The sequence below is a fragment of the Pelobates fuscus genome, chromosome 3 (assembly GCF_036172605.1).
Source record: "Pelobates fuscus isolate aPelFus1 chromosome 3, aPelFus1.pri, whole genome shotgun sequence".
NCBI lineage: Eukaryota > Metazoa > Chordata > Amphibia > Anura > Pelobatidae > Pelobates > Pelobates fuscus.
In genome coordinates this window covers 291,871,923-292,016,101 of record NC_086319.1, presented here as the reverse complement: position 1 = coordinate 292,016,101, position 144,179 = coordinate 291,871,923, and the positions used below count along the sequence as shown (strand labels likewise).

Sequence of the window (144,179 nt, the reverse complement as noted above, 5' to 3'; positions counted from 1 at the left end):
GCCAACCTCTGCCAGTGCCACTCTTATCTGGTGTCGCGATAGATTGCCTTTAAAAATCAAAATCATTTTTCACTGTTACAGATTGAATAGCAGTTAGTTGTCTGCAAGCGGGTGTCAGGCCTACAGCGTGTACTCTGCCAACCTCTGCCAGTGCACAGTGCCACTCATATGTGGTGTCACAATAGCTTGCATTTAAAAACAAAAAAAGTTTTTGACTGTAATATAATAGCAGTCAGTGTCCTTTATAAGTGTGTGTCAGGCCAACAGCGTGTACTCTGCCAACCTCTGCCAGTGCACAGTGCCACTCTTATCTGGTGTCACAATAGTATGCATTTAAAAACCAAAAAACTTTTTTGACTGTAATTTAATATCAGTCAGTGTCCTTCATAAGTGTATGTCAGGCCTACAGCGTGTACTCTGCCAACCTCTGCCAGTGCACAGTGCCACTCTTATCTCGTGTCGCAATAGATTGCATTTAAAAACAAAAAACTTTTTTCACTGTTATAGATTGAATAGCAGTTAGTTGTCTTCAAGCGGGTGTGTCAGGCCTACAGCGTGTACTCTGCCAACCTCTGCCAGTGCACAGTGCCACTCATATCTGCTGTCACAATAGCGTGCATTTAAGAACCCAAAAACCTTTTTCACTGTTATAGATTGAATAGCAGTTAGTTGTCTTCAAGCAGGTGTGTCAGGCCTACAGCGTTTACTCTGCCAACCTCTGCTAGTGCACATTGCCACTCATATCTGGTGTCACAATAGCTTGCATTTAAAAACAAAAAAACTTTTTGACTGTAATCTAATAGCAGTCAGTGTCCTTCACAAGTGTGTGTCAGGCCTACAGCGTGTACTCTGACAACCTCTGGCAGTGCACAGTGCCACTCATATCTGGTGTCACAATAGCTTGCATTTAAAAACCAAAAAAGTTTTTGACTGATCTAATAGCAGTCAGTGTCCTTCACAAGTGTGTGTCAGGCCTACAGCGTGTACTCTGCCAACCTCTGCCAGTGCACAGTGCCACTCATATCTGGTGTCACAATAGCTTGCATTTAAAAACAAAAAAACGTTTTTGACTGTAATCTAATAGCAGTCAGTGTCCTTAAGCGGGTGTCAAGCCTACAGCGTGTACTCTGCCAAACTCTGCCAGTGCACAGTGCCACTCATATCTGGTGTCACAATAGCTTGCATTTAAAAGCAAAAAAACTTTTTGACTGTAATATAATAGCAGTCAGTGTCCTTCAAGTGGGTGTCAGGCCTACACCGTGTACTCTGCCAACCTCTGCCACTGCACAGTGCCACTCATATCTGGTCTCACAGTAGCTTGCACGCATAGTACCACTAATCCAAAAAAAAAATGACAGGCAGAGGCAGGCCACCCCGCAGGGGCCGTCGTGGTGCTGTGATTCCCTTTTGCCCTAGAATAATGCCCAGTTTTCAGAGGCCACGTACCCTGAACTTGAAAAGTTCCGAGGACATAGTTGACTGGCTAACACAGGACACCCAATCTTCTACAGCTTCCCCTCGGAACCTTGACGCACCATCCTCCTCCAGCTTAGCTTCGGGCACCTCTCAAGATACCACTCACCCGCCTGCCGCCACCACCAACACTAGTACCACAGCCGCTTCACTTTATCTGTCAGAGGAGTTATTTACACATCTGTTTGAAGAAATGAGTGATGCAAAACCATTATTGCCAGAGGATGTAGATAACAGGGATATGTCTCAGTCAGGCATCATTACACACATGGATGTACGGCGTGATGATGATGATGTTGCACCCGCTGCTGCTTCCTTTGCTGATTGTCAGATACAAGTGAAGCGGTTGATGATGACGATGCGTCCATGGATGTCACGTGGGTGCCCGCTCAGCAAGAAGAAGAACAGGGCAAAAAGTTCAGATGGGGAGACAGAGAGGAGGAGGAGACGAGTTGGAAGCAGGGGGAGGTCGTCGCAAGGAGCTAGTGGCATAGTCAGACAGCATGCATCGGCACCCGGGGTCAGCCTGACAGCACGCTAATCAACGCATGCTGTGTTCCCCACCAGAATGCCGTCATTGCAGAGCTCAGCAGTGTGGAATTTTTTTTGTGTGTCTGCCTCTGACAACAGCGATGCCATTTGCAACTTGTGCCAAAAGAAACTGAGTCGTGGGAAGTCCAACACCCACCTAAGTACAACTGATTTGCGTAGGCACATGATCGTACATCACAAACACCTATGGGATCAACACATGAGTACAAGCAGCACACAAACTCAAAGCCGCCATCCTCCTCCTGGTCCAGCATCTTCAGCCACATCAACCACTGCTGTCCTCCTTGCCCCCTCTCTACCATCCGCCACTCCGTCTCTCGCCCAGAGCAGTTCCCGCTCATCTGCCCACAGTCAGGTGTCTGTCAAGGACACGTTTGAGCGTAAGAAGCCAATGTCAGAAAGTCACCCCCTTGCCCAGCGTCTGACAGCTGGCTTGTCTGAACTATGAGCCCGCCAGCTTTTACCATACAAGCTGGTGGAGTCTGAGGCGTTTAAAAAATGTGTAGCTATTGGGACACCGCAGTGGAAGGTACCCGGACGAAATTTATTTTCACAAAAGGCAATCCCCAACCTGTACTCGATTGTGCAAAAGGAAGTCATGGCATGTCTGGCACACAGTGTTGGGGCAAGGGTCCATCTGACCACTGAGACCTGGTCTGCAAAGCATGGTCAGGGCAGGTATATCACCTACACTGCGCATTGGGTAAACCTGCTGACGGCTGCCAAGCATGGAATGCGTCTCTCTGCAGAGGAGTTGGTGACACCGCCACGACTTGCAGGCAGGCCTGCTGCCACCTCCTCTAATCCTCCTACTCCATCCTCTTCCATAACCTCCTTGGCTGAGTCCTCTTCTGCTGCTGCGTCTTGCTCCACATCAACGGCACCCCCCCAGCTCCCCAGGTACTATTCCACATCCCGGATACGGCAGTGTCACGCCGTCTTGGGTTTCACTTGCTTGAAAGCAGAGAGTCACACCGGACAAGCACTTCTGTCCGCCCTGAACCCACAGGTGGAAAAGTGGCTGACTCCGCAGCAACTGGAGATCGGCAAAGTGGTTTGTGACAATGGAACATATTTGTTGGCGGCATTGAAGTTGGGCAAGTTGACACATGTGCCATGCAGGTGCCGGGCGGGAGGACAGTAGGCCCCCCCCATTGTGATTTATGTCCCCCACTCACCGCGCAGGGGTGGGGGCCGGGAGGGGGGGAGGACAGTAGGTCCCCCCCATCCTTATTTACAGAATATTCCCCTGTATAACAATGTTTGGCATTTAGTGAATATTCCCTATTCTGCTCTGTGTCAGTGTGTATCAGGGTCTCTGAGGACGGGTGTCAATCCATATCTGCCAAGTGGCCCTATGTAGGAGGAACAGTCCCTATTCTGCTCTGTGTCAGTGTGTATCAGGGTCCCTGAGGACAGGTGTCAATCCATATCTGCCAGGTGACGCTATGTAGGGGGAACAGTCTCTATTCTGCTCTGTGTCAGTGTGTATCAGGGATCATTAGGGTAAGTGTCAATCCATATCTGCCAAGTGACCCTATGTAGGGGGAACAGTCCCTATTCTGCTCGGTGTCAGTGTGTATCAGGGTCTCTGAGGACAGGTGTCAATCCATATGTCAAGGTGTCAATATGTCATATGTCAGGTGTCAATCCATATCCATTGTGATTTAGGAATGTTAGGTGATTTATGCCCTTTATGGATTAAAACCAGACTCTGCATCAACTATGTAATTTTCCATGGGAGTTTTGCCATGGATCCCCCTCCAGCATGCCACAGTCCAGGTGTTAGTCCCCTTGAAACAACTTTTCCATCACTATTGTGGCCAGAAAGAGTCCCTGTGGGTTTTAAAATTCGCCTGCCCATTGAAGTCTATGTCGGTTCGCCCGGTTGGCGAACATTTGCGGAAGTTCGCGTTCGCGAACCGAAAATGTTATGTTCGCGACATCACTAGTGCCTACATATGTGCCTAGCTCTTTAACCAAATTATCTCCAAATAGGAGGGCCTTTGCCTGGGGTCCAGGCTCTGAAATAGCTAGGTTCACTAGCTTAGGTTCTATTTTTATCAAGATTGCCTTGCGCCGTTCTACGGCTACCGCCGTATTGGCGTTGCCAAGCAGGCATACGGCTCGCTGGATCCACCCCGAGTGCCTCTAAATCCACCGGGGTACCACCTGTTATTGCGCCTTCAACTGTGTCAAACATTTTTGCAATTGGCACTAGGATATCCAGGACCCTGTCCTGGCAATTCCGCCAGGCAAAATCCAGGCCCTTCTTGGCTTTCGAGCCTGATTTCCCCAAGAATTGGGCAATTTTTGGGACTACGTCCGGGGTGGCGCATGCCATATCCAGAATAGTGGGGCGTGGGCTTTCCGCCTGGTGTTTGCTCCGTGCCACCTTGTCGAGTGGTTTTCTAATACGAGCAGCGATATATTTTGCAACGTGTTCTAGGGGATACCACTCCGAGGATATTGGGTGTTGCAATGTGTCGGGGTCAAAAGGTGGTTCGCCATGCGGATCAACCAGGGCGGAGTCGTCTACTCCATCTTTGGAGTCTGCTCCCGCACATGTCATGGAGCTGTGCTCAGGGAGATAAAAAAACTCGGGCAATAAGAGTCCTCCTCATCGGAGATAAATAGATAATTTTCCAAATATGTAGATAGATGTAAAATTGTACTTAGCTGAGGAGGCAGCAGCAAAAGAAAGAGGAGTGGCTTAAGGTCACATGGGACATTATTAGGATAGGGACACTCTCATTGGTTAATGTGTTATATATGGTTAACCCTTTGGGGTAAATGATGTTATTTTTTTAAATTTTATTGAATATTTACAGTATTTCTCTCTTTTGCTGCTGAGGAATAAAAAGAAAGAGAATAGCATAATAGGAGCCTCTGTGTCCTTTAATAAAATTATTATTAGCATTTATCGAGAACAAATTCCTCAGTGCTTTACATTAATAGAATGGGGATATTGCACGAGTAATAGAATACAAAGTATTACCAGGTGAAAGAATTAAAAAAGACCCTGCTCAAACAAGCTTATGATTATATAACGAGATCCTTTTCATTGAGGAAATCAGGAGGAGCATTTATTACTTTGAAGGGGTTATTATACACACACATCTTGGTTTGCTAGTAATGCATCGGTGTCGCTCCCTGAGTTTCAATAGTTGCCTCCTGTCCTTGATATAAAATCATTTTGTGCCACAACATTAGACAAACAAATTGATTTATAGGCTTAATAATCACATTTTGTTTTAAACCTAGCCTCTACTGACCTCACAGCTGTAACTATCTGGCATGTCCCTTACAGGTAACATCATTTGAGGAAACAGCATTGCTACCGGTTGCTGTCACAGCCATTATAATACATTGTACAATGCAGCCTTTCGTTCACAGCTATGTAAAAATAGATAATAACTCTTTGCTGCTGCAGGGGCCGAAAATACAAGCGAAGCAAACGGTGACAGGGATAATAATGGATAAAAAGCCTTATTAGACTTTGCCTGCTTTAGCAGCACTGAATTATCCACTTGAGTGAAAGATGATCCTGTTAAATTGGTGCTGAGAGCCTCTCCATGCCTCATCTTTCAGTCCTTGTCTGTTTGATGTCGGACAGGCATCAGACTCTGCAGGCTTCTCATCCCACCTGAATGTGCTGCTATACTAGGACGGATGAAGCTTTTGATGTTGACACTGGTATTTCATTCAGAGCACAGTGTATCCTGGATTTCACAGATAACTGGGGAGACAGTCTGCCTGCCATTGACAGGTTGCTTTGCGTGCAGGCCTATAAACAAAGCCATTATTGGGGATCCCCAAATGTCCTCTACAGGCTTCATCATTTTATGGTGCAAGGTAACAAGGTGTTCCAAACAGCTGCAGTTAGAACAAATTCTGTACCCCTGTGATATCCAACTAGTATCCTAGTGCTAATCACCATGTAATATAATCCCATTAGTGTGCCGACTGGCTGAGATCATCAGCAAGAAGCAGGATGGATGTCAGTATCCCTTGCTCTCATGATGCTGACAGGTATAATTAAACAGTGTCAGGGTCCCGCGGGCGGCTGTGAGGGGAGGCTGCAAGCTGCTCGCAGCACTCACCCTTGGTTCTTCGCCGCCCGCGGTCTCCCCTTCCTATTCCTGTTGGCGAGCGGCGTCCTCACAGCCTCGGACGCCGCTCGCATCCTCCTTCTCGTCTCCCGGCGGCAGCGTGTATAACGCTGCATGCTGGGAGACCGCGCATTTACGCAAACGCCGGGGTCAGCCACGTGACCCGGCGTTAAACTCACAGTATGACAATCACAGTGGGAGGTATAGATATCTCCCACATGTGATTGTTAATTCTGATTGGAAGTTATCCAATCAGAATTAACCACAAGGTTTAAATACTTACCTTTCCTGTCCCTCAGTGCCCTGTTGTGGTCTTTGGTTACCTGTATTGCTGTTTGCTTGTGTTTCTCTCTGGTTACCGATTATTTGGCTTGTTCCTCCGACACTCCTGTATTCTCCATCCCTTTGACCTCGGCTTGTTTCACGTTCTCCTGTTTTCTGGCTCCCCTTACTCGGCTTGTCTCCTGACTATTCTTGGTGTGCTTAACCCGGCCATTCTAAGGACTGGTACTGCACCTTTTCCACTCTGTGACCTGTTAGCGTGTTAGGTTCCCCGAATCGTGACAAACAGGACTAAGCAAATGCAGGCCTGAGGCCTATGTTTGTCTCACAGGCTCTCGAGGAGCTAACAAATAAGCAGTTGCTTACGTTTATAAATGTTCCTTGTATCTCTCACCCACAAATGATGCTGAGAGGGAAAATAGCTTTACAAACACAACACAGACTTGTAATAATGTCACATCATGCAATTGTATCACGTTCCTTAGATTTGGATTTTAAATCACACAAAACATGCTTGGTCCCCCTAAATGTTTTATATATGGATGATTAATATTTAGGGGGCAACTTTTCTGTTATGCCCATGTGAAAATCTGAGCATTTTTATGTAACATGACAATTTTAAATTCTTTCTTTCTTTATTTTTTGATGTGGAATGCTTCCACACATTTTGATAATACAGATAAACATAAATCATATCACATTGTAGTACAGTAAATCATGGCGTATATAAAACAGCTGCTAAAAGGTGACCAATAGAACATATATACCGTCCCCATTCATATTACGCCCATGCTCCAGGCTTTTCAGATATATTTCTCCTCCCGTGTGGCTACCATGCAATATGCTCACTCAAATCGTGGAATGTGCGTAGCAACCTACCCCTGAATCCCCATGCTGTGGGTATTGCCGCTGCAAGTGGACACGTATCAAGTGCATTCAGAGTCCCCTCAACACAGGCTATCCCTGCCCTAGGAAGTGTCTCTATGTAATAAGGCTTAAGATTCAGCTGTCTGAGGCCCTTTGGCAACCAGAGTTATACACCAAGTTATACACCAACAAGTTTTCCTGATGTCTCCCATGCACACTCGCACCCCTCTCTCATCTCTTTACTTTCCCCGACACGGTAGGAAATTAGTCGGCATAGATATAATAACGATCAACTAAAGTTATAACTTAACAACATGGAATACATGATTAACCAAAGCAAACAGAGGGTATAAGATAGGTATAGTAACCCCTATTTGGCCTTTAGGCACCCAGTGATACACTGAGCTACGTGGAGAGTACTACGGGGGTCCATAACTCTGTCTTGGGCTCCTGTCTCCCGATTAAAGCCTGTATTTGCTGGCTAAAGGTGGCAGCCTCAATACTGATTCTGTTGGTAAGGCTCCATTGAGTCCTTTCACCCTCAGTACTCCCACTACCTTGTTGGTGAAGACATGACAATTTTAATTTACCGCAGATTAAATAATCCTCTTTACATTTTGCCTTGAGTAAATATCTCCAATTGGCAATTCAAGCAAGTGGTTTGTTGCTTGTGTCTAAACATTGTGTCTTGTAAGTTCATGGGTATTGAAATAATAAACTATCACTGTACCACTCCTAGATGTTAGACTGCATCTCCCACATTTCTCCCATATTCTATTACTTTCAGAGAATTTGGCAGCTGTCCTTACACATGTAGGGGCTGGGGAGCAGTTTCATATCCCTTATCTAAAATTTAGTTTGAGTTCCCTATGTTTTTCTTTTTGTTTAAATAAAGTCCCAAAGTTTAAATGTATTTGTTCAAACAACAATGCTAACAGATCTTTTGACAACACAACCAGTATCGATTAGGGGGCCCTATATCATTGTTATATTATTGTCCATTTTCTTCCAAAAAGAAAAGTGGTATAATAGTACTCAAAATGAAAAATGGTGGTAAGGTGACATCATAAGACCCAAATATATTCATTAGATGAGTGGTACTAAATCTGGACAGTTTACTGGTGTTTTAGAATATCAGTCAATAAACAGGGCAAGTCTAGTGCTTGATATAACAAGTAAGTTCAATTTATGACACATGCACCTCATAAACACTCTTGGTTTAGTCTCCTACCTAAATTGTGAACTGAGTTGCCATAAAATTGTAAAAAAGTGAGTATTGTAAATTTATTGGCGATCAAATACTGTTATGTTACAGAGTTGTTTGATAATTGGTTTTGTTAAATGAAGAAAAATCAGTAGGTTAATGGGACTATCCAAAATGGAATCACAAATTTGTGTACTAGTCGATCATGCTTGAGTGTACTATTTGTGTATTATTTGTTCCTGCTAGAATGGCAAAGATTTGAACAAACCTCACTTTAATCCTATATCACGATGCTAACACGTGGGTTGTTGTCAAGACAATGATATAAACACTAGAATGGCTTTCAACAACTATATTCGTTTAATATTTGCGTGGGCACTTAATGGCAATGTTAAGAAATATAAGCATACAATCAATGGAAGAAATACATTATCTTGATTCAAATGTAGCTCAAAATGAAAAAAAAATCTGCCAATCAAAATGTGACAAGCATAACAAAATAAATTACTCTTAACAGCACATAAATTAGATTGAAATTCTGTCAGGATCTTTATAATAAGAGTTATGAATGATCTGATTTTATCATTTCTAAGATTATTTTTTTTCTATTGTTAATAAATGTGATCATACAATCATTTAATCATTTAACCCCTTCAGGACCGGCCTGTTTTGACCATGTTGTACGTTAAGGACCGGGGCTCTTTTAACACTTTTGTGGTGTTTGTGTTTAGCTGTAATTTTCATCTCTCTCATTTACTGTTCCCATACAAGTTATATATTGTTTTTTTCAGGACAAAAAAGGGTTTTCTTTACATACCATTATTTGTATCATGTCATATCATTTACTTTAAAAAAAGTAATAAAATATGGTGAAAATTTGAAAAATAAAAATAAAAATTTTGACTTTTGCTTGAAAAACTTTTACTTACCTACAAAAGCTAATGAAAAAAAAACTGCTAAAAAGATTTAAAATGTTGTCCTGAGTTTAAAAACACCCAGTGTTTACATGCTTTTTTTTTTGCAAGATATAGTGTGGTGGAAGCTCGGTAGAAATTAAATTTAGTAGGCCGAGATTTCCACGTGGCATATGTGTAAATGTTGGTGTATCAGTTAGTCAGTTACACGTAGCTAAGATACAATCAACACTGTACTGAGCAAGTGCAGGAATGCAGAAACTGAAAACACTTCCCCTCCTCCATTGTTCTGGGTGAGCCATGTGGTCTAACAGGTAAGGGAAGTTAGGCGTTGTTCAGCTGATTGGGTAAAGAGTATATGTGGGTAGAGTTAACTATAGGAGGAGCTATATGTCTATATCATGCATTTACACAGTCAATTCTGGGCTCAGATCTTGTTGTATTTTGGTGACATTAGTCCCTCTGAGCCCCGGTCGGTGAATCGAATAAAGAATCTCTTCCTTCCTGAAGAAACCTGTGTCCACTTCTCTGTGCTTGGCTTCCGTCAGTTACTCCGGTATCAATAGGGCTACAAGTACAAATAGGAAATTGCCGTTTCAAAATATATATATTTAAAATGTATCAATAGTAACATTGTAACACTATTATCTTTCATAAATCTCCAAATTACACCCCACATGTACATATTTTTTTAAAGTAGACAACCCAGGGTATTCATTATGGGGTATGTCCAGTCTTTTTTAGTAGCTACCTAGTCACAAACACTGGCCAAAGTTAGCATTCATATTTGTTTGTGTGTCAAAAAAGTAAAAAACTAAACTGAATGCTAATTTTGGCCAGTGTTTGTGACTAAGTGGCTACTAAAAAAGACTGGACATACCCCATTTGCAATACCTTGGCTTGTCTTCTTTTGCAAATGGTATGCCATCACCGGGGGAACGATGGCAACCGGGTGAGTAACGATTACCGTTATGACGGTTCAGGACCTCAAGGGGATGTTTCCGATTACGTTCCTGAACAGTCATTGGTCCTCAAGGGGTTAAATTATGGCTCCCTATCATGCGCAAATGACTCATCTACACATTGTACTAGCTACACTAGCTCTTTAGTGTTGTTCCCCTTTTTAAAATTTACTTCTATATCTTTAGCATTTGCTGGTAATTTTGCTAGTACAATGATATAGATTAAACGTATGTCTCCCTGAAAGTTACCTTTTTTATTTCTCATCCTTTGGATTATTGTGGACAATAATACAAAACTATATATACATTATTGTGGACAATAAGGTGATTTAAATGTTAGTAATAAAACACACGATACACTTTCTAGAGTTACTAGTTATTAATATTTCACGTATAACTCTTGCTCTATTTGAAAGTAATGCCCAGCTAAAAGGGCTCGGGATAAGTTCCTTTTCTGCCAATAAGGGATCGCTTGCTAAGTAGTGCTCTGGTAGACCGGGAATCCTCTTAGTTTTGGATCCTCCAGCCATCAAGCTCAATATTAGTTTTACTTTATAATTTAGGATTTTTCTGAAGTGTTTTAATTTTCCAATAGTTCAATTTTGCTTTAAAAGGTTTTTGTTTTAGACCTATTTTCAATAGGCTGAAGATGAAAGTGAGGACTTAATATGTTATTTTCATAAATACGTGGAAAACTGCCTCTTTCGCTGATACATTTTAGAGGGAGGCGGAGAAAGGAAGGACCATTTTGTTTACCAGGAGGTGGGAGGACTGTGTTTAAAAGCAGAGGGGCTTGAGGCATATTGTGTGTGTCACCGGTTGTGCATAAAGGACTGAGGAAACGGTTAGCCATTGAGTAGCCATTCATTTAAAATGTAATCCGCATTCTTAAGATGATGACATTGAATGTTAAGAGCACCATTAATTACGATAGCCAGTAGTTTTTAATGCTGATTCATGGTGTTAAGCAGGACTCAACATGTCTACTCTTCTACTAGACATTGGAAAGTGAATTTCAGCCCTGGTGAGTGAAAAGTTCACCCTTGGCAAGTGTACCATGCAGGGCTGTTGCTAAAGGCAAAAAAAATGCTAGGGCACCAGCAATGCATTTCCTCAAACACCTCCAACCCCACCACTAAAATACATTAGATAGAGAGATGACAAATAGGTTCCATTCTACCCTCATACATGTATATACATTTCATAAATACAGGTGCTAAGTTACTGATATAGTGGTCCACTAACTTCTAGATCAGAGTTAATGTTACAGGAAGGTGTTACCGGAAAGTGCTACCTTATCCATACCCAGGGATCATGTAGTAGGAAAAACTTTACAGTGGGAAGTAACATTTAGGTCTTACTAGTAGCGTAGGACTTGTAACATTGACCTCTGTTAGGTATTGGTGCAGGACCCCTTAATTAGCCAATTGTTACAAGAAATATAATAGATCCCTAACCCTATAACAGTGTATAGATTAAAATTACAACTACCAGTGAATCCCATAAGGGCAACAATCATATACTATATTCATAAACTAAGTTAAGAAAAACAAAAAAGAGAAATCTGGCCCATCTAGTCTCTGATATTGCTATATATTTAAAAAGATAAGAATACATAATTTAATACTCTAACTCTTCTTTTCATTATTCCAGGCACTCATAAATTCCTAGCTCAAAAGTTCCAGTAGGATCAATATTCCATGTATCTACCAGGCTTTAATAAAATATGCTTCTTACATTGTAATTCAGTCTTCTCATCTATGGACTGTGTCCATTTCTTATGATTTCATCTCAAACATATTGAATGCATTGATTTTTAAAAAGTTTTTATAGGTTCACTCTTTTTTTCTCTACATAACAGTTTAGATGGCTTTGGGTCATTGCACTATTACGCCATCTATTGCCTAATTTATTTTGTTCTTCTGGCTGTAGTAACTGGGATTGCACACCACAGTTTTACAGGCTATTTATGGTAATATATATATATATATATATATATATATATATAAATGAAGAAATAAGGGAAGCACTCTCCGGTCTTAATAAAGGGTTACTTGTTATTTTATTCCCAAAAAAAGGATTTACATTCTTTGATCGACGTTTCGACGTATAGACCACATACCAGCCCCCCCCCCCCCCCCCACCCCCTCCGACGTGGGGGTGATCGAAGTAAACTTCTCTTCCAACGTGAAACGTTCTGGATAAAAACTTTGGACATAGTATATCCCAAAGGCTTGAACAAGAAGTACACATTATCTATATATCTATAGTACAGTTTTTGTTTCCCTATAGGACTCAAATACACTGTTTAATTTAACCCAATAATCCTAAGCATATTTGTTAATACAGCAAAGTGTATAGATTGTCTTGTAGCTATAATTTGATTTTGGTCCCCTGCATACATTGCATATCATTCCATTGCTTGTCCCATGCACAGTAAAAAGGCTATTACACATAGCTTGGGCACACATACTAATCATCTAGGGGTTAAATACCCTACTAGATCATCACACTCCAATGTTGTGTGCTATGTACCCAAGAGATACCACTACTCAGGTCACACCTGGTATATAATCATAAATAACTATGCAGGGGACACTATGCAATTCAACACTGGTCACTTTGTTTGTCCATATTATTTATCAATGTATTAACATGGTAACATCTCCTGCTTTGAGCTGTTGATATTTATTTAAAAAAAAAAAAAACATGTATGTCTATACTAAATATGTTTTTTTAGATCTGAACCATGAGATATGCCCACCCTATTTGCTATAAGCATAAAGAAAAATTTGCTTCATACTTACCGTAATTTTCTTTTTCTGATCATTATTCATGGCAGCATTTACTCATGGGTTAGCTCCTCCCCTCACATCAGAAAGGACAGGAAATAGAACTCTGAAACTGGTATAAATAGATCATCCCCCTTCCCATCAGGCAGTCTTAGTAACTGGCTTCACATCTTATAGTATATGGGTGGGAACGTAATGCTGCCATGAATAATGATCAGAAAAAGAAAATTACGGTATGAAGCAAATTTTCCTTTTTTCCTGACATTATTCATGGCAGCATTTACTCATGGGGAATACCCAAGCAGTATATATATATATATATATAAAGGGAGGGACAGAGTTCAAAAACAGCCAATAGCTATAAAACCATTATTAAGCTGTATAAATCTTAGAAGACTTTACAAAGCCAAACAAGAATCAATAGGATATTGTCCTAAAATCTGCTCAGACAAGTTAATTTACCCTAGAGGCTGCAATGTCAGCAACCTCCTAGCATTCAAATGTCTGAAATATCCTGAATAAATATAGAGTCTGAAAGGAATTAAGGCCATGATAGCCTAAGTTAGAGAAGGATAATGCCATATTGATATAAAATCTAAAACTAAATTGATGACCTCATCAGATCAGAACCTTGACAAAGGCATAACAGAATGTTGGATGAGAACAGACACCATGCTATTAAACATGGGGAGAATTACACTGAGAATCCCATTACTTTCTAGATGTAAATGACGATTCACACTGCTTCCTCTTGCCTTGTGAACTACTTACCTGTGGATACAGGAAACAAATCAATACCTGCCTGTCAGAAAGAGGAAGAGCCTAGTAGAGAAATAAGTGTTATTAAAACACTGCAATAACGAATATATATATATATATATATATATATATATACATACATACATACATACACACATACACACATACACACACTGCAAAAATCAGACTCACAACAATACCTTACACCGTGGATGAATTGATACAGCAATGATCGGTCACAGGAGAGGTATAAACCAATGACATTCATCCCCTGAGGGGGTACCCAAGCTGGCCTGTTGCTGGGTCTTCAGGGATAAGAGGCTGAACCCTGGCATGCAGTGGACCATTTTCATCCCTTAAGGGATAGGTTGGGTCCGACCCCCGGTCACTAAAGGTTTGCAGTATTAACAATAGTGCGATGCTGGGTCTTCAGGGCTTAGAGGCTGAACCCCGGCATGGCTACAAACATATTGCCTGGTGAGCATAAAAGAAAAATCTAGGCCTGCATAAGCAGAACTCCTTCCAAACTGCTGTGAAGGACAAGAAAAAAGACAGACTGCCTGATGGGAAGGGGGAGGATCTATTTATACCAGTTTCAGAGTTCTATTTCCTGTCCTTTCTGCTGTGAGGGGAGGAGCTAACCCATGAATAAATGCTGCCATGAATAATGTCAGGAAAAGAGAGTTTAAGAGTAGTAGTCCAGCTCTTTCCTCAGTTACAAAGGAACAGATACACCCTTTCAGTGCTACATGGGATAATTGCTCCAGCATTCAAAGAGTGAATTTACAGTATGATAACAGATTTTGGATTCCTGATGGCCCCTCCAGCCTGTTATACTGTTTAAAATATATGAACACAGACAGATTCATTTTTGAAACATTCTAGACTCTGTATCCACTCCTACTTTACCCTGAGCTCAATCATGATTGTAGCTACTAGGCCACAGGCTGGAAAGCAATCAGTCCAGTTGGATTGTTACTAAGTAGCCTGTAGCCCCGCCCCCTTTTCTGGGCCTTGCACACATGGCCACCACACTCAGAGATACATTACTCTCTAATGCAGGGCAATATATGTTTCCAGTGTTGATTGCATATGTATATGAAATTGTCAATTATGCATTATAACAAATGACAATAAAACAAAATAAAAATATCACAGATCTGCTGTGTCTCGATTTGTTTTGTTTTTTAAAAATAATATTGAATAACTTTCTGTGTTGATGTCTGGTCACTGGAGGTAAGTGTTAAAGTGAATATCTTTTTCTGAGGTCCCGCTCCCAGAGTCCCTATTCATACCGTCCGCCTAGGGTTTCCAGAGTGTATGAGGGTGCTCTAAAGGCCAATTTGCATCTCTTGCTCTCTAGTATGTTGTTTAACACCTCAGTCATCAAAGGAATAGTATCTGATTTCCAGTATCGAGGAATGACTGAGGTTGCTGAGATCAATATATGGCATATTATAATTTCTGTAGCTCTGGGAGTTTCTTCAGGAGACACATTGTGGGTGACAAAGTTGGAATTAAAGTGGTAAGGATTCCAATTAACATGTGTATATCTTTCCAGAATGGTGTGAGCTTTGGGCATGACTAAAAGATGTGATGCAGTGTGCCTATCTGTTCACATTCCCTCCAGCATTTGTTCTTATTTAAATGGACACTGTAGGTACCCAGACCACTTCTGCCCATTGGAGTGGTCTGGGTGCCAACTCCCACTACTCTTAACCCTGCAAGTGTAATTATTGCAGTTTTTTATAAACTGCAATATTTACCTTGCAGGGTTAACTCTACCTCTAGTGGCTGTCTACTAGAAATCCTGTGCTAGAGCGTTGCTGGACGTCCTCACGCTATGGGAGGACCTCCAGCGTTGCTCAATTCCCCAATAGGAAAGCATTGAAAAGCATTTTCAATGCTTTCCTATGGAGAGCTCTAATGCGCATGCGCGGCATGCGCATTAGGTTTCCTCAGCCGGCGGGCAGGATCAGTCTCGCCCACCAGCTGACGTAATCACAGGGAGGAGCGGCGGCGAGCAGAAACCACCGCCGAGGGACAACGGCGGGGTCTCAGGTAAGTGACCTGAAGGGGTTTTCACCCCTTCAGCTACCGGGGGATGGGTGGTGGGAGGGAGAGGGGACCTGCAGTGCCAGGAAAACAGATTGTTTTCCTGGCACTGGAGTTTCCCTTAAATAGCTTGAAATGGAAAAAGTATGGAGGGAGTTAAGTACCACCAATAAACTAGTTTATAATGTGACTCTAATAGGGAAGTGGATTGTGTGGCTCCTCACAAAGCTAACACAATCTCCGGTAAGTCTCAGGGGTCTCAGGTAAGTGACCTGAAGGGGTTTTCACCCCTTCAGCTACCGGGGGATGGGTGGTGGGAGGGAGAGGGGACCTGCAGTGCCAGGAAAACAGATTGTTTCCTGGCACTGGAGTTTCCCTTAAATAGCTTGAAATGGAAAAGTATGGAGGGAGTTAAGTACCACCAATAAACTAGTTTATAATGTGACTCTAATAGGGAAGTGGATTGTGTGGCTCCTCACAAAGCTAACACAATATCATGCCATTCCTCAACTGTGAAGGTGTCAGGATCTTTACTGGTGTGGAGTCCGACGTGCAGATAAACACAGACCAAGGTGATAAGAAGCCACCTGGGTGAGATTGTGAATGGGAGCCGTGCAGGATATAGCTCCAAGTCGCAGTACAGGCAAGGACACAAGCAGGAGGATTGTCGAGGAGAAGCCAACTTCAGGGGATGCCAGAGGTCAGGATAAATGAGGGTAATCCAAAGTCAGAGGATGCCAGAGGTCAGGATAAACAAGGGTAAGCCAAAGTCAGAGGATGCCAGAGGTCAGGATAAACGATAAGATAAACCAAGGTCAGGAGCCGTCTGGAGAACACTGGATCAAGAACACAAATACAGGAACCAGAGTCAATGAACTGACAAAGTTTCCAAGGCGAGGCAGTACTTATATACCCAGCTAATTAATGATCTGCTACAGGTGGGCTAGATAGACAGGAGTAGCCACGGGTAAAGTCCAGCCCCTAGTGCTGGAGACAAGGCGATGATAAACGTTAGGCACAAACAATAAGTGTGGTCCAGAGGCAAGACAGCAGGACTAAGGCAGCAAGAGTTCAGAATTCAAATCCCTTGTTCGGCACTTCTGAGGTAACCACATCTGGATGCCAAGGTGAGAACCGTGACAGAAGGTTTCATTCAGCTCGCTCTCCCGTTTTGTCAAGTAGTCTAACTTTGGACCTGGCAAAAATAAGCATAGCACATTGAGATGGTTCGTGTCTGATCAGGATTTGAATGGTGTATTTTTTCTAATGGAGACATATCTATTACACAAGTATCGAAATCCTGATCAGACGACACCTTGAAATGATCACTGATTTTTTTCTACCATGTGCATCGGGGCATCAGAGGCGTCCAGATCAAATTTGGTCTGTAGTTGGTCAAAAGATAAAAATGTATTAGACAAAAATAAATCATTAATATGTTTGACAGAATGAGAGAGCCAATATTCCATGTCCAGATCAGGTAATGAGGATCGCAACACCGACAGAGGAGTGGCCCTGGACCAAAAAGCAAAAGGTTTTTTTTTTTTTTAAGACAGCATCCCAAGCCTTAACAGTAGTCTTGGTGGTCGGAAACATGTTTGCCATCTGCAGCCGAAGAGAGGAGGGTAACCATAGTACTTCAGTTATCTTATAAGGAGAGGTCTTAGTAGCCTCCATCTCCAACCACAGCGGGCGACCATGTACCAAATTAAATTTAAGAGCATTGACTGCATTAGTTGCTAAATAATACTGAGTCAGATTTGGCAAACCCATACCTCCACTAACTCTGAGTTTTTGTAGAATAGCCAATTGAATTCTGCATGATTTTTTATTCCAGACAAATGCCAGAAGGGCCGAGTGAACCTTCTTTAACCCCTTAACCCCTTAAGGACCAAACTTCTGGAATAAAAGGGAATCATGACATGTCACACATGTCATGTGTCTAAGGGGTTTAGACAGGTTCTTACAGAGATTAATACCTAAATAGGAGATATAGTAATCACTCCAGTTAAAGTCCTCTTTTAAAGTGTTCAATATGTGCCATGGGACAAAAAAGGATAGCGCCTGAGTTTTATTTGTGTTTAGTTTATAGTAAGAAATTTCGCCAAAATCTTGCTAGATAGACATTGACAGGACTGAGGTCAAAGGATTTTTCAATGATAGCATAATATCATCTGCAATTGAGCCTATTTTATGTTCCCTCTCTCCTACTGCAATACCCACGATTTCTGCACAATGTCTTATAGACTCAGCCAAAGGCTCCATTGCTAGCACGAACAACAGCGGTAACAATGGGCAGCCCTGTCTGATCAGGTTGGATAAAGCAAAACTGTCAGATACAAAGCCAGTTGCAGACACCGTGGTGGATGGATTACAGTACAATGCGAACACAGCTCTGATGAAGGAATCTGGAATATAAAACCTTGACATAACTTCTTTTAAAAAATCCCAATTTATCCTATTGAATGCCTTCTCCGCATCTAGACTTAAGAGCAGAGAAGGCGTGCGGTTCATTTTAATGTGGTGAATCAAATTAATATAACGTCTAGTGCTATCCGGGGCCTGCTGGTTTAAAACAAAGCCCACCTGGTCTTGATCAATTAAAAGTGGAAGTATTTGAGCTAACCTATTTGCCAATATTTTGGAGTATATTTCAGTATCATTATTAATAAGTGATATTGGGTGAAAATTTTAACACAAATTAGGTGCTTCGCCAGGTTTAGGTAATGTTATCATTTGAGCGCATAACGCCTCCTCTGGCATTTCTCCATGGGACCAGTAATAATTAAATAACTTAAGTAGATGAGGAGATAATAAACCGGAAAAGGACTTATAATATGCCATCATAAATCCACCAGGTCCCCAGTGCCTTGCCAGCCGGAATTATATTAATAGCATCTATAATTTCTTTGTGGGAAATAGGAGAATTTAGAGTGTCCAGTTTATGAATTTATATTTTTTTTCAAAGGGATTTTATCTAGGAAATAATACATTTTATCCAATGTGGGCTGCTTCACATTTGGATCTAATGCCAAATTATAAAGTTTTTTATAGTAGGCAGTGAAAGCGTTTGTAACGTTCACTAGGGAACCCTAACACGCAGACAGGACAGAGTAGAGAGAATTGCAATACCGATCCTTAGAATAGTCGGGTTGTACAAAAAGGGATAGTCAAAACATGAGCCGAGGTCAATGAAAACAGAGAGACAGAATAACGAAAGACAAAGCAAAATATCAGTAACCAGGAAATCCAAATAACAAGAGCAACGCTTAATGGTAAACCAAAGACCACAACAGGGCACTGAGGCAAGGGAGAGGTTAGCATATTATTTTTATGTTATTATTTATATAGAGCCAACATATTCCGCAGCACTTTACAGTGGGTGGACGGACAAACATGTAGTTGTTACCAGACAAGTTGGACACACAGGAACAAAGGGGGCCCTGCTATCTGAGGGCCCTGCTCAATGAGCTTACATGCTAGAGGGAGTGGGGTAAAGTGACACAAAAGGTAAGGATAGTATTAGACCAATGACAGTTGCAAGAGAGGAATCAGTTGGGAGCTATTAACAGTTTAATTGATACGATTTTATGAAGAAGTGGATTTTTCATGATTTTTTGAAGGCGTGGAGACTAGGTGAGCATCTAACAGAGGATGGAAGTGAGTTCCACAGGAACGGTGCAGCCCTCGAGAAGTCTTGAAGGCGAGCATCAGAGGTGGGAGTACGGACAGAAGATAGACGTAAGTCTTCAGCAGAGTGTAAGGGCCTAGACGGGACATACTTGTGTATTAGGGAGGATACATAGGTGGGAGCAGCATTGTGTAGAGATTTGAAAGCAAGAACCAGAATTTTAAATTGAGCCCTATATCTTACAGGAAGCCAATGTAGGGACTGACAGAAGGGTGAGGTGTGGGCGGTGTGGACAGACAGGAAGATGAGCCTCGTCGCCGCATTCATTATGGACTGTAATGGTGCAAGTTGGGAGCATGTAAGACCACTGAGAAGCGGATTACAGTAGTCAAGGTGAGAAAGGATAGTGGAATGTACCAGATCTTAGTCGCATCTGGCGTTAAGTAGGGTTGGATGCGCGCAATGTTTTTGAGATGGAAGCGGCAGGATTTGGCGATAGACTGAACATGAGGCGTGAAGGAGTGGTTGGAGTCAAAGAGAACACCTAGGCAGTGAGCCTGCATAGTGGAGCTGATGATAGCACCGCTGACTTGGAGGGAGACAGACACAGGAGTAGCAACACTTGAGGGAGAAAAGACCTGAATTTCAGTTTTGGTCAAGTTGAGTTTAAGGAAGTGGGCAGTCATCCAGTTAGAAATAGCAGAGAGTCAGTCAGAGACACTAGTCAAGAGGGACAGGGAGAGATCAGGAGAGGACAGATAGATTTGCATGTCATCCTCATAGAAATTATATTGGAAGTCAGAGGAGCTAATGGGTTTACCAAGGGAGGCAGTATCGATGGAGAACATTAGGGGACCAAGGACTGAACCTTGGGGGACACCAACAGAGAGGAGTTGGGGAGAAGATGTAGAGCCAGAGAAAGAAACACTGGAAGAGCGCTAGAAGAGGTAGGAGGAGCACCAGGAGAGAGAAATATCTTGTAGACCGATATTGCAGAGGATGAGAAGAAGCTGTTGATGATCAACAGTGTCAAAAGTCGCAGAAAGGTCAAGGAGAATTAGGATAGAGTAGTGAACACGAGATTTTGCAGTGAGTAGATCATTGGATACTTTGGTCAGTGTCGTTTCTACAGAGTGCTTAGCGCGTAAACTAGACTGAAGCGGGTCTAGCAGAGAATTGGTCTAGAGGAAGTCTGTCAATCTCACATACACAACTCTTTCAAGGATCTTGGCTGCAAAAGGCAGTAGCGAGATAGGACGGTAGTTGGACGGGGAGTTAGGGTCAAGGTTGGGCTTCTTTAGAATTGGGATTACAGTTGCATGTTTGAAGGGCGATGGAAATATGCCAAAGGAGAGAGAGAGATTGAGAACTTTAGTGGGAGGTAGAGAAGAAGACAGAGTATGAATGAGATGCGAGGGAATTGGATCTAGGGAACAGGTGGTGGGGTGGGAGGACTGGAGCATATATATATATATATATATACAAGTGAAAGCTTGGCACTCTCCTCAAAGACAATAAACGTGTCTTAATATGCCTGGGTGCAAATTGCTGGCGTCAAATATATACAGAAAAATGAAAAATCAAAATGCACTCACAGGTCTTCTTAAGTGGAACACTTAGTGCTTTATTGTTTCATAACTGGTGTACAGAAATCAATCGACGTTTCGACCCTGCCGGGTCTTTTTCAAGATCACAGAGTACATGGCAGTGAAGTGTTTATATATGAAATACAAATCTAAATCAATGTGCACTTACCCAATGGTGAAGTGAGGTGGAGTGAGTCTGCCCGTATCTGAGTTTTCTCTGTGTATATCGTTGCCTTGGCCACCACTTTTCTTCCGTCCGACGTCCCGATCACGTGACGTCCTATGCGGCTTCCAAGCACTTCCGGGTTCTAACGGGCAGACTCACTCCACCTCACTTCACCATTGGGTAAGTGCACATTGATTTAGATTTGTATTTCATATATAAACACTTCACTGCCATGTACTCTGTGATCTTGAAAAAGACCCGGCAGGGTCGAAACGTCGATTGATTTCTGTACACCAGTTATGAAACAATAAAGCACTAAGTGTTCCACTTAAGAAGACCTGTGAGTGCATTTTGATTTTTCATTTTTCTATATATATATATATATATATATACACACATATATATACACACACACACACAGGGTGTGTCTGATTGGCTAATCTCCAAATAGTGTTAACCCCAACACGTGGGAGGAGTTTCTTCCCTCCCTTGTGGTCTCTGAGGTCATCACTGTGTGCTGGGTCACATGACTGGGTGCAGCACACATATAAGGAAGCTGCTCTGGAGAGTGCAGCGTCAGACACACTGCCAGTCTGGAGACAGAGACCAGATGACGCCGCTCGCTGTGGTGAGGTAAGCAAGGTCGCTGCGAGCGGCGCGGGGGCAGGGTACCTGACAGCGTTGCCTATTTTACCCGGATGTGTAATTTTAACATCATCCTCTGCCAATAAATGCTTAATCCTAGACTGCAAAAGCTTATGTCGAAGCTTCGAGGCCAATAAAGAGGAAGCATTATTACATTTCGAATAAAAAATGCTTCAGTTTCTTTAATATGAAGGCTGTGTGTTCCAACTGAACTTCATACATTTTATCTTTTGTTTCAGATATTATTTCGGCAAGAGAAGGGGAAGGTCCCAATTTATTCGCCTGATTGAGATTATACAATTCCTTATCAAGATCTTTAACATGTTTGGATCTAATTTTCTTCAGATAGGAAGTGACCTCTTAAGACTGCTTTATGGGCGTTACATATTGAAGTAGCATGTATATTTGGATTCAAATTATGTTTAAAATAATCCTCAAGTGCCTCCTTTGCTAATGAATTGTTTTCCAAATTGGTGACTAAATAGTCACTTAGTCTCCATAGTCTCTTCAAGTTCGACTGGAGGGATTCCTCAATATGTATAATCACTGGGGCATGATCTGACCATGTCACACCTTTTATTTCTGATCTGAAAACACAAGAAATATCCTGTTCACCCACTAAGAACCTGTCAATACGTGAATACATATAATGCCTGGTTGAGTAATACAGTGCCTTGCAAAAGTATTCACGCCCCTTGCATTTTTCATGTTTTGTTGCCTCACAACCTGGAATTAATATGGATTGTTTGAGGATTTGCATCATTTAATTTACAGAACATGCCCACAACTTTGAAGATGTTTTTTTTTATTATTGTGAAGCAAACAACAAATATGACAAAATAACAGAAAAAGTCAATGTGCATAACTATTCATCCCCCTAAAGTCAATACTTTGTAGAGCCACCGTTTGCAGCAATCACAGCTCCAAGTCGCTTTGGATAAGTCTCTATGAGCTTGTCACATCTTACCACTATGATTTTTGCCCATTCCTCTTCAAGTTGGATGGTTTGCGCTTGTGAACAGCAATCTTTAAGTCTGACCACAGATTTTCTATTGGATTGAGGTCTGGGCTTTGACTAGACCATTCAGACACATTTACATGTTTCCCCTTAAACCACTCAAGTGTTGCTTTAGCAGTGTGTTTGAGGTCATTGTCTTGCTGGAAGGTGAACCTCCGTCCTAGCCTTAAATCACGCACAGAGTGGTACAGGTTTTGCTCAAGAATATCCCTGTATTTAGCATCATCCATCTTTCCCTCAACTCTGACCAGTTTCCCAGTCCCGGCTGATGAAAAACTTATCGACAGCATGATGCTGCCACCACCATGTTTCACTGTGGGGATGGTGTTCTTTGGGTGATGTGATGTATTGGGTTTGCGCCAGACATAGCGCTTTCTTTGATGGCCGAAAAGTTAAATTTTAGTCTCAACAGACCAGAGCACCTTCCTCCATACATTTTGGGAGTCTCCCACATGCCTTTTCACAAACTCAAAACGTGCCATTTTGTTTTTTGCTGAAAGTAATGGCTTTCTTCTGGCCACTCTGCCATAAAGCCCAACTCTATGGAGCGTACGGCTTATCATCGTCCTACGTACAGATATTTAAGTCTATGCTGTGGAACTTTGCAGCTCCTCCAGGGTTACCTTAGGTCTCTGTGCTGCCTCTCTGATTAATGCCATCCTTGCCCGGTCCGTGAGTTTTGGTGGGCCGCCATCTCTTGGCAGATTTGCTGTTGTGCCATGTTCTTTCCATTTGGTTATGATAGATTTGATGGCGCTCCTGAGGATCATCAAAGATTTGGATATTTTTTTATAACCTAACCCTGACTTGTATTTCTCAACAACATTCTCCCTTACTTGTTTGGAGAGTTCCTTGGTCTTCATGGCACCGTTTGGTTAGTGGTGCCTCTTGCTAAAGTGTTGCAGCCTCTGGGGCCTTTCAAAAAAGGTGTGTATATGTAATGACAGATCATGTGACACTTAGATTGCACACAGGTGGACATCATTTCATTAATCATGTGACTTCTGAAGGTAATTGGTTGCACCAGAGCTTTTTATGGGCTTCATGACAAAGGAGGTGACTATTGTGTTCTGATCCATCACATAAAATTCAGATTTATAAAACATTTAACTTAAGGCTGTAATGTAAAAAATAGGTAAAAGTCAAGGGGGTGAATACTTTTGCAAGGCACTGTATATGTAGTCCTTCTCTCCTTCATGCTGAAACCGCCAGCAATCAAATAAGCCCTGTGAAAAAATAAATTTTGAACAAGTCAGCTATTTATTATTCTGGGGTATGTGGTCACTTTCTCTGACAATATCTTGATCACAATCTAATACAAAATTCATATCCCCTCCTATGATCAGTCTTCCCCTGACATTGTCTGAAATCTTTGCAGTTATTTTCCTCAAAAATTTGAGCTGTCCGGTTTTAGGGAAGTAAACATTTGCCAAAGTATAAGACACATTATTAAGCATACCCTTCCAGATCATATGCCTACATTCTTGGTCAGTAACCACCTCGTCCGTGCTGCAAGCCACACCCCTATGAAAAAATACGGAAACCTTTCTAGACTCTGATCTGAATGTGGAATAAAACTGAAGAGGATAGTTTTTAGCTAGAGTAGATGGAATTTTACCGTGTTTAAAATGTGTCTCCTGAAGAAATAGAACGTCAGATGTATGAGTTTTCGTCTCCCCTAGCAATAGCCTACATTTATGTGGCGTGTTTAGTCCCCTCACATTTAGTGAAAAAATCTTTATCACCATATCTATTATTTTTTTGTTAACGATCATAGAAAATGTAATTAAAAAAATAAAAAAAAACTGTGAGAGGTCAAAATCACATCCAGCAGCGTAATAAAAAGTTGGAGTTGCATAGGGAGAGAAAAATCTAACTTACCCACCAGAACCGAATGAGTATAGCATCCATATGTTACAGCAGAAAGGAATATATTCAAGTTATGTATAAAAGTCATATATACATATCTGGAAATATTGGTCTTTTGTTTCAAAAAAAATAATAAAATGGAAACACTGTTTAGAAAAAAATAAGGGAAGAAAACTTGGATAAAGCCACCTTTAGGGGCAAAAAATAAAATAAAATAAAAAAAATAAAAAATGAAACATATACAAGTAAGAAGGCCATGAGAGGAGAGGTAAAAATGTTCCCCCTTACCAAAGTAAATTTAAAGGCCTATGTTGGGGTGGCAGGGAGGCACAGTGGCATTGGGTATTAAATCAAAATAATATTAGAATCAAGTTACGAAAAACCAAATAAAATTAAATATAAGTATGAAAGAAAAAAAAGGAAAGAAGGAAGGAACAAAAAATAAACATAAGGCTTAAGAGTTACAATATTCATGTAATAAGCAAGTCAATCGCTTACATTTTTCAGCATTAATGGGAAGCAGGAACCTGAAGCCAACGAAGACTCATATGAACACTTGACAATCCAGGGGTCTGAACATCGAAGATAGGAATGAGGATTTAACAACCTAACTTCCATAACAAAATCCTTTAACCAGGAACCAGGAACTGTCAGCAAAATAAGCAACATACGAAACTTCTTATTGGAAGCCATAAACATTAGGCAAGTCCAGCATTTCTTGAGGTAATCCAACAAGCGGCACAGGAACAGGAACACTGAAGATCAAGACAAGCAATCCGTCAAGCGGCGTTTTAACAGAGAATTTGAAGACTAGACTTACGTAGACTTGAACTCGTTAATCAGGAACTCGGAAACTGCTTTGGTCTTTAAGAAGCATCCGATTTACTCCTCTTGATGGCCTCCTCTTGATGGCCATATGAGAAGGTACAAGACGTCTGCTCAAAGAGTCTAGAACTTCCGATTCTTCCTTGGGTGACAAAATAATTCCATTTTACCCATCTATTCGGAAAAGTACCTTAACCCAGAATCCCTACCTGTATCTTATTCTTCGACACAACTCTCACATAAGAGGCTGGAACTCCCTACGCCTTCTCATCGTGTGGGCTGAAAACTCTTGGAAGACTTTCATGTCTTTTTAGTTCCCAGGGAGGCCAGACATGCGCACCGCACCCAAGAATTCCTCTTTTAAGTGATAATAGTGGAATCACACTTGGACGCAGCCGCAGATGCACTTCTAGGTTTGGCCAGTGGTGAATACGGTCTAATAATGATTCCGAAATAGTGGCATTCGGTTTAACTGCCCTCACCATATTTTGACAGAAGTTTGGTAGTTCCGCAGTGTCGATATTATCAGGGATCCCTCTGATCCTTAAGTTATTACGTCTACTTGTGTCCTCAGCATCCGCCAACTTCTCCGCCTGTTGATTCACTTGTTTTTGACGTGCCTTTACTGTGTCAACCAAGTCCAGATGTGATTGCTCTTGAAAATACAATCTCTTTACCACTTTCTCCATGTGCTGGTTAATTCCTTCCATAACGCCATAAATTGTCTCAAAATCTTTTTTAAAATAATTTTTTAAGTCCACTGTCAAGTTCTGAATAAGTTTAATTAGCATACCAGCTGATGGTGGTTAATCTTCAGCCATTTCAAGTGGCATAGTAGGGTTGTATGTTACAGCTTTAAATGTAGTCATGTAGCAGTGGCCATCTTGGTAGTGGAAGTAGCAAGTTTACCAGAAGCAGCCATCTTAGATGTGGAATGATCAGCAAAACGTTTTGTAGCAGCAGACATCTTAGGGATGGCATCGGGCCTAATTCTTTGTGGCAAGGGAGACTGTATAGTTATATCTCAGTACATATACAAGCTCACTGACACACGCATGATTCCTACAGAAAACATTACTGGCACACACATGCTTCCAACAGACAAGCTCACTGACACACACATGCTCAGTACAGACAAGCTCAATGACACACACACATGCTCACTACAGACAAGCTCACTGACACACACATACAAGCTCACCCACTAGCAGACACACACACACACTCACTAGCACACACACACAAGCTCACTTACCAGCAGGCACACACACAAGCGCACACTCACTCACTAGCTCTGTCAGCAACAAACACAAGCTCACTCACTAGCAGACACACACACACACACACAAGCTCACTCACTAGCAGGCACACACACACAAGCTCACTTACTAACAGGCACACACACACACACAAGCTCTCTCACTAGCAGACACACTAACAAGCTTACTCACTAGCAGGCACACACACACAATCTCACTCACTAGCAGGCACATACACACAAGCTCACTTACTAGCAGGCACACACACAAATGCACTCACTCACTAGCTCTGTCAGCAACACACACAAGCTCACTCACTAGCAGACACACACACAAGCTCACTCACTAGCAGGCACACACACACAAACACTCACTAGCAGGCGCACACACACACACAAGATAACTTACTAGCAGACACACACACACATACACACACACACATACACAAGCTCACTTACTAGCAGGCACACACAAAAGCTCTCTCACTAGCAGGCACACACACACAATCACTCTCATGGCTGAAGCTTACCTGTCACTGGTAGGTGAAGTACCATTTTATGGCCTCTTCCAGCAAGGTCAGCAATGTGTGTGGGGGTGGAGCTTGCGTGCAGGACGCAGAGTTTCCAGGGCTTGCATAAGGGCGGACATAATTGATGAAAATTGTGCAGGGAGACTGACAGGACTCCCTCCGGCCGCGGGCAGCCTAATTGTGGCACAGTCAGAGGGGAAAATACTTAAACTACAGGAGCCTGATGATTTGGTCTGTCTGCTCAGCCCCCAGGTGCCGCAGCCCACCAGGAAATTTCCCGGTATCCAGGTGGGCAGGGCCGGTGCTAGGATTTTTAGTTACACAGGCAAAGATGCATTTTGGCGCCCTTACCCTCCTTTAAAAAAAAAATGCATCTTCACCTGTGTGTATTTCCTCCCAAGCCACAGCCATAATTTTTCAGTCACACAGTGAAATGTATACAGGAACACTGTCATACAAACACAGAAATAATCATACAGAGACCTACAGACACAGAGACTTACAGGCAAAGACATACATGCATACAGAGACATGAAGGCATATAAAGACATGCATACATACAGAGGCATACCGTCATACAGACACATACAGGCATACAGAAACATGCAAACAAATACATACAAAGAAATACAGGCACATACATACATAAATACAGAGACATACAGGCATACAGAAACATACAGGCATGCAGGAATACATACATACAGGCATACAAAGACATGCATGCATACATACACATACATATATACAGGCATACAGATACACACAGGCATACAGAAACATACATACACAGACATACAGGCATACATACACATACATATGTACATACAGGCATTCAGAAACATACATACAATACATGCAGGCATACAGACCCATACAAACATACATACATACATGCATACAGAGGCAAACCGTCATACAGAAACATGGATACAAAGACATACAGAGACACACAGACACATACATACATCCATACATATAGAGACATAAAGGCACACAGTTACACACATGCATACAGAGACATATATACAGACATTCAGAGACAAACATACATACATACATGCATTCATGCAGATAGATACATACATACATACATGTATACAGAGACATATATACATAGTGACATACATACATACAGAGACATACATACAGACAGACATAAATACAAAGACATACATACATACATACATACAGAGACAGACATACATAGACATACAGAGACATACATCCATAGACATACATACATACAGAGACAGACATACATAGACATGCAGAGACAGACATACATACATACAGATACATACATACTTAGACATACAGAAACAGACATCCATAGACATACATACATACAGAGACAGACATACATAGACATACAGACAGACATACATACATACAGAGACATACATACATAGACATATATACATACAGAGACAGACAGACATACATACATACATACATACATAATTTCATACTTACATCAATTCAATCTGATCCCTGGGGTGCATGCTCTCTGGCTCTGTGGAGTCCCGTCCTGCAGCCCAGCCCCATAACTGGGCGCCATCCGCTCTGTGTGGTACACAGGGAGCAGGGATATGATGTCATTCATATCCCCGCCCCCTCCACACAGCCTGCGGCAGTCGGCTGACACCAGTGTAGGAGGTGGGCAGGCCGAGGCTGGGCTCCGCTGGCGGGAATCTCTGGGCTGCGCTCGGCCACGCTACAAATAGTAACCGGCTGGAGGGGAGCGCAGTGTGCTTCCCTCCTTCCGGTCAGCCTGATGTTGCGCCCCCAGGGCTGGTGCACCCTAAGGCGGCCGCCTGGGCCGCCTTATGGTAGCGCCGGCCCTACAGGTGGGCCAGTCCCACCCTGGTCCTTGCTAACACCTGGTGAAGGCCAAACCTTAAACTGTGACCATATAGAGTAATTCAATTGCAATTTACATAAAAGTGCAACATTCTTAGAGCAAACACAAAAGAGTTTTGGACACATTTATGAGCCTTTGCATTTAATGAAAATGGTGCTGATGTTTCAGTGCTCTGAATTAGAATCTTCTGTGCTCAAGGAACAAATCTCTGTGACTGCCAATGATGTTGACCCTCCACATTCTAGTGTATCTGGCTGTTCTTTGTATGGAACCACACAATACAACAGATCTGTGTCTTGAAGCACAAGGTTTTTGGGTGGTCTTGTGATCACATACCTGAAAAGCAAAAGAAACAAATCCTTAAGCTTAATAATGCTGTTCAATAAAAGTACATCTGGACTTACAACAGCATAAAGGCAGATACTTGAGTGGGCAGCGAATTACTCTATGTATCTTAGTATAAAATAAGATCTCCAGATTCCCAATTGTAACAGAAGGGTAATTTCATGAATCCCTTATTAGAAGGTACATACAAAGTAATTTGGTAATATTTTGACCCATATTGGTGCAAATCAAGATGAGACTTTATAAAAACCTAAAGGTCATAACATTGTGTCAAAACCGAGGTCAAAATTTTGCCGAGTCAGTTTATGACAGCTAATAAAAAACATTCAACTGTTCACACAGAATCACCTTGTCTTTTAGCACAATACATAAGAACTAGAAAAGCTACAATTTCTTGTGAAATTGTGTGAAGTGTTCTTGCCTCCACCAGTAGTCTACAACTGGAGTGGGCGGAGTAACTGTTATTATTTATTTATGTAGCACATTTAATTGCAACGTTGTTGCCCAAAGTGCTTCACAGTTACATTAAAACATACATTTATAAAAACATTAGCAGGTGTACAAATGGCCCTTTCTATGATATCACTTGCTGCTCCAGCCTGGCACAGGTCAGAGTATTTTGGCGGTTGCCATCTTTAAACTGTCGTATTTTAAAAATGATACATCCTACATCGAAGAGCTTTATATTGTGAGAATCACAAGACCCAGACCTACATGTTGATGCATAGTATGTCTCTGAAGTATTAAAAATGAAGGCACAGTTGCAGTTTAGAAATTGCCCTTCAAGTTTGACCTGGCTAGAGTGGAGTTTCAATGAATGTCAATGGACGGCATGAGTTGGAAACAAATGGTCATATTGTGAAAACTATCCAGACTATGGCTTAGCCGTGGACATATTTAGTGATAGCAGGGAACGTTTTGATATAAGATTTGTGTAGGTGGGCTTGAAAATGAGGGAGTGGTGGCAGTTTAGAAATCATGTCCTGAAATTTCAGCTTTTGCCAGCTCCCACTCTAGTTTTGAACATTTTGCCATTCATTCCTATGGGACCAATTTTGCTACAAGAACGACGATATTCCGTGAACCATTCAGCGAAACATTCCACAAAGTAATAGCAATCCGATCGGGAACAATCCGCACGTTTCGGTATATTATGGTCTATGTAGTGTAAAAACTGTGGGAGGAGTTAGGGTGGCAAATTTGGCTATAATAATAATATATGTGAGACTAGAAAAGCTACAATTTCTGGGGAAATTGTGTGAAGTGTTCTTGCCTCCATCAGTAGTCTACAACTAGAGTGGGCGGAGTAACTGTTAGTATTTATTTATATAGCACATTTAATTGCAATGTTGTTGCCCAAAGTGCTTCACAGTTACATTAAAACATACAGTTATAAAAAATTAGCAGGTGTAAAAGGCTTTGTCTATGACATCACTTGCTGCTGCAGCCTTGCACAGGTCAGAGTATTTTGGCGGTTGCCATCTTCAAACGGTCGTATTTTAAAAACTATAAATCCTACAGTGAAGAGCTTTATATTGTGAGAATCACAAGACCCAGACCTACATTTTGATGTATAGTATGTCTCTGAGATATTAACAATGAAGGCACAGTCGCAGTTTAGAAATTGCCCTTCAAATGTGAGCTTTGCAGAGTGGAGTTTCAATGAATGTCAATGGAAGGCGTGAGTTGCAAACAAATGGTCATATTGTGAAAACTATCAGGACTATGGCTTAGCCGTGGACATTTCTAGTGGCAGCAGGGATAGCTGAACGTTTTGATATTAGATTTGTGTAGTTGGGCCTGAAAATGAGGGAGTGGTGGCAGTTTAGAAATCATGTCCTGATTTTTCAGCTTTTGCCAGCTCCCACTCTAGCTTTGCCATTCATTCCTATGGGACAAATTTCGCCACAAGAACGACGATATTCCGTGAACCATTCGGCGAAACGTTCCACAAAGTAATAGCAATCCGATCGGGAACAATCTGCACGTTTTGGTATATTTTTGTCTATGTAGTGTAAAAACTGTGGGAGGAGTTAGGGTGGCAAATTTGGCTATAATAAGAATAATAAGAATAACTAGAAAAGCTACAATTTCTGGGGAAATTGTGAAGTGTTCTTGCCTCCACCAGTAGTCTACAACTGGAGTGGGCGGAGTAACTATTATTTATTTATATAGCACATTTAATTGCAATGTTGTTGCCCAAAGTGCTTTACATTTACATTAAAACATACAGTTATAAAAACATTAGCAGGTGTAAAAGGCTTTGTCTATGACATCACTTGCTGCTGCAGCCTGGCACAGGTCAGAGTATTTTTGTGGTTGCCATCTTCAAACGGTCATATTTTTAAAACTATAAATCCTACAGTGAAGAGCTTTATATTGTGAGAATCACAAGACCCAGACCTACATTTTGATGTATAGTATGTCTCTGAGATATTAACAATGAAGGCACAGTCGCAGTTTAGAAATTGCCCTTCAAATGTGAGCTTTGCAGAGTGGAGTTTCAATGAATGTCAATGGAAGGCGTGAGTTGCAAACAAATGGTCATATTGTGAAAACTATCAGGACTATGGCTTAGCCGTGGACATTTCTAGTGGCAGCAGGGATAGCTGAACGTTTTGATATAAGATTTGTGTAGGTGGGCCTGAAAATGAGGGAGTGGTGGCAGTTTAGAGATCATGTCCTGATTTTTCAGCTTTTGCCAGCTCCCACTCTAGCTTTGCCATTCATTCCTATGGGACAAATTTCGCCACAAGAACGACGATATTCCGTGAACCATTCGGCGAAACGTTCCACAAAGTAATAGCAATCCGATCGGGAACAATCTGCACGTTTTGGTATATTTTTGTCTATGTAGTGTAAAAACTGTGGGAGGAGTTAGGGTGGCAAATTTGGCTATAATAAGAATAATAAGAATAATAATAATAATATATATGTGAGATAACATTAAGTGGTCTTGCTATGCAAGAACACTTAATAATAATAATATATATGTGAGATAACATTAAGTGGTCTTGCTATGCAAGAACACTTAATAATAATAATATATATGTGAGATAACATTAAGTGGTCTTGCTATGCAAGAACACTTAATAACATTAAGTGGTCTTGCTATGCAAGAACACTTAATAATATATATGTGAGATAACATTAAGTGGTCTTGCTATGCAAGAACACTTAATAACTAGAAAAGCTACAATTTCTGGGGAAATTGTGGGAAGTGTTCTTGCCTCCACCAGTAGTCTACAACTGGAGTGGGCGGATTAACTGTTATTATTTATTTATATAGCACATTTAATTGCAACGTTGTTGCCCAAAGTGCTTCACAGTTACATTAAAACATACATTTCTAAAAACATTAGCAGGTGTACAAAAGGCCCTGTCTATGACATCACTTGCTGTTCCAGCCTGGCACAGGTCAGAGTATTTTGGCGGTTGCCATCTTTAAACTGTCATATTTTAAAAACTATACATCCTACATCGAAGAGCTTTATATTGTGAGAATCACAAGACCCAGACCTACATGTTGATGCACAGTTGCAGTTTAGAAATTGCCCTTCAAGTTTGACCTGGCTAGAGTGGAGTTTCAATGAATGTAAATGGACGGCATGAGTTGGAAACAAATGGTCATATTGTGAAAACTATCCAGACTATGGCTTAGCCGTGGACATATTTAGTGATAGCAGGGAACGTTTTGATATAAGATTTGTGTAGGTGGGCTTGAAAATGAGGGAGTGGTGGCAGTTTAGAAATCATGTCCTGATTTTTCTGCTTTTGCCAGCTCCTACTCTAGTTTTGAAAATTTTCCCATTCATTCCTATGGGACCAATTTCGCCACAAGAATGACGATATTCCGTGAACCATTCGGCGAAACGTTCCACAAAGTAATAGCAATCCGATCGGGAACAATCCGCACGTTTCGGTATATTATGGTCTATGTAGTGTAAAAACTGTGGGAGGAGTTAGGGTGGCAAATTTGGCTATAATAATAATATATGTGAGATAACATTAAGTGGTCTTGCTATGCAAGAACACTTAATAATATATATGTGAGATAACATTAAGTGGTCTTGCTATGCAAGAACACTTAATAACTAGAAAAGCTACAATTTCTGGGGAAATTGTGGGAAGTGTTCTTGCCTCCACCAGTAGTCTACAACTGGAGTGGGCGGATTAACTGTTATTATTTATTTATATAGCACATTTAATTGCAACGTTGTTGCCCAAAGTGCTTCACAGTTACATTAAAACATACATTTCTAAAAACATTAGCAGGTGTACAAAAGGCCCTGTCTATGACATCACTTGCTGTTCCAGCCTGGCACAGGTCAGAGTATTTTGGCGGTTGCCATCTTTAAACTGTCATATTTTAAAAACTATACATCCTACATCGAAGAGCTTTATATTGTGAGAATCACAAGACCCAGACCTACATGTTGATGCACAGTTGCAGTTTAGAAATTGCCCTTCAAGTTTGACCTGGCTAGAGTGGAGTTTCAATGAATGTCAATGGACGGCATGAGTTGGAAACAAATGGTCATATTGTGAAAACTATCCAGACTATGGCTTAGCCGTGGACATATTTAGTGATAGCAGGGAACGTTTTGATATAAGATTTGTGTAGGTGGGCTTGAAAATGAGGGAGTGGTGGCAGTTTAGAAATCATGTCCTGAAATTTCAGCTTTTGCCAGCTCCCACTCTAGTTTTGAACATTTTGCCATTCATTCCTATGGGACCAATTTTGCTACAAGAACGACGATATTCCGTGAACCATTCAGCGAAACATTCCACAAAGTAATAGCAATCCAATCGGGAACAATCCGCACGTTTCGGTATATTATGGTCTATGTAGTGTAAAAACTGTGGGAGGAGTTAGGGTGGCAAATTTGGCTATAATAATAATATATGTGAGATAACATTAAGTGGTCTTGCTATGCAAGAACACTTAATAATATATATGTGAGATAACATTAAGTGGTCTTGCTATGCAAGAACACTTAATAACTAGAAAAGCTACAATTTCTGGGGAAATTGTGGGAAGTGTTCTTGCCTCCACCAGTAGTCTACAACTGGAGTGGGCGGATTAACTGTTATTATTTATTTATATAGCACATTTAATTGCAACGTTGTTGCCCAAAGTGCTTCACAGTTACATTAAAACATACATTTCTAAAAACATTAGCAGGTGTACAAAAGGCCCTGTCTATGACATCACTTGCTGTTCCAGCCTGGCACAGGTCAGAGTATTTTGGCGGTTGCCATCTTTAAACTGTCATATTTTAAAAACTATACATCCTACATCGAAGAGCTTTATATTGTGAGAATCACAAGACCCAGACCTACATGTTGATGCACAGTTGCAGTTTAGAAATTGCCCTTCAAGTTTGACCTGGCTAGAGTGGAGTTTCAATGAATGTAAATGGACGGCATGAGTTGGAAACAAATGGTCATATTGTGAAAACTATCCAGACTATGGCTTAGCCGTGGACATATTTAGTGATAGCAGGGAACGTTTTGATATAAGATTTGTGTAGGTGGGCTTGAAAATGAGGGAGTGGTGGCAGTTTAGAAATCATGTCCTGATTTTTCTGCTTTTGCCAGCTCCTACTCTAGTTTTGAAAATTTTCCCATTCATTCCTATGGGACCAATTTCGCCACAAGAATGACGATATTCCGTGAACCATTCGGCGAAACGTTCCACAAAGTAATAGCAATCCGATCGGGAACAATCCGCACGTTTCGGTATATTATGGTCTATGTAGTGTAAAAACTGTGGGAGGAGTTAGGGTGGTAAATTTGGCTATAATAAGAATAAGAATAATCTATATGTGAGATAACATTAAGTGGTCTTGCTATGCAAGAACACTTAATAATAATATATATGTGAGATAACATTAAGTGGTCTTGCTATGCAAGAACACTTAATAAGATTGTCTCATGCAGTGGCGTACATACCGCGGTCGCAGGGGTCGCGGCTGCGACCAAGCCCGGCCCACCAGGGGGCCCGGCCGCCCTGCGACCCGGTATGTACCCAGGAGCTGGCCACCTCAGGGCCCCCCGAGGCTGGCCCTGGTGTCACCTGGCGGGCGGCGCGCGAGGGAGCACTCTCCCCTGAGTGCTTCCTCTTCTCCTCCCTCGTGCACCGCACTGATAGCAGAGTCGGAAGGTGACGTCATCTTCCGGCGCCGGCATCCCTACGCGGCGCGCGAGGGAGCTGAAGAGGAAGCACTCAGGGGAGAGTGCTCCCTCGCAAGCGCCAGCCCGCCCGCAGGACTGGCCTCCCAGGAGCACCACTGAACCCCAGGGAATCCCCTCAGCACTCCAAAAGGTAAGGAGGCTGGGGGATTACATTTAAAAAAACATGTGTGTGTGTGTGTGTGTTAGTGTATGTGTGTGTTAGAGTGTGTGTGTTAGTGTGTGTGTGTGTGTTAGTGTGCGTGTTAGTGTGTCCGTGTGTGTTAGTGTGTGTGTTAGTGTTAGTGTGTGTGTGTGTTAGTGTCTGTGTGTGTTAGAGTGTGTGTGTGTTAGTGTGTGTGTGTTAGTGTGTGTGTTAGTGTGTCTGTGTGTGTTAGTGTGTGTGTTAGTGTTAGTGTGTTAGTGTCTGTGTGTGTTAGAGTGTGTGTGTTAGTGTGTGTGTGTGTGTGTGTGTTAGTGTGTGTGTCTGCTAGTGAGTGTCAGTGAGTGTGTCTGTTATTGAGTGTGTGTCTGCTAGTGAGTGTCAGTGAGTGTGTTACTGTGTGTGTCTGTTACTGAGTGTGTTTGTGTGTGTCTGTTAGTGAGTCTGTTTGATGTCTGTTAGTGAGTGTGTGTTTGTCAGTGAGAGTGTATGTTTTGTAAGTGAGTGAGTATGTATGTCTGTCGCTGAGTGTGTCTCTGTCAGTAAATGTGCGTCTGTTAGCTAGTGTGTATGCGTCTGTTCATGAGAGTGTGTGTCTTCAGCACTTACCTTTCTCCAGCGCCGGACTCCCTTGGCGCTGGGGATCCCTCCGCCCCTCAGCTCCGAATGCGCATGCGCGGCAAGAGACGCGCGCGCGCATTCAAACCACCCATAGGAAAGCATTACTCAATGCTTTCCTAGTGACGTCAGCGTCTTCTCACTGTGATTTTCACAGTGAGAATCGCAGAAGCTCCTCTAGCGGCTGTCAATGAGACAGCCACTAGAGGCTGGATTAACCCTCAGTGAAACATAGCCGCTTCTCTGAAACGGCTATGTTTTCAGCTGCAGGGTTAAAACTAGAGGGACCTGGCACCCAGACCACTTCACTGAACTGATGTGATCTGGGTGTCTGTAGTGGTCCTTTAAGTGTGTGTGCATACCGCGGTCGCAGGGGTCGCAGCCCTGCAACCCGTGCGACCAGGTGCCCGCCGCTATGTGTTGCGGCCCCTGCGGGGGGGGGGGGCACGGATCGATTTTTGCACCGGGGCCCCATGGGTCATGTGTACGCCACTGGTCTCATGCATGCCTGAAACATTATGTCTGTATGTTTTTCATGACTAAGGCCTCAATTTAAGATAGTGGGATAAACTTTTCAAATGATTTACTATTTTTTTGATAAACATTTAAAATGATTTAATAATTAGAAAAATGTTTTAGTATCTTAAAGGGTTACTCCAACCTTTTTTCCTAAAGTCTATTTTTAAAGTATTATGGAGGTAGGGGAAAGCTTTCTTCCTCTTGCAGGCACATTTTTATGTCTGTCAGACGAAAATTGATATTAGACAGCCTGGAACAGAGTTCTGGGCTGCCTAAGTCATATGTGCAGAGCGTGCGACTAGCCCCCAGCATAAAATAAAAAATGTACCGGTACTTGGTATGTGCAGTGTTTCTAGATGAAACCCTGCACATACATAATCTTACCACCATGAGCACCTCATATTACTGAAGTGGCCATAGTGGTTGGAGTAACCCATAATATTTTGAAATTGAAAAAATATATATATATATATATATATATATATATATATATAGATTTTATACTATTAATATTAATATTTTAATATTTTGAAAAAAATAATTTGAAAAGCTTATCAAAAAATATTAAATAAAGACCTGATTATTGTGATGCACCCAAACCTTATTATTTTATGGATAACAATGCTATTCAAGTACTTTAAAGTGAATAAATAATTGGTTTTCAAACATCTACTGTAAAAAGTGTTACAATTCAAGATAAAGCTCTAATGTTGAACTGCTTTCTTACAAAGATTAGTATGGGTATGAATGGCCCTGGCAATTTTGAGATTGTCTGAATTTTATGTATAACTAAGATATATTAAAATATTTCAATACCTCGACAATCTACCTTATTAAATACTTGATTCCCCTCTAAAATCTGTCTCTCACAATTAGATTTATGAATCTAGCTCAATTGATTTTTAAAACTTGATGAGAAGCCAAAAATGACTTAACTCACTGGTAGATGACAGATAAAAGACAAATGTTTACATTTAAACATAAAAGGTAGAAGAAGATCATTGTGTTTACCTTAGTGCTATCTTGTGAGAGTTCCCAAGAAACACTAGTTTAGGTTTTGAAAAAATATAAGGAAAACCTAGTTTTGGATGTATGTTAAACCGAATATATTGCATATATTGCTAGGATATCGAAATAAAAAAAGAAAGAATTTTAGGTATTCTTCTGGGAAAAATGCATAGAATATGCCCTGAACAAAAAAAGAAAGAAACAAAAAAAAAAAAGATATGGTGAATTATCTAAAAATGCAATATGTCTATTTTCATGCACCACAGCTGTTTTTCTATTATTGTTTTGCATATTAATTTTGGCATATTTTGCTAAGTTCTTCTTCTTCTTATTACAAAATTCCCAGATTTTACTAGTAACATGACGTAAAGTCATGATTTTATTAAAGACACGGAGGCGAGTATTATGCATAACTCTTTCTTTATTTCCTCAGCAGCAAAGATAGAGGAATATAAATATTATCAAAAAATGAAAGAAAAAACTGTACAGGCATAACAGGTAGCCAATCACATAATAGAGGAAGTAGCTATATAAGTCCTGTGTCTCCCACAATCCCCCTCTTTCTTGCAAAACCGAAGACCAGGTAAGATAAAACGATGTCCCACTTGATCCAAACAGGAAACGGGAAACAAAACGATAACTTCAAGCTAAAAAAGATAGAGAAATATGGTAATTTCCAAACTCAAAACTGTAGACTTACCAAACATAACCGTGAGGAGTTCTACATGAAACAGGATTCTGGAATAGAAAATATAGAAGATTAGAAACCAATATAAAAACTGTTAAAATCATCTAAGCATGATAAAATTACATGATATAGAAACATGATCTCAATACAGACCTAATTGACAACATACCTGTATAGCATCGAAGCATCTCTTATCCCAAATCCACACCGGGAGGGTGGGAGGGAATAATACTCGCCTCCGTGTCTTTAATAAAATCATGACTTTACGTCATGTTACTAGTAAAATCTGGGAATTTTATTAAAGACACGGAGGCTCATATTATGCAAGTTCAAAGCTGTGCTATCACTTGAGATGCGATGTGTTCAATTGGTCTGAAATATAAGTCTCTGAAGGTCGATTCTCGGGACCAGTCCGCTGCACGCATGATGTCTTCCAGACGGCAACCAACTGTGGATGCCTTCGAGGCCATAGCACCTCGTACAGAATGAGGCGTAAAGATAGACGTGTCTATACCCGCTAGGGATAAAAGCCAACGAATCCAACGCGCTAGCGTCGGTGTCGAGACTGGGCGATGAGGAGCCTTAAACGAAATGAATAGGGGATGTCGGTCAGATGAACGCAACGGTCGCGTAGCCTCCAGATAGGCCTTCAAACAATCCACCGGACAGAGTGCCGGACATAACGAGAATCTAGGATATACGAAGGATTTGGATGCCGACTTAGTCCTCCTAGATATGTTGAAAGTAACGCCTTCAGGAGTAAACACAAAGGCACCCCAATCAAGAGCCCTGACATCGGAGACTCTCTTACAAGAGACCAGGCAAAACAGCATAACCATCTTGGAGGATAGTTGTTTAAGAGTCAAGTCATGGTTAGGATACCATTCCGACAGAAACCGCAACATAATGTTGACGTCCCAAAAGGCCGAAAACCGCGACCTAGGTGGACGGACGAAGCGAATACCCTTGAGAAGACGGCATACAAAAGGATGTTTGCCGACGGGTAAACCTTCCAAACCTCCGTGACCGGCAGATATGGCCGAGCGAAAAACATTGACAGTCCTGTACGCCTTGCCTGAGTCGAACAGGGCTGTGAGAAACCCCAGGATCAAATGGAGAGGGGCAGATACGGGATCCACTGCCCGTTCCATGCACCAATCAGACCAAGACTTCCATGCAGCTCGGTAAGCTGATCGCGTGCCCGGAGCCCAGGCGTTATCGAGGAGCAAGAGAGTTGACTGTGGAACGTCAGGGACAAGCCAGCATCCCCTGAAAGGAACCACGCTACTAGGGGCAACTGGTGCTGTAGCACCAATCCGTGCGAGTTCCCATCCGGATCCAGAAGGAGGTTCTGGAAGTTCGGTAACAGACGAGGGAAGTCTATGGACAACTCCATCAAACGAGGGAACCACGGACGGGATCTCCACAGAGGGGTGATCAGAGCCAGACAACAGTCGTGACGAACCAGCTTCGAGATCGTACGAGCAATCATGTTGAATGGAGGAAAGGCATACAGGCGGCCCGGAGGCCATTCCTGAAGAAAGGCATCCGTCGCCACAGCCGCCGGGTCCGGTCTCCAACTGTAGAACTGCGGCAATTTAGTGTTTAGTCGAGAGGCGAACAGGTCCATCTCGAACCGTCCCCACAGCCTGGTTAGGCCTTGGAAGACCGAGGCGTGCAATCGCCAGTCTCCCGAGTCTCTCAAATGCCTGGAGTTCCAATCCGCACCGGAATTGTCCAGACCCGGAATATGTTCCGCCGTCACCGAAACGTTGTTGAGAAGGCAGAATTGCCAAAAGTCCTTCGCCAGTAGAGCCAACATCTTGGACTTGGTGCCGCCCAGGTGATTTATGTATCGGACCGCCGATACGTTGTCCAACTTGAGGAGAACACAACAGTTCGCCCTTCCAGGGGTAAGGCTGCGAATCGCAAAGGCTCCCGCCAGAAGTTCTAGGCAGTTGATGTGTAACGACTTCTCTGCGTCGGACCATCTGCCCCCTGTGGAAATGTTGCCACAACGAGCCCCCCAGCCGTGCAAGCTGGCATCTGATTCTATGATCACGTCCGGAACGGAACCGAAAATCGCCCTTCCGTTCCAGGCTTCCATGTGTGCCAACCACCATACCAGCTCGTCTCTGGCTTCCTCGTCCAAACAAATTCGGGATTCGTAGGATTGACCCGAACGTAGGTGTGACCCCTTGAGCCGTTGGAGAGCCCGGTAATGCAGAGGGCCTGGGAATATCGCCTGAATGGAGGAGGCCAGTAGACCGATGATCCTTGCCAACTGCCGGACCGACAAGTCCGAAGCACAAAGAGCTCGACGAAGCTCCTTCTGGATGGCTTTTATCTTGGACTCCGGCAAGTACAGGAACTGCCGTACGGAATCCACCTGGAACCCCAAAAACTCCATAGACTGGGCGGGTTTCAGGACCGACTTGTCCCAGTTGACCAGAAAACCTAGGTTCTGTAAGAGGTTGACCGTCCAGTCTAAATGCAACCTCAGGCATTCCAACGATTGGGACATGATTAGGATGTCGTCCAGGTAAATAATCAGTCGAACCCCTCGGGTACGGAGGAACGACACCACCGGCTTCATTACCTTGGTGAAACACCAAGGGGCAGAGGAGAGACCGAACGGCAGGCATGTAAAACGCCAACGCCGTCCGTGCCAGGTGAAGTGCAAGTAATCCGACTGTCTCAGAAGGTCTCTGAGACAATGAATGCCTTCCATCTGGAAATGTTGGTAGCGCAGGAAGGCGTTGAGAGGGCGAAGATTTATCACTGGGCGGACACCGCCCCCTTTCTTGGGTACAAGGAAGAGACTGCTCGTAAAGCCTGGAGTGGCGAACGGCAATTCTTCGATGGCGCCCTTCGAGAACATCTCCGCAACTTCCGCGGAGATCATCGCGTCCTGCTCCTGTGGGAGAGACAATTCCCTGGGGGTATACATTTGAACAGGCAGGGAGACAAAATCTAGTTGATAACCCTTTACGCACTGCAGAACCCAAGCATCTGAGGTTATAACTGCCCACTTTGGGTAGAATAAGGTCAGCCTCCCCGCCACCTGAACCCGATCGAGAAGGGAAGAAGGGGTACTCACCATAAGGGCGTCTGCCCGAAGACCCACCACGGGGGTATCTGGAGCCCCACGATCTCCCTCTAGCCGGGAAGAAGGGAGGCGTTTTCGGGTCTTGGAACCCTCGAGAGGGGAAAAAGGAACCTCTGGTGGCACGGAATGAGCCTCGGAAACCACGGCCGGGTGGACGGTTCCTGCTACGCCCGGCCCCACCGAAAACCTTGGGCGCGAAGACGCGCTTCATATTTGCCTGCGCCTTGTCGATAGCCGTAAAGGTTTTAACATAGGACCCCATGTCCTTCACAAAGGATGTGCCGAACAACATCCCCTCATCGGCTGAGTCAGGTTCAGCTACGGTCATAGCGGCCAGTTTAGGGTCTATTTTCAAGAGAATAGCCTTGCGTCTCTCGGAGGACATAGCCGTGTTAGCATTCCCCACAAGGCAGATAGCCCGCTGGACCCACCCGATGGCCACATCTACATCCAGAACTGAGTCACCATTACGAGCGGTATCAAGAAGCTCGTACAACTTAGACAGGGGGCCCAGCGTATCTAGAATTTTATCTTGGCACCCTTTCAGGGAGTGATCAAGACCCTTTTTAGGCTTCCACCCAGACTTATTCAGAAATTGGGCAATTTGAGGGTCAACGTCTGGGGTTTTACAGGCAGCGCCAGGGAGGGAAGGTCGTGGGCATTCGGCGCGCAATTTATTGCGGCCTTCCTTGGACAGAGGTGTGCGTATCCGTTTAGCCACATATTGGGCGATATGATCCGGAGGGACCCATTCAGCAGACCTCGGGTGACGTAGGTCGTCCGGGTCGAACAGGGGGTTACCCTGTGGGTCTAAAAGCCCCTTATTATCATCCCCAGTGGGGTCTGGCACTTTTCCTCGTGGGTTGGCAGAGGACCCAGCAGGGGTTACACCCGTAGGGGGTTGATCCTCGTCTGACTCGCCCTCAACATAGGAGTCATACTCCATAATATCGGAATCATCTTCCACACTCCGGTCGGTATCCGACCCATTATCCAGGGCTCTAGCCCGTTTCCATAACCTAGCCTTTTTAGCCCGGCCAGGGGCTCTTGTGCGCGTGGGATGCGCGCTATCTGCGACCGCCAGAGGCGAGTCAGTCATGGCAGGCAAGGCCTGCATCGAGGAGTGGGAGCCGATATGGTGAGATTTTGCCTTAGCCTTACGGGCACCCGGCACAGTTTGGGCAGGGGAAGGGGACCCCACACCCAGGGGGGTAGGGGTAGCCATGGGAGGCAAAAATACAGAGTGAAGCGACTGGGTGAAGGAGGATGAAACAGCCCCCATAGCGGAGGCAATAGCCTTCTGAAGGGAGGACGCCATGGTGGCCTCCAATAAGGCCTGGAACTCTTGAGAGCCCTCAGGGTTGTCTTTCGGGAAATCCCCAGAGGGGTCACTAGGCCCATCCTTATTATCCTGCATAATGGCGGTAGTCACTAAGGGTAAAACTGCACTAAGGCAAACCTAAAGAAAATTACCAGAAAAAGGGTTGAGTAACCCAGCAGAACAGCAAACGGATTATAACCCGATCGTTGGTGTAGCAGGGGAACCCGAGAAACAGGGACCGACCGCACGGCAGGACAGGGCGACACGAGTGACCGCCCAAAAAAGGCCGCCGCACGTGTCAGAGTGCGCTCGCGGACAGGCTCCCGGCGGGGGAAGGGGCGCGTGCACCTACCCGCGCGGGCAGCCCGTGAGAGGGGAACGAGCACACTCAGCCGCGGTCGCAGAGAGAGGACCGTCGCGGCAGATTAACCATGCCGAAAAGCGATCAGAGAGAACAGGGACGGGATGGAGGGGAAAAACACAGCCCGCGATGGCGGGCAAAGTCCCAGGGGAGAACACCCAACTACACCAACGATGTGGTCAAAAACAAACACCAATTACAGATAGCATAATAATAATAACAGCTAAAAGCAATAACTGCAAAACACATGTAAATATCACAACACAAAATGCAATCAGTAGTAGAGCTCAAGTAAGGTACTTAGCTGTCTGAGGAAGCAGCAAAGAAAGAGGGGGATTGTGGGAGACACAGGACTTATATAGCTACTTCCTCTATTATGTGATTGGCTACCTGTTATGCCTGTACAGTTTTTTCTTTCATTTTTTGATAATATTTATATTCCTCTATCTTTGCTGCTGAGGAAATAAAGAAAGAGTTATGCATAATATGAGCCTCCGTGTCTTTAATAAAATTAAAATTATATATATATATATCATGTGGCAATGGTTATTAGTCAGATTCTTGAAAAAGATTTTGCAGCCTGGGGCTAAAGCAAATTATTGGTAAATTTTACAAGCATAGTCTGATGATTGTTTCATATTTATGATTTGATAAATATGCATGCAATATTGTTTTAATAAAACGTCACATGCGTTTTTATGATGTACTAACAGGAGTCTAAGATTTAACTGCAAAACTGTTCATTAACTATGACGCACCCATGATTTTATTTAATATAATGGCATCGTGCAGGTTTGCTTCTTGATAACTAACACAATTTAATTAAAGTCTTTAAAAAAAAGAGTATTTCATAAAGATGTTTTACTGTGTTGGACTTTGTCTCTATATATTTCCTATGCCTGACACTTCTAGACACTGGGTGGAGCTAGTGCCATCTAGAAGTATCAATCACCCCAGCTGTCAGCAGTGATGGCTGTAGGGAATTGATTCTGTGTGTGGATGGTCCTGTGGTCTCACGGGATCTTCCATAGAGGTCAATGTAGCACTTTTGTGCATGTGCAAGAATACAGCAGTGACGTCGGTCCCTGGGATTGAAGTGCCAGGAGCTGAGGAGCACCCACCAGAGGAAAATTGCAGCGCCCACAAGGGATAGGTTAATGTAAGTAGAACTCACCTTGAACTATCCCTCAAGTCACTGGACCCCCAGTGGCATTGTCACTGAATTTTGCAAAGTCCCCAGACAGTGACAGTGCCGTTTTAAGTGCCATGCATTTGATCTTTGGCAAAAATATTTGGCAAAAAGTGCCTTCAGGTGGTCCAAGAGATTAAAAAAAAAAATTAAACTCTTTTAGTGTCAGATCTGGCAATGTATCAAGAAGCATTTATTTCTGGCTAATTATGGCAGCATCACCTATGGGTTAGCTCCGCCCCCAACAGGAACAGGACAGGAAACAATTAACTAATTAGAACCAGACTGTAGGAATAAAGGTCTCTCCTCCCTCTACCCCACAGTCTTTTTTTCTGTCCCCAACAGGACAAACAGGAATTTGTCTCATATGAAAGGAGACATTAGTACATGTACCATATCATGGGAATACTATATGGGCTGCAAATAGTTACATTGATGTGGGGTTGGAGATACCGTAAAAATTCCCCTTGTGTACATCAAATAACCCCCTGTGATCCTGGGGCAAAGTATTTGGAGAAACATGGGTAAGTCTATCTTTACTTGCTTTAATAATTACCTGATTTCTTGTGCCTTCTACTGCATCAGGCTTCATGTTGTTCCTGGCTCCCTCGGAGCCAAAATGAGCTTTCGCCGGCTTTCTCTGGGTTCTTTCTGCTCTTGGCTTGTAGAGCATGTGCAGTAGTGTCGGCATCTTGAAACTCCGTTTGCGCATGCGCTAGTGGTCGCAAACATAAAAAAACACATTGTGCCAAAAATTCAAAATACCGGTAAATTTAATTTTTTTTGGTATACAGCGTTTTTACAGTGGTTGGAACATGCAAAAGCTTTCTGGAAAGCTGCCCTAGAGAGAAAATTGATCTAATAAGGTGAAAAAACCTTTGTAAAGAATGTTTGACAGAAGCTGCTGAGGTAATGGATAAAAGACAATCGCCTCAAACAGATTTGAATAAATGGATTACAGAGGCTATAGCAGAGGGGTTTAGATCCACAAGAAGTAAACTGACATCATCCAAATGCCTACGAAGAGAAGATAATTCCTCAGATTCAGGTGAAAATTTGGATATGATGGAAGATATGTCAGACGAAGAAGGAGAAGTAAACTATGCTTCAAGAGCGTTGGATTCTAAGACAGTTGACAAACTAATTAACATCATAAGGGATACTTTAAGATTCCCAGAGGAGAAATCAGAGATGAAAGAATCCGACAGATATTTCAAAGATCTGAAAGCTAATAGACCAACGTTTCCTGTTCACTCTACAATCAAAGAAATACTGTCTCAGGAATGGCAAAAAACGAGAGAAAAGTAACTCTTAAGAATAAAGCATTCAGATGATATCCCAATTCTAAAGATCATTGCAAATCATGGTATTCCGTCCTGAAGATTGATGCAGCAGTTATCCATATGGCTAAGAAGACCACTCTATCTATTGACTCCATGGCTTATATGAGGGAGCCTATTGAAAAAAGATTGGATGCAAATCTTATCAAATCATAACTAGCATTAGGATCAGTGCTACATCCAGCAGTAGCTTTAACCACTTTGTCGAGAGCATTTAAAGTTTGGTTACAAAACTTAGAAGAGGATATTGCTAAGAGAACATCTTTTGGATGGACTAAAAGAATTGACGTTGGCAACAGAATTTTGTTCTGAAGCCTCATTGGATGTCACTAGAATGGTGGCAAAAAGCATGGGCCTGTCAGTTGCAGCACGTAGAGCATTATGGTTACATTCTTGGGGGGCAGATTATGCTTCTAAAGCCTCCCTGTGTGCTCTCCCATTCCAAGGAGATCTTCTATTTGGTATAATCCTGGATTAAGCAATTCACAAGGCAGCTGATGGGAAAAAGGCCTTTCTTCCACAAGAAAGAAGACAATTTGGTTCGGCCACCTGGAAAAATAACAGGCACAGGGAACATTCCTTTTGAGAGAGCAGAATGTATAAGCCTGGAAAGGAATATTCTAGACCTAACTGGAGGAACTATCAGGCACCTTCCAAATCAACCCGAGGAAGAGGATCACGTATTCCAAGTAAGAACTTCTGAACCTTTTCTGGCCCAGCCAGGAGTAACAGGAGGAAGACTTCATCTCTTTTATCCTGTCTGGGTCAATAGTGTGACAGACTCCTGGGTCCTATGTATTTTAAATGAAGGATACAACTCTATTCCAACAAAGGATTTCTTCATCCAATCTTGAGTAGCAAAAGGAGAAAAAGAGAAAGCTATGAGGAGTTGCATATCAAAACTTCTGCAAAACCAAGTTATAGAAAAAGTCCCAAACAGAAAGAAATCAATGGGCCATTATTCTATGGTTTTCCTGGCCCCAAAACCACAGAAAGAGTGGAGACTTATTTTAGATCAACAGATACCACCGCAAGTTCATTCAGTTTTATGTTTTTGGAAGACATTACCAGTTCAAGGGACTTCCGTTTGGTTTAAGCCTGGCACCAAGGACGTTCTCAAAAATCCTCATCGCTTTGGTTGCAGTTATCCAGAAGTAAGGGACAGAGATCTATCATTATCTGGACGATTTCTTGATTATAGATCCATCCCAGAAAGCTGCTGTTCACACTCAGGTGACAGCAGAATGTCTACTAGAACTTGGATGGAAGTTGAATATGAAAAAGAGCATGATGAACCCATCACAGAGAATGATATTCCTAGGTGCAGCAATAGCCATAACCATCAAGACAGTGAAGTTATCACCAGAACGAATAGAGAGGATTCAAGTAAACATCCGGAATCTTCAATACAAAGTACTCGTAACGGCAAGGGAATTTATGAGCCTATTGGGCTCACTCACATCCACCATAGGATTAGACAAATGTGCACAGTGGAATATGCATCCAATACAAATGAAGTTCTTGCAAGACTTCAAGAAACAAGAGTGCAACTGGGATCAGAGAATTATTCTCAGTCCGAAAACTTTAGATGACCTACAATGGTGGACGAAAGTGAAACACCTATCTTACAGATGCAAGTTTTAAAGGATGGAGTGCACATTTAGACAAGAATTGGATACAAGGTACATGCACTGCGAAAGAGAGAAATATTCATTTAAATCTCAGAGTACTAAGAGCAATTTACTATGCCATTTTGGGATTTCAGCAGTGCCTAAAGAACTCTTGGGAAATAATTCAAACAGACAACAAATCTGTGGCATCCTACATAAATCGCCAAGGTGGAACCCAAAGCAAAGCTCTTTTGGTAGAAATAGTTCCACTTATGGAATTTGCTCAAGACAAGATAAAGGGTCTGAAAGCAGTCTACATCCCAGGACCGGAGAATATTTTGGCAGACTATTTGAGCAGAACTACGATCTTAGCAGGAGAATGGAAATTACATCCAGAAGTATTTCAGATGATATTAAGGTGGAGGATGCCTCAGATCGACTTGATGGCTTCAAACAGGAATGCTCAAGTCTCAAAGTATTTTTCGCTACAAGCAGACTATCGATCAGCAGGACAAGATGCCCTTTCCCTTTCCTGGGACTTCGATCTGGGGTACATATTCCCTCCACTGCCTATGATACACCAATTGTTGAGGAAAGTTTGGAGAGAAGGTTTGATGGTTATAGCAATAATTCCAATTTGACCAAGGAGACCTTGGTTCCCGATCCTGAACAGAATGAGCTTGATTCCTCCATGGCCGTTCCCTCAGAGACCAGATTTACTAATCCAAAATCCCAACCAATTGAAACTAGGGGCCTGGCTCTTGAAAAGAATAGACACTTAGAACAAAAATTACCTGAATTTGTGGCTGAAACACCTTTGAAATCGAGAAAAAGTTCCACTTCAGCGTGTTATCACAGGACATGGGATATTTTTCGTTTATGGGCAGAACAAAACTCCATAAACTTCCTACATCCTAATAATATTGCTGTTCTAAATTTCCTACATATTGGTCTGGAAAAGGGTTTAAGCCTAAACACATTAAAAGTATAGTCATCTGCTAAATCTGCATTGCGTAACACCTCATGGGCATCAGATCTTCTAAAAGCCAGGTTCTCCAAGGCAGTTATACGTATAAGACCTCCATCCTTGGGATCTTTCTATGGGATGTTCTGTCAGACACCCCTTTTGCTCCTTTGGATGAGTTGGGTATTTATCTTCTGACATATAACACATTGTTCTTGGTGGTTACTGCTAAAAGAATGTCTGAAATTCAAGCCTTCTCCAGTGATGGTATAAGGAAGGAGAGAAAGGTGGCGCCACAGAGATAATGTATAAAATAAAATATAAGCAAATAGTAATATAGAAATAAACAATGATATATAATACAGAGAGAGAATAAAAATAATAATAGGTATATATATATATATATATATATATATATATATATATACAAAAAAATAAAAGATACATCTATCTATCTATCTATATATATATATATATATATATATATATATATCTAAAGAAGAGTCCAAAATAGTCCACTAAAACCTTTGGATGAGAGAACAATCACAGTTCTATCTGAGGTAGAGACGTCTATGGAGTAGTGGGATTGAGAGGTTCGTGGGATCCGTATGAAAGAGAAAAGAAAATATAATAGTGCAATAAAACCCAAATAGGTAGCAGCCAATAAAAAAGGTCTATATTGTCCTATTCACGTTTTTGAGAGCTAAAAACTAGCTCTAGTATAAACAGCGTACAGTGGTATAATCCTCACTTATGGGATACGTGAGGGAGTGTTGTAAGTAGATATCTCGTCAGATGGGGACCATATGTAACATAAAAAACAACAATAGTGCTCACTGTGATAAAACCAGGAGAGTGTATGAAAATACCAAATGGTTACTCACATTTAATTGGGCAGACACAGTGCTCAATGATAGGGTGTGAGTAGAATAATCCCCACCAAGGATGCTTTGGAGTAGTATCTCTCTGGAACAAGTTAAACTCAGATGCCAGGTATTAAAATAATAAAAATGGTGAAAAAGATAAAATGGCTAAATCACAAGGTCTTCCATGATAGAATATTTAAGACCTAGAATGGAGTTTCTGCCTAAGGTGGTTTCGCAATTCCACGTTTCATAGGAAGTTGTCCTTCCTTCCTTTTATCCAAACACTTCCTCCTCAGAAGAAGTAAAGCTTCATCAAATGAATGTTAAGGATTGTCTAATGAAATATCTTGAGGTCACTAATCAGTATCGGAAGTCACAACATTTATTAGTTCTTCCAACTGGCTACAGAAAAGGTGAAACAGCTTCTACCACTACCTCGAGACATTGGATCTCAAATACCATAAAGAAAGCTTATCAGGTTAAAAACCTATTTCCTCCAGAGAAAATAAAGACTGATTCAACTAGGGCACTAGCTACCTCATGGGCTACTTGGGCAGAGGTTTCATCTGATGACATATTCAGGGTAGCCACCTGGTCTTCTCCAATAACCTTCATTAACCATAAGTTAGATTCAGCTTCTTCACCTACTTGCTCTGGGAGAGAAGTATTATCCTCAGTTATTTCTCAGGAATAAAAATTATTATTGCAGCAAACTTAAAGTATCTGTTTTATTCGTTATCCCTCCCATTGGTCTTAACTTGGGTATTACCCATAAGTGATGCTGCCATGATTAGACAGGAATACAGAAAAAACATTTCATGTTTACCATAATTTTATTTTCCTGGCTATTATACATGGCAGCGTCAGCAACTCTCCATTAAGATTCTTTTTGAGCTTAAAAACTAGACTGTATGGTAGAGGGAAGAGGGACCTTTATTCCTACAGTCTGGTTTTAATTAGTTAATTGTTTCCTGTCCTGTTCGGGGCGGAGCTAACCTATAAGTGATGCTGCCATGAATAATAGCCAAGAAAAGAAAATTACGGTAAGTATGAAAAAACATGTCTGTATTCATTGTCACAGATTGACTGCCTGATGTGATGTGCCAGACTTTGAATATATAAAACAAGCATATATTGCATAACTGGTACAACGGCAGATATGGAGTGGGGAAGCTACTAGAGTTTGTTTTCCCCTGCTTGAGGTATATTGTAGCTCTATTCCACAGCTCTATTCCATGCTCTATCTATGAGCATGGTAAACATATCAGTGTCAGCAAGGGGACATAACTTGTGTGGACTGACTGGCTCTATATGTTACTTAAAGGAGCACTATAGGGTGTCACGGGTGGCAGTCCAAAGACTGGGACCCCTGTGCCTGATGTAGTTGATGAGGAGTCTTCAGCGTGGAAGTGGATAAGTAGGGCCAGATGCAGGGTAAACACACAGCCCCCTGGTGTTGAGCACCAGCGTTTGTGCGGCCACAAACCAGAACAGAAAGTTGCAGCTTAAGTGGATGCGAGGAGCAGATGAATGCTGAGATGTATCCAGTACTAGAAACAAGGCAAGACTAGAATAGGCACCAAACAAGAAAACAAGACAAAACTAGTAGAACCCAGAACCAGAGAAGGATAGAATGCAAAACCCAGAACATGTACACAATACATAAGGGAAACATTAACAGAACAGGGGCAGGACAGGACTGTACATAGACTGGGAATACAAAATAAAACAAGACAAGATATATAAGGCAAAACAAAACTAAGTACTATATATGTAAAACATTGGAGATTTAGACATACATAAATGGCCAAGATGTATGCAGCCCACCACTGCGCCAAAGTACTCCAAGTACGGTGGGTCCAGCTGCCTAGATTTTCATGACTAAATAAACAATAATAAAACACACACAGCACTTACCTGCAAGAAAGGGGCAGATGACTTGGAGCAACTGCCAGCAGAAACCAACTGAAACAAAAGGATTAATGGAAAAGGAAAGGGTGTGGCAACATAATACAAACATAAAGAAACCCAGGAGAATTCCAGGAACGGAATAAAGGAATGAACTCAGAAAACCCAGCATAAAGAAAACCAGACACAGAATAGAAAACCAGAATAATCAAGAGAAACTAAACAAGAATTGTAAAAAAGGTACTGGATACCAGAAGCCATGGTCAGACCTCTGAACAGGACAGAGCAGGTCCTGACATAGGGTCAGGAACACAAACATATAATTCTGACTCTATAGTGGTAAAACCACAATCTAGTCCCCCTGGGCCCCTCTTGTCTCCCTAAATCTAGTAAAATATTTCTTGTATTCTAGCCTGAAGCTGCTGGTTTTGTCCCTGTTTGACTCAGAACAGGAAACTGCCTGCTGACATCATCAGAAGTGTTGTTCTGAGCTAATGCTTCCCCATAGGATTGGCTGAGACTGTGAAGGAGGCAGATCAGGGGCAGAGCCAGCACAAGTCAAACACAGCCCTGGCCAATCAGCATCTCCTTTTAGAGATGAATTGAATCAATGAATCTCTATGAGGAAAGTTCAGTGTCTGCATGCAGAGGGAGGAGATACTGAATATTGTGATTCAAACTAGGCAAGACTGAGATTGGAAGCAGCTCTAGCAGCCATCTTAGGAGTGGCCAGTGAAGTTATCACTATGCTGTAATGTAAACACTGCATTTTCTATGAAAAGACAGTGTTTATAGCAAAAAAAAGTGAATGATTCTACTCACCAGAACAAATGCATTAAGCTGTAGTTGTTCTGGTGACTATAGTGTCTCTTTAAGGTATAGCTGACTTTGCGTACAGTGCAAATGTTCTTGCTGTTTTGGTCTATCTAATAGTGTGGCATGTCCACTTTCTGCTATGTTCACTACATCCTCATTTTTCTCTGTTCCAGACTGTATACCATGAACTTCTCCCTGCTAGTAAGAAGGTAAGGAGAGTAGTGGACACATGAGGGCTGGGGAGAACCAGGGAACTGACCCCAGAAAGAGTAAAGTGAGCTCATCATTAGACATGTTCATGCCAATCTGCTGGTGTGCACAAAATCTAAAGTAGCCAAACCTTTCCTCTTTCTTTCACCCCTCGCTACCATGTGTAACTGTCACCCAACTACTTGCCTGTTCATCAGCTGTCTTATTTCCTTCCACTCCCACTAAATGCCCCCACTAAACTGTTCTAAACTCTCATTTCAGTCAGCAGCAGACCCCTTTCAAGATTGTCAATCTGCCTCAATGTTGCAATTTGAGCTTCCACAGGAGCCACTTGCACTCACTTGCTACAGAGGTATGGGCCCTGAAACTTTTCTTCCCGGCATGCGTACTTGTTGCAAGATGTGCACTGAGTCAGACCTGCAATCTTGCTGCCTCTTATTTCCCCCAACACAACAAAAGCAACAAATATAATAGAAACTGTAAAACAGTAGTTACCTGGTCTGTTTAATTTGGGACCACTCCCCGAGCAGTTGCACACAGGGAAAAATAGAAAGAAAATGCTTTTTACGCCATTAAAGTTAAAGCATATTGAACTAAACTACCTGAGGTGTTGGTTGGTTGTATCCATAAGTCGATAAATCCCAAAGCAGATGATACCGGAAGATGTCAAAGCATTACAGAATAAGTCTCCATATGTACTGCCCTTCATTTAATGGAAAAAAACATAATCAAAGACTTAGAAAACACAATCAGAGACTCCGTAATTCCCTGCAGTTTTATATACTGTACAAAAAGCCAGCAATATGCCAACCATGGAACATATGATCACGAATGAGACTAGTGGTCTTCCTACTATTATTAAGGGTTGTAACTGAACATCATCTGTAGGGCTGTATGTTACTGTATTCTGTTGCACGTACTCCTGTGAGTTACATCACACAGGATTCCCTTTTTAGAGTAAACATTTTATAATTACACTGCAATATTGTCAAGGAATACACTGAAAGCATGCAGTCTAGTTACAATATTATTTGAATACATTACAGACATTCTTGGTTGCGTGTGTTATATACAAAAAACAAAGGTGTAAAAGGACCATTAAAGTTAACCAGCAAGCATTTATAATCTTAATTTTGCATTATATATATTCACAATGCTCTTACAAACAGATTATTTAAATACACTTCAGTTTATTAAGCACTAGTACTATTTGATCTGTCTCCCACGTTTGAAGTAGTGGTGGGCTTAACACAATATGGCCATATGGTGGAAATGAATCCCCATATTTGTTTGCTGAGAGGTGATTTTAAGAAGCCTTATAGAATTTAGAAATGTATTTATGAGTGCAATGTTCCTTAATGTGTAGTATAGTATTGATAAGGGAATCTTTTAAGCAAACAAAGAAGTTTGAATGACTATCTGTTCCTGTCCAAATTAGAGATGTTTAAATTGCGTATACGCAGAAGTAAATTCACACTGACACACGGAGTTCAGGTTAAAAGCACTTCAGGAAATTTATTAGCATCTGAACAAAGCAGGCTTTGCAAGTCCTTTTTAAAGATAAAATTACATCATTGTAAAATCAAGATAAAAAGTGAGGAAACATTGTCAATTGGCTAAGAGAAGAAGTGGTTAGTTAAATGCATTCCCTGTTGGGTGTTACGTCTTACATCATAACTGACGTCATAAAGTTCTCCTCCAGATTTCAGCGCCATCTTGCTAGCACGAGGAGTTCTTTCGATGGGAGGGGGCATTTTGGCAGCTATCCATAAAGAGTAGCTGGTACCTTTAGTCTTTCAAGGTTAGTATCCTCAGTATTCTCAAGGCCTCTTTGGCAATTATACACTCTATCAATACTATCTGCTACAGTGTGTTCTTTGAATCAGAAGATTCTAGCATTTTCTGCTGACATGCTGTTTCTACGAACAAAGGAATCTTGTAAAGTTTAAACTACGAGGCATGAGAGCTGAATATGAGAATATAGTATTAAAGGGGCCCAGTAAGGATTATATAGTTTATAAGGGGCCTAATAATGGATATAAGTTATAAGGGGTTAATAATTCTACAACAGTATAATATAATATATATAATACTGCAAATCTCTAGGAACAAGGTTTCTAGTGCATATAGTTAAAAAAAAAATAGGCAGCTCAAACACCCAAACAGAGTCTCTCTGTTCTGGTCCAATAGAATTCTCAGATGCAGATATGTCCTTAGTAGGTAGCGGTAGTTGAATATGTAAAAAAGAAGAATAGCTACCTAAGCTCTAAACTCTGTAAGTATATTTAGTGTTTTTCTATATTTACCTGTACAGCGTAAACTGCACTATATTTTGTTGCATTATTCTTTTTTACATGTTCAACTACCACTAAGAACATATATATCTCTGATAATATACCAGGGTGCTCCCCCCTTCTCATATTATATATATTACTTTATATTGAGTTTCAATTATAAAGCATATGTTTGTGTGACTTATAAATGACTGTCTTGCAGTATTCATGGGTAGTGCAACCTGTGGTTGGCACTATCTTGCTGTTGCTCTACATTAACAGCCCTATGATGGATACATGATCACAGGGCAACCCCTAACTTGGCTGCATTAATGTTTCCACTCAGCAACCTACTACACGCTCCAATAGTTCTTAATAATAATGTCACTGTTTAAAGGGACTCTCCAGTACCAGGAAAACATATCTGTTTTCCTGGCACTGCAGGATCCTTCAGTGCCCCTCTCCCTCCCATCCCCCATCCCATGTTGGTTAAAACCCCTTCAGTGACTTACCAGAATCCAGCGCTGATGTAGCTCGGTGCTGGGTCAGTCTCCGCCTACGCTCCTCTGACGGCTGACGGCAGCGGGGGAGACCTAATGCGCATGCGTGCCATTGGCCACGCACGCGCATAAGACCTCCCCATAGAATAGCATTATTTAATGCTTTCTTATGGGGATTGCAGCGACGCTGGAGGTCCTCATGCATAGCGTGAGGACGTCCAGCGTTGTTTAAAACACTTTTCGTGTTCTAAGAAGCCAGAAGTCCCTTAAGAGGACTTAACCCTGCAAGGTAATTATTGCAGTTTATAAAAATTGCAATAATTACACTTGCAGGGTTAAGGGTGGTGGAAGTTGGCACCCAGGCCACTCCAATGGGCATAAGTGGTCTGGGTGCCTGGAGTGTCCCTTTAAGTAAAACCCAGAATATGTTACGGACATTGAAGACTCACTTTACTAGTTTTCAGCCTGTGGTCAGTGAGAGGGAGAAGGGATAGTTTGCAGCGGTTCCTTGGAGCAGCATGGGCTGTGTTTGGAGTGCTCTTTATCAATACATTCTCCTCCGCTAGTTGCTCCTCCAGGTCTGGAGTAGTTCCTCCTGTAACCAAGATCTGCAGTAATGCCAACACCTGCCAGTTGAAATAGCTCTGTTTGGAGGAAATGGTATTATTAAAGTGACAATAATAGGATGGAATAACCTGTGAGAGTTATTTTAAACCCACTGCCTAGCAATTTCACTTTAAACTGCAGGCCTTTTTACAGCGTCGACACATTTTTCCTCAGTTCCTTAACATTTTGTGAATGCACTGTTTTATATTGTGAGATACGAAGTCTGTGTCAGTCACTTAGGAGTAAAAAGAGTTTGCAGCTAACAAAATAGAAAGACAGTACGGAGAAATGTATTGAGCATCTCAAAAAGCTTGCTGTTTAAAGCCTGATAACTGAAAATCAACAAAGTTACGCTTTGATCAGAAACACACAGCTGGAAGGCAAAAAAAGCATTTACACAAGCTACATGTCAGTCATATAATATATCCAATCTCCTCTAACACAAAGATCTAAACTACTAGACACAATGGCATAGGAAAATGGTGCCCAATGGAATGCCCGTGGGCCAGCTGTGGCCTTGAGCATATTTGCAAAATCCATGACCTGAATATTGTCTGTATATTGACCGAAATTATATATGTTTCATTGTATTACATAATATGCACCACATAAAAGATACAGTGCGCTCTAATCCTCTTTTTCAAGTGAAGCTTACATTGGTTTGTTTTTTTTCATATTTTTCATATCATATTTACAATAAATGTATATTTTATTATTTCTCATATATATGAAAAGGTCTTAACTTTTCTATTTGAACAGAGCATAAAGCATAGAGTTTGTATGCCCAGTGATTGGCTGAGCATGATATAAAGGAGAATCCATGGTGGGAGCTTACAATGTTCCACAGCCTGAATAAAGGTACTAATCAATTGTATTCACAGTATGACCCAGCTACACTGCCCACTTTATGGCAGAGATAAGCATTTCAAATGATTTCATATGTTTGGATAACATTTTAAAGTGATTTAATATTTTGGAAGAATGTGTAATATTGTTTTATATATTGATATATTTTAAACACGACTTATTATTTTAAATTTAAATATTTAGAAAAACTTGATTTGAAAAGTTTATCCAAAATGTTTTAATCATTTGAAAGCTTATCCAAAAATATTAAATGTCGACCCATATCGCAGCATAATGACTGCTCTCCTGTGGTTAACCCACTAGCATCATGCATCCATCTTCTGGAACTCTGCATTGCAAGGATTAAACATAGTCCTATAATAGGGAATTTTGCAAACCAGGAGTTAGTTACACTCTCATGTATTATATAGAACAGAAAGCCTGCACTCACTTCAACATGAATATACTATAATAGTGCTGATGTGACTAACTAATAGACTATACCATATACTGGTGTGCATGTGGAGTGCTTACAAATTTGTTGACTCACCCATATGGGTTAACATACATATGTATGGAAAACGTGACTCATAGCAATATATCTGAAACAAATGTAAATGCAAGAAATAGTGCACAACCTATAATACCAGTCTTTTACCACCTCCCCAAAATCCACAAAGATAGGATAAAACCTCCAGGGAGACCTATTGTATCTGGGATTGGGTCAATTTCCAGCAGACTATCCCAGTACGTAGATAGGTGTCTCCAACCAGTGGTTACCAAATGTCCTAGTTACCTGAAGGATACCTCCAATATCCTCCAAGTTTTAACAGATCACAAGTGGAAGGAACATAGTTTTTGGGTGACAGCTGACGTTAGTTCGCTGTACACCATTATTTCTCACGATAAAGGGTGTCAAGCGACAGAACATTTTTTACAGCAGTCAGGAACATTTCCAAGTGGACAAATTGATTTTTTAGTTAAAAGTATCAGATGGATACTGAATAATAATTATTTTTGGTTTAACGATCTTTTCTACTTACAGATATGTGGAACGACGATGGGCACGAGGTTCGCGCCAAGCTATGCAAATTTATTCATGGCTTTGTGGGAACAAGAATTCATTCACCAAGATGGTAGTTGGAGCGTGAACCTCATTGCCTATCGCCGTTACATAGACGACATATTTTTCATTTGGCATGGGGATGAGACATCCCTGATATCTTTTTTGGACCATCTGAATAACAACGATTGGGGAATTAAATTAGTCTCGAATTATAGCAAGATTCTAGTGGAATTTCTGGACCTACAAATCTATGTTGAGGATGCAGGTTTGAAGACATGTACTTTCTTCAAACCTGTGGATGTTAACAGCTACATTGGGGAGAATAGCTGTCATTTCTCCCCATGGTTGCTGAATGCACCCAAAGCGCAATTGCTCAGGATAAGGAGGAATGCAAATTCCAGGAACAATCCCACAAAATTATGAAAGACTTTAGAGAGAAGGGATATAACGAGACATTGTTGGGGAAAGCCCTTGAAGAAGTCAAAATAAAGGACAGAAAAGATCTAATTAAATACAACACTAAAAATAAAGGAGAACCACAAACAATAGGACTTATATGTGACTTTAACTGTAAAAAGTAAAGAATTTAGAAAAATAGTCTCTAAATATTGGGCAATTTTAAGAAATAACCCCCTCCTTAATAGTATTCTTCCGAAGAAGCCTAGATTGTATATAGAGGAGTAAAGAATTTAAGAAACACCTTAACATCTAACCATATACCCCCAAAAAGATGTAATAGGGACTTTTTCAACGAAACAAAAGGGTTTTATGGTTGTGGATACTGTGGCGCGTGCAAGAACTCAACCAGTAAGAAAAGACTAGTAAAATAATTCTCACACCCTCAAAATAAAAAAGTTATGTTTAAGATCAACGAGCTAATTATTTGTCAGTCCACGAGAGTTATTTATCCCTTCATATGCCCATGTGGACTTGTATATGTAGGACGCACTAAAAGAAAGTTGCATATTAGAGTACAGGAACACATTAGGAATATTAGGAACAACTATGAAAAGCACAGTGTCTCCTTACATTTTAAAAATAAACATAATAGCAATCCCACCCTATTAGAATTCCATGCAATTAAGAGGGTATCACCCGATTGGAGAGGGGGAGATTTTATCAAAAAATTAGGCCAAAGGGAGATGCAATGGATTTTTAACCTGAATACCATGCAGCCTAATGGTCTCAATGATGATTTTGAGTTATGCCATTTTTTAACTTAAATTATTTTTTATTAGTATGTTTCATACATTTTAAATATTTATTCTATGGCCATACCAGTCTGAAAATGCCTGATCTTGTCAGATCTCAGAAGCCATCCAAGCTCAGGCCTGGTTAGTACTTGTATGGGAGACCAAGTGGGAACCTACTATATATTTATATATATATATATATATTTTTTTTAATATTTTTTTATATATATATTTTAATATTGACATCATCATTGAACATAAGCTGCTGATACAATAGAGATCTATTCAATAATAATCAGCCCCTTTCTCCCTTCATTTTTTCATTTTTTCGTTTATATATCGCTCAAATTGAGCATCTGGTTTGTAAATAGGAACAGACTTGGTTGAAGGAAGGGCATTTTGCCCAACTTCAAAATGGACGATATGGAACTGTGAGCCCTACATTGAAAACACGCCCAATTTGTTATGCAGCACGTGACGCTTTGGGTCACGTGACTTGCCCCGAGACTGGAGCATTCTCATTACTAACACAGTACAGATGTTCATGAAAAAGGACGCCAGCGGATTGGAGGGAGGGAAGTTTGAAGGACCACACAGGAGGAAGTACAAAGTATTTAAACAAGCAACAGCAGCAACTCTATTACCGATTGAAAAAGCTGTATGGGTACAGTGAAACATGTTTTGGCTGAAAGAATTGAAGATTCCACATTTTAAAATTTCTCACAATTTTGTTCATACTTTATTTGTAAGTTTTTACTACTTTATTTAATAAATTTTGTTTTATATTTGGAATCCATCTTCCATTGTTGCTGCTTAAAGAAGGGTAGTTGCCCCCTTAAAGGGACAGACACCTACACAACAGGAGCCAGGTATAGAGCTCAACATCAGGTGAGAAGCCATTTTTTCTGCACTATTTGACATTGTACATTGGGATTGACCGCAATAGGGGTTCTCCTCTTCCCTTGTTTTCTCTCTCTCTCTCATGTATGCATAAGGATCTCCAGACGCCTAGAGGACCGATTGGGTACTGTGTCACCATAAGCACACGCAGGCCATTGAGATCTGAGCCTATCCTATAGGGCTCTGCTACATGTGAGTGAGACCATATAGAATATTCCCTCACTGCACTTATTGAAAACGTTATCTGCACTATTTCTTGAATTTACATTTGTTTCATATATATCGCTATGAGTCACGTTTTCCATACATATGTATGTTAACCCATATGGGTGAGTCAACAAATTTGTAAGCGCTCCACATGCACACCAGTGGTGGTTTTTATTATTAATTTCCAATACTGAGTGTGCACTTCATCTTTTTTGTACTAATCTATAGGGTAGAGAGTCCCTATTTGTGTGGTAGCTGCTATAATTCTATTCAATTATTAACTGAAAGCGCCTTGAAAACACACAAATTCTTATTTCTGTATACCATATACAGTGAACTAAGCTTTAAACTAGCTCTAAGTTCGACAACGTTTTTAAAAGCATGTGACAGATGAGGGGTTCTTGAAGATTCTTTCTTATTTAACAAGAAACAGAGCTACACAAGAAGATATTTGGGAAAACTTCAAAGACGAACCAATGCAATAAGCAAACAGTAATGTTATTAATTTAAAAGTGCATTATGAATCATTTAGTTCTCAGCAGATTTTTAAAAATACAAAAATAATAGAAGGAAAGAGTAAAATGGATCTTTAGATTGTTTTATCTAGAAGTCTGTAACAACTTTGGTTGCAATAGCAGCGAACAATAGCAGCATGTCAGCTGATACCATGGCTCTAGCATCTGGTACCATGTGTGCATGTCATGTGTGACAGCCATGCTACAGTAACATCAACTTTTGTAACTTTTTGACACATATTTCCATCTATTTCCAGTTCCAACGCCCCTAAATATTACGTCTTTATTATTTCTGTAGTATTACACCACCCTTTTGCCTGCCAAGAAAAATAGTGCCTACTTAAAGCTGTACTCCCTGCAGATATAATAAAAACTAAAAGCCTGCTGTTATCTCCACATCAATTTGTTCCTTTTCAAGAATTTTAGATAGACTTTAGATAGACTTTAAGATGATGTCATAAACTTTTCATTAGCTATCTTGAGTTAAGGATACTGGCAGGAGAAATTCTAGGCAGAGATTATTCTAAGAGGTTTGGAAGCCACCATTGTCCCTTTAGATTATAAACTCTAGAGAACAAGCCTCACTATACCATCTTAGGTTTTAATATGTTGTGTGCCTATTCGTTCCTATTGTACTGTGTCACATATCCTACAGGTGCTTTTGTAAAATTACTAATATAATTATTAAGACAGCCTGGGAACATTATTTTTCTATTGTCCTATGTGATAATGACACTTTCATTGTGTCTAAAATGTGTGCAAAGCTTTACAAAAAGCAAAACTCCAAATGGTAGTCTGCATTCACAGCTTCTGATTAAAACTTTTGATATCCTGAGGAAAGTCCCAAAAGTTATTAAACACTTCTTAGATTTAAAAAGAAATAAACTTTATTAATTCAATCTAATATAGAAAAAAAAACAGAAGAGAAGAAAACAAAAAGTGCCCTGTGTCAAACACGTGATAAGTAAAATGAGAACCACTAGTGGCTTATACTTAAACTATGAGTATATCACTGGGGATGGAAGATGGACACTTTATGTAGGTTCTCAGATTGTTCTTCTATTTTGGTCACCCTGTGCCCAGTATAGGGTATAGAGTTCTGCAACACAAAAAGGCTTGGATGTCCACGGAATCCAATGTATGATCATTGGATCCTTTCCATAGTAAACAAAAAACCCTTTCACAGCATCCAGCCATTTATTATTGTGGCGAAACCAACCTCGCCACTTTGCACTGGAGAAGCCTGGTTGCTCGCCTGCTCCCTTTAGACTATGGCCCTGCAGTTCAAACCTTTATTTTCCCTGCAGAAAGGCTTATTCGTGCCTTTCTGCCGGGGTGTTCGGTAGATTCAATCAGCCGAACAAAGTACCGATCTAGGGACCACCTGGGAACTGGAGTGTGCAGTCAATTAACCACCCAGCAGCTGCAGTTAACCACAGCTTAATTGACAAACGCTGGGTGGCCTTTGTTCGTTTGCCGAACACGTGGCAGCGGCCATTTTAGCTCCCGAACGGCCAGCGGTGTTCAGCGCCCAAACTATGGAACTGAAAACGGACACTTAATTTCGCGAACACCGCTGAGCCTCCAGCATCCTTACCTCTGCATTAGGTAGTGGAACCGACTGACTGTTCATTCGGTAGTTTGACAGTATGAACAGCATCACCCAAGATAGCCATTCGTGTAACGAAAGACTATGGGAAAGACTTTGGCTCCATGGCGATTGAACTGTATGTATGTGATCTGAGCGCCATTCGGGAATAATGTGCGCTCAGATCTAAGCTATCTGTGGATATGTAGGAGGTGTATGTTTTATATGTTAAATGTAACCGTATGTAATTTGGGGTTAATGGAGTTTTGCCTCTGTCTTTGGAGATAATTGGATTACTTCCTAATTATCTCCAGGGCAGAGAGGAGGGATTGTAATGCATTGTGGGATTGGTGAAATGTGTACGTCTGTGATTGGTTCTTGTATCCTTTGTGTCCCAGTCTCCCATCTGGTCCCCTAGGCGAGTGTCCACCAGGTGGGAGACCTGCACAAAAGCCGGGCAGTTAGCCCCAGTAAACCAGATTCTGCTTGACCCTCAAAACAAAGTGTCGTCTTGTTCTTGGGGGGAATTGGATTGTATGCCGATTGCCAGGAGTGTAAACCTTTCGTATGGTTTTTCCTGTTCGGCTGCTTCCTGTGTTTGTGTGTTTCCTATTCGGGAGTTGGTGACTTGGTGCAGTTTGCAGTTCGGGAGATTGGTGATTGCAGTAGCTGATTGTCTATCTGGAAGGGGATTATCGCCTAAACGGTTTTTATCCTCTTGTGTGCAAATCGGTCCGTTACAATTATTATTATTATGATATTTATGTAGCTTTCTTTAAATTCCGCAGCGCTTTACAATGGGTGGACGAACAGACATGTAGCTGTAACAGACAAGTTGGACACACCGGAACAGAGGGGTTGAGGCCCCTGCTCAATGAGCTTACATGCTAGAGGGAGTGGGGTAAAATGACACAAAAAGGTAAGGATAGTATTAGACTAGTGACAGATGCATACGAGGAATCAGTCAAGAGCTATTAACAGTTCAATTGATATGCTTTTATGAAGAAGTGGAGGTAGACCTATCATTATCCAAGTCTACTATAAAGAGAAGATTTCACAAGAGCAAATATAGAAGGTTCGACATATAGTGCAAACCATTCATAAGCCTCAAGAATAGAAGACCAAATTAAATATTGCCAAAAAAGCATCTAAAAAGCCAGCCCAGGTCTGGTACAGCATTCTACAGCATTAGACAGATTAAACTAAGATCAACCTGTACCATAATGATGGGAAGAAAAAAGTATGGAGAAGGCTTGGAACGGCTCATGTTTCGAAGCATACCACATCATCTGTAAAACACGGTGGAGGCAGTGTGATGCAGTTTCGGACTGGGAATTAAAAGCAGCCCTGGAAAAAAATATTTACCAGCCCCATAATGCGTCGTGCCAGCATAGTGCGGATACAGAGTTAGAAAAGAGAACTTAAAATTAAAAATTATTACTCCAACATAAAAAAAAAGCACTCATAGGCTTCAAAATAAACAAAAGTGCTGATTTATTTTAAGCAGACGTGCCTTTGCATGTAATCAATGTTTCAGTCCAACTACCTTGACATATTAAGGAAAGCTTGGTAATGGGACTGAAATGGTGAATGTATGTAGGGCACAACAGTAAAAAATGTACGGTATCTTGTTTATTTTGAAGTCCTGTGGGTGCGCTCTTCACTTTAAATATGTTATTGTGCTGGAGTATGCACCTAGCAACAAGACTGGGCCAATATCTGCTCATTACAGATGGTACATATTAATGACATTTCTCTGTGTATTATGCATATATAAATGTACATTAATATATGTGTAAATATAATAGGCATAATTATATTTATATATATATAGAAAACTAATACACACATTAATATACATGTCATATACCAGTGGAGGATCCAGAGTCTGATCCCGGGAGGGGCACTTGTAGATTATTTAAAGAAAAAAATCCATGCACAATAACCACTACTGCTCTGTGTAGTGGTTATGGTGCAAGGAGTGCCGGGACCCCCTCACAGAGTAAGTAGTCAAACCGCTTAAGAACAGTTTGACAACTTACCTGGGGTCTGCTGGGATATGGGGCTGTAGTAGGGTATAGGAGCAGTGGTGCAATGTGTGAGGGGTGTAGTGTGTGTGAAAGGTTCAGTGTATGTGTGTGTGGGGGGGTGTAGTGTGTGAATGTGTAGGGTGTGTGGGGAAATGTGTGTATGGTGGGGCTGTGAATGTGTGTGTGTGTGTGTGTGTGTGTATGGGGGTCTGTGTATGTGTGGGGGGGGCAATGTGTGCATGGGGGCAGTGTGTAAATGTGTATGGTGTGTGTGTGGAGGCAGTGTGTGTGTCTATGGGGCAATGTGTGAATGTGTATGGTGTGTGTGTGGGGGCAGTGTGTGTATGGGGGGCAGTGTGTGAATGTGTATGGTGTGTGTGGGGGGGGGGCAGTGTGTCTATGGGGCTAGAGTTCACTCTCAACACTGCGACCACCAGGAATTCATGGTGGTTGCAGTGGTGAGAGTGAACTCTAGCCCATAGCTCCAAGGCTAGAGTTCACTCTCGTGAGAGCCAGAGCATTGCCTTGGTAACCGCGGCAACGCTCTGAGCTTGTGCGAGAAGGACGCAGAGGAGCTGCAGGCTGTGCTCCCGGGCCCTCTCTTTCTCCCTCCCCTGCCGGCTGCCCGCAAGGTGCCTGTGGAACGGGGAGGTAGATCGGCTGGCAGGGGAGAGCCTCATGGGGGGGAGGGTTTCCCCTCTCCTTCCCAGTCTCTCTCTTCCCCCTCTGCCTCCTTTTCCCCCTCCCCTTGTGTGTCTCTCTCCTTTCCCCCTTTGCCTCTTTCTCCCCCTCCCCTTGTGTGTCTCTCTCCTTTCCCCCTCTGCCTCTCTGTCTCTTTCTCCCCCCTTTCCCTGTGTCTCTCTCTCTCTCTCTCTCCCCCCCACATCTCTCTTCCACTCTGTCTCTCTCTCCCCCACATCTCTCTTCCCCTCTGTCTCTTTCTCCCCCCTTCCTCTCTCTCTCCTCCTCTGTCTCTTTTTGCTCCCTCCACCATCTATCTATTCCGCCTTTTTCTCCCTCTGTGTCTCACTCTCCCCCCTTTCCCTGTGCCTATTCCCCCTCTGTTTTTCCCCCTCCCCTTGTGTCTCTTTATTCATGTCTTCCCCTCCCATTTACCTGAGAGGAGTGAGTGGGGCCGGCCGCATTCCACGCTGGAGCTGCCGGGCCAAGTGGCAGCCTCACCGGTCCGGCGGCACTCCTGTCACTAATGCTGACTCACTGAGGGCTGAAGGAGGAGGGAGGAGAATGTCTCTCTACCATGCTCCGCGAGTCAGCATTAGTGACAGGAGTGCCGCCGGACTGGTGAGGCTGCCACCTGGCCCGGCGGCTCCAACGTGGAATGCTGCCGGTGGCCGGCCCCCTCAGAGTGTGTGCCACTGGACCGGCCACCCGGTGGCACATACATGCTCAGCGGAGCCCCCAGGTATCCCGGTGGGCCAGTCCAGCCCTGGTGTGATGGCATGGGCATGCATGGCTTCCAATGGCACTGGGTCACTTGTGTTTATTGATGATGTGATAGAAGACCAAAGCAGACAGATGAATTCAGAAGTGTTTAAGAATTTACTGTCTGCTCAGATTAAGCCAAACTCAGTGAAGTTGTTTAGATGGCACTTCACCTTACAGATGGACAATGACCAAAAACATACTGTGAAACCAACCCAGGAGTTGTTAAGACAAAGAAGTGGAATATTCTTCAATGGCTGAGTCAATAACTCAGCCGTTCTCAACCCATTGAGTATGCATTTCACTTGCTGCAGATAAAACTTAAGGCAGAAAGACCCACGAACAAATAACAATTGAAGACAGCTGCATTAAAGGCCTGGCAAAGCATCACAAAGGAGGAAACACAGTGTCTGGTGATGTCCATGCATTTCATGTCTGGTGATATCCATGCATTTCAGACTTCAATCAGACATTGCCTACAAAGGATTCTCAACATAGTATTAAAACACATTTTATTTATTATTGTGTTAACTTGTACAATTACATTTGAGCCCCTAAAATAGACTGTATGAAAATGGTTGCAATTCCTAAACATTGCATACAATGAATTAAAGCAGAAAGTCTGTACTTCAATTGCATCTCAGTTGTTTCATTTTAAATTCATCGTGGTAGTGTACAGAGACAACATTATGAAATTGGGTCAGTTTCCAAATATATTCAGACCTAACTGTATACACACTGAACAAATTTATAAACACACTTTGGTTTTTGCCCCTATTTTTCATGAGCTGAACTCAAAGATCTAAGACTTTTTCTAAATACACAAAAGACCTATTTCTCTCAAATATTGTTCACAAATCTGTCTAAATCTGTGTTAGTGAGCACTTCTCCTTTGCCGAGATAATCCATCCACCTCACAGGTGTGGCATATCAAGATGCTGATTAGACAGCATGATTATTGCACAGGTGTGCCTTAGGCTGGCCACAATAAAAGGCCACTCTAAAATGTGTATATGTATACATGTAATCTTTCTCTCTCTCTCTCTCTCTATATATATATATATATATATATATATATATATATATATATATATACACACACACAGAGTACTGAAACATCTGCACAGTATATGGCTGGACATGCCTAAGTCCAGATGGGAGATACCACAAAGGGTAGTTGAGAATAGCAGGACTAAGATCCTGTGGGACTTCAAGATCCAGACAGACAAGCAAGTGCTGGCCAACCAACTCGACATTGTGTTGATAGACAAGGAATGGAAGACTGCAGTTGTGGTGGATGTGGCAATACATCAGGAAGAAGGAACACGAGAAGGAGGAGAAATACCAAGGACTGAAAGAAGAACTAAAAAGGATGTGGAAAGTGAAAGCAGTAGCAGGCAGTAGTAGTCCTAGTTGTGATAGGAGCACTCGGGACTGTGACTCCCAAGTTGGGGGAGTGGTTTCAACAGATTCCAGGTGGGACAACTGAGATCGCTGTCCAGAAGAATGCAGTTCTAAGAACAGCTAAGATACTGCGAGAACCCTCAAACTCCCAGGCCTCTGGTAGAGGACCCGAGAATGACCCGAGAAGGAATAAACATACCACCCAGGAGGGATGAGAAAATCTAATTAAATATTATTAAAAGTACAGCTTGGATGGTAAAAAAACAACAATAGTAATTTGTAAGATTCATTTGATTATCTCCCATACAAGGCTCAGGAGTGTACAAGCTACTGGGTGGCTGACAGTAAATCAGCACTTGATATAGAGAACGATTCAAATTGTAATAAAGAAAACTTGGAGGTGTCTCTAGGCTGGTGCTCTAAAGTTACACCTGTGATTGGCCACTACTGCTTAGCTAGGATGAGTGCTGCTGCTGATGTTTTAGTCTTTTTATAATATATATATATATTGCTATTTTGCAAGTGATTAATTACTTTAACGTCTCTGCTTTTCCTGCCTTGACATCAGATATGAAGGATAAACTGTGTGTCTTTAACTCTGGCATGTAAGACTCCACAATGCCTCTGACATGTAAAGAGACAGCAGCAGCGAATGGGAAGATAACACATTGAACATAAATATAAAATGAAGTATGACATCTGATGTGGAATTATTTAGTTGCTCGTAATATCTTCTGACAGACATTTGACTAATTGATTTACTCACACTTCCTGATTCATTTTCACTGAATATTTAATGAATGAAACAATTTCTTTTCAAATAAAAAATAAATTAATTTAGCTCCTTATAACAGTGTTCCCTTGCACACCAAACCTCAGACAGTTTTTCAGGGCAGCCTAAAGTAAACCCTGAGCACTGCAGAATTACCTGGCAGTATTACCCTTTACAGCTTCAACTGGATAGCTGGTTTTAAGACAATACTACTCTTTTACTACTGTTTTTGTGTTGTATCATCAGCCTACCGCCTACCCCGTGGTCTTCATAACAAACTCTTTTGTTCTAACACAATTGTATGACTGAATTGTAACTTAATTATTCAAACCTTAATTTTCTACCTGCTACAAAACGACACACACAATTGTACTTATAGTTAGTATTTACAAGATGGAATCAATATGGCTTCCAAAACTTTTTCTACTGAATTGATGAGTGCACTCAAAGGTATATTTTATATATACTTATAAATAATCATATGCAGACAAAAATGAAACGTGTGTGTAATCTGGACACCAATAGAATAGTCTGATGAAATGTCACATTTTGAACAGTTTAATTCCAAACAAAATACATATTAAGATCAGTAGTACCTGACTCAATAAGATATCATGCCCTGTTCAATACCATAAACCTGTAGATACTTCCTTTTTGGAAACAACGATTTTAAAGAAGTGTGATTCCCCAAATTGATGCTGTTATCTATAGCCCTAGAAAACAAGACAATACCCAGGAATATCTTTTAGGCCCTAGACAATTTGATGGATAAATGCAAAGCAAATGGGTGACATCAGAAACCCTGCTAGAGCATAATAAGCATGTCTCAGGGATGTATACTCAAAAAATAGGGCACATTTTCAACATGTCCCAGATCTTGACATTATCTCATCAGCATCTCATTAAGAAAGAGGGGGAACTATACTGCAAACTAATAAAGACAGACAATATATATTTTCTATTACACACTTATCATTAGTCATTCCAACTCTAATTGATTTGTTTATGTCAACAAACAACTTGGGGTAGGGGCACTGCCCCTCCTATCCTTGTGGTCATTGAGTTTTATACCGCTGAAACAGTGTACAATAAGCCCACTGCTGATACAACCAGGGTCGTAAAGATCACAACTCTGACCAAGCCTTGATATTCCACCTGGCAGAGGACCCATCAGCAGGCAGCTTACTTAATTTACAATATGCTCCCCTGATGCTGCCCTGCACAGAGTCCATCGCCAGACACCACTTCTCCAGCCAGGTCCCAATGAAAAGTGCAGTTACATTTTTATTTAATATATTTCTAACCAGACATATAAAAAGGATTGGGTCCAGTGGTATATTGCATGGTTTGCACCTCCTGCTGATACACTCTATAGTATCCTCTCCCTTGTGGCTCTAGCGCTCAGTTAGTGAAGCAGGGAATTACCAATGATATGTTTCCTGAATGTGTGTGTGTGGCAGTGTATGCATGTTTCTATGTATGACAATGTACCCCTGTATGTGTGTATAGCAGCACACATTCACATGCAAACATTACAGACAAACACAACCCTTACATTAACACTACATAAAAAAATGTGCATTCAAACACCAACATTACATACACACCTACGTTTAAAAGCTAACCCTACAAACTATCAGACCCCTTCATTCAAACATCAGCATTATACACACATACACAAACATTCACAAAAACATATTTCATACAAAAACATGCCTATATTCACAGATACTGCTGATAAATAAAAACCCTTCAAGGTTGGGAAAACAGTCGATCAACAGCTGGTAAAGCATCATAGGATTTGTACGGCAGCTGAAGTTCTACCTATTGGTCACTTCTGCTATGCTCTTCTGCTATAGCGGGCAACCAAAGTGATTCTTGCACGGGGGCCCTTAGGTTTTAAGGTTTCTAGTTACGCCCCTGAATAAGCCTACATTAACTTTGTTTTTAAGGACAACATAAATTGCACAGGTCTAAGGGAATTCCTTAATACAAAATAGTGGTCAAGCTGGTTGAAATTGCGAAAATAAGAGTGGATGGAGGATTTCTCATGATCAATTCTAAACTCTTCTATATAATTAGATATAAATTATTAATGAATGCTTTGAAGTTGCTTAAATAATTTAGAACAGTAGTAAAGGCAGTGAATGGCAGTGCCTGGCCATCCAAACTATATTAAGCCGTTTTGTCAATCTGGGATAATTAAAAAATGAGCCCAGGAAAACAAAATGCTTAATCAGAAGGTATTTATTTTCATAAAGGCCATAAAGACTTCTGAGAACAATTAAAAGCTGAAATTTACCCACAGTACAAGGAAGATAAAAAGAAAAAATGTTTATCATATAGCTAAAATGAAAATGGAATTGTTATTTATAAATTCAGTTGGGGTTTGACCAAATAAGGTATAAAAACACAACTATATATATATTTAGTTTGACGTTACCTGTGTAAATGGAGAAAAAGCATAACTCATACAACAAAAACAAAATATACTATTATTGACTTGAACAAAATGCCTTAATTTCAAGCAGAGAACTGTCAGCACCTGTTTCCCAATACACACATATACAACAATACTGTTATATGTTAAAGCTGAAGGTGAATGTTATGTGACTCACCAAGAGAGTCTATCAGGGGTTATCAAACTGATGTTTAACCTTTTGGGCTAGTTAAACCAGAGTCTATGTTGGAAAACAGATAATTGACATACAGTTACAATCAGACTCAAAGCTGGATCAAAATTTCCCAGGGCCCTAGGCAAGATACCAGATTGCCTCATCCTCTAGATCCTAGGACTCTGTTTCTGTGAGTGTTGTGTGTGTTGGCTGGGTGTTGTGTAGAGTAGGCTAGGAGCTGTGGGAGGGGGGCTGAACCCTTTCTAATCCCGGGCACTAGATGGCATACGCCGCTTAATGGGTAACCTGGTACTGATCTGCCAAAGATCTTCCCCTGTTGACTACTTAATCAGGTTAGCATTGGAACCAGCATATGCCCATTATTTTCCAGTTCTTTACCCTTTTCACCCACTGAGCAGAGACTCTACATTTTAATAGGAGAATGAAGGTGACTTACCATGGACATAAGTGAGTCCAGAAAATCTTCAGAAAACACAGACCCAGAAGCAAATGCAGCTGTAAGATAAGGATTTGTCTCTGTGCACTGAGATTGTCTAGCGACATCCTCATTAATAAAGGTAACATCTGATGCTTGCTCTGTTACAAAACAATAGAAGAACATTCTGTGTGTAATTAATAGAGATCATACTAATGTACACACGCCATATCACGCAAAAACAAATCTGAGAAACAAAGTTGCACTTGGATGAATAGAAGATTCAAAGTAACAGCTCCTTTGTCACTAAGGCTAAGCAATAAAATTACATGTCATTATAATATACCCTGAGATACAATGACCTATCATAACCTCTATAACTGTACTTAACTGCAAATAAATAACAATAAAAATATCAGTTTTGTGTGTTAAGTAATGAATGGTGTTATAGAAAAATACCCTGAATGATCTACAATGACCTCTAAACTTGGACTTAGCTACAATTAAGAAACAAAGAATTACAGAAATAAAGCCATTCTCAACCAATATATAGATATACATTTTATATGTTATTTTTAATGTTACTTTGGTAATCTAAATCCTAATGTAAGGAGGAGTGCAAGAAGGCATCTCTCTGCTATGGGATGGAGGAGATTTTTTACCTTCACCGGGAGTTTACTAATGCTGATTGTGTATAGAGAAACTGCTTACTTGACATAGCCTTCATGTATATTTTCAGAGCACATTGGATAAAAGGCTGAGTAGAAATGTCTATATTAAACTGAATAAATCCCTGAAACAACAACATATTAAAAAGGTCGACTAGACATAGGTAGATAGATTAAAGGTGGCGGCAGGATATGTTCAGATATGTTTTAATAAAAAGGAGCAGTTGGTTCTGAACCTGCTGTGTACATTTCCAAGCAGGATGCCCACATCTTATACCTAGAACATGCTGAAAGGTAGTGCTGCGTGTAAGGCCCTTTATCAAACACCAGCTTCTGCTCAAATGTCATGAGGTGGTTTACATCAAGGATCAACTGGATGTAATTGGGACAAACCTTCCGCCTATCGATATTCCCTACAACACCAAGACTGCTCCATCCTATTAACAGCAAGTCTGAGCATATGTCTTTATGTATGCATTATTTTACCAGCAAGTCTGCTACACTATCACATCAGCTGGATTCTAATGTACCAATTTGGAATGATATTTTACGTTTCTGGAGTTGTTAAATTAAATATTCTGAAGCACTTCTACGTCATTACAGTCATGATCTGATCAAATGGTAACTAGTGCATTGAGTACCATGCTTCAAATATGCAAGATCAGTGTTGGGACTGAGAGCTATCTAACTTGTCTCAGTTTATGTGATTCCACTTAAAATAACAAGGTCCAATCATTACATTATAATGCTCTACCAGAATATAGAACATAAAGATATATAATTTTTCAGGACAAGTTGAATTCAAATGTGTGCATGTTGTATGAAAATTCAAATATTATAAAAAAAACAAACCTGAATGCTAAAAGGGATGAGCCCATTATATTAATATACTTGTAGGACTTTAAATGAATGTAATTTCTGATTTAAATTGTATAATTACTTCAACAACGAAAAAAAGAACAACATGAACAGACATTTAAAGTAGTACAATAAACATGTGTAAAGTGACATGCAACCTATTGCTTGGTTGATAACATATAACTGGGTCTGTGTAGATTTGGCTAGGCCTACAGCAGCAGTGTGGACCACTGCCATTTAGAATGTCATTAGATTGCAAGCTCATTTGGGCAGGGTCCCCGTTATCCATTGTTGCTGTGTGGCATGCATGTTTTGTTAGTATTAAAAGTTAGTTTTGTTTCCTATTGTAAGGCGCTACATAATGTGTTGGCGCTATATAAATAATTGTACTTGCTATTGGGGGTGCTCAAAAGGTAGATACAAAGACATTATAGAACTACAACTTCTACTATCTAAATACTGGCAAAACATCATGGAATTAGTATGCTCGATAACATTTGTAGATCTATCTTTTGGCCACCTCTGACAAGCTCTTGACAAAATCCCCATTGTGACTATCCTTATTCTAATAGATCAGCAACCAAATGTATAAGATTGCTGTAGGCCAGATGTTGTGGAGTACATCACCTCTGATGTTCCCAGCATTATTGATGTAGGAGCATTATGGGATATGTAGTCCACAACTTTGTGAGTGCCGAACGCTGCCTACCACTAATACAGATTTTCAATCTACAATCTCTTGATGCTTTTTTTTTTTTCTTTTTGGAAGGGCTTACAAAGAGGTAAAGGGAGAATTAAGAATGACACACAAGGAGGCGGAAATGCACACACAAGGAGCTGTGAGGGTCAGGATGACATACAACAAAAATAGCATTTTGAGGGTGTCTGCCAGCACACAATTCTGTCCTGATTGCCGAATAACGGAGGTATGAATCAGCTGCAGAAAAAAAAATGTGTCACATTTGTGCTACTTTTATGCGGTGTATATTTCTCCTCGTTAAGTTTTCTTCCTGCCTATCACTTTCTCTATGTCTGTATCTACTGTTCTACTGATAAGTCCCTTGGCCCTGGCCCTGCCTGTGTGGTTTTCCAAATGAGAACAAATCTGTAATGTACCCTTTAAATGCCACATATCATGCACTTTGGTTTAACCCTAAAGAGGGTAGCACTTTCATTGAAGGATTGTGTAACAGATGCAGGATGACACGGATCTCAAATCCTTCCCTGTAGAGCTGTCTGCTCTGCTTTGGTTGCAGAGTGAGGCAGCCTCCCTGTGCAGTCACATAACAGGCTGTGCCATGTAACATTAATTTGACAAGCATCACCTCCAAGCGCGTTGGAACCTTTGGAGGGCTCCTAATTAAACCATAGACACCCGTCGCTTTTATTTGTGAGGTGGTTTCATTGCTAATACACACAAGATGATTTAATTAGTGGCATGCGTGCTGATTAACAGCGTTTAGCAGCAGAGTCATCGGTAACTGAGGAGAAGAAAAGCTAAAATAACAAGCGTACATTTGCCAGGTCACAGACAGGCATGTACAACTGCTGGATCCAGGGTAGAATGAAGGATCTGACAGCCTGTATGAAATGTAACTATTGGAGCAGCATCAAACCTCAGGTTGTGTAGATACCTTAACCCTCGCTAGTATTATGGCAAACAGATTTTACTGACCTCACTTATAAAGAAAATGTACAGTGAAGATGTGGATTGCGAGATATACAATGTTCTCCTGAATATATATATATATATATCCTACTCAGGCTATAAAATGAAAAGTGCTAACCTCACGCTGTAAATGTGTTATTCTGACTGATGGCATTCGATTATTGTTATTTTGGGACTAGCAAGTGATTAAGAAAAAAAAAATGTCCACAGCAGCTTATGAATTGTATATATTGCAGGGCAGCACTTTCATTTGCTGTTCATAATGAAGAAATTTTACGTGTAGAGGAAACAGATTATGAATTTGGCAGCACTACATGCAGGAAATCAATCATTTCAGTACATCCCTGCAGTATATGTTATCCATAAGTGGATAATGTACAGAGTACAGCACTGACGTCGGTCGCTTGCAGATGAAGCACTAGTAGTTGAAAATGATACACCAGATCAAGTTGGTGGTGGCCACAGGGGACAGTTTCAGGTATTTAAGATCTATTTTTCCCTGCACCCCGGGCCTCCGCACTGCAAGCGGAGAAGTCACCATTGGAAGTCACTACAAAATATGCAAAGACTCTAAAAAGTGTCAGAGCTGCTTAAACTAAAGAAGGAAAGAATGTGTGAATGATAAAGCATTAAAGTGACACTATAGTCACCAGAACTCAATGTAGTAGCTCAATGAAGTGGTTTTGGTGTATGTAGCCTGTCCCTGCTGGCTTTTCAATGTAAACATTGTGTTTACATTGCTGCCTAATAACACCTCTAGTGGCAGCACTGGCGTTCAGCATCTCCGCGCTCTGCATACCCTGCCTTTTACACACACACACGACCCCTTTACACACAATCACATCACCACAAACAGCCGGGGGCAGCTCCTTTTGTGTATGTGTGCATTCATATGTGTGTGTGTATGCACGTAATGTTTTACATTACATTACAATATGTTAACATTGAAAGAGGTTTCCAAGCTACTCCAATGTCCTTCATTCATGTCTAGCCTCCTAGCATGCTTGGTTTACAGTTGGCTAAGCATGCATTGAATTTTGAATTGTGTTAAACATGAATCATGTCTCTGGCCCAGCTAGTCAATGTTACTTATATCACATCACATGGCTTCTCACCCATGCTTTGACATTACATTAACCCGTTTCATAACCCTCCTAATTCTCAAATACCTTTTTTATGATAGTGATTTTCATCTACTACTTGCTTGGACTTGCCTAGGCTACCTCTTCATGTTTACTAAGCATTGAGAAATTGAGCTTGCTCAGCTTCTAAGAGGAACTTTTAAACTCATCCTTATTAATAATGCAATGAGCACATTTACTCTTGTGAATTTACCACTCAAAGAAAGACTTACTCAGCTCTGTGATAACAGGAATCTTAGATGCAGGGCCATTCTGAATGGGCACACGCAGGAAAGCTGTGAATGGCAAAATATGAATACAAAGCTTATTAGCTAGAAGAAAGGACATAAATGGTTAATTACATGGAATATCAATTACCAACAAGACTGGAAAATGTTTTATAGAAATCTAAGAAGGCTAGCTTATGAAGTCCTTATTAAGGCAGACAGGGTTATTTACGAAATTGAGAATTGTCAGGAATTGAAAGTGAATTTAAAATTTCAGGTCAAAGTAATTGAACCAGAATTATAGCTGCCTGGGAGAATTTCTCCAGTACAGCTTTTGCCTTAAATTTGAAATTCACATTGAATACACTTTGAATTCCTGGAAATACCGGTAACTATGAGAATATTTATGGAAAAACTCCTGTTGACTACATTTCTTTGTATTCCCGGTGCAATCATAAAATATTTATGAAATAAAGTGTGGATTTATTTTTTTCACGTATAATGCATTTTTTTTTTTAGCAAAATGTATTAATGGCTTAAGCCACTTGAGCAACATACTGTATGTATTTTCACATGTGATTCATAATACATGCTAATGACCATCCTGTTATACTCATGCCAAAAATCGGTGTAAGATCTCACAGAATTTTTCCTTCATGCACTGACATGACCCTTGGCTGATGAAACACCAGAAGCTATAGAGGCATGGTGACAGGGAAAATGGCAGAGGAGGGAAAATGTTAGGTAAATATATCCACTTAGGTAAATATATCCCCTTAACTACTTTCTCATTGGGTGCCATGATACAAGTGTTACCTTGGGGGTAGTTCTGGTAATTCTTGCTCCATATGAAGTTCTCTGATAATTGTTTTTGACACCTTTTGGCAAGTACACACCCAAATCCTCAAAATTGAAAAAGTCATAGTCACTTTTCTAAACTGTGTAATGTCATGTGCATTGAGTGGGCAGGTTATCATTATCAGCCTTAATGTCTCAATGTAGTATTTTGTGTTTGAAGACTCTATTGTTTGCATTGTCTCTAATTGAATGGTTGCATACATAAGGTGAGAAGAACGGAATCACACCATTTAGGATAGAAGCAAATATGGAGAAATTTTCTATTGTGGACACTTGCATATGGCCATTTGTACAGAACGCTCTTCAGGAACCACTGAGGAAAATAAATTATCATTATATATATAAAAAAACAGAGAACAAAAAGTTCGATGTCTCTGGGTGTACACCTGTGCAGACAACCCCGGGTGACCCGATGAAGTAATGCCAAGTGCCTACTCAGAGACTGGTGTACCAATTTGAGACTCCAGATGTCTCAAGAAGGGGCATAACCCCATATATACAAAATCAAACAACAGAATGCCTGTCTAGCTAGATTAACAGGGAGAGAGGTTTCTTAAATTTAAAACTAGCAGTCCGAATTTGACTGCTATTAATACTGCATACCTTCCTCAATCTCCCTTTACCTCTGTACTAGCTCCATTTGGAGCCTCTGTTTACTCTGTATCTATTACTATTTTTGTAGGAGGTATTTATGGTTGGGACTTGGGGATTTATACTCATCTCCTTATAGGATCAACAGGGAGAGAGGTTTCTTAAATTTAAAACTAGCAGTCCGAATTTGACTGCTATTAATACTGCATACTTTCCTCAATCTCCCTTTACCTCTGTACTAGCTCCATTTGGAGCCTCTGTTTACTCTGTATCTATTACTATTTCTATAGGAGGTATTTATGGTTGGGACTTGGGGACTTATACTCATCTCCTTATAGTGCACTATATTAAAGCTGATAATTAGGGGTGAGTTGTTGTTGCCATAGGGCATAATGTATCCCTACCTATACATACCCTTCTATTGACAGGCATAGAACTCTAGTATCACCTGTATATACTTTATTTTTTGTATCTAGCAGCATTTTTATGTATATACTTCATTTTGGTATTTAGCAGTATTTTTTTCTGTTCATGGGTCTATAGTGATACCTTTAGTGGTTCACAGTAACACCTATAACCTACAGCCAGCATTGCAATTTTAGACACTACCGCTATAGAAATTTCCAGAGATGCGGTTAGTTTCAATTGATTTCTTGAACCTGACCACATTTGTCCTTTCTGTTGTTTCATTATATATATATATATATATATATATTTTTTTTTTATTTCCAAAAAGAAGAATAAAGGAGTTTATTGAACAACTTTGTGTGAATAACAGGAAAAAAAAAATCTTATATATACATTTATATCTGTATGTATACAGATATAAGACTGCAGGTGACTGCACATGATATGACTTTTGTTTTGACTATTCCACGTGTATAATTTTTTAAATTTCTGCACTGCTGACCTATCACCCACATGATTGCGTCAGAGTGGAAATAACTCGAATATACCAGGAAATAGGACCAGCTGCCCAATTTAACCCTTTGTTCTTGTGTCAATATTTTCCCAGAGTTAAGTCATGGGTCTGCGTGAAAACATTGGCTTGTTACAGCAGTATTGCCTAATTGTAGATTAATACTGTACATTTAAACTTCAGTGGCAGATTAAGGTGTCAGGATTAATTATTATTACATGTTTGGAATATGTCACAATCTATTTAGATCACAGGCTGCATTTGCTAACACGCTTCAGCCGTGTGCTGTCACTCTGCTAACTGACACGCAATTGAGAGACAGTTAAACTTTTCCACGGAGACAGGGAGCCGAATATCATATGCAACAGCTTTTAAAAAAAAAAAAAAAAAAAGTAATTGGCAGGTAAGGTGGGAATGAGAAAAAGAGAGAGGTAAAGACTGCTTAATCTACTTAACCGTATACTGGCCATTGGCAAGGATAGGCCATTTTTAGAAATATAAACAGTATATTGAAATACCCAGGCCTTAAACTGGGCTCATCTTCTTATACAGGGGCATACTATGCTCACAAAACAGGGTATTGCTTAACAAGACTTCTTACAATGAAACTTGACATTTTACCTCAAATCGCTCCAAGTCTGAATTTGCTTACTAAGTCCATTTCTGTTTAACAACATTGCACTGGTTTATTTGCTGGTATTAGTGTATTGAGATAAACAATAAGAATATATGTGCACATATTCTATTACTTATTTGTATTATTTTTAAAGCCCCACATATTCTGCAAAGGTGCACAATAATTAGATGAAATATCTGCGATGACGAATATGTAAAATGGCTTGCATCTATAAAGTTTTGAAATGGAACCAAAAGTAACAAGAAACATTTAAAGACTGTGTGAGTTTCTATTTATGAGTCATGTAAGCGCTTTGTTAACCAACACAGACATTAGCCATACTGCACGGTTTCTGCTCCAACAATATGTTCTGATATGAACTAATTTTTGATGCATTAAACTTATATCTGTGTTTTACAAATTGTTATGGTTGCTTCATACCTTCCAAAATTTTACATGGACAAAAAGTGACACTTGAATTGTAGGGGTGTGAGTGGGGGTAAGGTCAGGAGTGGGGCGGTACTGAGAAATTTTAAGTGACTTACTAATAAAAATGTATGAAAGGAAAATGTAATGTACACAAAAACAGTGTAGCTTGTATAAACTGGTTTCTAAACACACGTATTGTAGTTTAAAGACATATTACAGTGATAAGAGGGACAATCGGATAGAAAAGAGGAACATAGAGATATGGGTCTAAAACAGGGATTTTTTTTTTATAAATAGGGACATTTGGGAGGTATGTTACTCTAAAACAATAAAGATTCATGAAAATAATTCCACAAATTTAGAAAGACTACATTAATTAACACTGATGATGCAAAAGTGCATGGCAACTCCCCCTGCCCCCCCCCCCCCCTCCCAAATCATATTTATTAACAATTAAAAGAGTAAATGGCAGGAAATTCAAGTATCAATCAAGTTGAAAGTGTTTCATGTCAATCAGGTCTTCCTCGCTGGTTTAATTAAAACTTATGTAAATATTTGGATCATGACAACATCACGGCCTTAGCCAAATAAAACCATAAACAAATGTGTCTTTCTGTATTGTGTGGATTCTTTAGTAGTAGTATTTACTATTGCCTGTCAGGCATCTGTCTCTTTTTTGTCTGAAGAGTTTATATTTTATTAGCAGTGTATAGTTGTGTTGCGTGTGTATAAAGTGAGTAAAGTAGGAGTTGAATGCAAATAAATGGAATATGAAAGAAATTCAATAAAAGTGTGTTGGCGCTTCTTAAGACTATAAATTGTAAACACTGTTTGCACAAAAAAATGTTTCCCTTAAATTAAACACCTTAAATTAAACAAAACACGCGTATATCAGAAAATAATAAAATATGCACCCAATGTGTGTATACACACACTGAATACTTATTGTATAACTGGAATGATATGATGATTAATATTATTAATATTGCAGCAAGTGGTTATCATATCATTCCTGTTGCACAATAAGTATTGTGTGTGTGTTGAATGCATGTTTTCTTTTCTGATACATCTGTACGTTGAATAACCAGAAACAAGCTATTATTTTGTTGATAAAATGTTACCATAACATCCCAACCTTCCTGATTAGCCCAGCTTGGGTACACTTCCACAAGCAGGGTGCACCCCCCCTATAATGTCAACAGTGTGAAGTAAGCCTTGCAGAGAATAATCATAATAACGACACATATATTGTATAAAAATAAAAAAAGACTAAAGGGACAGGACATCCTGACCCAGAAATCAAAAGGGGACTAAGTGGGTAATATGGGCAAAACCCAGATAAATCATTAAAATTCCTAAAGCGGTTTTATTAAGTAAGGGCCAAAGTGCCAAAATCAATTCCAATATAGGAGGTAATATTACAAGTATTTTAATCTTTATTCGATACTCAGCGTTAGACAAATAATTACACATTAAACGTGAAACCAAATAAAATAGTGATGCAAAAAAAAGTGTAAGTGACAGAAAAAGGATAAATTAAAAAGGAGCAATCTAGGGAGCCTGCCTGATATGCCCTACGTATAGCTGCTATAAAACTACCCTGTAGCTATTCAGGTTTACAATGTTAAATATAGAATATCTTGGAATAAAAATGTAGCTACTAGAGCAATTGTGAAACAATAGGAAACAGGTCAGTATATACACAGGATTGTTAAGTATCCAGTATAGCAGTACATTTAGAGCAGGTATAAGAAGTGTAGCTTTAGTGTAGAAAAGGTATCTGGGATAGGTACGGACAGCATAGAGCCTAAGTGGGTGTTATGTTAGAGTAACCTCCCCTCCAGGACCAAAGCATGCCATTTCCCCAGATACTGTAACACTATGCTTAAATATTTCCTCCCCACACTAACTAATAACAGGATTAACCAATCTCAATATCTACTTTTACAAAATATATTGAGAGAAGCCCTGACTCCCTATGCTTATCCTGCAAATGGCTAGCTGCTTCAAGGCAACACTAAGTAAAAAAAATATCAGGCTACATAGAAAACTTTATTAAAATAAGAAAATAGCCTAACGGCAGCGTCTAGCTCAACACGCATTTCGGCGATATGTTGCGCCATTTCATGTGGGTAAATCTCTGGTGTTTTGAGAGTTGATATCCGGGTGATTTTTTGAACACATCTATTGTAGTTGCTGTGAGGAAGAGCAGTATAATACACGTAGGGAGTTAATTGGTTTTCCCGATCACTCATAACTTGCGTAAGGAACAATAAAATATTATGTATTTTCAATAAATATAAATGTGTTTGTACCATGAGAGGGACACATTGAAAAGGATGTCTATCGTGAAAAGAGAATTCCATTTGAATAACTATGTTCAATAAAATCCTTATGCTTCAAATCCCCTTAGTAAAGCTTATCCGGCTATATTCTCAGCCAACTCAAAGACTGCTGAAACACTACCTTCCTAAGTCACACACACTTTTAACATGCAAACTCTGAGTAAGCACTAACCTAGTAATACAGCTCAGTCCCCCAGGTTTACAGACTCTTTGCTGACATAATGCATTTCCTCAGCTGAATTTATGGTACATGACGTGAACCATTTTAATTTCCCCTTCATTAAAATCTCTTTCCTCTGATTCAGTATGCCTTTGTATACATGTGCCTGCCAGATATGAAAGAGTTAATGAAAATCTACAGGCTTTTACCGATTCCTGAGGGATGGTAATTTAGTTTTTTTTTTGGTAATGCAGTTTAATTTTTTTTTTTTTCTTAAGCTGCCAACATAAGGCAAGTAATTGAAAGTGAAGGTTTGGATACAGAGAGCAGGGAAAGTGTTCATCCCGTGAGGTGTTTAATAAAACTCGCATTCAATTACAAAGAATTACATTACTAGGGAGACTGGGAGAATGCTTAATATTGCATGTTCACTCCACAAAGTCTGGGCTGATGTCAGAAAGGGGCAGAGACAGCCATCCAAACACATAAAACTGAATAAAATGCCTTTGTGGTAATAGTTTAGCTTTGATGCAGTAAAAAAGAAAAACATGATTTTTGTGTTAATGATTATAGAACTTTTATTCAAGTATTAGGCGCATGGCTCAGTACTGTAGACTGGAGCATGGAAAATTATTAATAGAACACACTATTAAAGTTAGAGGAGTTAGGGGCTATTGTTAGACAGTCACATTATCTCGTATTGAAAACAATAAGTCCTATGTTCTGAATCTCTGAAATTTACAATTAGGCAAAAACATGCCTTGATGTAAAACAGTTGGCTATTAGGTATGCATGCTTTCATATGCTAGCTTTGTGGGTATGTATGCAGGGCCAGATTAAGAGCCCAGTGGGCCTGGTGCTGACAAATATGATGGGCCTAATTATAGAATCTTATCGACCAAATACACTAAAACACTCCCAAGCGTCATATATTTGATGGAGATGGTGCTGGAGGGAAAGAAAAAAGCAGCTATAAGAAAACACCTACCCTATGCTAATCTCTCTCTAACAGTGGTGTACACACGATCCATGGGGCCCCAGTGCGAAAATTGATCCCCTAGCCTCCTACCTTTGGTAGTGCTGAGGAGATTCCAGATTTCCCTGGGGTCCAGTGGGGCTGCTGAGCGGCCGGTCCTGCAGACGGCGAGGGAGCACTGATCCTCCTGTTCAGTTCCCTCGCGCGGTGCTTACTGATGCCGGAGCCAGAGTGACATCATATTCCGGCTACAGCATCACTGCGGTGCGCGCGAGGAAGCTGGGCAGAGAGCGCTCAGGGGAGAATGCTCCCTCGTGCGCCCACCAGCAAAGTGACGCCACTACGAGCCTCGGGGGGCCCTGAGGTGGCCAGCTCCTGGGCCCCCCAGGAGAAGAGGCTGGCAAACTGGCATACATACCCGGGTTGCAGGGCGGCCGGGCCCCTTGGTGGGCCGGGTCTGGTCGCAACTGCGGCCCCTGCGACTGCGGTATGTACGCCAATGCTCTCTAATTTATGTTTTCATCTTTAAAGTAAATCCATGACCCCTAACAGCAGTGTACAGTGAAGCAGGAAGTCAATGGGCGTGGTAAAAGGGTATGCCATGGACGCAAATCACGTAACCTGCCAAAAGGGGCGAACATGCCCAAAAAGGGGGCATGTCTGCCCAAAGAATTAGAAGGCCAGCCTGGCATGAATGCATGTCAGGCTGCCTGCCAATCATGCAAGCTGGCCAACTAAGAACATACTATGCAGACAGCACCCTGAGCTTGGCATAAATGCGTCTAATGATGCGCTCGCTCAAAGCTTTCTAAGGACTATCCCCTAGCACTCGCTGGTCCACTTGTCTCCTTAACTTCTTACTAGCATGCAGAAGCTCCTGGTATATAGTCTGGGACAGACAAATGCTGCATCTAGTGAGTGTAGAAGAAAGGGGACATGCCACAGTGTTAGAGAGACCAAGGTCAGCATTACCTTAACTAATTTCATTGCCAGCCAGTTCACACAAGCTTTGTTCCCATACATCCCTCTTAAGTTTCCATACTTAACCAAGAGTATGTGAAAAGTAGTTAGGGTTGCCACCTTTCTTGGAAAAACATACCTGCCTTAATAATTAGCATAATTAATTATGTATGGGTGACATTACATGATGTAAATCACAAGGAGTGACACAAGAGAAAATGCTGTAAAATCACCAAAAAACTACTTACAATTTGATTCTGCTGTATAGATGGATTGCTCCCAGTGTCTCCCTGTCCCCCAGTGTCTCAAGTCTCCTACTGTCTTAGAGTCCCTATGTATCAGTGTCGCCATGTCGCCCAGTGTATCAGTGTCCCCTAGTCTCCCAGTGTTCCATGTCTCCCAGTGCCCTCGTGACTCAGTGTCCCCATGTGTTGATTACCCCAAGTCTCACAGTGTCCCTATGTATCACAGTGTCTGAGTGCCCCATGTCTCCCAGTGCCCCCATGTCCCAGTAACCCCTAGTGTCGTGTCCCCAGGTCTCCCAGTGACCCCATGTATCACAGTGTCCTTATGTATCACAGTATCTCAATGCTCCATGAATCCTCGTGTCCTCTCGTGTCTCCATGTTGTCCAGTGTCCCCCAGTATTCCCATGTCTCTCAGTGTCCCCTAGTGTCTATATCCCCATGTCTCCCAGTGTCACCTAGTGTATGTGTCCCCATGTATCCTAGGGTCCCTATGTCACTGAGAGACATGGGGACACTGTGAGGCATGGGGACACTGAGACAGGAGACATTGGGAGACCTGGGGACACTGAGAGAAATGGAGACATTGAGACACTTGGGGCACTGGGAGACATGGGGACACTGGGAGACATGGGGACACTGGGAGACATTGGGACACAGACACTAGGAACACTGGGATACATGGGGACACTGAGGCACTTGGGAACACTGGAAGACATGGGGACACTGAGACATTTGGGGACACTGGGAGACTAGGAGACACTGGGAGACTAGGGGACACTGGCGGAGACACGTGGGGACACTGTGAGACTAGGGGACACTGGGAAAATAGAGGACACTTAGCGACATGGGGACACTGAGACACCAGGGACACAGACACTAGGGACACTGGCTGGGAGACATGGTGACATTGATATACTTGGGGCACTGGGAGACATGGGGACACAGGGAGACATGGGGACACAGACACTAGGGACACTGAGACACTAGGGATACTGGGAGACATGGGGACACTGGGAGACATAGGCACATTAAGACACCAGGGACACTAGGAGACATGGGGACACTGAGGCACTAGGGACACTGGCTTGGACACATAGGGATACTGGAAAACTAGGGGACACTTGAAGACATGAGGACACTGAGACACCAGGGACACTGAGACACTAGGGACACTAGGGACACTAACTGGGAGACATGGGACACTGGGGGACATGGGGACACTGCATCCCTAGTGTCTCAGTGTCCCCATGTCTCCCAGTGTCCCCAGGTGTCTCTGTGTCCCCAAGTGTCTGTGTCATAATATCTCCCAATGTCACTTAGTGTCTCAGTGTCCCCATATCTCCCAGTGTCCCCAAGTGTCACAGTGTCTCCAAGTGTCCGTATCACAGTGTCTCAGTGTCCCCATAGCTCCCAGTGCCCCCATGTCTCCTTGCAGCCTTTCCCCCCATCCCTCACTTTCCTGAGCTGTAGGCTGTCTCTGCAGGCTGGGAGTTGCTGTCTGGACTCTCTGTAGCTGCTCCCCTGTGGATCAGTGAGTAGAGATAGGCAGGGAGGGATATACTATATATACATTCAACAGAAAACTTCACTTAAAAAATGGTTTAGTTGCCTCAGTTAAACAGAGACCTGCCTAAAGTCCTGATTTGTCCCATTTCCTAAATAGTCTATAAAAAGCTGCTATATAGTAATTCTTACCAGCTAGCTGGATTACCAACTAATACGGGGTAACCAGCATTTTGGCATCCATTATTATTTCATTTTTATTGTAATCAGAGGCAAAGTAAGGGAATGAAGCTTTCAGGGACAAGTCCTTTACTTGCGCCCAGAGGCGTAACTAGAAACCACGCGGACAGAAGAAAAAATAGCACAGTCACTAAAAAAGGGGGACAAAACATGTTTTAGATACATAAATGAGAAAAGGAAAGTAAAACAAGGATTAGTTAAAAATAAAAGAAGGAAGGCAGAGAGAAGAGGATAAAGGTCTAGCTGAGAGCCTCAATTAATATTTTTGTACAATATTTACAGATGAAAATGAAGGAAAGGGACCTCAGCTAGGAAGGAACACAAATAAGTTACATGTGAGTTTACAGAGGAAGAGGTTCTATTTCAACTGTCAAAAGTAAAGACAAATAAGTCGATGGGGCCTGATGGAATGCACCCAAAGTTATTAAACGAGCTTAGTGGTGTACTAGCAAAACCATTAACTGATTTTGTTAACCAATCATTGTTTACGGGAGTAGTCCCAGAAGACTGGAAATTAGCAAATGTTGTGCCCATTCACAAGAAAGGTAGTATGGAGGAGCCGTGTAACTATTAGTCAGTAAGCCTTACTTCAGTAGTGGGAAGAGTAATGGAAACCATGTTAAAGGACATGATTGTTGAACATATAACATCACATGGATTTCAAGATCAGAGACAACATGGGTTTACTTGAAGGAGGTCATGCTAAACTAATCTAATAGATTTTTTTTTTATTGGGTAACTAAAATAATAGATCAGGGTGGTGCAGTAGACATTGCTTACCTAGACTTCAGTAAGACTTTTGACAATGTCACAATTAGAAGGCTTATCAATAAACTGCAATCTTTAAGTTTGGATTCCAATATTGTTAAATGGGTTGTAGTCAATGGAGTATATTCGAAGCATAGTCTTGTTACCAGTGGGGTACCTCAGGGATCTGTACTTGGACCGATTCTCTTTAATATTTTTATTAGGGATATTGTAGAAGGTCTTGATGGTATGGTATGTCTTTTAGCTGATGATACCAAGATATATAACAGGGTTGATGTTCCAGGAGAGATAAGACAGATGGCAAACTATTTAGGTAAACTAGAAAAATGGTCAGAGTTGTGGCAACTGACATTTAATGTGTATAAGTGCAAGATAATGCATCTTGGATGTAAAAACCCAAGGTCAGAGTATAAAATATTTGATAGAGTCCTAACTTCAACATCTGAGAAAAGGGATTTAAGGGTAATTATTTCAGATAATTTGAAGGTAGGCATACAATGTAATAGAGCAACAGAAAATGCTGGCAGAATGCTTGGTTGCATAGGAAGATTAATTAGCAGTAGAAAGAGAGAAGTGCTCATGCCATTGTAAAGAACACTGGTGTTACCTCACTTGTAGTATTGTATGCAGTACTGGACACCGTATCTTCAGAAGGATATTGATACTTTGGAGAGAGTTCATAGAAGGACTACTAAACTGCGGGCCCCCACTGCTCATACATACCACTGGATCACCAGGGAATGCCATAGCCCCCCCCTCCCCCGATCTTACACAAATTACATCCCTTCACAAACACACAATCTACACAAAAACACACACACTCTGCATTATATACACACACCACACACACTCTGCATTATATACACACACTCTGCATTATATACACACTCTGCATTATATACACACACTACACACATTCTGCATTATATACACACACTTCACACACTCTGCATTATATTCACACACTGCACAAACACACTGCATTCACCTTACGCACACTGCATTCACTATACACACACTATACACACTCTGCATTCACTTTACGCACACTACACACACTACACAAACACACACTCTGCATTCACTATATATACACACACTACACAAACACTCACTGCATTCACGGGGTGTGCCGGGTGTGCCTGGGCACACCCTACCCCGCGGCACGCCTATGTATTGAGACCGGCAGGGGAGATCTCAGGATCTTCCCTGCCGGCTCATGCAGAGCCGGCGCTATCCGAGCGCCGGCTCAGCTCTCAGCCTCCCCTCACCGGCTCACAGGCAGTGAGGGAGGCAGGAGAGGACCGGCGGAGCTCTTGCCAGCAGCTCCGCCGGGTTCCTCTCGCGAGATCTGAGCGTTGCCGCGGCAACGCTCAGATCTCGCGTGAGTGAACTCTAGCCCTGCGGGGCTAGAGTTCACTCTCCACTGGACCACCAGGGATGGATGGCAGCCGCAGGATCCCCCCTCCCAGGCATAAGGTAAGAAGGGAGGGGGGATAACTGATCTGCCCCCACCTCCACTGGACCACCAGGGAAGGCAGCAAGGAAAGATCCCCCCTCCCTACATAAAGTAAGAAGGGAGGGGGGATATTAAGTAATGTACCGGCACCTCCACCCCCCACAATCACCCCCACACACACATACACAGCACCAACACACATACAGCACCCACACACATACACAGCACCCACAGACATACACAGCACCCACAGACATACACAGCACCCATAGACATACACAGCACCCACAGACATACACAGCACCCATAGACATACACAGCACCCACAGACATACACAGCACCCACAGACATACACAGCACCCACAGACATACACAGCACCCACACACATACAGCACCCACAGACATACACATCACCCACACACATACACAGCACCAACACACACAGCACCCTCACAAACACACAGCACTCTCACACTCATTACACAAACAGCACCCTCACAAACAGGACCCTAACAAACACACACACAGCACACTACCAGTACCCTCTCACACACACAGCACCCTCACACACAGTACATTTACAGCACCCTCACAAGTGCACACACACACACAACCAGCACCCTGACACACAGTACATTCACAGCACCCTCACAAGCACGCACACACAAACACCCTCACCCACATAGTACACTACCAGCACCCTCACACACACACATCGCACTAACAGCACCCTCACACAGCACACACACAGCTTTGTGTGTGTGTGTGTGTGTATATATATATATATATATATTTATATATATATATATATATATATCTATATATACATACATATATATATATATACACGCCGCGTGTGCTTGTGCTTTAGGGTGCACACCCTAATGCAATGGGCTGCGCACGCCTATGTTCACTATACACACTACACAAACACACCCTGCATTCATTATATACACACTGCATCTACAACACACACACACACACACAGCTCCCCTGTCTAAACACACTGCATCCACTACATGTGGATGTATTTTGTGCATTTACCTTTAGAAATAGTTTATTTTTTCAAAATCGTAAATGTACAAAATATCGGCAAGTTATCGGCTATCGGCCTGAAAGTTTACAGATTATTGGTATCGGCTCTAAAAAAAACCAATATTCGTCAATCCCTAGTTTTTTTTCTTTATTTGCGTTTTTATAAAAGAAAAACACACACACATCTATATCAACAATACAATGCATCATTAGTGAATTACATAGTGATGTCAGAATGTTAATATCTGGTTGAACATACAAAAAGGTATATTAGGGTTTTTTCAACAAGTGGGAGATCTAAATTTGCATTGTATCATATGTTTGGTTGTCTTTTGAAGGGACATAACAATTTTCAGGGTGGATCACTGGAAAACTGCCAATCTTGAGTGTTCCTGAGAGCACTGAATGATTAGAGGAATTATTATTGTCTTAGTCTTCCAGAGAAATAGGAGGAAAAAAGATATGTGCCTCCACAAGCACACATTGTTATACCTCTACCTAAGTGTGCTATGCTTGACTTTGATGCAGGGTTATTTCTAGCACTCTAGGTCCAACAAAGAGGGAAACACCAATTTCTTGCTACATTCAGTAAACCGAATACTTGACCAAATTTGCTGCAGCAAAAATCCATGATGCAGTGGCGTAGCTACCACGGTCACAGGGGTTGCAGCGTCAACCAGGCCAGTCACTCTAGCTGGCGTTGCCGTTACTGCAGCCACTGCGATCGTATGCTGCCTGCATACCTTTAGAGCCTGTGCACTGCCTCACCGGCCCAGGGCCCCCGGTTCCAGGGTGACTGGCTGGAGGTGATTAATGGACTCTGCTGCTCCCCTCCTGCCCTGCGTGTAGCGCGGCTGAGCAGTCTGACAGGAAGTCCTCACTGAGAGAGCACTTCCTGTCTGATCGATGGCACTGCACTGTGGCGGTGAGAAAGTATAGGAGGGGGGAGAAACACATGGATGGGCTGTGGGGGTAATAGAATGGGACACATGAAGAGGCTGGAGGGGATAGAATAGGACACATTAAGAGGTTTGGGGGTAGAATGGGACACATGAAGGGGATGGTAGAATGGAATAAATGAACAAGGTGGGGGGGAAATGGTACACATGAAGGAGCTTCAGGGAAAAGAATGTGACACATGAAGGGGCAGGGGTGATAGAATGGGACACATAAAGGGTCTTGGAGGATAGACTGTGAGGGGGACATGGAGTGGCTGGAGAGTTAGAATGGGACACATGGAGGGGTTTAGAAGGGGGATGGAACACATTGAAGGGGATTGCATGCGGGGAGGGATTAGATACATGGAGGGGCTTTTTGAGGGGAGGGATGAGACACATGGAGGGGCTTGAGGGGAGGAGACATGTGGAGGGGCTTAGGGGGATGGGACACATGGAGGGGATTTTTGGGGGGGGGACTGAGACACATGGAGGGATTTGGGGGGATGGGACTACTCCGTTAACAATGATTGGTTAAGCATGGAGGGGTTGTGGGGTTTGGTGGAAAATGAGACACATGGAGGGACTGGGTGGGGAATAAGACACTTGGGAGCCGTTGGGGGGAATGAGATACATGGAGGGGCTTGAGAGAAGGGAATGAGACACATATGGCAATTTTCGCACCAGAGCCCAGTGGTTTTTAGTTGCACCATGATGCCTCTTGAAATGTGTTCTGTAAAGCATCCTAGTTAACCTTTTGCCAAACCCGGCCATGCAAGTTACATTACACTTAGAAATTATGTATTTATTTATCTCACACTTCAACCACCCACCTGAACCCTACATTATTATTATTATCAATTATAGCACAAACATATTCTATAGTACTTTACGATTTGATAATGAAACACCAATTACATAAAAAATGCATGTTAACTAAATAAAAAAGAGGCTTAGAGAACCCTGCTGAAAGAACTTTGCAATCTAGGAGGAAATGGGGTATAAGAACACAGATCTGCGCGCCAGGTGAGACACTTGTATGAAGTTCCATTTATTCTATAAGTTTGGGGAATACTGGTAGAGTGGAAAGCTGGGGGAGTAAAACAGACTGTGAATCCATTAGTTAGATCAGGAGAGACAGGCAGAAGATAAGTCCTTCACTGAGATTTACCAATTATGGGTGCGAACAGTAAATGAGAATGGATATACATGTGAATTACAAATATATGTAATGAGTGGAATAATTATTGAAAACATTGTGTCTTGTATGTAATTTTAATATCTATTGTGAATATCTGTCACAACCATTGTTTCCATATGTTTGCTACATATTTTGATATACCTGCCATTTTAATATACATTGCTACACTACAGAATACGCTGAGGTTCTTTAAAAATAAATAATAACATTAATTATCAAGGTCTTAGACAGGCAATGAGGAAACATCAGCCATAATGTGTGAGTCTTGCATTGTGGAGTTTGTTAGGAAGCTTGTTAAGCCTATTTCCCCAGCACTGATTAAAATGTTCCTGTTTAAAAACCTTAACTGACTCTTATCCCGGGAGGAATTGGAATCACACTGGCATCATATGGCATCTGACAAAATGAGGTCACAAAAATGAGCAAATCCTGCCATGAAAAGTCATTAATTTAATCATCAGACCAGTTTGGCAAAAGACATTGCCTGGCATTTACATATATATTATCCTTTTATAAGTACAAAGTATCTGTAACTTATTAGCTCATAAATCCTCCACTGTTCAATTACAATAGCAGTTAGATTTACAGGGAATGCCAGGGACAACAGACAGCCATTAGCGTTTATTATTGTAAGTAAAGGCATTTGCTGGAACCAAGTGCAGGTCACAAACAGCACATCTCAGCTAAAATATACATAAAAGAACTTATTATCTCAGAGACTAAGACACTTCCAGTGGTTCATTAATTCTGCTCCCCACAAGTAAGCAATCTTGCTCTGTATTGTCTTTTTATAAAATATTAATTCTATTAAAGGCACAGTAAAACATAACAAATATTTTTAATTTTACAGGCTATATGAAAGTCTTTGCCTTGTTAATATAACAAATCTACTGCATTATTAAACCATTATTGCATTATTTCATTAGCAGTATGAGTTTGTCCAATACCATACATTTCTATGTAGATATTCTTTTGGATAACTACTGATAACTACTGTTTTCCCCAGAAAACAAGGCATCCTAAGCGATGCTCATAATATAAGTGTGGCAAATCCAGCCACTGTACATTGTTCTTTATGTATATATACTGTTTTACATACGTGTATACACCTTTAAGAACCAAGTGTATGTATTCTGTGTATAATGGTTCAGGGGAATCATAGCGTTCGTATGCTGCCGACATACAAAACCGCCAGCATTCATGTAATCGCTTCACGAACGGTGAATTTCAACACCATTCGTGAAACGAACAAACTACCGAATGGAGACCACACACAGGAGGTCGTGTGGCGCCCATTAAGGATAGCAACATTGTTTCAATCGGTGATTAAGAGGATTCAGGGTGGCCGTCGTTCAGCTACCGACCACTCGGCGGTCGGCCATCTTGGATCCTTTGTTAAGCCCAGCGGTATTTGGTCGTCGAGCGCCTGGAACTAAAATCGGCTACTCAACGGCACGAATACCGCTGGACTTCCAAGCCGTTCGGGAGCCCCGGTCCTTCGGTAATGTGTTTCTATAGTCATTCGGTAGTTTAAAGGTAACTTAGAAAATATGTGTATTTCGTGCGGCGTTCGGTTATTTAAGCTGGGATCTGAGCGGCACTTTCACGAAATGTGCGCTCAGACCCCAGCTATCTACCAAACGTCCATTCGTTTAAATCTGACAGATATTGTGTAAGTTATGTATTTTTATGTGAAATATTGGTTCTGCTGCACGAGGGGATAATCCACTTAACTGTATATTCTAGTGGGAGTGTCCCTCTCGTGCAGCAGTGTATTATGGGAGAAATGTCCAGGTTGCTAAGTTCCCCATGTAGTCCCCTACTTTACAACCCCTGTAATGTCAGTAGGGAAACCCCTTGCATGGGGAATTGCATAAATACTGTGACCTGTGAATAAAGCAATCAGTTGACTCCCAGCCTATGTTTCGTCTAGTTCTTGGGAGGGAAGGATTCTTACTACGCTACCTGAAATATTGTATGCTGTACCTGCCTATGCTGATTATTGCCTGTGTTCCTGTCTACCAGCGGAGATCTTGTGGATTATACTGCCTCTCCGCTACAATAAGTCCTACCCCAAAAATAGGCTCTAGTCGCTAGTAAGCTAATCTATGTTCAGGGATTTTTTTCCTGAACATAGATTTGCGGGATTCCATGCACTAGTAAGCTAATCTATGAACATTGATTCGCGGGATTCCATGTCCTAGTGAACTGGTCTATGTTTGGGGGAATTCCCCGGAATGTAAACCTGCTTTCTTGCACATGCTTGCTGCAGTGTTTCCCCAATAATTAAGCCAATTCTCAAAAATAAGCCCTAGTGCGTTTTTTCTAGGGGAAAAAATTAATATAAGGCCCACTCTTATGTTTGGGGAAAATGTTTTCTATTTTAGTCTTTAACTGCATTCATGAGAATTCAATTACATGTTGACAGCTTACCTGTATTATATGTTGTTTTCTTAACAGTCATAGACCTCATGTTAAGTGTGGCCAAAATACACTCAGTATCTTTTATATAATGCGCAGTGTTACCAAGCCATATTGAAGACAGGATTACACACATAGAGCAATTATATATGTTCACAGATCTCAGGTTAGCATGAGAGAGTCCAGAACCCTGAATAGGAGACCACACATTGAGACAGTTTAGATTTAGATATTATTGTGAAAGGCAAATGCATAATGCTTGTAAGAGTAAACAACTTTAATAACAGCATTATTTTCCTTTATATACAGACTTTTGCCATTAAAAACTGCAAAGCAATCACACTTTTTTGATTTGGTTTTATTTTCCACCTTTTCTGTATCTTAGTGGATAATCCTTCCTTTCACACAGCATACTCATTAAAGGAACACTATAGTCACCTAAATTACTTTAGCTAAATAAAGCAGTTTTAGTGTATAGATCATTCCCCTGCAATTTCACTGCTCAATTCACTATCATTTAGGAGTTAAATCACTTTGTTTCTGTTTATGCAGCCCTAGCCACACCTCCCCTGGCTATGATTGACAGAGCCTGCATGAAAAAAAAAACTGGTTTCACTTTCAAACAGATGTAATTTACCTTAAATAATTGTATCTCAATCTCTAAATTGAACTTTAATCACATACAGGAGGCTCTTGCAGGGTCTAGCAAGCTACTAACATAGCAGGAGATAGGAACATTTGAATTAAACAGAACTTGCAATAAAGAAAGCCTAAATAGGGCTCTCTTTACAGGAAGTGTTTATGTAAGGCTGTGCAAGTCACATGCAGGGAGGTGTGACTAAGGTTCATAAACAAAGGGATTTAACTCCTAAATGGCAGAGGATTGAGCAGTGAGGCTGCAGGGGCATGTTCTATACACCAAAACTGCCTTATTAAGCTAAAGTTGTTCAGGTGACTATAGTGTTCCTTTAATTCAAAAATGATTTAAGAATGATTCTTTGCGTCATATAATTCTATTTTTGCTGTATGTGCAAAGTCTTACTAATAAAGTAACATTAATTTTAACAAATGATCATACATACCTGGTTATATGTGCAATATAAGAATTTACCATTTCATAGTGAGTGAAACTTAAATGGTATCTTTGATGCTGAATGATGATTGGTCAATGGTTAATGGACAAATTACATCAATGTGTTGTTAACTAGTCTGGCAAACCTTTCACATTAGTGACATTTAAAAATGAAAGCAATCTCAATCTATCCTTCCATGTGAGACAATATAATACATATTGATAGTAAATTGCGCACACACTTAGGCAGTGACAGTGAATAATACAGAAACATTACAAGCTGATAAAAGGATCCTACAGGGACCAAAACAATGTTAACTTAATAAAGCAGTTTTTGGGTATAGAACATGCACTCAGGGCCGGCCTTAGGCATTTAGACGCCCTGTGCGGAAAATCTTCACAGCGCCCCCCCCCCCCGCATCCATGTATGCTGTTATGTTTGTGTTGTCTGTGTATGTAATAGTACGTGTGATGACTGTGTGTGATATGTATGCTATGTGTGATATTTGTAATGGGTATATTAACAGTGTGTGATATGCGTGTATTGGTTGTATGTGACACACACACACACAGAGTCAGACGGCCATACACACACAGGAAGACATCCACACACACACAAGCAGACAGTCATACACACACACACAGGCAGACAGTCACACACACACACACACACAGACACACACAGGCAGTCAGTCACACACACACACACCCACAGACACACACAGGCAGACAGTCAGTCATACACACACAGACAGTAATACACACAGACACACACAGAGGCAGACAGTAATACACACAGACACACACACAGTCATACACACAGAGGCAGACAGTCATACACACACACACACACACGCAGACAGTCATACACACAGACACACACAGGCAGACAGTCAGTCATACACACAGACACACACAGACAGTAATACACACAGACACACACAGAGGCAGACAGTAATACACACAGACACACACACAGAGGCAGACAGTCATATACACACAGACACACACACACGCAGACAGTCATACACACACACACACACAGACAGATAGTCATACACACAGAGGCAGACAGTCATACACACAGACACACACACAGAGGCAGACAGTAATACAGACAGACACAGTGGCAGACAGTCATATACACACACACACACACACACACAGTCACACACACACACACACACACACAGGCAGACAGTCATACACACACACACAGAGAGACACACACAGGCAGACAGTCATACACACACACACACACAGAGAGACACACACAGGCAGACAGTCATACACAGGCAGACAGTCATACACACACACACAGAGAGACACACACAGGCAGACAGTCATACACAGGCAGACAGTCATACACACACACACAGAGAGACACACACAGGCAGACAGTCATACACACACACAGAGAGAGACACACACAGGCAGACAGTCATACACAGGCAGACAGTCATACACACAGACATACAGAGGCAGACAGTCATACACACACACACACACACACACAGAGGCAGACAGTCATACACACAGACACAGAGGCAGACAGTCATACACACACACACACACACAGACAGTAATACACACAGGCAGAGAGTCACACTCACCTGACAATCACACAGTTACCTGTGGAGTTCATTGTGGAGGCAGTGCAGCTCCTGGTGACTGTTTGGTGGGGAAGCAGGGACTCCTTCCTGCTTCCCCTGCAGCAGTTTTCCGGCGCTTTTAGCTCCGCCCCCGCCGCACGGTAAGCTCCGCCCCCGCTGCAAATTAAAAAAAAAAAAAAAAAAAAATTTTTTTTTTTTTTTTTTTAATCGGCTGTGCGGCCGCACGGCGCCCCCTGCTCCATGGCGCCCTGTGCGGCCGCACAGCTCGCACACCCCTAAGGCCGGCCCTGCATGCACTTGAAGTCTAACTGCTCAATTTGCTGCCATTTATGAGTTAAATCACAATTCTTTCTGTTTAGCAGCCTAGCCACATCTACCCTAGCTGTAACTCACAAAGCCTGAATTTAAACTTTTTTAATTTTTAATAAAATGTTAACTTACTTTACACGTTTTTATCTCTGCTCTGCTCTGTAAATTGAACTATAATCACACACAGGAGGTTAGATATCTTGTTACATGAATTGTGCATGGAAACTGTACAGGGTACATGCACAGAGGTTTGACTAGGGCTCCATAAACAAAGTTTAGGCTAAAGTTGTTTTTGAACCCTGTAGTATCCTTTCAATACTAAAATGTTGTTTTCCATAGTAATCTAACCTCTGTATGCACGTCTGTTCCTTCAAGATGTCAATGAATGTTACAAGCTAGATCCCTTCTAGTGTCATAAATAAAAAGTGTGTCCTTGATTGTAATAAAACAAGACTTATTACCACTGCTATACTGTCCATAACACATACAGTGAAACACCAAAGCATAATTAGTTTATTTTAGAAAAACAGTGCCTCAGGGGGATATGACAGCCTTATACAAATACAATTGGGCCAATGCAAACCATTGTCTGGAAATATATTCATTAATAGGACTATACATAGGACACATATTTAGAAAGGTGGAAATGAGATTTAGTCTAATGCAAAGGAAAGGTTTTTTTTTTACATTAAGAACAATAAGGATTTTGAATTCTCTGCCTGCAGAGGTGATTTTATCAGAGACTGCACAGATGTTCAAACAGCAACTGGATGAATACTTGCAAAAAAACATAATATTCAGGGATATCATTTTTTTATATGTATGTTAACAGCTACTTGAACCAAGGAGAGATCTGACTGCCATTCTGGGGTCAAGAAGGATTTTTTCCTAGTTTGTTGCAAAATTGGAAAGTGCTTTAAACTGTTTTTTTTTTTTTGGATCAACAGCAAAAACTGATGTGAGAAAGGATGAACTTGATAGACCCATGTCTCTTTTCAGCCTATACAATTATATAATAAGGCTATCACTTACTGGAAAGATAAATAATTTGGGGAAGTACTGTATGGACTTCCATTCCCTCGTCAGATAATCGAGCTCCCCAAGAAACACTATTGGCTTCAGCTCCTTATACTTCAAGTTGCTGGTGCGCAGAGGCATGACAAAGTCCCGCAGGCCAATCAAAGTTGAGTTTATATCTCCGAAGATGCTGACAACAATGTGATCTTGAAACTGCATTTGTGCAGCAGTTCTGTGAGTCTAGAAAGCAAACAGGTATTTAATTTTGTCAAATGTTAAAGCCTGGGAATCTCACTACTTAAAGAATATCTGTCCACAGCAGTGTCTCCTTGCATTTTTCTGATGTCACATGTTCATAGAAGGAACCTTGGTTCTTTCTATATCAAGTTGTGATAATTTGATAACAACTTGCATGATTTAGACTAAATTCAATTCAATGAAATGTAGTCTTTGGGTCCACTAGTTTCCATGGTGAAACAAGAAAATACTGAGAATGGACAACAACTCAATAGCTTGCCCTTTAGTGGGTCCTCACTCAGACCCACCTAACTCATATTGTACTGTTACAATTTGAACCATTTGCACATCTGACAAACCCAGGGGATCATTATGGTCTAGTTACCCCTTAGTTATAGCAAGCAATGGGTCCTGTCCCTGACTGAATTATCAATTTACCTCTAGGGAGACTCTAGGCAGTACAGAAAATAGTGCAAGAGAATACTAAGAATTACATGGTTATCCCCGCACGTTTAGTACTTGAGACCGCTTTTCAGAACAAAGCACTTTGACAGTGTCACCCAAAGGAGTGCAAAAGGCATATTTTATTTTTAGGTCTTTTTGTTACAGATGGAGAGGGACTGAGTTAGAGATCAAGTATAGACATTGTTTTAGATATCTAATAATGTTTCTGTTAAGATATATTTCCATGTGTTACTGACTGGTGCCATTACAAACCTCCTTGCTGTACCATATTATAAACCATTAGCTACTTACAAACTTCCACCTTATGCACGTCTACTTTCTCTCACATCAGAAGGAAAAGTTCCTCGTGGTCATTCCTAATCGTTTTTATGACATGAGTAGAATACATGTTCTCACATCCTCTGTCATGTCAGTGTATGAGATTACACATCATAATTTTAGAATGAGAGTATCTTGTTCTCTTCAGTTGCTGATTGGTAAAATTAGTCTAGCTGGCCCAAAGGGTCTAATAAGGAACAAATGGACTTGTGAGTCATCCAGCCTTTTTACCCCTTTGCTACAAATCCAACAAGTGAAGTACTGTTTGAGTGTACATTAATCAACACCATATTGTTTACAGCCTGTAATTGTGTACTGCAAATAGACAATAACCGCTCTGTTGGTATACTTCACAGCACATGCTGCCGTTGCATTATGTTTAATTGATTTAGTTGCCCTAAAGGTCTTGCTTCATGGTCCTTCTTGCTGTGCCTAGTGTTTTACTGTTTGATTTTATGGGACATAAACACCCCCTCATCTGAACCATTAAGTATACCTCTGTTACAACATTCTGAAGAAAGAACTTATGTTAGGTGCCATATGTTTAACGTGTTTTCCAATAAAGGTTTGTCAACAGATTGCTAGTTTCAGATATGTCAGGGGCCATGCTTGTTTTACTAGGTAGCCGTTCTATTACTAGGCTAAGTGCATTATTGCACCAGACACAAAAAGCCTAATTTTGTAAACCAGAGTGTATGAATCACAAAGTAGTTTAATTGTGGCTAGTTTTCCCACTTGAAAGGCTAGTATTTAAATTTTGTACATGCACAATATCATTGTATTTTTCTTCCTTAAATAAAAAACAAATAAACTGATATATGCAATGGAGATATATCAGCGGTTACAGAATAATTGTATGATTATGTTCTATAGCCAAACTTTGTAAAGAGGGCTATCTTTGGTAGGCATTACTAAGGGTCAAAATTATATCATATGATATAGTACTAAGTTCCCCTAAGGAGTCATGTGCATGTATTTTTTTCATTTAGGGTATATCTAAAAATAGATTGTAAAACATGCAGTTCTCTTGTCTGCTGCCTTTGCAAGCCCTCCCATTCTAACCCTGCCCAGACTTTGCGTCTGTCCAATCAAAGTCTTCTCAATACAGCTCAATGAGAAGTCTTTGCAATGCAGGTACTCTGAGCAATTTCTGCCACTTGAGTTTAGCTCCACGGAGTTAACCAAACCATGAAGTAACAGGACTGATTGATTCTGTTGAAATTGGCACTATTCACAAAAAAAAAAAAAAAGAGGAAAAACTCTTCACACAAAGCTTTTCAGCAAGTCAAAGTGCTTTGGAGTTCTGAAGTGTTCCTTTATAACCTGAATAAGTGGTTGACGTGGAATGGAGGCAAGTAATGGTCCAGGTGATTAGATCTGCTGTAAATAAAGTGGCAACATGCATGCACTTAGATGGATCACTGTATCTGTAAGGTCTCAAAAACATGACTGTATAATAATACATGGAGTTTTAAAAATATATAATTAACTATTTCCTGGCTATTCCATCTTTCAAATATAATATTCCCAAAAATTATAAAGTATTCTCATAATAAGCCATCGAGAATGGTAGAAAGGAAGTGTGAATCACTTTAACTTGGGTTTTAGCTCATCAGCAAATCATCAGTGGTATCTTATTTACAACATCATTTAACCATGAATACAAATAACACATATTAAAAGATCTTCTTCGATTGAGCCCGTTTCATTATCTTTGACTAATGAATCCCTATCAAGCCTTTAATCTCATTGGCCCGAAGTCTTACCATTTGTCTCTGAAATGAGACAGACTGCTCAGTAAAATTAAGCTTATCTTAAAAGAGACAAATGGATTGATTATTAGCCTGCGTCTCTTGGAGAAAAGGTATAATTCCACAATTAATATGAGTGATGAGAATTAAGCCTCATTGATAATTAACTGGGTTTTGAGGCTGTTTGTTCTACTTGCTTAGCATAATGTTTATATTTCAGCAGGAGATATTTCATTATAAGTATTGCTCAGACAGCCAGGCACTGTGTGGAAAATTCTGTTGTGGACTAGAAGTATATTATTGCCAAAAACAGGTAGTGCAACATGCGGTATATGTGTGCACAAATATGTAGTATGTGTGTGTATATATATATATATATATATATATATATATATATATATATATATATATATATATATATATATATATATATATATATATATATATATATATATATATATATATATATATATATATATATATATATATATATAAATATATAACATTTATTTTTTTTATTTATTTTGTGACATAAACATTTTAAACCACTGTCTTCTAGAGCAAAATTGCTAGAACCAGACTGCAGTTGAGCTTTGCATTTCATTTTTTTTCCACACAGGTATTTACAGCACACAAAAGTCCACAGTAGGGTGTCTTTCCTATCCAAGTGCTCCTCCCACCCAAAACAGCAAATCCCTTCACCTCAACACAGCAAATTCCACAGCAAAGTACCAAAACGGCAGCTTGTGCAGACTGTAGAAAAAGGCCTCTGAGACAATCCAACAAATTATAGCCAGGTACAAGATGTTAGCACGGGCAGAATACACTGAGAGGCACAGTGTATACTGGAATTGTCTTCCAAATATCTGCTCAGAATAAGGGCTGGTCCTGCCTAGGTCCAGATGGGAGATAGTAAAAGGGTAGTTAAGAATGAAAGGGCAAGTAGTGGCCAACCAGCCTGACATTGTTCTGGTAGACAAGAAACGCAAGACTGTAGTGGTGGTGGATATGGCAATACCCAGTGACTATAACATCAAGGATAAAGAACAGGAGAAGGTGGGCAAATACCAATGGCTGAAAAAGGGAGCTAGAACGGATGTGGAAAGTAAAGGCAGTAGTAGCCCCAGTTGTGATAGGGGCACTCAGGACTGTGACCCCAATTTTAGGGAGTGGCTTCAGCATATTCCAGATGGGACATCTGAGATCGCTGTCCAAAAGGATCCTTCCTCATGTTTTACTAGTGACAACAAAAGTGTGAGTTTTACCCCTAAAAGAACCTGGGTTAGAAATCCAATTCTGGTCAGTATATATAAATACCAAGGTGTGTTTGATTGGAGTGCTGGGGAGAGTGACGGTGAGCTTGTTACTTAGGAAATGTGGGATTTTACTAAGAGATGGTCATGGACCAGGCCACTGAAGAGGTGTCTTGATTCTTGTTTTAGTTATTTCTCTTAACATGGCCCATTTTTAAAACATTTTTGTTAAATATTGTGCAGGAGACATTGGTAAATAACCATAGCATGCCACTCAATGTGGATGGCTTTACAGGCAGTGTGGTAAGGCTTTGGCTTTGTGGATTCTGGGGATCCACACGAAAACCTTTAGCGGAAATCAAGTACCCCAAAAACTGGACTTTGGATTGGTTAAATAGACATTTTTCCAGTTTACAATAAAGACCATTAGCAAGAAGGGTCTTCAGAACTGTTGTAACATGTCTGTGATGAGTGTGTAAATCTGTAGAATATATTAATATGTCGTCCAAGTACACAATTACAAATGTGTGAATAAAGTCTCTTAAGACGTTATTAATACATTCTTGAAATACTGCTGGGGCATTACATAGACCAAATGGCATAACAGTATACTCGTAATGGCCAGATCTAGTGTTGAATGCCGTCTTCCATTCATGGTCCTTCTTAATACGTATTAAATTGTATGCACCTCTAAGATCCAATTTAGTAAATACAGTCGCATGTTTGAGTCTGTCGAACAATTCAGTGATTAAAGGTATAGGGTATGCATTTTTGATAGTGATTTTATTTAGACCTCTATAATCGATACACAGTCTTAAATCACCTTCTTTCTTCGATACAAAAAAGAACCCCGCTCCAGCCGGAGAAGAGGATCTCCTAATAAACCCCTTTTCTAGTGATTCCTTAATATACTCTTCCATGACACGGTTTTCTTGAACAGATAAAGGGTACACCCTGCCCTTTGGAGGTATAGTGCCAGGCAATAAATCGATAGCACAATCATAGGGTCTGTGAGGCGGTAATTTGTCAGCTTCCCTTTTAGTGAAGACAGTCTTGAGAAACAAGTACTGAGGGGGTATAACCGTAGACAAAGTAGGAGTAGTAGGAACATTAACAGAATTCAAAGGGGTGACTTCAATAGTACAAGATTCGTAGCAGGCTTCGCTCCATGATTTTATTTGCCCTGATTCCCAGTCGAAAATGGGATTGTGAGCATGTAACCATGGGTACCCTAACACTAGGTGTGAAGAGGGAGAGGTGATGACCTGGAACTGAATGGTTTCAAAGTGTAAAACCCCTGTATACATGTGTAACGTTACAGTTTCATGAGTAACAACTGGAGAACTTAATGGTCTACCATCTATGGCCTCAACGGCCAAGGGTGTCTCCTTCTCTCTGATGGGAATGTTGTTTTTCTTAACAAAACCAGAGTCTACGAAATTTTCAGCTGCCCCAGAGTCAACCAGAGCATATATGTGCTCAGCTATACAACTCTCCCCCATATGTAAAGAAACAGGGAGAAGCAAACGGTTAGGATGCAATTTAGGAGACTTAGATATCACGCCCAAGACCAGTCCCCTATAAGGCCTTAGGTGCTAGAGTTTTCCGGAAGCAAAGGACATTCCTTTACCATATGGTCTCTCCTACCACAGTATAGGCAGAGTCTGTCCCTTCTCCTATGTAATTTTTCAGTATCAGAGAGTTTGGCAACCCCTAATTGCATGGGTTCCTCCTCAGATACTTTAACACTCTCAGGTTTATCAACTCTGGGGTTAATAGGTGTAACAAAACGTCTATTCCTGTTCTTAGTATAGAGCCTGTCACAAATCCTATTATCTATATCAATGAGGTAGTCAATAAGGTCCTCTAATGCAATAGGAAGCTCCTTAGCTGCTACCTCATCCAATATAGTGTCAGATAAACCTTCCATGAACGCAGTAGTTAACCCATTATTGGTTCAATCTACCTGTGAAGCAAGGGTACGAAACTGAATAGCATAGTCAGCCACAGACCTAAAACCCTGTTTAATTCTCATTAATGCTCTTGTGGCATTCTTTGACCTTTTAGTTGTGTCAAAAGTTCTATGAAAAGCCGTAAGAAAACTGTTGAAATCATGCACCATAGGTCCATTAGCCTTCCAAATAGGGTTTGCCCACTCAAGTGCTTTATCGGCAAGTTGGTGCATAAAGAACCCCACCTTAGACCTTTCTGTGGGAAATGAACGTGGATACATCTCAAAATGGAATTCTATTTGATTAATGAAACCTCTGCATGTCTTAGAGTCCCCTCCATACCTAGGAGGAGGTGTTAAATGGGCCGAAGTATTAGGCAAAGTAGATACTTCAGGAAGAAGAGGTGTAGTTGCTGGAATAGTTCTAGATAAGAGCGTCTGGAGAGCCTGAGCTATCTGATCCATATGGTGATCCTGCTCTACAAATCTAGCCTCATGGGATGCCATTTGCTGAGGTAAATCTGCGGGGTCCATGGCCCTATCGTAATGTAACGAGAATATACCCCAACACGCAGGATTCAGCTAAACAGAAGACAACACAGAGGGGAGATACGTCTACCGGACCTTAGAGTGGCCGGACTTGATGGATATAGGAGAAGTACAGAGTCAGTAACGATCCTAGGTCAAGGGCACAAAGGGACAGCGTAAACTAGGACTAGCCGGGGTCTGGTACACAGTAAACAGCAAGCCGGCAAACAGAACAGATAAGGATAAAGAGATAACGTAGTCAGAAAACAAAGCCAAGGTCAAGTATGAAGGAACACAACTGAATACAACAAGCGCTAAAGGGAACTGAAACAGAAACCACTATAGGGCAAGGAACCAAGGGGAAAAGGTGAGTATAAATAACTAAACATCTATTTTGATTGGTCCCTGACATCTCCACGCCCCCAAAAGGTAAGTGTATGGGGAGTGTGGCATAACAGGGACCAATGGGAGGCCTTTTCCAATTTAGGCTCCCACAGTCCCTTTAAGAGCACGCCCGAGACCCGCGGCGCGCTCTTAGAGTCAGGCGGGAAACGTGACCGCTTCTCGCGGTCACTGCCCGCCTTCCTGTTCCTGCTTTAGGATGAGCTGTGCGCGGCTCGTGCAGCAGCAGGACCGCGCGCGGCTCGAACAGAGGACCCCGGCCAGCCCCTGGAAAGGGTAAGTAACGCTACAATAAGTTTATCTTGGTCTCATCGGACTTAGTCTGCTTGTCTCTTAGCAAACTGTTTGCGGGCTTGCTTGTGCATCATCTTTAAAAGAGGAAGAGGCTTCTTTCCAGGACGACAGCCATGCAGAACAATTTGATGCAGTAGGCAGCGTATAGTCTGAGCACTGACAGGTTGTCCCCCCTTCAACCTCTGCAGCAATGCTGGCAGCACACATACGTCTATTTCCCAAAGACAACCTCTGGATATGACGCAGAGCACTTGCACTCAACTTCTTTGGTCGACCATGGCACACATACACATACATACAGACACACATAGTCAAAAAAATAAGGGTGCACTCCAAGGGATTTTGAGTAATATTGTTTTACTTAAATGTCTCCAATACAACATAAATAAAGTCCCGATCAACGTTTCGACCCCAATAGGTCCCTTGGAGTTCACCCTCATTTTTTGGAATATAGATATCCCAGGATCCCAGAATCCCTTGCAGTAGTGAGAGTACTGTTAAAGTGAGATTTCTGTGGTGAAAGCAAGTCTTATGACTTGCCCGGTGTGTGTATTTGTGTTTAACATTGCATTAACTCTCTCTCTCTCTCTCTCTCTCTCTCTCTCTCTCTCTCTCTCTCTCTCTATATATATATATATATATATATATATACACACACACACACACACACACACATACACACACACATTATAAATGGAAACAGAGCAATGTTAATATCCATTAAGTAAAAGCACAGCAGTATATTTATTTCATAATAAAATGTGATTTTATGGAAACTAATTAGATTTTTATTAATATGACACAAAGTGATTGCTTTGAAATAATTAATGAGAGTTCTTCTGCTGCATTCTAAGTAAAGTATGATTTTTGTTAAATGCACAAATCGCTCCTCACACCCGCAGATGCAGAAAATAAATGCAGCCAAAAGAAACAAAATGGCATAAATTTATACACATGTTCTAAATAATGAATGGACTAAATAAACTAATAATGCCAGAAGTAGTATTTTATTTTTGGTGCAGAGCTGAGTGTAAATCAATGTATAAGTGGCTATTAAAGGGACACTTACAACGTGTGTAGAGCTTGTCCTTAAATGAAAGCTCATATCCTATTATTTTGTAAAACATTTATAAAAATATGCACATTCATATTTTTAACACAAGAATGTTTTAGCTCAACTTTTATGCACATATGGTGTTAACATATTTGTTGTTAGACAACCAGCCTTGCACCAGTGCAGGGCACCATTACATTTCACTCATCATATCACATGATGTACTTGTGTGACACACAGTTTGTCACACAATGTCAGGAGGACTTCACGTGATGAATTACTGGGCATTTTAACCAATACACTAGTGCAGTTGTAGGCAACCTTTGGTACTCTAGTTGTTGTAGACTACAACTCTCTTGATGCTTTGTCAGCATTATGACTGTAATACCTGTAAGACTGTAAGGCCTCATCTCACACACATACTCACAGGAACAGCACGCAGGGCCGGCGCGTCCTTTAGGCGACTTAGGCAGTCTCCTGGGGTGCACCGGCCCGGGGGGGGGGGGGGGGGCGCAAGTTTCGAGTGATCCGGCAGGAGGGAAGAGCAGAGTGCTCCCTCCTACCAGGTCACTCTGTGTAGCGTGGTTGGGCAGCGCGAACCGCGGTACAGGAGCTTTCACTAAGGGACAGGTGGGGAAGGGAGATCACAAAGGGATAGAAACACTAAGGGATAGGAGGGGATGGAAGAGTACTAAAGAACGGGAGGGGAGAGCACTAGGGGGCAGGAGGGAATGGGACAACACTAAGGGACAGGAGGGGAGGGGAGAACACTAAGGGACAGAAGGGGAGGGGAGGGGAGAGCACTAAGGGACAGGGGAGCAGGGAAGAGCACTAAGGAACAGGGGGGGGAGGAAAGAACAATAAGGGACATGAGGGGAAGGGAGAGTTCTAAGAGACAGGATGGGAGAAGTGTAGTTGAGACCACTAAGGGACAGGGGACGTGGAAGAGATCATTAAGGAACGGGGGGAGTGTAAGACACACAGAAAGGCTGAGGAAGGTGTGAAAGAAAAGCACTGAAGGGCTGGTAGACGAGACAGAGACACAAAGAGGTGCTCAGGAGAGAGACACACAGAGTCGCTTGTGAGGGAGACACACAGATGGGCCTGGGGGGAAAAGACACATGCCAAGGAGCTGGGAAGAGTAAGACGCAAAGGGGTTGGGGGGGAGGGGGGTAAGAGACACACAAGAAGTTTGTAAGAGATACACATAAAAATAAAGAGTTGCTCCCCTCTCAACCCCTATCCTACCCCAAAAACCCTCTCTTTCACACTACGCACATACACAATGCATCCTTACACATACACAGACACACACATGCACAGAATGCATCCCTACTCTCTCTCTCTTTCACACACACACACACACACACACACTGAAACATACAATGCATCCTACACTTACACAGAAACACACCATCCTTCCCTTACACACACAAAAACATACAATGCATCCATTACACACACACAATGCATACCTCATGAACACACACACAATGCAGCCCTTGCACGCATACATATACATATATTTGATAGAGTCTTAACCTCAACATCTGAGGAAAGGGATTTAGGGGTGATTATTTCTGATGACTTAAAGGTAGGCAGACAATGTAATAGAGCAGCAGGAAATGCTAGCAGAATGCTTGGTTGTATAGGGAGAGGTATTAGCAGTAGAAAGAGAAAGTGCTCATGCCATGGTACAGAACACTGGTGATACCTCACTTGGAGTATTGTACGCAGTACTGGAGTCCGTATCTTCAGAAGGATATTGATACCTTAGAGAGCGTTCAGAGAAGGGCTACTAAACTGGTTCATGGATTGCAGAATAAAACTTACCAGGAAAGGTTAAAGAATCTTAACATGTATAGCTTGGAGGAAAGACGAGACAGGGGGGATATGATAGAATATAAAAAAGGTGTATTTGAACAACCTGAGAAGGATCAGGTAAAAAATACACAAAGGTGGGTTACAGGGGTACGAACAGGGCTTAACCCTAAATACTACAGAGGATACAAAATAAAGGGAATGAGGGAGAAACTCTCCTAAATAGAAAGTAAATCCCTGCATAACCAATACCCCAGTGGAGCAATCTATATAAATCACATTAAAAATGTATCTCAGGACATGGTGCAAACCACATAGAAAAATAATAAATAAGTTTAATAGGAAATTGATAAAGGTAGCACCACTTGCCTAGGTACATTGGACTGATCAAACAGTCATTGTGGACAAAATACAAATAGAGATATAAACACCAGCCTCATATGGCGTAAACTAGATTAGTTGATACAGTGGGACTTTAAAAATAATAATAGTCACTCTATGACAGAAAGTGTAACAGCAAAAAGTAGCCAAATGTATCAACAAGTATCTATAGAGAACAGGCCGGTGTATACATCAAACATTCCAAATGAATGGAAAAAAAAGAAATGTATAAGAACCTAAAGTTCCCCTGGTAAAGCGTGATCCTCAGGTAGAGACCAGGATCATACACCTGGGTATATACCAATTAAACTATCCCTATAAGTGTCTCAGACTGTAAGAAATCGAAAGGACAGAAAGAGGTAAGTATACTGGAAACAAAAGGATTAAAAAATTAAGTAAAGATAGGTTATCACTAGTACAAGCAAAATGCAAAGTAAGTAACAGGGATTCTGCCGGCAAAGTAGAATGGAATCGGAATCCCTGCTGTAATACAACAAATAGTGGTAACTTAATTACCAAAGGCAGTTTGCAAGGTAGTGAAAAAATAATTAATAGAGACCCATAGCCCAACGCGCGTTTCGGCGATAAATTTCGCCTTTCTCAAGGGCACAAGTAGATAAGGGTAGTCCAGCCAGCAGACAAGGGGGGTAATGTGGTTGTATTAGACGTTACACAATATATTGGGATGGCAGAACACGTCCTTGGTGATGTTGAAACCTATAGGGTCCTGAGATCTGACCCCACCAATGACTATCTGACTCAATACAAAGAATATTTTGGATCTTGGCCGCAGTGGAGGGTTGCTGTCTTGGGACGAGTACGAATTCATTCTCAATCGTCACCCCAAGATAGCAACCTTCTACTGCCTGCCCAAGATCCATAAGAACCTACAGGACCCACCGGGACGTCCCATTGTCTCTGGAGTTGACAACCTGACCCAGAATGGCAGCTTATATATCGACAGAATTTTGAGACCTCTAGTTGAGACTCTACCATCATACATAAGGGATACTAAGCAAGCTTTGAATCTGCTTTCCAATCTTAAATTGTCCCCTAATGTAAACCTCTGTAGTTTGGATGTAGAATCTCTTTATTCGTCCATCCCTCATGATAGGGGCTTGGAGCATGTGAGATTTTTTCTGAACCAGAGACAGTGCCATGATGATCTCCATGCAACTTTTGTAGTGCGTCTTTTAGAATTTATTCTGTCACATAACTACTTCCTATTCAACACCAAATTCTACCACCAGGTGAGAGGTACTGCTATGGGGACGGCTTGTGCCCCCTCATATGCAAACCTCCACCTGGGTTGGTGGGAACGGCAGATTTTTTCCATTTGTGTACTACACCAGGAACAATGCTATAAAACACTCTTGAGATGGTACACCACACCGGTCAAATAATGTAGAATGGGCAAAACACCCACTGACATCTGTTGGAGAGGATGTGGAGAAAATGGAACTTACCTACACATATGGTGGACATGTCCGAAAGCGGTACGATTCTGGGATGGTATAGCCAGGCTCCTAACAGAGGTCCTGAATAGACCAATTGAGCCAGACCCCTGGACTTTCCTCATAGCGAAACCAATAGACAACCTAAGTAAAAGAGAGCAAAAGCTTCTAAACAAAATAAATCTAGCTGCAAGGAGAGCTATTGCACAATCATGGCTCCAAGTTGACATACCACAAATGGACAGAGTCACTTGCAACATCAAAGAGGCACCCCTTATGGACAAACTTACAGCACAAGTACGAGACACATACCCACTATTCCTCAAAACCTGGGAACCATGGGAGGACTACATGAACTGCTAAGAGACACTGTAATACAATGACGTAACCTGTCTTCACCCCGGCTGTGGCAGGGTGGCCACCCTTATCCCCCCCTTCTCCAACAGAACTCCCCCCTTCTTTTCTTCCCTCTCCCCCCTATTTTTTTCTTTTCTCTCTTTTTTTTCTCTCTTTCTTTCCTTTATAAGGGAAAGTATTAAAAAAGTTTACAAAAATTGTTCATGCATGCAAAAAGTACACACGACTAGGTAATTGGCATAGAAGCACTACAACAAGACACAGAGGTAATTCGAAAATAAATAGTCAAGGCACGGTACAAACCGAATCACCCTTGCATTGGGGCAGCTACTGCAACATTGAGTGTGAAGGACACCGGTCCGGCCGACCAACCCATTCAAAATATGTGCGAATGGCAGCAATTTGCGTAAAGATATAGAGTAACCATCACACTATTGAACACACATGACGAGTGCTAAATAGATCACCTTGATCCTTGCAGGCACAAAATGTGAAATTTATACATGTCGCTCCGCTGTACTGATGTTTACCATTACTGTGAAACCTGTTTAACAATATATTTTTACTTTTATGTGCATTAATTCCCTGTGATGTATACTACATATCGCTAACTGATTACCTTGTCACTGGTTATGCATGACTTGATAAATAAATAAAAAAATAAAATAAAAAAAAAGCCTTGTCATTTATTGCAGAATTCCTTTTCTTCTTGTCAGGGTACCTGTTGTTACTGCCCAGGCAGGGATCCAGCCTGTGGGTCTTCTGCCACCTGATGGGAACACTTCTCACACTCCCTCCTCTCATCTCAGCCATTCAGATGCTGGCCATGGTATCTCTGCCCCTCTTTATGACGCGGCGCGTCAATGTCGATGATGTCATGACCTGCCAAAATGTTCGAATTCGGACGTTTTGGGGGCGCGGCCATCACTTAAAGAGCCAAACTGCAAAAAGGAATAATTTGCAATGAATCATTGCCCTGTTGTGGTTCAAGCTTGATTGTTCCTATAGTGCTTACTCTGGTTTGGTCTGGTTTTGACTATTCTGTGTTCTTCTTCCCTTTGACTCGGCTTGCTTATTCGCTTACCTGTTTTCTGGCTCCCTTGACCTCGGCTTGTCTCTGACTATTCTCTGTCCTTTCCTATGTTATTTGGGCCTTTTAAGGCCCGGTAAACGTTCTACCAATTTGCACTTTGCGTATTGGACCCTTTGTCATTCCAAAAAGCTTCTACTCTAGACACAGGCTCTCAGGAAAGTATTTATGTGCAACTTAAACTAACATACTTAAAAATACTCTTACTTGAGACTCAGTAAGGCCAGCCTATTTACTCTTATGCCATCTTGTACTTCTTCATCCAGAAGAAATTGAATATTGTAGTCCTCCGAGAACAATGCATTTTTAATACAGACCTACCATTTTTCTTGGAATCTCTTTCAGAGAAAGATGCTGATAATACAAGAGGAGCAAAATGGAGAGAAGACGCAAGTGTTTTCTATGATTCTCTATATTTGCTCTGCTGCAGGGGATTATCCCTCTACATGCTATTAATATGGAGCTAAAATGGATTCAAATTGGAAAATTCCCAAATGGGAAGAAAAAACTTGCAACTTGTTTTACTAGATGGCAATACAACCATGGTTGCTAAAATGAGCTATTCTCAGAGGATTTGTGATATTTGCATATACATTGTTTATACACAGTACTGTGCAAGTCCACTTAAAGCAACAGGGTTCCCTCAATGTTGAACCCTGCAGGCATCCAGGTTTTCTTAGGTGCCTTTTTGACATATAAAAAAATAAAATAGGAGAGGAACAGCGCTACAGGGCTGATCACAGGGGAGAATAGAGCTGCACACCTGAGGGGAAGGGTAACCCTCAAACCCTTCAAAGAATGGAGAGAACAAGATACAACAAATACAGGGTGCGCTAAGTAGGACAATGTGAGATAATAAACAAAAATAATATAAAGAGTCTTTTTTTTTTTTTTTTTCGTTTTAAATTAATCAGTAAGCGATTAACAACATAGGGGACATAGATTGCATGGGAAGGTTCTTTCCTTCTGGCTGCAGTAACAAGCCTGTCAGGCTGATAGAATGATAGGGAGTAGTATAAGGCAAAACAAAACATAGCTTAAGGGGGAGCATATCTGAGCGTGTCCCGCCTGCGCTAGTGCGCCATGTCATTACCCTATACCCTCGCTGACTTGCATGATAGAGGATAGTGTCCCGTTAGTCCAGGTTTGGTCGCTCCGCCGGCCCCAGGCCTTTGCGGGGGCCCCTGTGCATGTCCCTCCGCACCAGCTGCTCTCGATGTTGCACTTGGTGGTCGGTAGAATCATCCAAGGGCGTGGGTTAGGCAAGCGGGTGCTTCTCTGGGCCTGTGGTTGGCTCTGTGGTGCGTTCCTCTTCCTCCCTGGTGAGTTAGTCGCAAGGGGTCGGTCTCTGCCCGGTCGGGTTGTGGTGAGGTCATGGTGGGGAGAGTCGGCGGATTTGCGTAGGCGCCATATTCCTCAGGCACCCGGAGCTTGTTTTTGTGCGGTTGGGCTTCTTTTGCCTTTGTGCAGGCGGAGGGCCTGGGAAGTTGTTCTGGGGCGCTTACGGTTGCGGGTTCTCAGTGAGACTGAGTGTTGCTTGGGGGGCAAGGCGTCGGATGGCGCATGTTGTGGCTCACCTTCATGCCGCCCCTTCATTCTCATCTGTTTCACTAGTGTGTCTCTCTGCTCCCTGTGCCCCCGCCTCCGCACGCCCTGTGGTGGTGGTGCTTGCAGGTTTACTTGAGGCATTTTCAGCAGGTGCCATAGCTTGGTCCAGAATTGGTCAAAGGCTGCATCCAGTCGCTTCTGAATGTTGCTGCCATTCTCTGTCCCTTGTGTGTGGTTTCTCTCGCTTGTCGTCGCCGCCATCTTAAGCAGGCCATGTGCTTGGTAACTCTTTTGCTGCTTGCCTGTGAGCCGCGATTTCAGGTTTTGTTGTTTCTCTCATTGCCCATACTGGACCGAGATGACCCCCATCGGTCCAAAGGGGGGGGGGGGGGTAGGAGTCGGGAACCACTGGGAGTCCATACTCAGGTCTGCAGCGTGGTGAGCGGCCGTCTCTCCACTGCCCGATCTCTGGTAGGCCTCGGGTGGTAATGCCGATTCTCGATGGGTTACACGTTTTGTTTTAGCACCCAAGTGTCATCTGGTTGTTCCCTGCTTAATGGCACCTCTCCTGCATGTTTTTATGCCGTTTTTGGGGGGTTAATACCCCGATTTGTGCTGTGTTGGGCAGGAGCTGAGGTGCAGCACAACCGCTCCGGTCAGATGCTAGGCTCCGCCCCCTATAAAGAGTCTTTTTGACATATGATGGCTGTTTTTGTTGTAGAGCATACATTATTAGCATAAGAAAGAAGATTGATTGCAGCTCTTCAATCAAGAATTCAAGTGGTTAATATGTAGTACCAGACCAGAGGGAATACCCTGGTCCTATTACACATTGCACTGAAAGAGTTCATTTGATTGGCACAATTCACGTGGTGAGGAAAGCTGCCTGGTCCCACAAAGTGTAGCAACTACACCAAAAAAAAAAAAAAAAGGCTTCTCTACTCTCAGGAAACTGCAACATTATTTAGTAAATATAAGTTGATATTGTGTTTTTTATTGAACAATTTCACTCGGGTCAGAAATGTTTACTAATTGGCATTGGGGCAAACTAGTGGCAATTAATAAATACAATCTTTAATGCATCTTTGCAGTTACGTCAGCTTTAAACGCATGGGTGTCCGCAGGAATTTTTCCAGGGGGGGGGGGGGGGCATAATTGTAATGACATCTATGCTTAGCCCCTTTTTGACAGTGTCATGAAGGGGAGGAGCATAGTGATTATCACATAAAGCCAGGGTGAATAGCGTTTTCACAACTATGGTGTCAGGAATACATGTTTGTATTCCTTACACTATAGTGTTCCTTTAAGCAAATTAAAGGAACATTCTGGTCACCATAACGACTTCATCTAAATGAAAATGCTATGATGCCAGGAAGCCCCTGGGTGCTCTTTCCTTTAAGGGGTTAAACCGCTCTCAAATGGTTTAACCCCAAAGGCTTCCTCCAGCTCCAGGTCCCTCAGTGGTATTCGGCATCTGTAACGGAGTGTCAGGAAGTGCAGATTGACATCAGGCATGGGTGCCGCTGTTTGGCTAGAGTTGACAGTTGACGCTCTAAGCCAATCGCTAGTTCCCGGTTCATAATTTTTTTAAACTTTTTTATGAATGGTGAGCTACTGATTGGCTTAGTGCCAGCTGACCGCTCTAGCCAATCAGCAACACCCCTACCCAGCAGCACTCTGTGCTTCCTGACATTCAGTAAATAAAAGTGAACACATTAACACTGATATTTTTTTTTTACCTTGGGAGATGAGAAGTTCCAGAGTTTCCCTTCCAGGACCAGGTACCAAAGCCTTATGATGTGGTGTCCAGAATAAAGTGGAGGTTTCAGTCCATTTGTCCTTCCTGCTCCAATCTCCTTTTCTTCTCCTTCATTTGACAGTCTTCTTTTTCTTCTGACACTGTCTTCTATATTTGGCTCCTTCTGCTCCTTTACCTTTCTGCTTATTTTGCGCCCTTCTGCTCCTTTCTCATTCTGATTCCTTTCTGCTTCTTGCAGACCCTTTCTGCTCCTTCTCCTACTTTAGCTTTGTGCTCCTTGCTGCCCCTTTCTGCTCCTTCTTCAACTTTACCTTTGTGCTCCTTCTGATTCTTTCTGCTCCTTTACGTTTGTGCTCCTTCTGTCCCTTTCTGCTCCTTGCAGACCCTTCCTGCCCCTGCTCCTTGCATACCCTTCCTGCTCCTTGCATACCCTTCCTGCTCCTTGCAGACCCTTCCTGCTCCTTGCTGACACTTCATTTAGGCCCCCACCTCCCCCCATGCCTCACTTGCCTAATCTATAGGCTGCCCCCCATGCCTCACTTGCCTAATCTATAGGCTTCCCCCCCATGCCTCACTTGCCTAATCTATAGGCTGCCCCCCATGCCTTACTCCCCTAATATATAGGCTGCCCCCCATCCCTCACTCCCCTAATATATAGGCTGCCCCAATCAGCAGAGAGAAGCAGGCATAGATGCAGCTTCCTGTCCCTGTCTCTCTCCATACACAGCGCCACCTACTGGCCGGCGCCGGTATTGCAGTTCATTTTAAATCTCACACGAAAAATAGCAGAACAAGCTAAAAATCCGGGGGGGAGGGGGGGGAGGGGGGCAAGTGCCCTCCTTGCCCCCCTCTGCAGACGCCCATGATGGTAAATGGATGTCCTTAACTTAAACGTATCACGATCTAATAAAACAAGCTGTTTAATCCAGTTTGCAAGCTCAAGATGTGCCTTTTACAAGAATACCCACCTATACTATCTAACTGAACAGTGTTGTGGATAGTCTTCACGTTTCTGTTTTTCTTCAAATAAGCCATCTGGTAATTTTGCATTGGCCTCTGTAGATCCTGACAAATCACACATCTTTTGTTGCAAAGCTAGTTTATTAATATAACATTTTATTATGTGCACAAGTATTTACGTCTACCAATAATTACTAATTAATACTTTTGCTTCTTGCATCAGTAAGATCTACCAGGCTATTCTCTCCCTGGTCTTTCCACTTTAAAGTTAGAACTCCTCCTCTAAACATTTTTACATTTTAGGACATCCATTTACCATCATATTTCCAAAAATCTCTTCACCATTTACTCCATTGCTATAACCCATGTCTCTGGTGACTCACTGGCCGTACAGGTTAATGAGTCACCAGAGTTCCAATATCAAATGTGTGGGATGCTTCATTGTTACCTTCCTGAACTGTATACATTGTATTTATTTTTGCATTCAATTTAATTTCAAGAAACAGTTTTGTATGCAAATAATTAAAAAAAAAATACTTTTTTTTTTAAAGGAAGACCATTTTTAATGGAGTTATATATTAGGAAATCTAAATCATTAATAATATTTAACTGTATTGATCAGTTCCCTTTAACTCATGGGATAGCTTTTATCACTTGAATTATGTCTGCCCAATTGAGCCCATGTATGCTACCCTGACGCACTGTGACACCAGGCCTACTCCAACACCATAAACCTATAGATACATGTAATTAGGAAACAACAATTACATTAAAGAGGTTTTACTCTACCCTGGATGCTGTTACACATTGATAGAATATGTTAAAATACTTGGGCCTGTCTTTTAGGGTGCAGAAGAGCTGACAGCTCAATGCAAATCCAATGGGTGACACCAGAAATCATGTAAAATCAAATTACGAATGCCTTAGGGGTAGTTGTGGGGAAAAAAATCTTTACATGATTAGTTGTTTAACCTCTAAGCAGCGTTTCCATTCATCAATAAAAGGAGGACACTACATATTCTTTTTTTTATTATTTCCAACAATGCCAATAGTTTAGATTTTTTTATAGCAACAAAAACTGGCGGGCCGACGCCACCTGGGGACAAGCCTCCACTGCTTGTTAACATTTACAAATATACAGTGCTGTGCAGCAATTCCATTTTTAAACACTGTACTGAATATTATTCAGCTTCCCTTGCCATTCTCTTATAGAAATTGAATTCATATACATACAAAAGGTGGAGCGGGTCTCTGTTGGAAATATTCTATGGGGGAGATATATAAACAGATAGTGCAATATTGTTTTACACAAATATTGAAACATAAATTATCAGCAGTAGTCTCACTCACAAACGTGGAGCCAATGATCTCATTTGGCTTTGATGGTATGGGTAGATCATTGACTCCACGTTTGTGAGTGAGACTACTGCTGATAATTTATGTTTCAATATTTGTGTAAAACAATATTGCACTATCTGTTCATATATCTCCCCTATAGAATATTTCCAACAGAGACCCGCTCCACCTTTTGTATGTATATGTATTCAATTTTTTTGTGTGGTTTTGGGATTTCAACATAAGTGTTTGAGCTGATTTGCATTTTACACACGCTCTAAAGGTGATTTGTTGTTTATAGGAATCTATTATAGAAATTAACATTTTTAATCAAATGCACTTTCTCAGAGAGTCTCACCAGTATAGCTTTATCTAATGGAACTTCTTTGCACCAATGGAACATTCTAGTTGAGTCCAAACAATGGTTGCTTTCATCTTCCTTCGTTGAATGTCTGTAAAGACAGGGAAGAACCACACATTATATTGTTCTAGAATAGTAAATGGTCTTAGTAAGTCACTAAACAATTTAAAAGTACGGTATCTAACAAAAGTGTGTACACCCCTCACATGTTTGCAAATATTTTATTATATCTTTTCATGTGACAACACTGAAGAAATGACACTCTGCTATAATATAAAGTAGTAAGTGTACAAACTGTATAACAGTGTAAATTTGCTGTCCCCTCAAAATAACTCAACACACAGCCATTAATGTCTAAACCGTTGGCAACAAAAGTGAGTACACCCCTAAGTCTACATTGGCACGCACTCTGCGAAAGAAATCACAATGCAATGTATATGAGAACACTTTGATAAAAAATTACTCATAATGAAATACACTGTGGGGTCTGCTTTTCAAAATAATTTGCTTCAATGTTTTTATAACTTATGGGCTGGTAAACAGTCCCAAATGAGAGATGGGTCTGTCTAGTTTTTTTAATTATAAATAGTGAGATGAATAATTTGGTCCCATTGTCACGAACGCACCCTACTCCAAGAGTGTGCGTGATGTAGCTGTGGTGGTGAAAGGGTTAAAGTTCACTATTTGTCTGCACTGGACCGAAATAATGACAAAATCCCCACTTTAACACCACCCACACTTAAACATAATCATATAACTATTACTATTTTAACACTGCCACCACCAAGACAGAGGCAGAGATAAGGCATACCTATAGACAAAATAAGTAGCCACTCCCTTGTGTTCTAGAAAAAAACAAGCCAAATATAAACTTTTGGTTTTATCTCCTCTTCTGTACTTGCCACTGAAATAATAATTGCCTCTATGAATTTGTTACCATTTTCCCATTCCAGGGATTTATCACATGACTTACGTGTGAGCTAATATAGCAGACATCACAACCCCTGCCACCCGGTTTAAGTGGTATAAGTGGTGTTTAGACGTGTGTAACGGATCACACCGACTGTGCCCCTCCGCCAAAGGACCACTTCCTAGCTGGAACAAGGGACAAACTGCAGCACTTCTTGCCCTCAGTCGCCGTAGCTTGACTGGGACCCTGGAACCGCCACCTCCTTCCTGGAGCCGAAGGGAACATTAGCTCTGACACCTCCAGGCACTGGATGACACTCAGTCCTGGGAACTCTGGAACCAAATGGGGAATTAGCTCTAGTCCTTACAAGGACTTTCCCCGTTGAATCTCCTGCAAGCTGGAACAGCAGACACAGGAGCAAATCTTTTTTTTCCTCCAATAACTGGACAACACACAGTTTTGGAGTGTAAGCAGGAATCTCAAGTAAAATGGGACCGACTGGCTTTTTACACAATTTTCCAGGCCAGAGGAATACCCCCCGGACCTGATGGGGCACAGGAACACAAAGGACATAAAACAATCAGAACAAACATACAATCTGTGACACGCCCATGTACAGCACACAATCCCTCCCCTCTGCTTAGGAGATAATTGAGTAAAGTTCTGTAAGTAACTCAATTATCTCCAGGCAGAATTTTTTTTTTTTTTAACAAAGTTCAGAAAGTACCCCAAAATCCAACATATCCCCATAAAAGTCACATATCCAAGTCCAAGTCAACATATCCCAAAATCACCCAGATCGGTTCAGGGTTTCAGGAATTTCCTGGAAGTCATAGTTTTGCCAGACCACAAGCATGGCCCCATCCCTAAAACAGTTCCAGGGAAATCAGTGCTAACAGTCGGTCAAGTTTGGTAGTCTTTTACAGGTTTCCCTGCAGGGCCCATAGTCTGTGGGCAGAAGGCTGGCAAGCAGGCTCCTCCAGGAGCTTGTGGCAAACTCACTAAAAAGGGGAGTTTGTCACAACATGATTAAAAGGCTGTGCTTGTCCCATTCTAAATATAATATAAATGAGGCGGAATTACTAATCTGTGGATAAGTATTACTGTTTCTCTTGGATATGATACTAGAACATACTAGTCTTCATTTAACTAATATCCTTACCATATCAAAGGATTGAACTATCTGTAAGGAAACCAAGTTTAACCAAACCGAGTTCGGTAGTTTCCTCCCGGACGGTCAGAGCCTAAGGTAGCGAGAGTCCGGTTCGGTAGTCCCAGGAACGAAATCCCTACGGAATATAACAGCTGCATAAGATAATTCCCTTGTTACAGCATACGAATTCCAAAATAACAGTCAGAGTCCAGATTCAGGATACAAGCAGAACTAACGTTTATTCACACACATGGCTTTTTATGCAGGTCCCCATGCAAGGGGACATCCCACAGGGAGGAGTAATATTTATCCAATCCTGGACAGTAAAAATATAAAACACACCTAATACAAACAGGCAGTTCCCTCCCCTAGTCCTGGAGATAATCAGGTCTGATATAGTGCCAACCTAATTATCTCCAGGCTGAAAATTCACCATTTTCCCCAACTTCTGGAACACCCCTTTATACCTGGGGTATCCCCACAAATACTATATCCCCTGATAGCCCCGATCCGGGTGACCAACATATCCAAATTTCACCCGGATCGGTTCAGGGGTTCGCAAAAAGTATGGAAGTCCTTTGTGACCGGTCCACTGGGGGCGGACTGCCCAAAATAGTTCCAGAGGTTCGAGTGGTTTTGCCGGTCACTTCAGAAAAAGGGAAGAAATGCATAAAAGTACCGAATGAATTCCCCTGGCTCCTAGCAGCGATTGTTCCCCTCATTCGTGTGCATATTTGTACCGAATAGCGCTCTCCTAGCTAATCGGTATCACTAGTTCCAGCGTTCGCATGATGGAGACCGGTGTTTGGGAAGTCGAGTGTCCGATTTTAGTTCCAGACACTCGACGACCAAGTCCCGCTGCCTTTGTTTGGCGAAAACAAGATGGCCGCGGTTTTCTCTGCCACGTGGCGTTCGACAGTACGAACGCTGACCGCACACATAGAGGGTGAAAGTGATGCCGGCTTTGAAGTTAAGTGAGCCAGGGGTGGTCTCGGTTCGGCAGTCCCATCTGCCGAATGAAAAGTACACAAAAAAACAAGAACTATGCAACAAAATATCGAATAATATAGTCATTTCTTCACACTGCTCCCCTATAAGTCCATAGGTCGGCATACCCGCCTAGACCCTGTCGGGTTGGCTTGGGGATGTCCGAGAAAAGTAGCGGTTTAGGAGTCCAGTTCGGTCTGGCGTGACAGGCCATCCGCATTACCATTTTGTTTTCCAGGCCGGTACTGCATAGTAAAATTATAAGGTTGAAGGGCTAGGCTCCACCGTAATAGCCTGGGATTGTCTCCAGCTACCCGGTTAAGCCATACCAGGGGGTTGTGGTCCGTCATAAGGGTAAATGCCCGCCCATACAAATAGGGCTGGAGCTTCTTGAGTGCCCATACGAGGGCCAAGCATTCTTTTTCTACGGTGGCATAGCTGACCTCTCGGGGTAACAGTTTACGGCTGAGGTATGCCACCGGGTGGTCCATGCCGTCTGTGCCCACTTGGCTTAGCACGGCTCCCAGTCCGAACATGGAGGCATCTGTGTGTACAAGAAATTGTTTAGTGTAGTCAGGTGCTGCCAACACAGGAGCCTCACTCAATGCCGCTTTAAGCTTCTGGAAAGCGTCCGTGCACTCTGGGGTCCAGGAAACCTGTTTGGGGAGGGCCTTTTTGGTAAGGTCGGTGAGGGGTTTGGCCAGGGCGCTGTACTCTGGGACAAACTTTCTATAATAACCGGCCGTCCCTAAGAAAGCTAGTACCTGGGTTTTGGTCCTAGGTTGGGGCCAGTTCGCTATGGCCTCTACCTTCGCTGGCTCTGGACGCTGTCTACCGGAGCCCACCCTGTGGCCGAGATACTGTACCTCGGCCAGACCTACGTGACATTTGTCGGGTTTTAACGTGAGCCCGGCGAGGTGGATTCGTTGGAGTACCCTGGACACATGGCCCAGATGGTCTCCCCATGTGCGGCTGTAGACGGCAATATCGTCTAGATACGCGCATGCGAAGTCCTGAAATCCCTCCAGGAGCCTATCGGCCATCCTCTGAAAGGTAGCCGGGGCATTCTTCATCCCAAAGGGCATAACCTTGAATTGGTATAGCCCGAAAGGGGTGACGAATGCCGACTTGGGGATGGCCGCAGGCTCCAAGGGGATCTGCCAATAACCTTTGCACAGGTCCAGGGTAGTCAAGTAGTTCCCCCCCGCCATACGGTCTAAGAGCTCATCTATTCTGGGCATGGGGTAGGCGTCTGTTATGGTACGATCGTTAAGCCTCCGATAGTCTACACAGAAGCGCGTGGTACCGTCGCGCTTCGGTACTAGGACTACCGGGGAGGCCCAAGGACTTTGCGAGGGTTCTATTACCCCTAACTGTAACATATCCCTTAACTCGGTGAGCATACTCTCACGCACTGCTTCCGGGATCCGATAGGGTTGTTGCCGCAGTGGCGTCTCTCCCTGGGTTTCCACGCGGTGTACCGCAGCGGAGGTATAGCCTGGGGTGGCTGAAAACATCTCTTGATATCTTTGCAGCAGTTGCGTGGCCTCACCTTTCTCCAGGGGGTTTAAATTTTGACCCAAGCTTACTTGGTCAATGGTACAGGGAGCGGTGTCTAGTAAATCGGGAAAGGGTAGTCCCTCACTATCTTCTGTGGCGGGCGCACACACGGCGCCCACATCCTCTGTTCTCTCAAAGTATGGTTTGAGCATATTCACATGGAAGGCTTTGGTCAGCCTTTCATCTGAGCATTTGCTCACGATGTAGGTGGTCTCGCTAACCCGTTCTACTACCTTAAATGGTCCCTGCCATGCGGCTTGTAGCTTATCCTTTTTAACTGGCCTCAAAGCTAACACCTTCTGCCCCAATTCTAGTACTCTATCTTGGGCTCCCCTATCGTACCATTTCCTCTGGTCCTCCTGGGCCGTCTGCAGGTTCTCCCGAACCGATGCGGTGAGCGCCCGCAGACGGTCCCGGAACTCCAGAACATACTGGACGATAGGGACTCCCCCCTCGTCTGTATTGCCCTCCCAGTGCTCCCGTACGAGCTCCAGTGGGCCCCGAACTTTTCTCCCATACAGGAGTTCGAAGGGGGAAAACCCAGTGGAGGCCTGGGGCACCTCACGGTAGGCAAACAGAAGGTGGGGGAGGAATTTTTCCCAGTTCTTGTGGGACTCTGTAAAGGTTTTTAGCATCTGTTTTAGAGTGCCATTGAAACGTTCACAGAGCCCGTTAGTCTGGGGATGGTACGGGGCGCTGAACAGGGGTTTCACTCCACAGCTCTGCCACAATTGTTGTGTCAGGGTAGCCGTGAACTGAGTTCCCCGATCGGATAGGATCTCTTGTGGGAAACCTACTCGGGTGAAAATCTGAATAAGGGCTTCGGCCACGGTCTCGGCCTCTATATTGGTGAGGGCGACTGCCTCCGGGTACCTAGTGGCGTAGTCGACCACGGTTAGTATGAACTTTTTGCCCGACTGGCTGGGTCGGCTGAGGGGTCCTATTAAATCTACCGCTACTCGGTGAAAGGGCTGTTCTATAATGGGCAATGGGTGAAGTTTGGCCTTCCGAAGATCTCCCCTTTTTCCCACCCTTTGGCAGACGTCGCACGTCCTGCAATAATACTTGAGGTCCTGGGTGACCCTGGGCCAGAAGAAGGTTTGGGTTAACCTGTCTCTTGTCTTTTTAACCCCTAAATGTCCTGCTAGGGGAATGTCATGACTGAGTTTTAACAACTCAGCCCGGAATTTACGGGGTACAATTAATTGTCTTTTGATGACCTGGGTGGCCCCCTGTCCCACCCCCTCGGTCACTCTATATAGTAACCCCTTATACCACTCAAACTTTTCGTGCGGGTTGTTCCCTGGGGTAACGGCCGCTGCCTTCCTATAACCCTCTAATGTGGGGTCGGTACGCTGCTCTTGTTCAAACCCCTGGGGGGTATCCCAGAAAGGGAAGGTAGGATCGGGTAAGGGGGGTATTTCGACTCTTACCTGGTTTTCCTCAGAGTGCAGCGGAGCTTCCAGTCTGGCTTGAGCTCGGGTGGTCACTGGGTATGCCTCAGCAGGGGGGTCTCGGGCCAGTTGGGAGGTCAAGCATCCTACATCATTCCCCAACAAAACCTCGGCGGGTAGTTCTTGCATAATCCCCACCTCTAGCTGTTTCGACCCGGAACCCCAATCAACAAGGATATTAGCGGTGGGCAGTTTGTGAATAGCGCCCCCAGCCACCCTCACAGCGACTGTGCGTCCGGTGCGAGCTTGCGCTCTGATCGTGTGAGGTTGCACCACAGTCAAAGTAGCCCCAGAGTCTCTCAGAGCCCGGGCCCCCACGCCATCTACGGTAATCCATTGGCGGTGGTGGTCCCGGTTGTCACCCCCAGCTTGAACTGGGTTGACCTCGTGCAATACACTCCACTGTTCTTCTTGGTTAGGAACACCGGTTGTGCCTTCCTGTTGCACACAATGAGCAGCTGCCCTGGGTTGTTGTGGGGGTTGCCTTTCCCAGCTTCCCCGGTTTAAGCGAGGGCACTGATTCTTGTAATGCCCTGGTTGTTTGCAATAATGACACACTGCAGGGGGACGTGGTGTGTTTGCTGGGTTCGGTGAAGGGTTACTCATGGCGGGTCTAGGAGGGGTAGGGGTTGTTGGAGCCTGGTAGTTAGGCTTAAAAGGTGGTCTGCTCACCCCTTGCTCCTTCCTCCTATTATCCTGATACTCATCCGCTAACCTGGCGGCTTCCTCCACAGTTTTTGGTTTTCTATCTTTAACCCAGTCTTTTATGTCCTCTGCAGCGTGATTAAAAAATTGCTCCAGTAACATAAGTTGCAAAGCATCCTCCAGGGTGGTTGCTTGGCAGCCCTTCATCCAATTGCGGGCCGCCCGTTGTAGCCGAAACGCCCATTCCGTATGGGAATCTCTCCCAGTCTTTCTCAGATCTCTAAACTTTTTCCGGTATGCCTCCGGAGTTACAGCATATCTGGCCAACAAAATGTCTTTTATTTTTTCATAATTATGTATGTCCCCCTCAGGTACTGCTCGCAGCGCCTCGGCTGCTCTACCTGACAATTTACAGCTAATGACTGCAGCCCATTTCGTGGAGTCTAATCCCTCCAGTGCACATTGGCGTTCAAAGTCTTGCAAGTAACTGTCAATTTCCATCTCATTGTCATTGAAAGATTTAAAGGCTGCATAGTTTACCTTCTTTGGGATTTCCCCAGTACTTCCCGGGGAGTGTAGAAAATCCCCCTGTGACGGTCTGTCCCGGTCCTCTCGCTCTTTTTGCGATTGTCTGGCTTGTGCCATGACCTGCAGAACCGCCTCTGTAGCTGGGTTGGGTCCCAACAGACTGAGCATCCATCGGATGTCCTTTTGCATCGCATTTTCTTCCTCTTGATCCATTTCTGTGTTGCTGGTATTATCGCTCTGCATTAATTCTGCAATTAACGTAGCTTTTGTCTTGTTACTTGCCACTCTGCCTCGAGCTTCCAGTAAATCCTTTAGTGTGGTTCTTTTAAGTAGCTGGTACTGCTGAGCCATTCATTCCCTTGCTTGGTTTGCAATGTCCATTCGGGATTCGAATCCCTCCGCTTGCCACCAGTTGTAAGGAAACCAAGTTTAACCAAACCGAGTTCGGTAGTTTCCTCCCGGACGGTCAGAGCCTAAGGTAGCGAGAGTCCGGTTCGGTAGTCCCAGGAACGAAATCCCTACGGAATATAACAGCTGCATAAGATAATTCCCTTGTTACAGCATACGAATTCCAAAATAACAGTCAGAGTCCAGATTCAGGATACAAGCAGAACTAACGTTTATTCACACACATGGCTTTTTATGCAGGTCCCCATGCAAGGGGACATCCCACAGGGAGGAGTAATATTTATCCAATCCTGGACAGTAAAAATATAAAACACACCTAATACAAACAGGCAGTTCCCTCCCCTAGTCCTGGAGATAATCAGGTCTGATATAGTGCCAACCTAATTATCTCCAGGCTGAAAATTCACAATTTTCCCCAACTTCTGGAACACCCCTTTATACCTGGGGTATCCCCACAAATACTATATCCCCTGATAGCCCCGATCCGGGTGACCAACATATCCAAATTTCACCCGGATCGGTTCAGGGGTTCGCAAAAAGTATGGAAGTCCTTTGTGACCGGTCCACTGGGGGCGGACTGCCCAAAATAGTTCCAGAGGTTCGAGTGGTTTTGCCGGTCACTTCAGAAAAAGGGAAGAAATGCATAAAAGTACCGAATGAATTCCCCTGGCTCCTAGCAGCGATTGTTCCCCTCATTCGTGTGCATATTTGTACCGAATAGCGCTCTCCTAGCTAATCGGTATCACTAGTTCCAGCGTTCGCATGATGGAGACCGGTGTTTGGGAAGTCGAGTGTCCGATTTTAGTTCCAGACACTCGACGACCAAGTCCCGCTGCCTTTGTTTGGCGAAAACAAGATGGCCGCGGTTTTCTCTGCCACGTGGCGTTCGACAGTACGAACGCTGACCGCACACATAGAGGGTGAAAGTGATGCCGGCTTTGAAGTTAAGTGAGCCAGGGGTGGTCTCGGTTCGGCAGTCCCATCTGCCGAATGAAAAGTACACAAAAAAACAAGAACTATGCAACAAAATATCGAATAATATAGTCATTTCTTCACACTATCTATTGATAGTTTCAAGCCATATGATCAAAGTAAGTTAATTTACATTGAAACTAGTCACAAAGGTGGCTTAAGTGTAAAATGTCTCACCTTGCAGGACCTTTGATAGATCAAAAAGGGCAATCCGTTTCACACCTTGCAGAAGCCCCTTTTGATCAAAAGAGCAATTTCTCTCTGCCATTTGTCCTCTAGCCAGGGGTCCAATTATTGATGCACTGCTCAAGTTATATTAAATAGCAATATTGCATAGTGCAATAATAAATTATGCACCCTTGCTGTGACACCCGTAACGTTAAAAAGACAAGCAAAGCCACACGTGGGGGCATTGCTGTACTTGGGAGATATAGCTTAATACATTTTTTTCCTGCAAAAACACACATCGGGCTTACAAATGTATCTAATTCATGCCTCCTGCATCTTTTGATGTAAGGGCAAGTCATGGTAATTAACAACGTTTTTGATATGTGATGTGCTTTTTGCCTGTCAAACCATTTTTCACTCAGGATTTTTTTCCATGCAGCCCCTTAGTATAAACAATTTTTCCAGTACCACATGTACAGTGACTGAGCAATGCGTAAAATATTTATCCTGAAACAATGTTATGTATGTGGACCTTATGCACTGGGTTTCATCCTGTGCCTCCCCTCATAGTGACATTATAACATTTGGCAATATGATCATCAATGATTTTGATTAACTGTGTTTTACTTTCCATTAGTTTCACTCTCTGAGCTATTCAAAGAGGTAATATAGCTTGAAATATGGGATTGTTTGAAACAAGCATGGCCAAGATTGTATTCCCCTACAATGTACCATGCCCTAGTGTTAACTGGATGCAGACATCACACACATGCTATTTTTCATTTATATCCTCCCAGCAGGATTGAGACATGGGGAAATCAGATTTAGATTTGTATCAGCCCTCACCCTGAGAGTTTTATATCATTTAAAAAGCAAGCTGAGTTTCTTGTCATGTAGGGTTTCTTGAATGCAGGGAGAGCCGAGTCTGAATTCCATTCACTTCTTTTATCATATTTCTGGCATATACCCCCAAGCTTGACAAATCTGTGGACCCAGGGAGCCATGCTTCCTAAAACTTTTATTGTTGGTGCCTAACCTTGAAATGTTTAATAGCACTTTATAACTAAACCTATTTCAGTGACTTTAAAAAATGACTACAAACATTTGTCCCAGACACACATTTTCACACATGGACACACATAAACAAACACTGACACACATATAGATACAGATATACACACACACACACATGCAGATACACAGATGCAAACACTGAAACACATGCAGATACACACACTGACATACATACAGGTACAGATGTATAGACATAATGATACACAAACATACAGATAAAAACACTGACATACTTACACATACGCACAAAAACATACATACAGATACACAGATACAAACACTGACACACATACAGATACAGACAGAATAAAACACTGACACACATGCAGATACACAGACACACATATACACACACTGACATACAGGCACACAGATACATACCCTGACACAAAGATACATACCCTGACACATATGCAGATACAGTGAAACACAGATACATACTCTGCCACATATACCCACACTGACACACAGACATACAGATACAGAGACTGGAACACATGCAGATACAGACATACAGATATAGTATGTATCTATGTGTCAGTATCTGTATCTGTGTGTCAGTGTATATGTGCGTCACCATCTGTATCTGTATGTCTGTGTGTCAGTGTGGGTATCTGTGTCTGTATGTCTGTCAGAGTATGTATCTGTGTGTCATTGTGTGTATCTATGTGTCAGTGTATGTATATATGTGTCTGTGTATCTGAATATGTGCCAAGGTGTGTGTCTGTGTGTCAGGGTGTCTGTGTGTCAGGGTGTGTATCTGTATGTGGGTCAGGGTATGTATCTGTATGTGTGTCAGGGTATGTATCCGTAAGTGTGTCAGTGTATTTATATATGTGTCTGTATCTGCATGTTTGTCAGTATATGTATATGTGTGTCAATGTGTGTCTCTGTGTATATGCATGTCTGTGTGTGTATCAGGGTTTGCATCTTTGTGTCAGGGTGTGTCACACACATATGCAGATACACAAACACGCATGCATATACACAGAGACACACACAGTGACACACAGATACCTATACTGACAAACATGCAGATACACAGACACTGTACACATACACATACACTAACACACTTAAGGATACATACCCTGACACACATACAGATACAGACACTGGCACACATCCTCACACACAGATACACACCCTGAGACACAGATACATACTGATACACATGCAGATTCACAGACACATAGATACATACAATGACATACTTAAGGATACACACCCTGACATACAGATACACACATTAACACGCAGATACGCACTGATACACAGATGCAGATACACAGAGAAGGTGTATCTGTGCTGTGTGTGAAGGGTGTTCTGTGTGTGTATGTGTGTGTGATAAGTGCTCTCTATGTGTGTTAGGGGTGCTGTCTGTGTGAGGGGTGCTGTGTTAATGTGTGAAAGGTGATCTGTGTGTGTGAGAGGTGCTCTGTGTATGTGAGAGGTGCTTTGTCTGTGTGTGTTAGAGGAGCTTTTTCTGTGTGAGTGAGAGCTGCGCTGTGTGTGTGAGCGGTGCTCTGTGTGTGTGAGCGGTGCTCTGTGTGTGTGGGATGTACTTTGTCTGTGTGTGAGAGGTGCTCTGTCTGTGTGTGTGAGAGGTGCTAACTTGTGGCAACACTCCGAATTGCCGAACTCGCGGGAGGACCCTTCCGCCTCCCGGCTCCTCCTTCCTTCTCTCCCTCCCTCTCCCACAGACTGCCTGTCAGTGCCTTTGGGTCGGTGAGGGAGATTTTTGATCTCTCCACCGACCCATGAAGGCACACACAGCATGGCCGGCACTCCGCTAGCGCTGTCTCTGCATGGGCCAGCAGGGGAGATCCTGTGATCTCCTATGTCGGCCTCGGCCCATAGTGTCCCAGCAGGCCGGTTCCGAACCGGCAGCCGCCATTACTGAAATTATTTTGCGTACGCCCTGGGGCACTGAATTGTACCCCTGGGGGTACCCGTACCTGCCCTAAATGGTAGTGAATTAAGGATAACAATATGCGAGAAGGATTAACAACATAGACAACAAACTAGGAAACAATGTGCAATGCCAATCAGCAGTGGATAAATTCAGTAAGGCATTGTCATGTATAAAAAGGGACATTAATTCTTGGAATGAAAATATAAATATGCTGTTCAATTTCGGGCACCCGTTCTCAAGAAGGATATTATAGCAATAAAAAAAGTGCACAAGCAGTCTTCAAAATTAATAAAAGGAATGGGACATTTTAGTTACGAAGAAAAAGTTTTACAAATGTAAATCTGTCTAGTTTAACAAAATGACACCTCAGAAGGGATATGATAGCCTTAAACGAATATATTTGGGGCCAATACAAACCATTGTCGGGTTACATTCAGGATTAGTGATGTCCCGAACGGTTCGCTGGCGAATAGTTCCTGGCGAACATAGCATGTTCGCGTCCGCCACCGCGGGCGAACACATGCGGTGTTCGGTCCGCCCCCTATTCGTCATCATTGAGTAAACTTTGACCCTGTACCTTACAGTCAGCAGACACATTACAGCCAATCAGCAGCACACCCTCCCTAGCAGACCCTCCCTCTGGACAGCATCCATTTTAGATTAATTCTGAACAGGGGTCAAGTCCTGGGTAAAAAAGTGCAGGAACTCACCCAAGATCCACTCCCCGCCCCCCCTCACCCCCCAAAAAATGATACGCTTGTATGCAGGGGCTGAGTAAGGGCACGGGGCTGAAGAGGGGGACAGGAGCTGAGGAAGAGGGACAGGAGCTTAGGAGGGGGAGGGGGGCATGGGCTGAGGAAGGGGGACAGGGGCTGAGGAAGGGGGACAGGGGCTGAGGAAGGGGGACAGGGGCTGAGGAAGAGGGACAGGGGCTGAGGAAGAGGGACAGGGGCTGAGGAAGAGGGGCAGGGGCTGAGGAAGAGGGGCAGGGGCTGAGGAAGAGGGGCAGGGGCTGAGGAAGAGGGGCAGGGGCTGAGGAAGAGGGGCAGGGGCTGAGGAAGAGGGGCAGGGGCTGAGGAAGGGGACAGGGACTGAGGAGGGGGGCAGGGGCTGATGCTCGTATGCAGGGACTGAGTAAGAGCACGGGGCTGAGTAAGGTGGACAGGGGCTGAGTAAGGTGGACAGGGGCTGAGTAAGGTGGACAGGGGCTGAGTAAGGTGGACAGGGGCTGAGGAGGGGGACAGGGGCTGAGGAGGGGGACAGGGGCTGAGGAGGGGGACAGGGGCTAAGTAAGGTGACAGTGCTGTGGAAAAAGGGACAGGAGCTTAGGAGGAGGGGGGAGGGCATGGGTTGAGGAAGGGGCCATGGGCTGAGTAAGGTGGCAGGGCTGAGGAAGAGGGACAGGAGCTTAGGAGGAGGGGGGAGGGGGGGGCATGGGCTGAGGAAGGGGCCATGGGCTGAGGAAGGGGCCATGGGCTGAGGAAGGGGCCATGGGCTGAGGAAGGGGCCATGGGCTGAGGAAGGGGCCATGGGCTGAGGAAGGGGCCATGGGCTGAGGAAGGGGCCAGGGGCTGAGGAAAGGGACAGGGGCTGAGGAAAGGGACAGGGGCTGAGGAAAGGGACAGGGGCTGAGGAAAGGGACAGGGGCTGAGGAAAGGGACAGGGGCTGAGGAGGGGGACAGAGGCTGAGGAGGGGGACAGAGGCTGAGGAGGGGGGCAGGGGCTGATGAAGGGAGCAGGGGCTGGAGGAGGGGGACAGGGACTGAGGAGGGGGGGCAGGGCCTTAAATAGGGGGACAGGGACTGAGGAGGGAGACAGGGACTGAGGAGGGGGGACAGGACCTTAAATAGGGGGACAGGGACTGTGGAGGGGGACAGGGACTGAGTAAGGGGATAGGGCTTGAGGAGGGGGACAGGGACTGGGGAAAGGGACTAAGGAGGGAGACAGGGACTGGGGAGGGGGGACAGGGCCTTAAATAGGGGGACAGGGACTGAGGTGGGAGACAGGGACTGAGGAGGGAGGACAGGGACTGTGGAGGGAGGACAGGGACTGAGGAGGGGGGGGGCAGGGACTGAGGAGGGGGACAGGGCCTTAAATAGGGGGACAGGGACTGAGTAAGAGGATAGGGCTTGAGGAGGGGGACAGGGACTGGGGAAAGGGACTAAGGAGGGAGACAGGGACTGAGGAGGGGGGACAGGGCCTTAAATAGGGGGACAGGGACTGAGGTGGGAGACAGGGACTGAGGATGGGGGACAGGGACTGAGGATGGGGGACAGGGACTGAGGATGGGGGACAGGGACTGAGGAGGGGGGACAGGGACTGAGGAGGGGGGACAGGGCCTGAGGAGGGGGACAGGGCCTGAGGAGGGGGGACAGGGCCTGAGGAGGGGGGACAGGGCCTGAGGAGGGAGACAGGGCCTGAGGAGGGAGACAGGGACTGAGGAGGGAGACAGGGCCTGAGGAGGGGGACAGGGCCTGAGGAGGGGGGCAGGGCCTGAGGAGGGGGACAGGGACTGGGGAAAGGGACAAAAAAAAAAAAAAAAAATGCCTTCCCCCCTCCCTGAGGCTTACCTTGGGCCAGGAGGGGTGGGACAGGATCTGGAACCTGCAGCCTGCAGTCAGTGGAGTAAGCCGGCCTCTCCTGATGATGTCAGGAGGAAGGGGCGTGGCTTCCTCTGCTCCCCAGCGGTCCTGTGAGAAGAGCAGAGAAAGTCACGCCCCCTCCTACTGACATCATCAGGAGAGGCCGGACGACTCCACTGACTGCAGGGGGAGAGGTGAGTTAAAAATCCGAGTCCCCAGTCAGAGGCAGGGGATTCGGATTTGTGCTCCCCCTGCTCTGGCAGCCGCTTGTGCCAGCCCTGGGTCCTGCAGGACTAGTAATGGGAACGGCGTTCCTGCTGTGGGAAAAGTGCAGGAACGCCGTTCCCACGCGTTCCTGCAGGACTCGAGCCCTGATTCTGAAGCTGCAACCATTTTTTTTTGTGCATATAAATGTTACAAGCAGATACTCCCTCCAGACACCCTGTGTTACTGCAGATACTCCCTCCAGACACCCTGTGTTACTGCAGATACTCCCCCCAGACACTGACACAGAGCAGAATAGGGACTGTTCCCCCTACAAAGGGTCACTTGGCAGATATGGATTGACACCTATCCTAAGGATCCCTGATAAACATTGACACGGAGCCCTCCATGGGTGAAGATGGATTAATTTTTTTGGGCGCTCGGGTTTTTTATTTTATTTTTAAGTTCGACGGGTATGATGGCTTTTTATTTGGCCCTTTTTAGGGCTGAAAAATGTAGATTTTAGAAAAAAGAAGACGTTGAATAGTCAGTTGAATTTTACTTTACAGGGTAGTAATTTTATTCCCACCTCACTATTTTTTAGGGTAGGTAGGGGCTTTTTTATTTGGTTGTGTGACTAGGGGCTTGGGGACCCCTAGTCACCTTTGATGGGGGAGGGGGGGGATTTTCATTTAGGGCCGCCACACACTGCACACACTATACACAAACTGAATACACACTGCACACACACTGCATACACTATGCACACTCTACACACACTGCATACACATTGCATACACTATACACACACTGCACTAACTATACACACACTGCACACACTATACACACACTGCATACACCCTATACACACACTGCATACACAATATACACACACTGCATACACACTATATACACACTATACACACTGCACACACTATACACACACTGCATACACACTATACACACACTGCACACACTATAAACACACACTGTACACAATATATACATACTGTACACACTGCACACACTATACACACACTGCATACACCCTATACACACACTGCATACACAATATACACACACTGCATACACACTATATACACACTATACACACTGCACACACTATACACACACTGCATACACACTATACACACACTGCACACACTATAAACACACACTGTACACAATATACACATACTGTACACACTGCATACACTATGCACACACTATACACACACACTACACACACTGCATACACACTGCACACAATATACACACACTACACACACTGCATACACACTGCACACACTATACACACTGCACACACTATACACACTACACACACTGCACCCACTATACACACACTGCACACACTATACACACACTGCACACACTGCACTCACACTGCATATACTATACACACTCTACACACACTGCATACACACTGCACACACTGCATACACTATACACACACTGCACACACTAGACACACACTGCATACGCCCTATACACACACTGCATACACACTATATACACACTATACACACTGCACACACTATACACACACTGCACACACTAGCACACACTACACACACTATACACACACTACACACTATACACACTATACACACAATATACACACACACTTTACACACTATACACACACTGTACACACTATGCACACACTGTACACACTATGCACACACTATACACACACTGCACACACTCTACACACACTGCACACACTATACACACACACTATACACACACACTATACACACAATATACACACACTGTACACACTATACACACACTGCATAAACATACATTAAAAAAAATTGCAGTTGTTTTTTACATTTCAAAGTTGGGGAGGGGGGTGCCAATTAAAGGATCCGCCCCGGGTGCCAAATGCTCCAGGTACGCCCCTGTATAGAGGGGAGCCATGTTACTCTGTATATAGAGGGAGCCATGTTTACACGGTATATAGAGGGAAGCCATGTTACTCTGTATATAGAGAGGAGCCATGTTTACACTGTATATAGAGGGAGCCATGTTTACACGGTATATAGAGGGAAGCCATGTTACTCTGTATATAGAGAGAAGCCATGTTACTCTGTATATAGAGGGAGCCATGTTATTCTGTATATAGAGGGAGCCATGTTTACACGGTATATAGAGGGAAGGCATGTTACTCTGTATATAGAGGGAGCCATGTTTACACTGTATATAGAGGGAAGCCATGTTACTTTGTATATAGAGAGGAGCCATGTTTACTCTGTATATAGACTATATTAGTAGTTACACTAGTTTGCACTAAAACATGTGCAAATGGGGAGTTTGCGGTTGTGCAAATGGACTGTTTGCGGTTGTTTGCGGTGCGTTAATCTGGGAGTTTGGTCTGTCACTGTGAAGCGGGCGTAACCCTTACACTACCTGATCGATACAACATCATACCTGATGTTTTAAAGCACGTTATTCCAAACAATTTAGGAATGTTAGGTGATTTCTGCCCTTTATGGATTAAAACCAGACTCTGCATCAACTGTGTAATTTTCCATGGGAGTTTTGCCATGGATCCCCCTCCGGCATGCCACAGTCAAGGTGTTAGTCCCCTTGAAACAACTTTTCCATCACTTTTGTGGCCAGAAACAGTCCCTGTGGGTTTTAAAATTCGCCTGCCCATTGAAGTCTATGGCGGTTCGCGAAAATTTTGTGTTCGCGACATCACTATTCAGGATATTTGTTTTAAATTTTTTGGATATGTCAGACCTATAGCTTCTTGATCCAAATAGAGATCTGACTGCCATTCTGGGGTCAAGAAGGATTTTCTTCTTGTTTGTTGCTAAATTGGAAAATGCATCAAACTGTTTTTTTGGCTTTTTTCCTTCTTTTGGATCAACAGTAAAGACAGACATGAGAAAGACTGATCTTCATGGACACATGTCTCTTTTCAACCAATTATGTAACAACAATATTAACTACTGGAAAACCTTGTCACACTCATGAAGCAATGCTAATGGGATAAACTGATCAGTGCTACCGAAAACCGAGTATCATGAAATGCTGAGACTGGACATTTTAGCAGCTTAATACTCTGTTAGCATCTCTTTTAGAAATGCGCTAATGCAAAACAAAGCTTAGTAGTTTTAGCCTCCCCTCCCTCCTCTGATGAACATTTTTTCGAAATGCTAAATTACTGTAAAAGATTTTGGGGTTTGGGATACAATTGTTTGTTTTGGGTTCCCTTTTGTAGGGTCTGACATGATTTTGCTATATCTATTTCAAGGAACAAATATCCATACTAAGCTTACATCACAGAAAAATAATTTTATCAAAAGCATTTGTATGTTTAATTGAGATGCCAAAGCAGCAAAAAAATCCCCACAAAACTTTAAAATCAAATTTTACAGCGCTGCCCCTTTAATTAAAAACACTTGCCAATATGTTACTTTCTATGACCTAAGGAAAGCAATATGGGAAACAATAGTAATAATTGTATCTAAATATCTGATGCAGTTGAACTGCGTCCAGTTTCATGAATACATGTAGTGAAACTTATGTCAAAATAAGAAGCAAAATCCAAGGTTTGAGTTCACCTACAACTGATTCCAATGATCTTAATCAGAAATAGCCTTATCATCTAATGATCACTAACCCCTCCCACCTGACCATCTGGATTCTGTAAAGCTGGTGACATCTGTCTTGCACATGGAACCTTTGACATGATGAATGGTAGGCACACTGGAATGGTACATTTAGTGAGTAGGAGCCAGTAAATTCACTCTGCCTCTTGATGTTTACAGAGCATAGAAAATCAATCAGCGTACAGTTCTCTTCCGTAATAAAAAACATGATGCAAGACATTGTTGTCAGCCTCACATAACTCTGTCCTAATGTTATGGGAAACAGACAAAGCTTTGGAGGAAACACCTGTACTACCGGTTGCGTCAACTGAGAAGGTTTGCAAAAGACACACTTCATTGCAAAGGCATTCACCTGATGACATTGCCAAAGTGGAAATGAATGTAGCTTGGGCCGTTTGGACTTTGACAAATGCACCAATCTTCCCATCTGGTCCGCACATGAACCATACTTTGTGAAAAGCTGGACCCTCCTTCAGAGATTAATAAATTATTGCTGGAAGCAAGCTGTGTTCTGAGATGCAGGCATTAGACAGGAGATGGAGCAGAATGTTTTAAATAATACACTGCCAGCAGAAAATCATTCTCAGCCCAAAGGCTGAGTCCCCCTGTGACCCTTAATAATTTAACTCCTTCAGGTTGGATCAAGATAGTGACCTATTTTGGCCTAAAGTTTGAAATTCAGTCTGTATGGATGAGAGTTCACAATTTAGTGAATAATCATGTTTGTGAAACAAGAGTTATCTAACCCTGATCTAATTTTGCTGATATCATGCTTACTACATTTGAGAAACATTGCTTCCATACATGCATGCATATTACACGTTCTTATAATACGTCGGCTATATGACATGTTGTTAAATCTCTCATCTAAAAAGTTCACATTCATGGCCAAGCAAAACAAGTTATTCTTGTGACTGTTTAACACATTCCTTATGAGACGAATAGCCACAGGAGTATTTAATACGTATTATTCATTAAAGTTGGACACATCGTAGGTCTATAACACAAACGTTGATGTTGTTGCCAGTATACAATTCCTACATGTATGAAGATCTACACCCCTTGACTTGATGCCCGAATTACTGTGAGAAGGGTTTAACAATCTACAAAATATACATTGTCAGGAGAAAAACAACAAAAACATAGACATTTCTCATGAATAATAAACATATGACCTTGAATAACTATATTGTGAACTGCGAAGGACAAGAAACTTTCATTTGCAATACAGTATTTTTATCATTCAAGATACCTCTTTCTTACAAAAACTATTATTCTAGTTGCCTTGTTAGTGATATGAGTTCTTAATGAATGTTTCTTTAGGGATATTTAAGGAGACAAATGATTGCTATTTATTTCTGTTTTGTTAGTTGTAAGTAATCTGCTTGCTTCGTCCTAAGGTCACAGAATGTCTTGCTGATTGATGAGTCTCTATGCAACTCACAGACCAGTGTATAGTCCCTCAATGCTTTTATGAACCAAATCTCAAGGCTATTTATTAACACCTTCCAAAAATAAATCCACTCTTCGATATATAAGAATACCACTGCCGTTATATTTCACATGTGATTATTGTTCTGTGGGCTCAGGCATAGCCCTTATGGCGACAAATAGGAATAAGAGCTGCGCCTAATAAAAATAAATAAGATAATGAACAGATAGTCCAAATATAAAAATGAAAATAAAAAATAAAAATAAATATATATAGATATAAAAAAAAAGTCTTAGCTAAATCGATCTGATGTGGTCGTCTGGTACATCAATGTTCAGTCCGCAATATTTATCCTTGTTTGGTTCTTCCTTATGGATCCACTCATATGTAAGAGACAAAGGGTATATAAAGGAAGCCAGATAGTGTAGTATTGTTAAAAATAAAGGGAATAAAATGGATAAAACTCTTGAATGCAAACTCACATTTGAAAGAGCAAAAGCCTGCTCTGGTGTAGAGGGCGTGCAGCGGTTTGGATCCCCGCTTATGGGATATGCAGTAGGTGTCCTCCGTCTTTGGTGTGTTTTCTTCGCCCTTTGTATGGCAAACACTCGGGTAGAGAGAGACAACCAATAGTGTACACTGGATATAAAACTATGGTTAAATGAAAGAAATAAAATGGGTACTCACAATGGGGGAGCAGGTACACTGCTCCTTTAAAATAGCGCTGGTGGTATTATCCCCACCTAGGATCTCAAGGCTATTTATTAACACCTTCCAAAAAGAAATCCACTCTTCGATATATAAGAATACCACTGCCGTTATATTTCACATGTGATTATTGTTCTGTGGGCTCAGGCATAGCCCTTATGGCGTACAATAGGTGAGTAAGACATACATGTAAATTCAGAAGAGGGATGAAATGGATTGCTAGATGTACTAATAATACAGTCTTTCTATGATATAAGAGAAAGAGAAGCTGAGATAGTGAAGTTGGTGTGACAGAGAAAAGAAGTTAACTGGTTAATTGATCTGAGATCTTAAAGTAGTTACTTCAAAGGATTTCTTTCAAGGACTGGAGTAATGTCTACTAGAGATGTCCCGAACGGTTCGCTGGCGAATAGTTCCTGGCGAACATAGCTTGTTCGCGTTCGCCACGGATGGCGAACATATGCGATGTTCGGTTCGCCCCCTATTCGTCATCATTGAGTAAACTTTTACCCTGTACCTCACAGTCAGCAGACGCATTCCAGGCAATCAGCAGCAGACCCTCCCTCCCAGACACCCCCACCTCCTGGACAGCATCCATTTTAGATTCATCCAGAAGGTGCATTCTTTTTTTTTTTTTTTTTTTTTTAGACAGAAGTGTGTTATATTTGAGCATGCTAGGCTGAACGTGCATATATCATGCTAGTTGCACTGAGGGTATGAGTATATAGCAGTACATTGTTGTGAAAGATGGCTGTCATGTTTAGGGTGTAGCTTGCACGTTATCAACTGTGTATTTATATCAGCAGCTCCACCACTAGTTATAAATCAAGTGTGAGTCGCCCCATGAGATGAGACTAGTGAATAACATAATACATGAACGGTTAAGGTAAAGGCATGTAAGGAACTATGACAATAAACACTTTAGGAGGTGAAATAATGATGTTTAAACGCTTGCTACTTCACGATTAGTTAATGTGCAGAGAGCAGTTCATGTGATCAAAGGCATGGTGTGGAGGATCGGCTATAGTGGGACATGCTTGGCAGGCTGCTGTTTACTGCTTGTGCTCATCCGATCCCTTCTGGGCGCCAGGTGCAGACCCTGGGAGTCCCTGATACCTGGAACAACAAAGGCAAGTCTCTAGCTGAGTGCCGGGCTCGCGGCTTGAGGTGGTGGAAGCTTGTTTTGTCGGGTGGTCGGTCTGTCCAGGTGGTGCTTCACGTCCGGATTGTGGTGGCTTAAGGTGGAGGCGAGTGCTTGACGTGGGGCAGGCTCTGCATTTCTGTTTGTGCCTCCGGTCCCGTCTTCGACGCCTTTTGCACTGGTGGATTTTAATGGGGACTGCTTCGCTTAGCTGTGGTGGAGCTTGTTGGGGCTTTGGTGGAGCTTGTTGGGGCTTCCTGCTTGTTATTTGCTTCCAACATTGATTAAAGAGTCTGTCCAGCTTAGACTCAATATCCTGCCATGCTTTGCTGGTACCAGGAGGACAAGGCTGCTGCCATATTGGGAGAGTCGCAGATGAGTTTGTCAGCCTGGGCGGCTGTGCTCTGTGCGTCCATTAGCTCCAGACAGCCTCTCAGGGGTGGACCGGGATAACCCCCACCGGTCCGAGGGGGGGTTAACGGAGCTCCAGCCAGGAAGTAACTGCTCCTGGGCATCCCAGGATCGGGAGATCGGCCACCTCTCCCGCCCGGTGAGCACCAGGCCACACTTGCCACGCGGAGGTAAGTAAGACTCTGTCGAGTTGCTGACCGCTATTAAGCATGTTGGGTCGGTCAGGTAGGAGCAACATTGCTGGGTCATCCCCTTCTGGGGTGAAATTCGCTTGTTGATAGCTACTTAAAGTGAGATATTGAGGGAGCTCAAACGAAGTGCGTCTTTCCTCCATGAAAGCTAGGCCACGCTCCCCGGAAGCTGCATTCTTAGTGAGAGGAGGGACAGTGTAGCTGCTGCTGATTTAAAAGGGAAATCGATAGCTAGGCTAGTGTATTCAGTGTCCACTACAGTCCTGAAGGACTCATCTGATCTCTGCTGTAAGGACAGCACCCCCAAAAAGCCCTTTTTAGGGCTAGAACATCAGTCTGCTTTTTTTTTTTCTGTGTAATCTAATTGCAGTTGCCTGCCTGCCAGCGTGTGTGTCAGGCTCACAGCGTATACTGTGCCCAATTGCCCAGTGCCACCACTCATATCTGGTGTCAAAATAGCATGCATTTGAAAAAAAATAAACTTTTTGGACTGTGATATAATAGCAGTCAGTTTCCTTCACACGTGTTCCTTTCAGGGCCTGCCAGGGCACAGTGTCACACCAGTGCAACTCATATCTGGTGTAACAGTAGTGTACATTTAAAAAAAAAAAAATACAGGGGGCTTGTTGTCACCTTTCGGGGACCCTTGGTGTTGTACATGGCTGGGTGGAGGAAGAGACCTTCAATGACATCAGTGAGGACAAGGAACGGGACATGGCTAGCTTGGTATCCAATCTTGTGCAAATGGGGAGTTTGCGGTTGTGCAAATGGACTGTTTGCGGTTGTTTGCGGTGCGTTAAACAGGGAGTTTGGTCTGTCACTGTGAAGCGGGCGTAACCCTTACACTACCTGATCGATACAACATCATACCTGATGTTTTAAAGCACGTTATACCAAACAATTTAGGAACTTTAGGTGATTTATGCCCTTTATGGATTAAAACCAGACTCTGCATCAACTATGTAATTTTCCATGGGAGTTTTACCATGGATCCCCCTCCGGCATGCCACAGTCCAGGTGTTAGTCCCCTTGAAACAACGTTTCCATCACTATTGTGGCCAGAAAGAGTCCCTGTGGGTTTTAAAATTCGCCTGCCCATTGAAGTCTATGGCGGTTCGCCCGTTCGCGAACATTTGCGAAGTCCGCGCTCGCCGTTCGCGAACGGAAAATTTTATGTTCGCAACATCTCTAATGTCTACCCATTTTATTGTTGAAGTTATTTCCATAAGAACAGTGCAATTCTAGAAAACTGTTGGAACGGCTGGTGTGAACTGAGGATAAGCAGGGCCATATTAAGAGCCCATTGGGGCTGGTGTTGACAATTACAGAATCTTGTCAACAGAAAACACAAGACACATTTATAAGAATACACATACCCTATGGTAATCCATCAACTTCACATTCCTGTGAAGTGGGAAGTTGTTGGGTAGGGTAAAATGAGGTGGGCCAGTAATGCAAATTATGTCACTGGCACTCCCAGAGGGGTGGACCCATCTGGAGAGTGGTGCAGGCTGCGCAAAGAATTGAAAGGTCAGCCCTGCTCTACTTCCTTTCATCCTCATTGGTCCCTTCATCCCATATATGACTCCATCCCATGCACAGGGCAAGAGCACACGGATTTGCTGTCTAAAGAAAAAGGATCAGATGCAGTCAGTATAGTAGGCGCCAGCTTCCAGCAGCTGGAGATGTCACAGCAGTGAGTCTTTGTGAGTGATGGCTGTGCAAGAGCAATTGGTGCCTGTGACGAAAGCAACTTTGCCACTGGGTTTGAAGGGGACTACTTGCCAGCCTTTTACCTGTGACTATGGCCCCTTTAATTTATTGTGGTTGAGAGACCCTATTTGTGGCTATTGGGACTTTAAACAATGGTTCTTCGAACTCACGAAAAGTCGAAGTGGCCGCCATTCGACAATCAAACACGTGGTAACGGCCATCTTGTTCGCATGGACCAAAACCGTGAATAGACTTCAGGGGGACTTAGCTGCAAATGCCTTGGAACTATTTTCAGCATAAAAACCTTGTGGTTCCCGGTTGGTCCTCTAGTGGCACTTAGCTGCGATTCTATGGACCTGCTTTGGGCATGGGACCATGGGGATATATTTTGTTTTGGGGTACTTATGGTACTTTATAAAAATGTGTGTTTTTTCTGCCTGGGGATAATTAAGTTAATGCATTATCTGCCTTAATTATATCACAGGCAGAGGGGAGGGATTGTGTACTGTATGTGGGAGTGTCATTTATTGTCACATTGTTTTTACTGGCTTGTACACTTTGTGTCCCTGTGCCCAACAAGGTCCACCTGGGCGTCACCTTTGTTGGAAAAATTTGCATAAAAGGCCAGTGTGCCTCCATTAAACTTGAGTTCCTGACCATTGCTGAAATAATAACACTGGCCCAGCTCAAAACTACTTAGACATATGTACCCTACATATTATCTAAATGCACTCTGCAATTGCAACACATATTCTTCTCCAATTTAGTTTTTGTCTAGCTTGCATTATAATACAAAATGAGGAAAGACCACAGGTGCAAGGAGAGCATTTTTGCTCTGGTTGAGTTTCACATTTTGTGGGGCAAATTTATAAAACAATAACTGGTGCATTTTCAGAGCAAAGTGTTTCATTTCCAGTGAATTGCAAAAACATTCCACAGTTTTCCATGGAAGATTTGTACTTTGCCCCAGATGTGATCTAATTTGACCTATTTATATATGGATGCATGTCTTAACATTACAAACCAGGCCCTTGATAAAAAGCCACAGATTCTGAACCAGTGAGAAATTCCAGCATTACTTGGTTACAGTGAGAAAACAACTCAAGTCCAATCACCTTCCCTTTCTTCCAACAAACGAAGATTAAATCAGATTTAGTTGGAATAACAGATTTGGCCCCAGCTGCGATGAGTATCATGTTTGACATTATATGTGCAAGGACAGATTTTGTGTTTGTCAAGGGTGGGAAATGGAAACCACATGCTGGCGCCCACTGCTTCAGCAAGTTAGAACAAGAGCATGATTTTGACCATCGTATGAGCTCCATATTAAAAATGCATGCCTGCATTCCAGTTGCTTCAGATAAATACAATATACTAATTTCTGTATGCTCTGTACAGTTTTCCATTCGGTGTTAAATTATCATGTATAATGCATTTGCGCTTTTCTTAGAGGTGTCATATCTAAAATTGTGAAATATATTATTGCTTAATTGGCAGGGTTATTCATTAAATTGGGAAATTACAAATTGAATTGTACATTTAAGACTAAAATAGTCAATATTGAAAAAATCTTCCCAACCCAACTGTATTTTTAAAGTTTAACTATTTTGCTTAAATTTAGCAAATGCCCATTTTAGAGATTAAGCCCTTACATATAAGTAAACAAAGAAATGTAAAACGTTTTTTAAGTTTTCCAGTTGCAAGCATCATGGTAAGAGAAATGTAGCCATAGAAAAGATTAACAGAATGCATGTCATCAGATCAGTGAATGTATGTCAGCCTGATGGTAAATATATCCTCTTAACCAGGAGATTACTCAGCAGGCTGTAGTAAATTAGGTCCAGGTCAAACGTAAGTGATAGTGGTTGCTCCAAATGAGTGTTTCTGATCATGAAAACATGCCCTTCTTTGCCTTAATGATATACAAAAAATAGGGGATAATCTGCTAACTGGGGAAAGACAAGATCACATAGCGTATAACTGTGTTAATTAGTGAACCACAAATGATGTGACAAATGGCCACTCACACTTTCACAGACAGGCAACAGATGGTTGTAGTCAATGGAGTATATTCGAAGCTTGGGCTTGTCACCAGTGGGGTACCTCAGGGATCTGTACTTGGACCCATTCTCTTTAATATTTTTATTAGTGATATTGCAGAAGGTCTTGATGGTAAGGTGTGTCTTTTTGCGGATGATACTAAGATATGTAACAGGGTTGATGTTCCAGGAGGGATAAGCCAAATGGAAAATGATTTAGGTAAACTAGAAAAATGGTCAGAGTTGTGGCAACTGACATTTAATGTGGATAAGTGCAAGATAATGCATCTTGGACGTAAAAACCCAAGGGCAGAGTACAGAATATTTGATAGAGTCCTAACCTCAACATCTGAGGAAAGGGATTTAGGGGTGATTATTTCTGATGACTTAAAGGTAGGCAGACAATGTAATAGAGCAGCAGGAAATGCTAGCAGAATGCTTGGTTGTATAGGGAGAGGTATTAGTAGTAGAAAGAGGGAAGTGCTCATGCCATTGTACAGAACACTGGTGAGACCTCACTTGGAGTACTGTACACAGTACTGGAGACCCTATCTTCAGAAGGATATTGATACCTTAGAGAGAGTTCAAAGAAGGGCTACTAAACTGGTTCATGGATTGCAGGATAAAACTTACCAGGAAAGGTTAAAGGATCTTAACATGTATAGCATGGAGGAAAGACGAGACAGGGGGGATATGATAGAAACATTTAAATACATAAAGGGAATCAACACAGTAAAGGAGGAGACTATATTTAAAAGAAGAAAAACTACCACAACAAGAGGACATAGTCTTAAATTAGAGGGACAAAGGTTTAAAAATAATATCAGGAAGTATTACTTTACTGAGAGGGTAGTGGATGCATGGAATAGCCTTCCAGCTGAAGTGGTAGAGGTTAACACAGTAAAGGAGTTTAAGCATGCGTGGGATAGGCATAAGGCTATCCTAACTATAAGATAAGGCCAGGGACTAATGAAAGTATTTAGAAAACTGGGCAGACTAGATGGGCCGAATGGTTCTTATCTGCCGTCACATTCTATGTTTCTATGTTTCTATAAAAGCTTTGAATAAGAATTCCTTCTTAGCGGTCAGCTGGATACTTCCATCATGTTATTCCATAGGTATATAGACTCAGGAGGAAATGGAAATAAAACAAAGTTGAAATAGACTATCCAGAGTATAAAAAGGAAAATTGAATAACTTACAATCAAGTTAAAAACTATTTGTGTCACCACTGGGCGTCCTACGCGTTTCAGCCAATAGCAGGACATCCTCAGGGACTTGCGTGGTGTTTCAGTAATAACAGCATAAACAAAATACAATAAAACCTCTTTCCCTCCCCAGTCCTATATACACCCCCTCATGAGTTCATAATTGATGAAATTCCTTGCCGGTGGACTTCCCCTGTGCCGGCAATCTTCATGATTGCATGCGCTTGCCATGATGCGTGCATTCCAGATGTGCGTTCCATCACGAACTTCCAGAAGTTTGCCTTAATGATGTTAGTTTTCCAAAATGCTATATAAAATATTCCCTGTCCATTAGGTATATATCTATTTAGGTATGCTGTTTTCCTTTGAACGGGCTATTTTAATGGAGGTCACACTGATATAACACCTCTTATCTGGCAGACTCCATCTCCTCGTATCTGATGATGATGAATAGTTACACAAAAATCCTGCACAAGAGAATGACGCTATGCCAGTCTCCAGCACAGCAGATTTGCGATCAGCACATCATTAAGCAGGATGATGGGAAGAATTCATTATATACATTAAAAGTGGACCAAGGAGAGAAAAAAAAACATTTGCAAGGTGAAATAACAGCTCATAACAGGG

The 144,179-nt window shown here is 42.2% G+C and overlaps 1 protein-coding gene across 1 annotated transcript; it reads right to left on the bottom strand.

Annotated features, from left to right (window-relative positions):
* Positions 1 to 29,437: 29,437 nt before the first annotated feature.
* On the bottom strand, positions 29,438 to 134,785 carry KCNU1 (potassium calcium-activated channel subfamily U member 1). The gene is made up of 9 exons (XM_063445599.1): positions 134,730 to 134,785; positions 116,503 to 116,596; positions 97,202 to 97,426; positions 93,188 to 93,365; positions 75,517 to 75,579; positions 70,989 to 71,128; positions 55,796 to 55,990; positions 53,176 to 53,276; positions 29,438 to 29,700 (listed from the first exon to the last, which is right to left on the bottom strand). The coding sequence occupies exons 1-9, from the start codon at positions 134,735 to 134,737 to the stop codon at positions 29,529 to 29,531; spliced, it is 1,176 nt and encodes a 391-aa protein (XP_063301669.1). The 5' UTR covers positions 134,738 to 134,785; the 3' UTR covers positions 29,438 to 29,528.
* Between the last annotated feature and the right edge of the window lie 9,394 nt (positions 134,786 to 144,179).

What these genes read in the sequence shown, in the direction of transcription:
- KCNU1 (XM_063445599.1), bottom strand. An exon ending in TGGACTCACTTATGTCCATG is followed by an intron (nt 55,991 to 70,988) that starts GTAAGTCACCTT and finishes TCCTCCAAACAG; the next exon opens with AGCTATTTCAACTGGCAGGT. An exon ending in ACAACCAACCAACACCTCAG is followed by an intron (nt 29,701 to 53,175) that starts GTAGTTTAGTTC and finishes TTTGCTTTTCAG; the next exon opens with GTATGTGATCACAAGACCAC.